This window comes from Cupressus sempervirens, chromosome 10 (genome assembly GCF_028749045.1).
Source record: "Cupressus sempervirens isolate cs-2001-9-10 chromosome 10, ASM2874904v1, whole genome shotgun sequence".
NCBI classification, from domain to species: Eukaryota; Viridiplantae; Streptophyta; class Pinopsida; order Cupressales; family Cupressaceae; genus Cupressus; species Cupressus sempervirens.
In genome coordinates, this window is record NC_143127.1 from 535390595 (window position 1) to 535534773 (window position 144179).

At 35.4% G+C, this 144179-nt stretch overlaps 1 protein-coding gene across 1 annotated transcript; it reads right to left on the minus strand.

The window, feature by feature from the left end:
- Positions 1-2626: 2626 nt before the first annotated feature.
- Positions 2627-67658, minus strand: LOC149535008 (serine/threonine-protein phosphatase PP-X isozyme 2). The gene is made up of 8 exons (XM_089807702.1): positions 67463-67658; positions 43014-43166; positions 14073-14135; positions 13829-13914; positions 13410-13485; positions 12981-13249; positions 12794-12872; positions 2627-3156 (listed from the first exon to the last, which is right to left on the minus strand). Exons 1-8 carry the CDS (start codon positions 67601-67603, stop codon positions 3106-3108), a joined length of 918 nt encoding a protein of 305 aa, XP_089663828.1. The 5' UTR covers positions 67604-67658; the 3' UTR covers positions 2627-3105.
- Between the last annotated feature and the right edge of the window lie 76521 nt (positions 67659-144179).

The window sequence follows — 144179 nt, forward strand, 5'->3', positions numbered from 1 at the left end:
AAGGGGACATAATCTCCTCCCTAATTACCTGTCTAATACACCTACGAATCGAAGGGGAATTAATATAAAACATTAAGGCTAAAACCCTGTCATCAATCTTCAAAGGCAAGACATCTTCATCCCCATTCGGGATTAACCAAACACGGTAATTTTTAGGTAACAAAGCACTATGAAACCGACTGCAAGATTCACATTTGAAGCAATACTCCGTTGGGAAGGCCATTGTTATGGAAGATAAACTAGAAATGAACAAACTGTAGAAGTAAGGAACAGAATGTCGAGTTCCACTAAAATAGATGCAAAAATGAATGCCTCATAATGTCAAGCATGTCTCATAATTACCCAACACATGTAGCTTCGTGTGGAAAAATTGAAGGATAGATACCATGTGAAAATTTGCATTCTCAATCTCCTTGAGAATCTTCACGCCAAACAAAGTACAACACATAGCCCATTAAAGATATACTCGTATGCACATGACGTCCTCAAGCAGAAGACTTGACATTAGCTATAAAAATAATTAATGTGAAATGGATAATTGAATATTTAAATGATACAGAATAAGAAAAAATAAATAATATAAATCTATGTTTAATAAAATAAATCAAAGAAGAATTTGTCAACTTCATTTATTTATTTGATTTTTTTTTTTTAAATATAATTAAAATCTATCAAAAAAGATTTCTAACATATAATCTAGATTTTCCTATATTTATCTTAAAATAATAATATACTTTAATAAATAAATGTCATAAAAAAAATTTACTTGATAAATAATAATTAACTTTCAACATTAAATTAAAAATATTAAACTCTAAACATTATTAAAGCATTAATTGACAAATTAAATCAATCATTAGTTTTAAGTATATGTTTATTATTGTAGTAGTTTCAAAATTATATTAAAAACTATAGTACTAAATGTTAAATGATTTAAACATAAAATAATAGATAATGGTGTATTAGGATAATTGATATATTAGTATAATTGATAAATAAAAATCTTGTTGAAATAAATTTAACCATAAAATATTTTCCTTTACAAAACTTTAATGCTATACATTGCACAAGTCAAATTTTTCATATATTTTACAAGTATTATTAATCTTCTTAATTTTTATTTTCTTAAAATTTATTTTAAGAACCAAAAAAATAAATTCTTACATATTATTCTCCCATATTCTATGTTTCATATTCTTTTTAAAATAACCTATAAAAGATTTTGAATAAATACATAAACTTATATAAATATAAAAATGTTTGAAATAAATGAAATTCAAATATTTCAAACTTATTATTGATCAAAAAAATATTTCAAACTTATTAGGTAGAAAAACTATTCTTTTAAATGCTATTTTATCAGGTCATAATTATTCAAAGCTGCTCGGTCCTCCCTGTCCAATTTTTCAGTCTACGAACAGTGAGGTACGGTGAAGGCATACTTGCATGGGCATCCACCCATATCGAAGCATAGCCGTTGTCATGGATTAAAAGGGCAGAAAATTTATTTCACAAATTCGGAACGGTAGACCTAGATCTTCCAAGTAACCAATCAATTCGATATATTTGGTCAACAATATGATAAGGTAAACCTACTGAATGTGAATTGCTTTGTTTATAGTTGACTATTATCTCTACGCTATTTAACCTCAATTTGATCAAATAAACACCAAAAAAAAACATTTTGCCATTGAGGAAATAAATGAAACTATTGTTCAATATAAATGCTGGAGCTGCCAAGGTGGTTGGCCTTGTCAGATAGAGTAAGCATCTTCTATTGGCACAACCGATGTGTGTCATACTAACCCTACAAAAATGATAACACGACTATTTTGTCTGCAACGTTATTCATTCAGTCATATCTGCAGTAACAATGAGAGGAACGCCTCATCGCCACTTGTGGCCTCTAATTCCATAAAACAGCTCCCTTCTTGGCATGTTTCAGAAAATAGCCCCACCATCATGGCAGCTGGTCAATTGGAGTAAAAAAACAACTTCTTTCGCATTCACAAAGTGTACTTGATGCATATTTTTGTACAACAAATAATAAGCCAGATGTCCTTGTAATTCATCATTTTTTACGTGTAAACAGAGTGCATAAGCCGTGGCTTCCCATTAATTATTAACATGTTGATCAATCAATAAGTGGCAAACCTTATTTGTACAAGGCAAAGTTACGGAAGCTTGAGATTTGTGGACTTCACAAATGTGGCAGTTTCAAAGAGGCGTATATAATTGGCATGCCCACTTAAATAAACAAGCGGCACTGCGGCTGACCACATGATAAAAGCATATCTCTAGAACCTTCACATATATGCATCCAATTAAACATTCAATTCCCCTTGTCATGGCATACCAAGTAGGACATTAACTTACAAGATATCTACAGCAGCAAGCTTATAGGACTGGAAATAAACCATTTAATTGAGATTAGAATCTGACCATCTTCTCATAATATGACATAAGAGTATATGCAGTAACCTTCTAGCTAAATGCCTAAGTAGACATGTAATAACGTCAAAATAAGGAAATCAAGTGATTTTAGGCCAACTAAAGCTTTCATCCTGGATAACTACATTAGACATTTGATTTCAACGAGTGCTTATTATTATCGTACAAGCCAACCTTAATTCAGCATTATATTTTATAAATTTCCTTTGATAAAAACAAACGAATCAGAACAGTACCAAAATGAATTATACATTATTCTTTAAAACGTGCTGAAAATATGTATTCAATGCCTCCCTCCAATGCACATAGACATTCCAGGAGGACAGGTATAAAATCCATCAAGACGAAAGGCTTGAGAACTGAAAGCCTTGGTGCTTCTGCACGCATTACAAACCGGACCCTTCTCTATGAACCATTTATAACTCACTCATAATCTACCCAAAAATTCTGGGGACAGTGATCCTCTGAATCAAATATTTCAATAGTTTACCTTTGTAGATAACAATATCAACCCAAGAAATTCAAGCGGAATTCACTTGTCAAGAATTAAGAACAGTGCTAGCCAGCATGGTATGGTTGCGTTAACCTCTGCACAAAATATGTTACACTTCAATATATCGGTAGGCTAGTTGCCAAGAAATGGTAGGCTTGAATCTAAAGAAAATAATCTGGCGCTGGTTTCTTTGAAGGCACACCCCTCGCTTCCTGCACCATATGAACAGGCCATCCATGAAATCTTGAGACTGAAAAGCATCACTAACATAATATTATATCATAAACAGTTATTATTTACCTCCCCGTTTCTATTCAAAATTATCAATCAAAAACTTGCTAGCAATATTTAAAATTAAAACAATGCAACTGAAAAGAAGTCCTAGCTAGTACAAAATTTCTATTTCTTTCAATAGCATAGCCTTCCTCAAAAACACTAACCAAATATCATGCTACACAAAATCATGGAAAGATGTTAAAAAAATGGCATTAATATACAATTTTGTTAGTTACATGATTCTTTTGTGTTGTTAAAACCATAAAAAGAATTAATAGAACAAATTAACAAAACGCTGATAAGTGATATGCATGCATTTTTCTATTTTTTCAATGAAATCTAAAAGCGTTTGGAAGCAAAACAAAATTGTCAAAGCCTAAATTGGCTCCCATAAGTAGAGGAACAATAACTAGGGCTTAAGGTGCCCGTGTGTACAGAAAACTTGTCAAATGACTGAAATAAAAAAGGGGTAAAATCTATGTTCCCCCAAGTTTCCGGGATGGGACGGGATAGGGACGGCATGGGTTTCCAGGATGGCAAAAAAATTGCCGATTTGTCTTTTTTTTTTGGGTGGGGGGAATTAAAATATATAGAGATATTTAAAATATTTGTATGAAAACATGGATAAAGCATAAGAATCAGCAGAATTCATATGCCAAATTTGTGTTACTTTGAGAGTCAAAGTCTAGACTCTAATTTGTTCTAGAAGTCAAAGTCAACGTCCCCTAAGTATCCCTAAGTCTCCGAGACGTTTATGGGACGGGGACAGCTGAAAATATACTGAGGACGCATCCCTGGGTAAAATACATCCAAGATAAATTACCTATACCCTAAACTAAATAAGAACTGTCTTTGGAGAGGAGATCTGAAAGAGGAGGATGATTAAGAATCAGTTTTCCACAATCCATTATTTATTTATGATAAGTGCTTCTGGTTTTCATTGTGTTAGATTTTTTTTTGAATCAACGTTTCGGATCACACTCTGATCCATCATCAGGATACCACTGTAAGAGAGCAACAGAAAGATCTCAAATAAGTTGGGAGTTCAAGACTCATCTGCTTTAGAACTTCAAAATGGCTGGATTTCAGCTTCTGCTGAAGTGGCTTCAGATGCTTGGCTCATGGGAGAGGACATTTTTTTATTGTCTAAAAAGTGGCTACAAACGCCTTCTTTGGGCAGAGGACTGGAAATGCTTCCAACGGTCTAGGTAAGATTATTCTTCAACTATAGATGAGGAATGGAAAGGCAAGAGACCCAGGTGTTCGAAGAGAGCTAGGGTTTCATGGCTATAGAGATAAACAGGCAGTATGGCTTTTAAAGTGGAGGAACAACAAAGTTTTTTGAATCAAAGCCCAGTGACCCCTGGCTCAAGCATGGAAGGCACCAGCAAACCCCAGAAGAAAAATTTGACTCTGGGAATGATGATCCAGCACAGCAGGGTCTCAACCTGAAAAACAAATGGGGCTATGCATCAATGCAAACAGGTGTTCCAGTTGATTTCAAAAACGATTGAGAAAAAAATTTGGTGACCGAAAAACCAAAGAACAATTTCAGAGCTGACCAAGGTGTGCCAAGTTCCAGCCACTCTAGGGTTATTGCACCGTAAATGGATAATAAGGAATGGGTGGATTTGGTGCATTTTTTCTAGAGGCTTCCAAAGCGGGGGAGAGTTACACCTCTTCATCAAAGCCCAGTGACCCCTGGCTCAAGCATGGAAGGCACCAGCAAACCCCAGAAGAAAAATTTGACTCTGGGAATGATGATCCAGCACAGCAGGGTCTCAACCTGAAAAACAAATGGGGCTATGCATCAATGCAAACAGGTGTTCCAGTTGATTTCAAAAACGATTGAGAAAAAAATTTGGTGACCAAAAAATCAAGGAACAATTTCAGAGGTGACCAAGGTGTGCCAAAGTTCCAGCCACTCTAGGGTTATTGCACCGTAAATGGATAATAACGAATGGGTGGATTTGGTGCATTTTTTCTAGAGACTTCCAAAGTGGGGGAGAGTTGCACCTCTTCATCATGTCTTCCATAGTCACAACCTTCCACAATTACCACCCTTAGAAAGAGTTACAACCCTTTGCCCTTTGAAAGATTCACTTCCTTATTTCCTTCCTATTCATTCCCTTAATCCTTCCTTAATTCTTATGCTCTATTCTTTCTTCCTCCTTCCATCTATATCTGCTCTTAATAGCAATATGATACTCGGTCATTTTGATCTGATTCCTTATAACAGATATTACTTCTATCAATGTCTGCTGCTGCTTATATTCCATCTATATCCTTCAGGTTTGATCCTCTAATTCTTATTAAGTTTCATTTTCTTCAATACCACACGATTAAGGTATTACAAACAAATCTGTCTTCTATATTCCAATTGCCCATGCTGTTTGTTTAATTACCTCTTCTGTATATGTACTTTCCTCAGCTGCTGTTTGATGCCCTTCATTCAATAATGTAACATCCTTTATACTCTTCATTGGGCTGGAAGGTTGCGACCCCTTGGATGACAGCTGTTCTTCAATGAAGTTGCACTTTTGGGACAAGAGATCACACCCTTCAATCATTGTTATTTGTTGATTATTGCAACCACTGTTATCATAAATTGCTTTATTTTCTCTAGCCAACCACTTGTTAGTATTATCATTGCTAAATAAGAGACTCCATTATGGGGGAAAGCAGTTGCTATCATAAGGAAACCACACCAATTAAAATAATCAAATATCTTCCGATTTTTACACTAAGCTGCTGTTGCAAAGTCCTTTGCTCAAGACTCAGCGAGTCAGCCGAGTCTGGCTGACTCGACGAGTCAGCCTAGACTTGGTCTGACTCAGCCGAGACCAAGCCCAGGGCCATTTTCGCCCATTTTCCGTGATTCACAGACTCCTGTAACTGTTCTAAAGTTATAAGGATAGGGATGTCAAAAGAGAATTATAGTAAAGAAAAGACATTAACCCAGTTTTAAGCAGAAGTGCCGGTTAGTGAGGAACCTTTTGGCATCAAAAATCCTGGAAATCATGGTTAGGAGATGGAGATCAAAATACGAAAAAACTTCACATTCAATAAAGGCAAGAAGTCTTGTAATAAGACTTTTTCTATTGAGGACCCTAATGGTAATAGATTTCAAGATCCAAAGGACAATAAAATGAAGCAGTTAGAAATTTTCTAAAGCTTTCTCAGAAAATAATGTTGACTCTTTTCAAGATCATGAAATAATGGAGGTCATCCCTTCTTGCATCCTGGAGGCTCAGAGCTTGATGTTGATGAGAGTCATCTCTTCAGAGGAAGTTAAGTGTGCTCTTTTTAGCCTTGGGGGAGGTAAGGCCCCCCCAACTGCTTTCTTTCAAAAAAATTGGGATATTTTTGCTTTTGATCTATGGGAAGTTGTTAAGGAATCTATGAAAGGCAGTTTTGTTTTAAAAGATTTTAATAACACGTTTATAGCCCTTATTCCAAAACGAAATGAGATGCATACATTTGATTTCTTCAGGCCCGTCTCTTTATGCAACACAATCTATAAAGTTGTCTCTAAGGTCATTGCTAACAGGCTGAAACATGTACTGGATTCTATGATTTCTAATGAGCAACGTGGTTTCTACCCAAATAGATCTTTTTATGAAGGTGTCATTATGGCCCATGAAGCTATTCACTCAATCCAATCAGAAAACATTGAAATAATGATGATAAAGTTTGACATAAGGAAACCCTCAATGAGGTGAAAGGTTTGCTTTTGCTATATATTCTTGAGAAATTTTGTATTTGCAATGAATGGGTTGCATGGATTGGGAGTTGTATTAACAGCCCCCGCTTCTTTTTCTAGTAATGGAGCCCTAATGGCTTTTTATATTCACAAAAAGGAATAAGGCAGGGTGATCCAATATCCCCTTTTCTTTTCATTATAATGGTTGAAGCTTTGGGAAGACTTATATCAAAGAAGCATACAGATGGTGTCTGGAAAGGCATTAAAGTGGGTAGAAGGGATAGAACCGATCTCCCAATTACAATTTGCTGATAATACCTTTTTGATGGGTGAGGCAACCCTTAGGGAAGCAAGGATTGTAAGGAAACAATTGACAAGTATAGCCAGATGTCAGGGCAGTGTATAAACTGGAGGAAATCAGATTTTTTTTCTTTCACAGAGCCTGTCAAAAGCAAAGGGAAACATGTAATGTTCTAGGAATGAAAATGGGTACATTACCAAGCAAGTACTTAGGCATTCCTTTATTCCGGGGTGCTTGTAAGTCTCTAGTTTGGAAAGATTGGTGGACAGTTGTTAGAGGAGATTGATGTTTGGAAATTTCATTGGCTTACTTTGGCTCGACAAATCGTATATGTAATTTCTGCTGTTGCTATTTTCCAATGATGTGCTGGAAGATTCTGAAGAAGATTACTAAAGCTATCGGGCAAAAGATGAGAAAATTTATATCGAATGTGGCAAATGATCAAGATAAAATCCTCTTCTAGCCTAGGAAATATATGTAAGTCTAAGGATAAAGGTAGTGTTGAGATCAGGGACTGGCAAATTATGAATGAAGCTCTGGGTACGAAGCTTGTTTGGAGCATTTAAAATAATCCTTATCAACTATGGGTAAAGATTTTGAAGGCCAAATATTTAGACTACGGCAAAGAGCACAGGGTTTTCACCCTACACAATCCTCCTAAAGAAATGGCTATATGGAACTTTATTGTTTCATGTTGGCCAGTTATTATTGATCATATTTCTTGGAAAACTAGAGACAGGATTAAGGAGAAATTCTACGATGAATAGGAAGGATTTTCTGCTTTGAGAGGAAAAGGAGATCTACATGATCTTAGGCTATTGTTCTTGTAGAAATGGGGTGACGAAATTTGAGACTGCGTTAGATGACTGGGGGGGTGAATCAGGTATCCTCGTGTCCTTGATACCAATTCAGCGACTTCACAATTTAAACTTTCAGTAAACAAGCTTGATAAATGGATCCAATCTTGACAATAATATTCAATTTAATGTTTACCAGTAAATTGTTAGCATGTACCGAGTACCAGAGTAATTGACCGTTAACTATAAACATCATTAACCTCGCATACTTGCTGGACGGAGAACTTGAAGTCATAGAACCCTAGTTAATTGTGTTTAACTCCAAAAGATGATATACCGAGTTTTAGCTATGAAGCAATAAACAAGAAATAACATACATCATAATCAACCACACATTTTGACACTGACTTTAACGTGGAAACCCTGTTAAAGGAAAAAACACCTAAGACCGATAACCCAAAATTTTCCCTCTTCTAAAGTGAGCTCGGTTAGGAGCCAACCTTGTTAAAGGTTACATGCACATTGTTAATGTGACCCTGCTAGGGGATTTACACCAAAGATCATCTAGGCTTTATCACTCCTCATTTGAGTGGCCTGCTCTAAAGGACTTACAAACATTCAAGGAATGTCACCTTAAAAAAATTTACAAAAAAGATTGTTAAGTCCACTCGGTTAAGAAATTTTTCTGCTACAATTGTCAGAGAGTAACAATGAAGTGATTTGATAAAAATTCAACTACCTTCGTTGTTTTAGAACACCATTTCACTCATCCTTTTCTCCTAGTTTATTCCTCCTTGGCTGATCCACTCACACACATTAACTTAGCACTTATTCTGCTAGATTTCACAATGTTGCTTTGCTCGGTTTCACCTTCTATCTTCACCTTCACAAATGACTTTGATCAGCAACCATAAAGATCTCGTTCATCCTTAAATAGACAAATTATTGTCGCTTGACCAGATTCTCAAATGTTTTACCGCTTAATGATAACCATCCGATCATCTTCCATCTTGGATACATTAAATCTAGACACTCAAGTACACCTATTGACCTCAAACTTTGAGCTTCACCATTGATCATTAAATCTCCTCCATCCGATCTTCTTTGAATTTCTCCCACTGTAGATTTCTCAACAAACTTCGTCCTTATCTTAGAAACTTCTTGATCAATCCATATTCTCATTAAATGTCCGCCTTCAATCAATTCTTAAAGAAATTGTTCATCATCCCTTGCACAGTTAATATTAAACTCGTTTGGTCAATATTGAGTTCGATGACTACTATGCTTGCTCGGGTAATAGCGTTCATTCTTCACTTAATCAACATACACTCGATGAGTACTATGATAGCTTGATGACCATTAGTTCTTCATTTACCAGCCTCACTGTCTAGCTCAGTGCAACTAACTTTTTCTTTGCCTTTCCACTTCAACACTTCTTCCTTCTTTGTCAACCAACATATCTTGCTTATACATGATCTCAACACTAAATAAAATCTTGTAAAACAATCAAATCAACATTATATTGTCAAAGTCTAACTCATCTAGTGCCCTTTGAAATCTACATACTTCTCAATACTTTCTTCCATCATCATTGTCTTTACAAATCCTCTTCATCAATCAACACTGCATCTTTCAGATGATTTGGCACTTTACTGAATTAGCACAATGCCTTACCTTTCAGGCTTGACATCAATGACAACATGGTAACTGATCTAACTGTCCCACACATATTATCTCCCTTATCTTCAGCATGATCAGTTGCGGCCAACACTATATGGAAGTTCAGCAAGCAATTTTTGGAGAGGAATGGTGTTGGAGATCATTAGCAAATGAGGGCCTTTCAAGTCATCAAATGACAAAGATGAGGGAGATCTTTTAAAACAAGAAGGTACTTGTAACAAATAAGGAGGATAAGGTGGTCTGTGGTGCCACTAATGAATGTGATCTCCCAACTGTTAGCTTGGGGGTTGAAATTAGGGGAGGGTGATGGAGACAATTGTGAACAAGGAAAACTTGTAAGGGTTGGAGAATGTCCTTGAATGGGTGTTATGAAGCATTGGAATTGATGTGCAAGAAGGAATTTAAAACCCAATGGCAGAAGATTTTAAGGAGCTAATTCCTTTTCTGCAATGGCCGGTTCGATTTGACAAGAAGCAAAGTCTAAAGATAGAGATGAGGCACAGCTGGGCTGGGAAGGTTTGAAAACCATTGTCATGATGAAGGAAGTTGAAGCCCATATGGCTCTGGTTCTAGTAGAGCAGGTGAGCCAGGTACCAAGGAAGAAACGCTCACCCAAAAGGAGGATGGCCTTGACAAAACAAAAGGACAGAGAAGCCTAAATTTACACGCGTGCCTTTCTGTTTATTGTCCAAAGTTTTGGTAGTATCCACGGTTTGAATATATTTTTGTGTAAAGTTCCTGCAACCCCAATGTGTACATGATGGGCTCAATCTTTATTGAGCATTTTTAGGGCAGAGTCTGTTTTAAGGTCCTTTATTTTATTTGCATCTAGCTGTAATGACATGTAAGTAGTTGGAAGTCATACTGTGGGTATAGCATACCTTATAAATGGTGCTTGAGTAGATGTGATGCGAATAGCAGCAACACTCTAGTAGTATTATCCTTTTGGTAGTGTCAACATGTATATATGCAGAGTAAGGTATATTCTCCTTAATGGAGTTTGTCAATTGCTGGGGTATAGTCTGTGATTCCCAAGGCTAATTTTTGTCAAGTTTCCTAGGTCAGATCTTTCGGTTGTTTGTAGGTTTCGGGAATTTATTAGTCTGAATACATATGATGTAACACTTTATTATGATCAATAAAATACAGTTATTACAGACCCAAAATGGTGGGGGTGGGGGGAATAAAATGGCAGTAACTTGTGCTAATTATAAACTATGTTTTTAGAAATAACACTAAAAATTCTTACATTTCTATAAAAATAAATTTATTGTATTTGATATGTTTTAATTTTATGATTTGTCATTCCAATACCAAAGTTTTTTCAGTGGTTCCTCCCATTCTTTCCTCATCTCCTATTTCCAGTCAATTATGATACATTCCAATGTTTGTAAAACAAAAGGAAATACAATGGTGCATCCATGACATAGATCCATGAACCAGGAAGCATAGCAGAACCCCCAGAGTGACTTAAAAGAGGGCTATTCTAGTAAAAAAATTGAGGGCACTCAAAATATAGGTATTTGTAACTGTTTGCTGACATTTGGGAGCCTCGGTGCTGAGAGAAATCATCATGGGAACATGGCAAAGCCTAAATTTACATTGCCTCTAGAAAAGGGAAAAGGGCTTAGATGTGAATTCATCAACCAAGAATTCGCTTCCAACATCCCTATGTGGAAGTGTTTACCTCATTTTCAAAAACAATTCTGGTCCCAAATTGAAGACTTTAGTCATCTCCTTGTAAATGACCAGAGATGAAGGTACTCAATGCAGCCAAACAATGAAGCCTGTTGAAGTGGATTTTTCAAGGTAGCTTCCTTGTAAGAATTGAAGGATTCTTTATTATGTTTGTACCTATATCTGAATGGTCTTGTACATGTGTCTCATCAAATATATTGGGGCTCAGAGAGAACATAATTTTCCATTGTAATATTTTCTAAAGAAAATACAAAATAAGCCAAAATACCAACAAACAAAAATATAGGCACTAAAACCTACAACTGAGTTTTGAAACTTGGTCATATATAGCACCTTGTAAACAAAACTCCTTAAGTACACAATAGAAAATCAGCACTGAGAATAGATGTAAAAACTATGTTACATGGAAACGCATTTCCTATCCCTAGGGGCCTCATTTCTGTCCCCAAAATGTTTCAAGGACAATGGGACAAACAGAAACATACCCCATCTGTCCCCAATTTCAAAAAACAGCAGGAAACTGTAGGAAACCTCCCCTGACATTCGGGGGCGGTGATCTGTCTCAGAAATGTCAGGGGGCATCCAAAACGTCCCTGATCCGTCCGCAAAATATTTGAATAATTTTTGACATTAAAAGTTAAATAAAAACAGTTTTCTTTTAAATTCTTTTTGCCAAATCGACAATGTGGGGGACCCACAATGTTCAAATTTGTGCCCATGATAAAATTCATGATTGAATATTTGACAATGAAATTCGTGATTAAAATATGCTTAAAATTTTATAATGTTAAATCATAAATACTAAAATTATAAATCTAATATTTAATTTAAGATTTTTAATATTCTTCATAATAAACATATGTTAAAAAACTTATATTAGCTAAAACTATATTAAATTATAAATTGGATTCAATAACTTTTAAATATTTAATTATTAGAATAAAAAATAATTCAAGTAATATTGTTTAAAAGGTTATTACATTCTACATCATGCTAAATCCTGTTTAACATAATTAGCCAAAAACTAACCCTCCTATCACCTAAAAGCATGGAGGATCCTACCCTTTCCCAGCCAAGCAAAGCACTCATAACTACAAAAATGTCCATATAAACTTTTCTGTCTTCCAATATTGTTATAGAAATCTGGGAAGGTAAGCTGGTCCACAATAATAGCACAAACCAACCGGAATGTTCCTTCACGTATACCGTCTTTTCTGTTCTGGATAGTTGATATAAGATGCAACCTTCACCAAGGTCAAAAATGATTTTTTTTCTGTGCTGAAGAATCATATTTGTTGCCCAGCAATGATATATATTTGACAAACAACAAGTGCAATGCATGGACAGAACATAAAGCATTACGTTTCCAAAAGAAATTCCATTTAACACATTACCTGAGGGGCTGCTTCAAAGACAGTAAACTTCTTATTCAGATTCTCATCCAACTCCAATATTGCAGCAACATTGCCACATCTGAATAAAGTTCACAAAACTTCATCATTTGGCAGTGTTCTTGCAAAGCATACGGCTAAATAATACACAAAGTGATTGACAAGCAGTTTTAAATTTTACATTAAGCACCTGTAACAATAATTTGGAGCAGACCATACTGTCACTATCTGATTATTAAACATCCATTTATATCCTTCCATTACCAACTGATGAGCACGGCAGATAAAATCAATATTATTTGTATGATTGAATGTTGTGACAACATTTCCACCAAAAAGAAATCCAGCACCTCTTGGGCTCAGACCCCAACCATCAACAACATCTTCTGGATCTGACCAAAGAAGGTCACACATGGCACCATCATGAGGCACTTCCTGCTTCCTATCAATTGTTCTAATCTGCTCATGTTAATATTTTAATTGGTTCAAACAAAACACACAACCCCATCAGTTTAAAAGCTGATCTGCCACATACAAATGGCAATCAAAACTTGCATTTATGAAAAAGAAAATATCAAATAAATGCACCTAGTAAAGATTAACATCAGAAATGCCATACCTGATCTAGAGTGGATATTGCAGGAGAAAGACCCCCATGCACACTAAAGATTCGATTCTCAATGAGTGCTGATAAGCTGCAAACCAAGGCAGAAACTAGTTAAATAAATAGGACTGACCAGAAGACTAGGAAACAAGGCTGTGGCCACAGAAATTGATTAATGTAACTTCATGGGTAAAGCTTAACAGTAAATCTACAAACAAGACATCTCAGAAATAAAGATAATCAACCCATTTCAACAGTAAAAATGTTCCATCACAAAGAACATTATTATACTTTATAAACAATGCTGAAGGCCAAACAGCATAATAAGGTGCAACAGAAGACTGCCCAGATTTCTAGTCACTGATAATGGATGAGAGTTTGAAAGGTCATGTACAAAATATAAGTCTCAAGAAATTTTATTGTAGGTCATAAACCTCAAATAGTCAAATATATCTGTGCAGTAACGCCACACATTAACCGAACCATATTTCCGGAGGCATTCGTCATAAAATCCGTATACCTGTAAAATAATTTTTCAATTGAAAATAAGAATATCAGCAACAAGATTTAACAGCACTTTTATGATACATAATTCATCTAACATTCAAATTTTATAATGCGCTTGTATAAAGGCATAGTACTGAGCTGCAGCTCCATTATTATTTCCTTATTTATTACCTGTGTGATCTGCCGGCTCTCGTGATTCCCCCGGATCAGTGTGATTCGGTCTGGATATCGAACCTGTACGATTGATTTATTGCTCTGATTATTGATATTATCATTAACCTTTAATTTTCAATGAGATAGAAAGCTTTGTAAATAATTGGTGTAACATTTACACATAACACAAGTAACAATTGATGTGAATTCAGAACAGATTGCAAATATGAAAGAAGTGGTCATCCATTAATTTGCAAATTATAGAGAACAAAATCAGCAGATAACATGGGTTGCGAAAACTAAAAGTAAAAAAATCTAAGCTATTGTATGTTCTCTATAAAGCTTGGAATTGGTTATTAAAAAATATAGCTGGAATATAATTATTCCCAAAAAATGAGATGCAGCAAAGTAAGCAACTGGTAATTATTTACGGGGAGGGAGGCCTGGAGCTATAGACTTGAATTGTTCCTCTATAAGATAACCTCCAAGCTTTCCTTATGCTTGCATGTTGACATTTATGATTTTTCTTGTTACTCCCCTTTGTGCAGATTACATTGTTATATCAGTTACTATAGCACTCTAATGTCTCTTTGCCCCTCATGATTTATGTCAATGCCATTTGTTACTTGTCATGCATGCATCTTCACATTTGTCTTGGTTCATACACATTCAAGTGAATGTCACAAACTTTCCCTTAGCTTATGCCTTATGTTATGATTGGCCAAAGCCTTAATATTGCCATGCGCATTCCCTTTACATGATTCCTTCCTCTCAATTGATTGAGCAATTACTAGGTTGTTTGGATATGTGGAAGAGCTTGGTTGGTAATTTAATAGTATCCTGATCCGCCACAATGATACATGACATCAACTTAGGCACATCTAATTTTGAATTTCCTTCAACGGCATATTGACATGTTTGGATTGATTTGGACCCTTGGAACAGCAGAAACACATGGAGTTAATTGTAATACAGTTGGCTTGGTGGCATCATTTCCTTTTCCAGCAGAGCTCATGGCCATGTTGCATAATATGGTCAATTGCAGCTTAGATGTGGAACAAGCTGCCTAGCACTTTAGCAATCTACTGCTGGGGGCAAGTGCATCTAAGAAATTGATTAAAGAAAAGGCTGGAAAGTATCAAGCAAAGTACAACTTATTAAATAATGAATCAAGCAGTTGTAAAGCCCCATGAAAATATCTAATAAACTTCAGTAAAACTTTACAGTGTGATGGATCAAACCACCTATCACTTTGCTAGTCTACCAATTTTTCACAAACATTGATTTCTAAGGTGAGTTGATCTGGTATCTTGAATTTGCTCAAGGTTTAAGCAAAGTTAGAACATATCAAATATGAACCCACATGGTTCAATCTTGACAATATCTATCTTGGCAGATCAACAAGTATGTTCTATGGATCATCTACAGATATGTCAAGAGCATTGATCTTGAGGGTACACAATCTAGACCGTTAATTAGAGTAAAAAATTAATAACTCGAAGACAATATAGGCAAGTACTAACAAATAAAGGATATGAAATGTTTTTAATTGGCTCCTAGGGAGTAAGTTTGTACATATCCAACTACCAATCTGCAACAACTTTTGATTTACAGGTAAAAAGTTATTGACTCCTGATTATGTCAATGCTTAATCAACTAAAGTGACATAATTAGACAATGTTAAGACGCTTGGCATGTTTGTTCAATCCCAGTCCCCTGAAGGGTGCCCATTGTAAAGAAGAAAACAAAGTTTTGCCACGTGGACTTCAGTGGCAATGATACAATGAGACCATATTGTCTACCCAGTCTTGCTTCTTTGTAAGTTTGATGATTGAGCAGAGTTTATTAATCAGGTGGGATGCATTTTGGGTGGTCCACTGACTACTAAATCTGCTGATCTATAAGTGAAAACATTTCAGCTGTTGATTGTGGGTGCTATTTAATACATTAAAAGTCAATGCTCGACAGAATATCTAATAGACACATGGCACGTGTATTTGTTGTGGTGGCTCAGCTGATCAAGTTGTGAACATTTTTAATGGCACACCAGTTGCTCACGACCACTGATCTAAAAGATAATTTAATTTGAGTCATTGATAAAAGGTAAAGTTCAAAATCCTTAATTTGATAGAATATACTCCTAGTTTTTTTAAAGAATCTAATGCAGCATGCAATCTACTGGTGAAACAGTTCAGCTGCAAACTTGATGTACAGGGCTAAGTGCTTATTTGCTTGGAAGGCTAGATGTAAAACATTATGAGGTCACACTGGGAACATCTATGGAAACAGTTATGACTACAGATATGAAAGGAATGGAAAGACTAGGGCATGGTAATGATAGCTAAGAAAGCAGGTGGTCACCTTAGTGTTTTTGGGGACAAGGCAGAGCTGGCTCATTGCAATATTGATTGTCATCCAAGCCATTTTGTTCATGAAATATCAATCAAGTTTAGAACAAGCAGATGTTATAGGAAAAAGTATAACAAAGCCGACACGATTTGTTAGTAACTGAAAGGTTGTGCGACGGTTGAGTTGCCCCTTCGTATAATATATGTATATCATCCTATTGAACTATGGATTGACATTATGGTTGTAGTCGTTACTGTGTGTTCTGCTTGTACAAATACAATTATCTCTTATGTTGTGTCATATTCTAGTCTTTGAATGCAATAAATCTACGTTTACCCCATTACGGTAAACATTGGCGTCGTTGCCTACAAAACTTGGTATCAAAGATGTGTTTGAAGATTGATGCCGAACTTAATAAGGATCGAAATAAAATAAAAGAAAATGATGATATATGCACAGCACATGAAGCATTACTTCGCACACAACAAGCAGAACGAAGGTATAGACTTCAACAACTCACTAACAGGTACCAAGGGGGTGTCACTGAAGGTGACCATGGTGCCACTGGAGCATTCACAGACGAAGTGCATTCGCCTAACCGTCCACAAAAGGACTTGATAAAAGACACAAGGGAGAATTTAAAAAACTGAGGTTGATCAAAGAATCAAGGGAGGAATCCTTGAAGTTGTATACACCAAAGGTGGAGGGTCCAGATGGAAGAGAAGGAACTAGCACAGCTCGAGGTGCCAAAGGAGCACTGAGTATAGCGTGAACTCTTCGTCCCCAATTCACCAGACGAACGGATACAATTCAATAATCGAACAACTCTACTTTTAGAAGAACCCATCACACCGACACAGTCCAAAGCGGTTGTACATAGTATTGTGATTGTGTAGAACAACACAAGTGAGCAACAAGCACAGACACAACAAACTCAATCAAGCGGAACAAGGCAGAAGCTAACGATGGCAGGGCCGAAGGAGAAACTGCCTAAATTTACTGGCAACAAGACAGTCGACCCAATTCGACACTGTGAAATGTGTGAAATGATATGGACTGTGAATGGCATAATAGACGAGGATGACTAGATCCGTCAGTTTCCAGCTACCCTAAGAGGCGTAGCAATCAATTGGTTTTCAGACATTGACCAAAAAAAGATGGCCACATGGGTGGACCGTGGAATTAAAGAAAAAATTTACAGCAGACTTGACTACTAAGGGATGACAATGAGATCGTAGTGGAAATCCATAGTACAAAGCAAGGGAAGAATGGGACACTCCACGGGTATGCAAGGAGACTGAAAGAGCTGATGAGGAAGATGGAAAGCCCACCAGCCAACAGCTTGAAAAAACGTGTGATTTGTTGAAGGGCTACAACCAAGACTTTGGAAGAAGATGAAAATAGTACCTCTGACATCATACATTGAGGCATATAATCAGGCAATGGACTTAGAAAGTGAACACAAAACAGGGAAAAAGAAGAACAGATCTTCTGATTCAGAAGACTCATCCTCAAAAAGCAGTGATGAAGAATCGAATAAAAAGATTCGAGCATTACAAAAAGGTATGTTGCATATGATGAAAGAATTCAAAACTAGGAAGAACCCTGGCCAAAACACAAAAGGGGAACTATGGTGTACGATGATGGAGCTCAAAATTTTATATTTTATTAATCTCCATTTGTGAGATCATATAGGAGGCGAATGATGAGATGGTGTTGTCAATATTAGGAAGCTTCATTGTTGAAGGACTTCAGTTTATACTTTCCTCAGATACAAAGTTTATACAAGGACCTTCAAGAACAGAGAAGCTCTCAATGCTAATCTTTCTTTTTTCATCATAATATGTTCAAAGTAATTTTCTTGTAGTATTCTACAAATGATGATAATGTTCTTTAGTTCAGCTTGTTATAAAGGATTACTTATGAGTTCTAAGATGGTCAGCACGTCACAAATGGAAGATGTTCGAGGGAGAATTTATCCCTATCTAGGTTTAGCATTTCTAATTTGAATGAGGCATTTTGATCTGGCATTAGTGGCTCAGCATTCACATTATATGCTCAGGAGTTTGCATGGGACAGAGAATTTTGAGTACGTATTAAGAGAATTTGAAGCACTCTTCCAGTATACTGAGGTGATGTTGTTTGAAGACATGGCTTCATTGTTTGTGACTCCATATATTCTTATTTTCCTACCACCAAAGTATGTGGATGCTATTTTGCAATTTATACAGGATTTCACTGTAAATGTAGAAGGTGTTGGGAATGATTATAGTTTAAGCATCTTTGATTTTGAACTTCATGGAAACGGCAAATATGGATCACTATGTAATACATCTAAAGACCGCAGGAATGGTCAAGGAAAAATGGAAAAGTCATTCCTGAGTTTCAAGAACAGCTACCCAAGTTGGGAACCAAATACTTAGGAAAACCAATTTCTAGATACTCTTATGGATTTCCGACAACAAGAACAGGACAAGCAAGCATTACAAATGTATTCACGTGATCATTTTTCACAAAAAGTGCCATCAATGAGAGGTTTGAGGAATGGATACAGTTCAGGCTTAAGGGAGGGGGTTCACCTTGACCTCGTTCTGTGGAAGATCAGATCGGTTAGTTTGATCAGCCTTGGACTAGTGATATGGAACAAAAGGATCATGTGTACTAGCTTGATCAGTATTATACTTTTCAGTCGCTTTATGCTTTAGATGCGAGGGACAATCAAGATTGTTTGGATGCATTGCAACACAACTTTCTTGCACCACGTACATCTGGTAGACAATTGGTGGATTAAAGAGAATCTAGTGGATATTTTGGGGATGACAGAGTTGGAAATCGTATGGAGATCTCAACCCCGAGTGCTTTCCAGCTACAGAGATTTACTAAACTCAACATATCTATTTGTATCATGTAATGAGGGTGATAAGCGTAGTAGGAGCACACCTCTACATATAAAATCTGTGTGCGATCTCAGGACGATAAATAACTTCTTATCAGATCATGCGAGCCAACACCATGAAGCAGAGACGTGAAGAGATACCATGAAAAAGGATGCTTCGAATATTTTGCTAACACGTTTTCAGGACTATGATTTAGTGGACGTCGGAATCTGAGTTTGGGTCATCGATTATTGATATGAATTCATCGAATCATCTAACTCGCTCTTTGTTTTATTTGCAAGGACATGCATGACAGGATCTAGCGCAGGAGAAGGGCTATTAATGGGGAAAAAGTTTTCCGCCTGGTGCAGGTCACAGGAAGAATACGCACAGCAAGAGCACGTATGAACGAAAAATTCATGTGCAATCGTGCATAAAGAGAGATAGTTGTTTTGAAGCATTGTACAAAAAGGAGGCATACACACAATGGAAGTTGCAAATATAAGCCGCCGATTTTATTTTAATCAAAACTATGTTAAGTCTTTAACATCGGTGGTTATTTGTCATGAAAGGGCATGGGCTTTGGATTGGTAACTAACACCCCTTAAATATTTATAAATATTTGTCATGAAAAGCCAAAAAGAGACATTCATCATTGCTTTTAAAAAGGGACGGTTACTCTCTGTTCAGGCATACAGTTTAAAATTTACATAGAGGCTTTCCTGTAAAAAATCTTTTGTTGGCATCATTGAAACTTTTGTATCTCTCTAAAGGAAAAATTGGGGATTTGAACAAAGCAAAGGAGACTGAGATTTTTTGAGCTTTAAATCTGGATATTGTGAGGATCGATATGTATTGAATTGAACATCAAAAGGCTGAGTGTCTTCGATATAGTCTGTCCAACAACCAAATCAGTAAGAGATTCTATTTGTTTTAGAGTTGAATTATACATACTCTCGTCCTTTATGGTTTAGTTATCTATTTGTTTATAATTTATTAATTCGATAGGAACATTAAATTGTTTAATGCTATTCAGATTTGATTAATACAAATAGTGCAGGATATCATCTCTTTCCCATTATTTATATCTATTGTGTCCACATGATGGTTAAAACATAATAGACTAATTTGAATACACTGAAATATAACAATTTGTGACATCGAATTAATTGAATTATTAAAAAATATTATACCATCAATACTGTAAAGTTGTAGGTAAGAAATGTATGTTTGACTCCATTACCCAACTAGAATTCGGCACTGGTCATAACCTTGCTCATAAATTTTGAATCCAATGCTGGCATTTCCTTTTCTTTTTTCTTTGAGAATTTGATTTCACTTCGTAATTTGTTTTAATTTTTTCATTTCAGCAAAATATAATTATAATAAGTAATCCAAATTTGAAGTTATTAATCATAAATCTAGAAGTTTTCTTTGACACTTGCCAGTTGAGGAATTTGTTTTTGTGTTGCAATCCACTATAATACATCTTGTATCCGAGTTTTGGATTTGGGTAAACAAGCCTTGGTCCAACGGAACCTAAAGCGCAGAAGATTTAATCCTATTACGTTGGCCAAAATCAATTAGATACCCAGCATCGAGCAGGCAAGGCTCGTAGGTTTCTAACTAGCGATTTTGATAACCAACGGATTGGCAACTCTACTGGGGAAGTCGCAAGTAAGGTTTACTTACTCCAGAGACCAGTCTAGAGTTTCATTTAAGCACAAGCCTTGTGATAAGTTCTCTGATTTTGTTTTCTTTCACTACAAGTGTAAACACATTAGTAAGCTTTCTTTTATTTCCATTTACTGTTTATAATTTTCAGATTCTAATATTCAGATTCCTAATCAGCATTTGGATAAAATTTACAAATCTTTTCTGAAAATTTCAAGTTGTATCTAAAAGATCTTAAAATTTTGGCTTGAATCTTGGTTGTATACATTTCACATAAGTACTAAACAGCAACTAAAGCAGAATTTCTTTTTTTATTTTCAGCAAATTGTTTTCAAGTTATTGGCATTAACCCTACTGGATAAAGAACCTAAATCCTTATTTCTTTCTATTTAAAAGAAAGTGGCAACTCTATAATATATTTTGATCGGCCTTGGTTTAATTTTGAAGTGTATGTGGGGTACAAGATCAGTAAATCCCCGACCTAAAAGACTTGAACAATTAACTTTTGATAAGAAGCCAAGAAATAAGAAAGGAAAAAATCAAGGGGCAAAAATGTTTTACACAGGGCATAAAAATGTCCAGGAAAGAACCAACAAACAACCTGAAATATGTGAATCAAGTCATAACAGTCCTGAAAAGGATGAAGAGAATTGTAATCCATTCTTTCACATTCCTAGGGTTGATGAAGAGCCTAAATGCGAGATAACTCGTATTGAGGACGATAATGAACAGGAACAAATAATGCAATGGGACATGATCATAAAGAAGATGGTTGAAACTACAAATGGTAATAGTGCAATATTGGCAAAAACATTAAAAATGCAGCCAGATGATATCCTAGCAAAAATAGGAATATCAAAAGATCTTATTACTTCCCCACCTAAAGCTTGTAATGAACAAATATCAGATAGATGGAGGGAAGAAAAGTCAAATCAAAATACACCACCTGAGTACAACCCGCCTCACAGAAAGAATTTGGAAGCACAGTATGCTACTAGTCATGATAATCCACTATATGAGAACAAAAGAGATAGAAATCAAAATAATAATTTTAGTAGACATAATAATCGACGAGCATGGAACAATGGGCAACATAATAGAGGAATTCACCAAATGGTGGAAATATTAGGCAACCTTATGAGTTGAATCAAAATAACAATAATCAAAACATCCAAGGACATGTGATGCAAAATCAAGGCAATAGAAATCAAATGATAAGGCAACCTATGGCAATTGAACGCTATAGACAACTTGATTTCAATGGAATTCAAGGATATCTGAATCCTATATCAAATGACTTAAGGAATGCCATCCCAAAATTTTCAGGAAATGGAACTGAATCAGCTGAAAGACATGTTATTAACCTAAAGAATGTGATTGAAAATTTTGAAGAAGATCATGAAGATGTATTCATAAAATTGTTTGTTCAATCATTAACCGAGGATGTTGCGAAATGGTATAGAAGTTTGCCAGATGGATCCATTTTTGGATGGTGTAATTTTGCGGAGCAATTTATTGAGCAATTTGGGGATCACACTGACACATCTTTTGCGTCACATGAATTAACAAGCATTAAAAAGAACTCAAATGAATCAGTGTCAGAATTCAACAAAAGGTTTAATAAAGTTCTCAACAAGATTCCAAGGGAAACTAGGCCGTGGATTCATTCTTGATTGATTTTTACTTGAGTGCTTTCGATAGTAAAACTCACTATGAAATAAGATCTCAAAGACCACCTTCGCTGCCCCAAGCTTTCAAAATTGCCATGACTATTGAAAATGATAGGAAGGCAGCAGGAAGAGTTAACAAGAGGGATGATCCAAAATTATATAATCCAAAAAACCCTAAGAAGGACAAACTTAAAGAAATAATGGATATGTTAAAGGAGATAAAGGTCAAACAAAGTAGAAATGAGAGGCCACCCTTTAACAAAAATGATAGGGTAAGACTACATGATATGCCCTACAACATGAATTGGAAAGATGGGAAATCAGAAAGATCAAGTCATACCAAAGACACTCCTGATCCTTTGAAGAAAGTCAATATCGTTGATCATGGCCCATGGTGTGATGCTTGCAGGCTGCCCCATGATCCTAAACATTGTATTGTTACGCAAGCTGTTTTTGAAGAAGAAAGTCAGGAAAGTGAAGAAAAACCCATAGTCAATACTATATCATCCGAACCATTATGGGGAAGAGATGAAGATGACTCTACGGATGAAGACCAAAATGCTGATTGTTATTATAAAGGTTCTAACCAGCAACGGTGTGCTCAACAAGTGTTTTCAGATGAGGAGGATACACCTACTTATCGCAGATTAACAACAGAAGAAATAAGAGTTTATACTATTGCAACTGTTAAGCATGCTAAGCACACTTACCAAAGAAGGAATAAGGACAATAATGCTGATCAAGAAAGTCCTACCAGCATATTTGCAAGAAATCAGCAACAGAATGAAGCATCCAAAAAGTCTGATAATCAAACCCAAGCCAAGCAAAAAGAAGGTAATCAATCTTATAGAATGACCAAGCAACCAGTCGTGCAAACTAATGGTAAGCAAAAATCTGATTGTCATAGTTTTATGAGTCATGCTTTATCTCAGTTGAAAATTGCTGTACCTCTAATGGAAATGATGAAATTTTCTGATTACAGGGACGAGGATTTGAAGATATTATCTAGTGTGCACGATATTAACAATAAGGACGATGTTAAAAATAATGAAGAGACACCTATTGTATATTTAAGAACAACATTAAATAAAAAGCGAAATCAAGTAGACCCGTTCTATTTAACACTGTTGATAAATAATAAATTGGTAAAGAATTGTATGATTGATTCTAGCATAGCAGTCAATATCATGTCTGCTGATGTAATGAAAGAAATAGGTCTTAAAGTTGATACTCCTTTTGGAAAATGCTATGCCATGGATAACAGATCTGTACCTATAGTTAGAATTATTAAAAATATTGAATTTCGTTTTCCATCATTTCCGCATATATCATATAGAACTGACATTACAGTAGTCAAGATATCAGCAAGTTATGGTATGTTGTTATCCAAGCAATGGTCGAATTTGGTTGGAGGTCATGTGCAGCTGGACTTGTCTTATGCGACCATACCTGTGGGAGGCAAGGAAATCCGAATTGAAAGGGAACCCCAGTCATACTATTTGGTTGAGGATTATATTCCGGATCCTAAAGTTAACTTTTGCCATTCTGACACGGACAACTTCTAGGGAAGCATAACTAAACCTACTTCTAAGATTGTTGATCCAATTTCAATTTATGTAAAAGAAAATTGTAATGATATTTGGCAAATATTTTTTGATGGCGCGTGTAGTAAGGAAGGAAATGGGGTTGGCGTTATTTTTGTTTCGCCATCAAGTAAAACTTTTATATTTTCTTTCTTACTAAATTTTGAATGTACTAATAACATTGCTGAATATGAGGCGTTAATTATTAGTCTTGGTATTGCAAAAGCATATGGGATTAAAATGCTCGCTATCTTAGGGGATTCGGATTTGATTGTTTTACAAATTAGGCATAAATTTTCAACTAGGAACCTAAGGTTAAAACAATATCAAAATTATGTGTGGGATTTGCTGAAATTTTTTGATGCCTTTTCAATTAAATGGGTTGATAGATCAATTAATTACCTAGCTGATATAATGGCTAACCTTGCTATTAGGCAAATAGATATCCCATTTGATGAGGTTATTCAGGTTGAAATGAAAAATAGACCTTCGATACCAGACAACGCGCAAAATTGGCTAGTTTTCGAAGATGACAAAGATATTATTAAATTTTTAACTTGTCAGAAAGATTATGAAAATCAATTTATTGATTGGAATGGGTGTGTAGAAGAGAAAGATGGTAAGGAAAGAGAAAGATGGTAAAGAAACATTATTCGGAAAAGAAATAATGCAACTAAAAACAAATAAAATACCTAAAGGTCTAGTTGCTCTAGAGCAAATTTTTGATGAAAAGGAAAGTGTAAAGAACACCAAAGCCACTAAAATCCAAAATAATATTGAGGAAATAAATCTAGGAAGTGAAAGTTCTCCTAAAAAGGTTCGTATAGGAAAGAAATTGTCATCCAAAATAAGGGCTGACCTAATTGTTTTGTTAAGAAAATATAGGCACGTCTTTGCTTAAAGTTATGATGAGCTTAAAGCATATAGGGAAGATTTTTTTCAGCATGAAATACCTTTAAAACCTGATGCCAAACCATTTAGACAAAGACAACGTTCAATAAATCCAACCCTAGCTCCAAAAATGAAAGATGAACTCATTAAATTAAGAGATGCTGGAATTATAAAACCTATAACACATTCTACATGGGTTTCGAATTTAGTTCCAGTAAGAAAGAAGAACAGAGATATACGATTATGTATAGATTTAAGAAATTTGAATATATCTTCCCTTTTAGACAATTATGCATTACCTAATATGGAAATTTTATTACAAAAGGTAACTGGTAATGAATTACTATCTGTGATGGACGGATTCTCAGGTTATAATCAAGTCAAAGTTAAAGAATCCGAACAATATAATACTGCTTTTACGACACCTTGGGGTACCTATGTCTATGCTAGGATGCTTTTTGGGCTAACAAATGAGGGAGCTACCTTTCAAAGGGCAATGGACGTTCCTTTCGATGGATTAATTGACTTAATCATGGTTGTTTACCAAAATGACCTTACCGCTTATTCTAAGAAAGCAAAAGACCATTGTAAGCATCTAGAGAAGATCTTCATAAGAGCCCTTGAATTTGGAATTTCTTTGAATCCAAAAAAATGTCAATTTGGGGTAACTGAAGGAAAATTGTTAGGCCATATCGTCTCTAAGAAGGGGGTAAGAATTGATCCCGAAAGGGTAGCAGCTATCGACAATATTCAAATACCTAGAACAACTAAGGGAATCCAATCTTTCTTTGGGCAAATCAACTTTGTGAGAAGATTTGTTTCTAATTTTGCTGAAATCGTTAAACCTATTGCTAAGATGCTTAAGAAAGGAGCAAAGATTGCTTGGGATAATGAGGCTATAGGAGCCTTTGCTAAAATAAAGCAAGCTATAAAAGAAGCCCCGGTTCTGAAACCAACTGACTTTAAGAAGTCATTCCAATTATTTTCGTTTGCCTCTTACCATACCATAGTTGCAATTATGCTACAAAAGAACGATGAAGGCCATGAACAACCAATTGCATTCTTTAGCAAGAGTTTACAAGCAACTGAATTAAATTATGACATAAATGAAAAATAGGCTTATGCTCTTGTTAAGGCGGTTAAATCTTTTCGACCTTATTTAGTAGGAGTTGAGGTTATTGCCTATGTGCCAAATGTTGCCATTAAGGACATATTTAGACAATTTGAAACTACTGGGAGACGATGTCATTGGATAAATCAAATCCAAGAATTTAATATAGATATTCAAATTACAAAATTAGTTAGAGGGTAGGGATTGGCTAAGCTTATGGCAGAGTCAAATTTGGAGGCCGTACAGGTTAACCAAATTGATGATGATCATAAGGTTAGTATTGAGATGTGCCCTTGGTACACAGATATAGGGTGTTATTTGCAGCATACTAAATGTAGAGATGATTTGAACGAAAAATCAGAAAAGAACTATTAAGTTACAGGCTGCGAAATATGTTTTAATTCAGGGTGATTTATATTGGAAAAATCAGGATGGCATTCTATTATTTTGTTTAGATATTGCCCAATCAGTAGTTATTCTCAAAGAAATGCATTAAGGGGTTTGCGGTGGTCATTTCTCAGCTAGAACTACAGCGCATAAGATATTACGAGCAAGTTATTACTAGCCTCAACTTTTTAAAGATTGCCATGCCTATGTTCGAAAGTGCGAAGCTTGTCAGATTTTCTCCGATAAGTTGAAGTATGATGGCACACTCCCTTTAAGGACATTACAAGCAGAAGAACCTTTCCCAATGTGGGGAATCGTTTTTATAGGAGAGATTAGTGAAAAGTCAAGTGGTGGACATAGTTGGATTTTAGTAGCCACCGATTACTTTACCAAATGGGTGGAAGCTATACCTACTCGGCAATCAACAAGTAAAGTGGTTATTAAGTTTCTTACCGAGAACATCTTGACTAGATTCGGAGTGCCCCAGAAGAACATAGCAGACAATGGTATGTGTTTTAGATCTAATGAATTTACTGAGTTTTGCAGGAAATATGGCATTACAGTATCATACTCATCTCCGTAGCATCCCCAAGGCAATGGATAGGCGGAGTCTAGCAACAAAAACATCTTGAAGATCATCAGAAGAATGCTGGATTTTGTATGCAGAGGTGCGCTCCTACTACGCTTATCACCCTCATTACATGATACAAAATCATGAATACAAGACTGAAGTAACAAATGAGTCAAGTGAAGTTTCAGATTCAAATAGAGATGAAAATTTTGAACATTCTGAAGGAGAATAAGTGTAGAGGAAATTTCAGCCTGGTTAAATGTAGAATATCAAAAACATGTTGACAAAAATGGTACAAATTTTTTCTCAAATCACCATGGTGAGCTAGTTGATGAATCAGTGCATTCTAAGGAGGTACTGGATGAAAGAAGTGATCATTCTAAAGAATCATATTACGAAGATGAAATAGAATTGTACACAATGTATGAACAAGAAGAAGTTTTAGAGTATATTGTTGATGAAGATATCCCCCTTGCTGGTCAGGCAGATTATGATTCTCAAAGTGATGAAATTAGTACACTATTTGATGAAACACTTGATGATCTGGGTGAAAGCTCTTCTGAAGCCATGCCTGAATTCTCTATGTTCGTAAACCCTTTGTTTAAGGAGCACGCAGAAGGAGATATGCCTGAGTTCACCACGTTCTCAAAACCATTGTTTGAAGAAGATCTCTTGGGCGATCAGGCTCATCAGCATCATAATGAAGATATCAGGTTTGATTTTGCAATTGATGAAACTCATGATATGCATATAGAAGATGAGATACCTTTCAGCTCATCCCATCAGCAGGAAGTACATTATACATCTGAAGGCGAGGTGGAATCATCCGTGCATAATAGAGAGGATGTGTTGAATAATTCTGAAAATTTTCTTATTGTCACGTGTGATGGAAATCTTGATGAGAGAAAGGTGGCATCTCCTGAATACGAACCATCTTTGAAACTTTCTTGTGAGGAGAAGCACTATCTTGAGTATGGGGATAGGGCAGATTGTGTACAAGGAGATATCCAAACAAAAAGAATTGATATAAATGCTGGTATAACTGATCAAATGCAAAAGAATTCTCTAAGAAGCAAAAACCAAAATGCACCTAATACAAGTTTGATATATGGGCAGCAGATCGAAATGATGAAAGGAAAGCATATCATGACTAGAAGAAAGGAGGTGTTCCATGATCAGAATTATGTGTTTGATAGAGGGAAGGATCTATGTTCATTTTTTGGGGGGCCTGGGGTCACTCAAATTTCACCTTGCATCATTAAGCATCAAAGTTCGGTCTGCTCTTCCAGATATAGCTGAGATCTTGCTATGCTTAGCAGGAGCATACGTCCCCAATCAGAGCCACTGATGAAGCCCAAATTTTTAGGCCTCCATTTGAGGAAAGTGCAGCGAACAACCGGCATGATGCGAGTCAAAAAATAATTCAGGACACCATTGCTGATGAAGCTCCAGTCATATCAATATCTGCACAACTGAAGTACAACGTTGATGTTGTATGTGAATACATAACAGAGAAGATTCCCATTCCTGAGCGTAATTTTGTTGCCCTGCATGAGATGATTATACTCAGATCATTTGATGTAAATAAACTTGGTGCTGAAGTTGATGGAATAAAAGTGGTGTTGCTGGTAAAAATATGCTGAGGGGTATTTTGAAAATGAATTAAAAAGTTGAAACCTGTCCTAGCATTACTGTTAAAGATGAGAATGGCAATGTACACCTTGATGGAGTCTAAGCTTTTTGCAAAATCTGAGTCCTCATAACTCATTTCACCAGCAGATACATACAAAGTCATAAATTCAGTCATCATAACTAAATTTTTAAATTTGTAAGAAGATTATGCATCTCGAATAAGAGCATGAATCTATGAGGAGTCTCATTGGGATATTCTAAAAATCCATTCAAGAAAATAAGCTTGATGAGTGACATTTGATTTAGAAGAATTTGCAGAAGGCTGAAATGGTTTGATTGGTGCAGAGTGTAAGGCTCTATGCCTATGGGCTGGAATCTATGCTATGAAGAAAAGAAGGTGCATGTGATGCAGATGTAAAGCCTTTACAATGATACTGTGAACATAACTAGAGGAAGCTTGATAGAGGAAAAGACAAATAGCAGTGCATACATTGAGTAAAGAAATTTTGATGATATTGAAATCCAAAGCTGCAGTCGTGTCCTCACCCTGAAGTGCCAAATTCAGGGATGATATCGTATCAGAATTACAAACCACAAAAGAAGTGCCAAAAACAGACACCCAAATAACACTTAGAACAAAGAAAGACAAAAGTCATGAGACTCCACATCATAGGTGAATCTACGAACCCAGTGATCTCTGATGAACATGGAATCTTACTGAAAAGTCTTCAGGCAATCAAGCCGTAAGTATAACAAATAAGTAGACATCAGCAAATAAAGACAAAGTCATTGCCGGCACCCAGATTTCAGAAAAATCACGATGTCCTTAACAATATAAGAGACGTCGATGAAGTAAGGAGTCTTCAGCGTCTGTGGATAATATGAATTTGGAGAGTCAAAAGGGGCTTCCACATTCTACATAACCAATGATAGAAATATGTATCAATCCGTCTGGAAGACATTCGGCGGAAGGAATACCATATACGTCCTGCAGGGGTTGAAATAGCGTGTCGTCCATATGATAAAATGCCAGAGCTTTTACAGCTAACGCACAGGCATATACAGTTTGCAATGAATTTATATTATCAAACAAAGACAAGTCGACAATGAGGACACAGCAACAACATAATTTGTGGAGTTTATGTTTGATAAAGAATAATTATCAAAGCCGCAGTTTATTCAAAGACATTATAAGCATAAAATATAATTAAAAGATTTTACTTTGAAAAGGTGTGATTTACTTTTAAGAAAGGAAATGACTTTTGCGTTTGAAAAGTCACGTTCCATTTCTTTAGGTATTATAGGATATAAATAATAAGAGAAATAAGATGGAAGGAACATCATTATAACATACGAACATCCATATTCTCTTAGGAGGAGTATTTTATATTTTTATTATTGTATGGAGGAATAAGGAGTCTATTATGATTTTGTAATATAAAGTCCATTATTTTATTTTTAAAATAAAATAAAATGTCCTTTGTTTATCATTAATGGCATGGAGATTTAAACTGCAAGCGAATTGTCCTTTGTAATTATTTTATTTTAGAATTTTGTATATGATTTTGATATCAGAGAAGTCGACATGGTCAATTAGCATATTAAATTTGATCATCATAGGTGTTGTGAAATATTAAATTGTTTCTGTACCTCTGTCTAGTTTGTCTCCTTCTGAGCGGAGTTAAAATTCAATTTGGACTAATTTAATATTGCATTATAATTGGTTTGTTGCATCTAGATCATTAAAATTGTTGGCAATATAAGTGCATTGAACATTACAAAGTTGTACGTGAAAGTTCACCGAAGTTGACTCTATCACCCGGATTAACAAAGCAATGGTCTTTAGTTATTAAAGTCAAAAAATCTATATATATTCCTTCTGCAAGCATCAAATTCATTATTAACAAAATTTATACAAAACATTCAACTATTATCTAGCATCCAGTTTCAGTTTCATCGAGTTCGAGGACTTTGACAACCAAAGAACTCTAGAAGTTTAATTTCGCTATAGAAAACCCTTGAATTGAGTAGTCAGTGTTCAAGGTGAAGGTCTACCCACCTGGGTGTCGCGGAGCCCGAAGTGCAAGGGAATCTAAGCGATTTCCGTTCGTTGGCCAAAATTTGATTGAGAGATCTTATCGAAGAAGTGGCAGGCTCTTGGATTTCCAATTTGCGGTTTTGGGAACCAACATACGGACTACAAAGAGGAAGGCCATACAAAGGGCTCTTGTCCCAAGAACCAGTTTTGTGATATCTGACAAATTGTTGGGCATTCCACCAAAGAATGTCCTTTCAATATGAAAACAAAAGGTCACCAACAAGTGTTGCTGATACAAGAAGTGTCCACCTTAGGAGCTGCGGGAGAAAATACAAACAACGACGTGACAACTTCAGGAGGATATCGAAACAACCGACGCGAAAGAGCAGGCAACAACAATAACAGGGGCTACAACCGGATACAATATGATCCAACCAAACGGCCAATGATACAATGTCGTTTGTGCTACCTATGGGACCACTTTGCTAGAGATTGTATCACGAATGGAACATCGCAACTATTGCGCAGATGGTGTGGTCTTGGAGACCACGATGACTCGAAATGCCCCAAGCCCCAAGCCCGGGGTGAACCTATTGAGTATAGAAAGAAGCAAGGAAGAACTATTAACAGTCACCTGCGCACAAGCACAAAAGGCGACATACCCAGATCTTGAAGAGAAGAGAAGGATGCGCCAAGAAAAAGCAGAAATTGAGAAGAAGATGGTGGCCGAAAGAACGCGAATGAATGACACCGCGGGTACGTCAAGGAGGACCCAGACGAAACAAAACATTATACGGCAGGTAATGCAAGCTAAGGTTCCTATGAAATTAAACGACCTTCTTCTTGCAATGCCACAGCTAAGAACAATCCTAAACATGACACAATCCCCAAAGATGGCGGTAGGGTCAAGGAAGACCACCCACAATGAAAGCGAAGCCCCTACAACAGACCCAATGTTACTCAAACTAAACACAAGAAGACACCCTACTATGGTAGAAATGAGTATCCTCGGAACTCTCTTGACAGACACCATTGTGGATGGAGGGTCTGGTGTAAATGTATTACCTAAGGAAACATGGAAGAAGTTAGGGCAACCAACCCTATGGCCGCCTACTAAGGGATGACAATGAGATCGTAGCGGAAATCTATAGTACAAAGCAAGGGAAGAATGAGACACTCCATGGATACGCAAGGAGACTGAAAGAGCTAGTGGGGAAGATGGAAAGCCCACCAGCCGACGGCTTGAAAAGACGTTGGTTTGTTGAAGGGCTATGGCCAGGACTTTGGAAGAAGATGAAAATAGTACCTCTGGCATCGTACATTGAGGCATATAATCGGGCAATGGACTTAGAAAGCGAACACAAAACAAGGAAAAAGAAGAAGAATAGATCTTCTGATTCGGAAGACTCATCCTTGGAAAGCAGTGATGAAGAATCAAATAAAAAGATTTGAGCATTACAAAAAGATATACTGCGTATGATGAAAGAATTCAAAAACAGGAAGAACCCTAGCCAAAACACAAAAGGGGAACTATGGTGTACGGACTGCAAAGAGGAAGGTGCTGACCAACATGGAATCAAATCCATCGGGATTTTAATGGCGTAGATTGTAACAATCTGGACACAACCCTTCCTACTCAACTTTGTGGACATTCCACAAAAAAAGAAGGGTTACGACGCCATCCTCGAAAGCAGTTGGCTAGTACAGGCAAAAGTGAAACATGATTGGAAAAGGAACACTCTTTCCATGGAAAGAGGGGGTCGCAGGTTCATAATTGACCTACACACCTAGATGGTGGGAGAAGATGTGGCATCCTTGTTAGACTTCAAAGGCGAAAGAGAAGACAATGAAGGAAAGAGAAGGAAGAAGGAATCCTAAAACTAGGAGGAGGCTTTGACGATGACGACTTGGACTCATTGAATGGCCTACTCCATTGGCAAATGGAGGACTATGAACTCTTCCCAAGTTGTCACATGTTAGGGGTAGAAGAAGGAAATAAGGAGGATGAAAAGAATGAGTTCCCGACAGAATACAAAGAATTCAAGGGGAAGCACCGATAGATGAAACACCTACGCACACATTCAACGAAGAGAAACCCATTAAATATGAAGGATCTTTGGTGAAGATTGCGAACTTAGGGAACAAGGCCAACCAAAAAAACATTCTTGTGCGAGATGACTAGAATCCTGTGCCGAAAGCGGCAACATTCAAAAAATTCATGGAGTACAAGGATGTTTTCGCATGGACGTACAAAGACCTGAAGGGAGTGCCACCAAAATTGTGTGTCCACCAAATCCCACTTATACAAGAAGCAGTGCCTGTACGGAAGTGACCATACCAAATGAATAAAAACTATGTTGCATGGCTCAAGGATGAGATTATCTGAATGCTCGATGCATGCATTATCTTTCAAGTACAGACAAGTGAGTGGGTGTCTCAAATTGTAATCTCACTAAATAGGGATACCAATCAAATAAGAATATGCGTGGATTTCCGTTGTTAAAACGCAGTGGCAATTAAGGATCCGTTCCCAATACCATTCACCGATAGCATTTTGGAGCAAGTTGTCGAGTTCGAAATATAGTCGTTCATGGATGGATTCTTAGGCCACAATTAGATATCCATCGTCAAGGAGGACAAGCTGAAAACAACCTTTTTGGTGGAAGACAGAGTTTACGCCTACAACCGAATGTTGTTCTATCTGTGCAACGCCACCGCAACGTCTCAAAGGATCATCCTGCACATCTTTGACATGATGTTAGTTGGCATTTAAGGCTTTCTTGGATGATTGGTCAGTTTTCAGCGTGGAGGACAAACACTTGACCGCACTCAAGGAGTGTATGGAGAGATGTAGACATACACGACTAGCACTAGATCCTAGGAAGTGCAGATTCATGGTGCCCCAAGGAAAACTGTTGGGACACATCGTATGCAAGGCAAGTTTGAAGATAGACCCGGACAAGGTCCGAGTGATACTGGAAATGCCACCTTCAATGGACATGACCGAAGTGAAATCATTCATGGGACACATTAGGTACTACAGGAGGTTCATTAAAATATTCGCCAAAGTGTATTACCCTCTCGACAAACTGACTTGAAAGAGGGAACCCTACAAGTGGTAAGTAGAGCAAGATGAAGCCTTTCAGGAGTTGAAAACAAGACTGGTCACAACACCTATTCTGGCTTACAAACTAGGACAAGGAGTTCCACATACATATTAATGCATCAAATTTTGCAATCGAAGCAAAACTCGCACAAACAGGTGATCATGGATTAAACCACCCGATTTACTTTCCAAGTAGACTCTTGTCAAAAGCAGAAAAGAACCATAGTACAACCAAGAGGGAAGCTCTTGGAATAGTGTACACTGTATATGATTTCAAGCACTACTTACTAACAACCTCATTCGTGTTTTACGTGGACCATTAGGCTTTGCTATATTTGGTGAATAAACTAATCATTCGGGGACGAATAAGTAGATGATTACTTCTGCAGGAATTTACATTTATGATTGTAGTACGCCCTGAAAAAAAGCCACATGAGCACAGATCACCTCTCTAGAATCAAGTCAGGGGAACCACCTAAGGGAGTCAATGATGACTTTTCGAATGCACACTTGTATCAGATCGTCGTACTCCCATCGTGGTATACAAGCATTAGAGAGTATTTTTCAACGGGTCAATTCCCTAGAGAAATGCAACCGAACGAGAGAAGGAACTCGTACTAAGAAGTCAAACATTCTAGTTGATCAACAGGCTACTATATAAGATGAGACCTGACCAAATCCTACTGAAATGCATTTTGGAAGAGGAAATATCGAGAGTATTAAAAGCACATGAAGGGCCCACAGGAAAACATATGGGGCCAGACACAACTACGCAGAAGATACTTCTCGCAAGGCTATGGTGGCCTGTTGTGTACAACGACGCCAAGGAATGGGTCGTTGAAAAGCCACTGAAGAGGGATTTTATGCACCTAAACCCCTCACAAGCACAAGAATTTTTCGAACAGTGGGGACTAGACTTTGTCGGATCTGAAGGTGAGCAAAGCCCACAGATGTTGATACATCGTCATAGCAATGGAGTACCTCACAAAGTGGGTAGAGGTATGAGCCTTACCAGAGAACTGCGCACTCAGCACGACGAAATTCATTTATGAACAAATTATTACAAGGTATGGCATCCCAATCCAACTGACAAGCAACCGCGGAGGGCACTTTGTCAACCATGTCATCAGACTACTTACGACAAAATTTAAAATCTACCATTCCCTTTCGAGCCCGTCCTACCTAAAGAGCGAATGGGCAAGTGGAATCAACAAACAAAATCTTGGTTTCAGTGATTTATAAATCTTGTAGTGTTGAAGGCGAAGATTGGGAAGAGACGTTACCATCGGCGATATGGGCCTACAATACCTCCTACAAAGTCACCACGGGACACACCCCATTCCAATTAATGTATGGTCAGGAGGTCATGGTACCAGCAGAGTTCATGGTACCACGCTTACGAATAGAAATTAAGAACGAGCTAGGAGATGTGGAGAGTCTTAGGGAGAGGTTATACAACCTGAATAAGCTCGACGAAAGAAGACTACAGGCCCAATGGGCTACAAAGATTTCACAACTTAGGCACAAGGTCTAGCACGACAAGCATTTGAAACTAAACAATTTCACACCAGGCCAACTAAGACTAAAATATAATGGGCGTAATGAGATCAAACTCGGTAAATTCAAATTAAAGTGGATCGGACCATATAAGATCCGTGAAGTTGGCGATAATGAAGTGATCAAGTTGTGGACATTGGACGGGAAGGAAGTGGCCGACCCAATAAATGGTTTTAAGTTAAAAATTTATCATCAGAGGAATGAAGCCTTGGGAGATAATGACACCTGGACAAAAGATTCATGTAGAATGCGAATATGAAAATATATATATATATATATTTCACAAGACTATAGGCGCTATGGGAATTACTTAATTCATAGGCATTATGTTGGTCGACAAACAATATATATAATTGAGAAGATGAGACAATTATTTTAAGTATTCGAGGGATTAATTTTTCAATTTTTAAAAGAATTATTGAGTCTCCACATTAGAACCAATTGTATGGAATTATTTACAAATTGAAGTCATTGTTACACAAGCAAATATAAACCAATTGTACGAGATTATTTAATTGAACTCGTCTAAAGGGAGAGTTATAAAACGTTGCACGACCGTATGGCCAAAGCAAGAGGGACAAGCATAAAACGACCAATACCGTACAGTGACCAATGATACAAATCCATACAAACCACTACACGAAGAAAATATAAAACATACATATGGGAAAATATATATTAACAGAGTATGAACCAACAAGGCAGGCAACTTGTCTCGTAGCATATAAGTGGGCGTTCTTTATAAGACATGACTTCAGTATTATATGTATCAAAGTATTAGGCACACTTGATAACCCATAGAGGATTTTATTAGATAGAGTAAAAAGTTGAAGATAACGACCATGGAATGAAGGACTGTTGATGACCATTACCCATAAAAAGCAATTCATCCTAGCGGCAAAACATTAATTGCAGATGTTGAACATCGAACAAGGAAGAATATCCTCTCAAACACGCACGTTGTATGGACTTCGACCCGCAAACAAACATCGTCCATCTTTGGGAAAATGCAGTGCAAGCCGTACGGCATTATAAAGCCACAATGGTCAGCTATTCTAAATGATAGTACAGTATTACAGCACATTGTGGAAAGTTCTAGTGGGTCATACGGACTGTACGAACAGTCATTGGAGGAACACCACTCACCATCTACATGTGTCGTATAGTATTTTAAGGAAACCCAAGTTCGTACAAACCATACACTCACGCAGGTGGCCACGGAGATCATCGCACACAGTTGCTATTTGAACTCAAGCTTAAGTATTCAAGGTGTTCCATTAGTGAAGCGGAAGGAGTTGATTTCCTCTGGACCCAAGCACTATACCGACTTGGCATGGAAAGGAGTCGTACAGACTAAAGGAACATTGCAGTTCAAGGTTGTGATCTAGCACGGTAGTCTTGAACCCTAACGGTTTCGCTTAACCATTCCTTGTAAATGAGAAGAGTGATCACGCAGTCGGTTGGGAAAAGACCCTGGAAAGTTGTTCTAGAATGTGCAAACATTACCATCAGGAGTCTATGTTGTAGGAGGTACGAGCTTGGGCGAAAAGGTCAAACCGCAAGCACAGACGGCTGCAATAGTGCATCTCATGCCTCAAAACATACCCTTTGAAGGTCTGAATGGTTTGGAGTGCAAGATACCTCAGATGATCACTTGGTAAAAACTAAGTATAAGGAAGGCACAGGTGGAATGGGCAATCCGAATGTCGGTCTTCTGCATTTGGGAGTACAAAGGTTTTTTACGAACTATGATAGACACTTATGATAGGTTTTCTAGAACAAGCTCATTTTCCTATTTGGGATGGGACATGGTAATCTTTCAGGGCAGCAAACTTTACGAGGGTATTTGGCATACCCAGACATGCACAGGGAGGCAAGAAGATTTGATGGAAAACCCAAGAAATTAAGTCGGGAGATAAAGGCTTGTTTGATAGAGCTGGTGTGCGGCAAACTATCTTAGACAAAGAAAGAAGCGTTGATGGAAACTTCTAAAGGCAGAGGATTGAAAAAATCCAACATTCGGGAGGGAGAGTGGAGCTTCCTGATAGGCATGGTTAAGAGCAGACTCACAGGATCAAGCCGCGCGTCAAATATTTCTTTCCCACAGGTAGCGATGATGAACAAAATCATGAACGGGAAGGTGAACAATTGGGCAACAATACTTGCAAAACGCATGCACGAATTCACGATGCTGCAGCACAAGACATTTTATATGCCCTAATTTGCCATTGGACTCTTCCTTGATGCTACAACACGAATGATCCCCATTGACAGGCTGGAGGTCAAGCCTGGCCCACTCGCTCCAGGTGAGCCCCCCATTATGCAATGGAAGCATTTAGACACACCAAGCGAGCAGAAGGTCAAGTTGGCAAAAAACGAATTAGATAGGAGTTAGACGCAGGATCAGAGCACGGGAAAACAGATAGCGGCAAGCAGGACACGTCATCTGAAGATACCAGTGAGAAGAATGAGGAGGAAGAGGATAGCAAGCAAATGGAGGATGACGAGGAGGTCGAAGTAATTACCGCGACATCGCTACTATTTCCACAACTTGCCCTCTCCACGACATCTCATTTGGCCCCTGTTGGTGCGCACATTCCTGGCTTCGAACGGTTTAGGCAACCCATAGTTATGACTCCCTTTACAGTAGCACCCCAACCAGTACTCGCAGGGATCCTGAAGCCTATAGTCGTTCCGAAGGCAGTAGTTACATCACGAACAAAGTCTCATACATCGCCACCTATAGCCTTACCAAAAGAGGTGAAGGAGACACATAAGGGGGTGATGGAGATACCTGCTCAGGAGGAGGCACTTGAGAGTCTGAGGGCACCACAGATTCGATTGGATGTAGTTGGTTCTGACGTTGTGGTCACCGTAGATGTTGCATTATTGGCCAAGCCAATTAGTTAGGATACTAGTAGGGCAAGTACAACACAAGACTTGAGTGCTTATTTGAGTCAGAGATTTAACATCAGGCCAGTAGCGCAGGTATCCAGTATTCTCTCCTATGAGGAAAGTGCCCTAGGAGGTGGACCCTATAGTTCCGCAGGAGGAGGCGAGTCACCCCATCGTTACAGATGAGCTACCACCTCCACCTCCGATAGATAGCACTATCAAGATGATGTTAGAGGCAGTTGAAACAATGATGCGCACACAGGAGCAGCTTGCTCACATCAAGATTATCGATGTAGAGGCATACTTGGCTGATATGGTGACTCGAGGTCGCCAAGTGGTGATTTCTACGCAAGCATGTGCACTAGAGACAGTTGTGCAGGAGATAGAGCATGTTCTATCCTTTATGCGATTCGGTTTGCCCGGTTGCCTTTACAGTATGCTTTGAGGCACAGGTGTGGCCTAATACAGAGACTTCGGAGATGCGACAGAAGTGGATTGTTAGAGAGCCAGTAGTAGAGAGTTGAGTAGAGAACCTTACCTGAGAGATAGGGCAAGTGTATCGAGACACCTACTATGCTCTACGGAGAAGTCAGGCAAATCAGGTAGCAACAAAGAGAGCTCAGGAGGAGACAGCTACCCGATTACTGGTAGTAGAAGCAAGTTTGGCTACATAGCATTCAACTTGGGAGTCAAAACGGGCAGCAGTCATTGCCCAGTTGGAGGCAGTTCAACAGGAAAAGGAATCAGAGAGGACAACAATCTTATCTCAGCTTGAAAAGCGAAGCAAGAAAAGAGACGGCTACAGAAGGAGTCAAAAGCAAAAGAGTTGGAGCTCGAGAATATAGCAAAGATGATGGAGACAGCTTTAGAGATTTAGATGCAAGCTGAGGCAAATTCAAAGACACGGACCCAACAGGTGCATGAGTTACAAGCACAATTGTAGGCTACTACATCCGTGCAACCAAGGACGCACCTGTTTTGATGTACTTAGTGGTCTCTATTTTGTCGTTCATAGATGACTCTTCTTTTTGGGGGGATGATGTTATCAACAAAAGTATAACAAAGCCGACAGGATTAGTTAGTACTCGAAAGGTTGTACAACGGTTGAGTCGCCCCTTGGAAATATATATGTATATCATCCTATTGAACTGTGGATCGGCATTATGGTTGTAATCGTTATTGTGTGTTCTTATATGAATACAATACTATCTTATGTTGTGTCATATTCTAGTCTCTAATGCAATAAATCTACATTTACCCCATTATGGTAAACAGAAAACACAAATTTGTATGCCTACAAACAATTTTTGCAACAAAGCTTGATAACTAAAGCCTTATTCTGTATAAGACTTAATTTGATGTGCTAAATAGTCTAAAGTGGATTTGTTTCTTGTGGATGTCTATTTTTTAGATGTAAAATTGTACTTTGCAATAGTTGAGCAATGGGGAATTCAGATGCTTAAAATATCTTTAGTTAGTATTTTGTACTGTATAGAATGGTCCATTGGTTCCAACAAAAATGCATATTATTAGCTAATGTAGGCATTGGGTTTATATGGGAAAATTGAGAGTTATACCTTCTTTTGTTCCTCATTTTTAAGCCCAAATTGCCAACAAATTGTTTGCCTGTCATCATGAGTCCAAGAGATTAGCACAAGGTAACAAATTGTGTTCCCTTTTCTTGTCATTGGGCAAGTGCAACAATGCAGATTGCAATAGGGGTCATTTGTGTGGAAGATTTGCACATGAAGTATATTGATATAAATATAAATTTTCTCTATGGAGAACTTGTATATTGTATCCTCCATCTAGAATACTCTTTGATGTCAAACGTTGTAATCAACATGAAGTTTTGTGTAATTTGTTTTTGCAAGTGGTTATCCTCTCCATAGTGTGAATGTCACCATATTTGGCAGGGGAACTTGGAGGATGATGGATTCATCTCTTGGGGGGAGGGGGGGCGGGGGGGCACATTTGACAATGATTACTTCTAGCTAATGACATGAAAGAAAAGAGTGAAGATATATGTTTATTTCTAACTCAAGAACGTCTAATTATAAATGATAATATTTCTAACTTGCTTGCAGGATTTCAATCAAAGCAAAAAGGTAACATAAAACCCTAATTGCTTCTATATAGAAACTATAATCTAGGGCAAAATTTAGGATCTCCTAATATGGGGACATTACATACTTCTACTGACCAATTCTATCATATATCATGTAGTTATCTTGTTGTGAAACCATAATGCTTCAACTGACTAAGAATCCTTTGTCTACTAGCTTTTCTACAAATAGTTTGCGAAGATAAGGTCCATGTCATCAAAGAAAACAAATGCAAAATATGAGTATTTTATGCAAGAGCTATTTTACAAATCAAAGAATGAAAGCAAATATATTATTATCCACAACCTATCAATGTAGGTGAACTGAAACAAGTCCACAATTTAGCTAGACCCAATATACATCGAGAAGTATCAACTATTATTGTAAATTGATGTTATATAAACAGAGGAAATGAAAGCTCCTTATACAAACTTACAAAGAAAATGTTTCTAACAGACACGATCATGAGTAAAAGATGAAAAAATAGAAACTACCCAATAAACTAAAAACTAAGATGACCATTAAAGAAACATAACAATATTCTACTACCCTCTCTTATTGACCACCGTCTAACTAACTTGCAAAACACTGTACAAGTCTTGTGGTCATAAATTCTTCAAAACATTATGTTGTTGCTTAGACCTCCCTAGATATGCAAAATGTCAATGACCAAGAGTAGACTACATCTATACAGAATAAACAAAGAAGGTTGCGCCCTTTTTAAGAATGCTCACAGGAGATAAGAGCTTGCCACTGACTCTGCCACTGAGATGAGTTTGCCACTAACCCTCCCAAAATCTGCAAAAATTTTGACCAGAAATCACCACAACACATCCAACCTGATGTTGGATAATAGAGTTTTCCTCCCTGTAGCTAGAGACATGCCAAGAACAGCTGCCATGATTTTGAGGAAAAATTGGCAAACTCTCCAATTTTTTGCAGGGAGCACAATGCCCTGGAACAGACTGCAAAATGTCACTATTTTTGAGAAAAAATTGCCAAACCCAAGATTATGGTAAACAGCCCACAAAGGAGCCCCATGCAAATTTGTGAATTATGAAATTCAGAAATGATTTTTTATGGATAAATCAAAATACCAAACAAATAGTTGGTGCAAAATCCAAGACACGGATCAACATACAAAACATCGTTTTAAAGGAAAAAATGGTAAAACCTTTTTAGAAACTAGAGAGCCCTCCCTAACAGAAGCAAACCCTTTATTTTTGAGAAAAAAATTAATCCCACAATAAATATTCAAGGGATATATTTAAAAAAACCACCAAATAATTTTGAAGGGAAACAATTATGAAAACCTAATAAAAAACTAAAAAGGAAAACATTATAAAAACCCATAACAAACTTTTTATGGCAAAAATTACAAAAACCCATCAGAATTGTTTTTGAAGGAAAAAAATCAGGAAAACCCATCAGAGAAACCTCCATGTGGCAAAACACAAGACTTCATGTAATAAACAGCATATGCAAGCAACATGCAACTCACAAAAAGCACAAGCAAGCAACATGCAACTCTCGTAAATCAGAGACTTCTGCTCAAACCAAAATATTGCACAATCAAAAACATTGACCAGGCTTACAATTTTCAGCAAAAGTCTTTGAAGATGAACCACAGAAATTTCATAAAATAGCTCCAATGTTTTGTTTTTTCTAAAATTGAAAAACACTTTTTTGGAAAAAACAATCTAGATCAGAAGAGGCTCAAATTCTTCTTAAAATTTCACCAAATTTTATAAAATCTTATCGACTTGCTCTAATACCATGTTATGGTAAATCTCTGTTGTATTAAACAAAGGAGATGAAAGTTCCTTATCTAGAAAAAAAAACTACCTAATAAAATAAAGACTAAATAAAATGACCATAAAAGAAACATTACAATATTCTAATATCAACAAGATTTAAGTTGCCAACCCTATTTTAATAAAGAGCTGATATATGCAGATAGGTTTTCAAAAGATTTCAAGGTGCCAACCAGATAATATTTCTTGAAGTTTACCATAATCATTCAAACCTCTAAAATTTTATATACTACTTGAAACATGTAACATGTGAGATCAATGTTAAAGTGGATTTATGCTAATTTTATAAATATTGTAAATCTTCATTTATTGCATAAGGCTGCTCAGAACCCTAGTGTACATAAAAAAATATTGGTGTGTAATGGACATGAGACGCATTTGAGAGTGGATATTTTATAAATCTTAAGACTGCAGTTCAAGTTTACGAAAGAACACCTTAAGGAAAACTTCACCCAGGCTTTGTCATGAACAAAAATATGCTTACATAAATCATTATGTTGAGCCAAATGTCTCCTGACATTTCATGTGGAATTTGGTCGGTTTCTCCAACCAACCATATCATTAAAAGTTACTGTACTTTAAACATATTAATACTGACACTTATAAATGAAGGTAAGTATTTGATAACTAATTTCAGTACAAAATGAAAAACAACCATGATGACAAGGCTGTTACATTAAAAAGAAAACATTTAAAATACCTTCAGCGCAAGCAGCAGCAAAAAAGTTTCCACAGAGTAAAAGCCTCTATCAACAAAATCACCAAGGAATAAGTAATTGGTCTGAGGACAATCCCCCCCGACTTTGAATAGCTCTTTCATATCATAAAATTGGCCGTGAATATCTCCACAAATCTGCAAAATATAGTATCATTCTCAGAAAAAAACATGATTGCATTTATAACTAGCAATATTGCTTATTAGGCTTGATATATTGGGCAATGCCCAATAAAATAAATGATAACATTCTTCCAAATACCATGCTGGCCGAATGATAATCAGATATATTTTGCACGATAAAAATAAATGCAAAAACATTATAACTTGGAATGTGAGAAAACAGTAAGTTACTTGACTAAAAACTGGAGTTGCCCAGTAATACCTGGTACTTATCTCGCATATTAAAAATAGAAACCCATCTAATAGGCACATTTAGAGGTGTTCCTAAACAACATTTCTTAGCATCTCTATACATCTTAGAGAAATGTCCCTTGATAATCAGGTACTTCCTCTATAAGCTTCTCAAATATCTTATATCAATTTGCTGTTTTTCAAGTGCTAACAACTAGTTAGTATAAGTGAATGAATCTAATAAAATAAATTATGCACATGCATTTTTCTCATTTTTGCATGATAGTTTACCAGTTATCATGTGTTGTAAATTTTCTTATTAGAGCTAAAAGGTGAACAGAAGCTTTAACAATTGATTCAAATCGGAAAGAAAGATAATCCATTATAGTATCTTGTAGTAGCACTAGATTTTTTAAATTGATATAGAATTGAGATTTGTATTTAGATATGTTTCTTATTTATATACACCAACACCAAGTTTTTAGTTTTAAATGTAGTCTTCCACACAGCCCGTTACATTATATTACTAGCTTAAGTGAACCATTGCTTTCCATATAAAGATAAGAAGATAAATAAAATGATACATACATTGCACTAAACAATGTAAACATGAATCAGAAAGGATAATCTAACCTATGGGTGTAAACCGAGCTGCAGACTAGGTCACTTTTGTCAATAAACCCGAGTTCTTATGTAGTTAATTTCAAAAAGATGCCCTTCACCCTTCACCCAATACAAAAACTCAACCTAAGTTGTTAAAATCTATTACAGGTTTGTTAAATCACAACAGATTAAAAGCTCATGTACAAGTGGTGTTTCCACTGCATCAAACTATCTGATGATTTTATATTCAGGTACGTAATCTCAAGCCAATCTACATTAACTCATACTTTATGAGTAGTGGCTCACAAGAACACATCTATCATCAATATGAATGGTCCACTTGGCATTCAACTGCATCTAGGTGATGCTTAAAGGCATGAAACACCAAGAATTTCTTACTCGACCTTCCTAATACTAGTCCAAAACACACTTAAGTTTGGAATTTCCCTAACAATTAACTCACTTATTTTACAATACTTTTTGCAAAAAATTAAGCAAAAGTTGTGTCTTGTGAGCAACTAAATATTCTTTCATTAATAGAAAAAGTGTAGTCCCATAGTGCATCACGCTAGGAAGGAGCCTATTAATGAGGAGTGCACTATAGTCCCCTCTTTGAGTGTGACTGCAGCAAACTTTCATCATTACCTTTTCAAAATTCATACTATTTCTTGGGCCTCTTGTTAAAGGGATAAGTTTGCCTAACAACTGTACTCTGATTGAGCAACAAATATTTGATAATACTCCTTTGTTTCTTGGGGTGAAGATGAATAGTTTTATGGACTTGAATTGATGGTTTCGTAATTAACGTTTTCCCTCTAGCTCTAAGCTTTCAATCAACAAGTTTACTGTTTTACCTTGTTGGACAGAATGATGTGTGTCATGATATGATTCCTGATTTGGGTCAGTCCTGACCTAAGCCTGATAAGATTGCAAGGTCCATAGAGATTTCCTTCAATTTAGCTCCCTCTTTCAAAGACATGGTCATAGATACTTGATAAGTTATTGAGTAAAGTGGGTCAGTGGCAGGTGCATTTAATCTCTATTGATCAAAGAAAAGAAGTTTTCCAAAAGGCCATTTCTTCCAAATCTAATTACAATACTTCATGTTAGCTGTTTAGTAGCCCTAGGGGTGAAGAAGTTGCATTAATTGATTAAAGGTTTTTGTGATCAAGAGACATATCATTGCCTGAAATATATATTGTAAACCAAGCTATATAAGATGCCTTTATCTTAAGCAACGTAAAAGCATTGGGGTATCTTTGGCTATAAATTTGTTCCAAATATCCTTTTAAGGTGATGAGCCTTGTAGAGTACTTATTAGATACAGTATCACGATTGGTGTTTCTAAAGATGAATGATTACAAAAGTGTGCATCCAGATGATGGTTTTTCTGACACATTATCAATTAAGCCAATAAGCTCAAGCATCTTTGGTTCTAATTAGAGGTCCTAGGGATCTGTCAAATGGTTCTACAATCGGTTGATGATGATGTGTTCTCTTGAGATGGTGTCCATTATCAACGGATTTTACATTACTTTAATCAAATGTTGCCTGCAAGAAATATCTTTGACTGCCATTAGCAGTTCCTCAACAAGGGGATGGTTTGTTAAATTAATGAATACAACCTCAGATATTCTCTGTTACGGTTATTTGCCTACTTGGCGTCATCTAAGTAAGAACATATCAACTTTTCAAAGATTAAAATATTCATCTCCTAAGGCTGTTTGTCAGCATTTCCCTTCACGCATCAGATGGATCCTGATGCTAAGATATGGGTCAATATTAGATGGATTAAGGGTTTCATTTATTTTAAATTTCTAATAAATAATGGCAAGTTCTCGCTCTTGTCTTGTTTTTTGGGGTCTTAATTTTAATCGATATATCGTCTGTTCCTTCAGAAAATGGATTAAAAGATCAGTGTTATTTGGTCTTAAGAGCCTAAATTCTTATTTTAGGTAGCCTCTACAAAATTGTAGGCTTTACTCTTGCTTGTGGTGGTTACAATGTGGGCACTTCTCTTTCTGTACTTTTTGAGTCTATTGCCTATGTGTTCATGCTTCCTTCTACAAGTCGGATAGGTTAAACAAGAAGAGATTTCTTGGCTAAATAATTTGTGCAGTGTGATTAGTGGTGATTAACATGTTCTGAAGCTTTTTAAAACTTTATGCCTAATCATGTCTAATGAGATTTTGTGGTTTATTTGGAAGCAGGAAATCTAGATTTGCTCCGAAGGATAAGATTGCTTAGCAGCTTCACAAAGTTATCATTTCTTTTGTGTGCCTACGGGTATAATTGCAGCTCAATAAGCATCTTTTAAAGCTTTAAAAAAATAAGCTAGCCATGTTGCACATTTCGAAAGAAGGAAATCTAGATTTGTTTCAGAGGAGGAGACTGCTTAGTATATTTGCTATGTAAGTCATCACTACTTTTGTGCACCTACATATTATTCTTTAGGTTAGACTTATTCCATAAAGGAAGTCATGGGTTTATAGGATGAGAAGGATTGAAAGGAAGCTAGAGGTTTTGAGAGTCCTCTTGAGGATACACTTATTCCATAAGAGAGTCATGGGTTTATATTGTGTGAAAGAATATATAGAAATTGAGTTCAAGAGCCAGTTGCTCGTTTGGTAAACATAACAGGTGTAGACCCACTAAATGTGTATTAAGTGTTGTGAGGGTTTTGAATGTAAAGTGTATGCCCCATAATAGGACATAAGGCTCTTAAAAGGCAGTGACTTTATAGGAAAAATTTCTTGGGTTTGAAAATTATATCTGAATGATAAAACTTGTAGCCAGATCCTGAACAACTTACTTGGTGTGGAAGTGACTGTTTGAAAAGGAATGAGACTGCAGTTTGGGTAACTGGGTGAGCATACAGCTGAACCGGTGATTAAATATCAAATTACAGACCTTCTCAGCTTTCAGGACTACCCAAACATCTAGGAAGCCTGTAAGAGTATAACAAGATTATAATTAATGAAAAGTCCATTCTTAACTGCACATATCCCCTGCTGATCAGAACATAATACAAGCTCTATGTGCAGACTAAAATGGGTTCCTACAACAGTATGAAGACCATAGAAAAAGTTGTCTCTGAGCACTTGATTCCAAAAAGTTATCCAAATTGTAACAGGACAGAGCATCAATGAGATATTTCTATTTTTATTTGGAGATAGATTTTTTTTTAACTGCAGAAGATTATCATTCTTCCTGAAATTTAGTTCACAATTCTTATGACTCTTCTTGCAAGATAAGGGTTCAGTATAAACGTCTTAATAACAGCTAAACTTGCAGAGGAACAGTACGCTAGGCATTCGTTTATTTGAATTTTTCCATTGAGAGGTTAAAAATTGGGACAAATTTTGGGGTGGTTTATTGCAACCTGTGGAAGTGTGCATCAGACAAAATGAAGACAATGGCAGATCAGAAAACTGAGTCAATGATACGTTTAATGGTGATCAGCTAAGGGATTTACTGAAAGAAAAAGTACAAAATTGGCTTTATGTGATTGGATTACAATTTAAGTCCCTGAAGTTTCTTGATGGTTATTCTATCTAAGATGGAGGAATTGACTCATATTTTTCCAGAGTAGACCACTCAGATTGGAGGCTTCTGAATTGGGCTCTGCAACCTTTAGTGCTTGCTCTGGTTCAGCATAGGTTATTGGAACATCCTTGTGAAGAGGAGAGACGTATAGTTGCTTCTTGTCACCGTGAAATCATAAGAATAACAAATACTACAGCCCACTATAATGATGGCATGCTGAAGAAAGTCCTCCAACTGATTGTGGAGAGTCTACATGGGTTACATAATGTCAAAGCCCCTACTCTTAGCAAGAGAGCTGAGATTTTAGATATTACAGCAAGAACCAGACCACTTATCCTTATGTTGGATGTCAACTATGATAAATTGATTCTACAAATGTTCCAGTGTTTTTTAACTAAAATCAGGAGACATTAACCAGACAATGGGAGGACTTGTATGTAAACCATTATGTCCTTAACCTTAAATGACAATGATGATATTTACAAGCGGTTGCAATCAAATTTATTGGCTACTTGGAGGAAGGAACAGGATGTATCACGTATTGCTTATAATTCTCCAAAAGATTGGTTGAGCATAAAATTGAAAGATTCAAGGAACAGATGACTGAAGATGATATAATCTCAATGGGCTCACAAGCAAGATGTTCCAAAAAGGGTAAGAACAACGAGGAAAGACCAGATTTGTTTCACGTATCAGAGGGACTGAACACCTGAACACATTTGTGGAATTATTAAGTAAGAAGATACATTGCAGCCAAGTGGTGGGGAAAAGTTGCAGATGAAAGCAGCGCCATGGCTCATGAGGAGGAAGTTAAAACTACAGCTTTGAATAAATCTCTTACTAGACATGATGAAAGCAAAGGCTAATGGGTTTCAATCAGCTAAGATTGATAACATAAAGGAAGGATCGATTGCTAAAGTGCTACATGAAGAGTGCATGACATCATCTAGAAAGTTAACCAAGAGTGATGAAGATAGTGTTCTTACAGTTCAGAAAATCAAAATATAAAAAATGTGTCATAGCTCATGTGTCCTAGATGAAATTGAAAAAAGGCCCTTGGCATTCCATGATTTGGAGGACGGATTATTGGTCACAAAGGAGAAGGTTGTACAAGTATTATTAACAAAGGTAGATGAATCTCACAAATATATTGAAGATCTTATTTGGAAAACTCAAATTGATGAAAGGGAAAAAAGAATTGCATGTGGTGTTACTAGTACTCAATTGAAAACAATCAAAGAAGCATTTGAAATGATGAAACTAAACTACTTGCAGCTATTAATGGATAGGGATCTTGCTAACGAGTTTGCTTAAGACAAGGAAAGTGAGATTGATAATCTTTGTTACCAGTTAAGCATGGCTCATTTTTCCCTATTAAAATTAGAGAATCAGCTGTCCATTATAACGACAACCAGGGAACAAAGCTGATACAAGGAAGATGGAAATCAAACGAATAGTAGAAGGAATTGATAGACTCTTAAGGAGGAAATGTGGCATAATGATTCCAGTACTTTACATACTAAGGAGACTCAAAATGTAGATGAAAGGAGTGAAGAGCTCCACCGGGAAATACCTTGCAGCATTGTGACATCCTTCGAAGAAGATTCATCTAAAACATCACCACCTTGAACCACTTGGGAAGGACATGCAAAAAGTTAAGATTTGGTGATAGACAAGGAGCCAAAAATTCTGATTTGGGGCAGCAGAAGTTCACTTACTCGTTCACATGAGCTTGCAGCCTTTACACAAGCAAAATCTAATGAAGATGGGTCTACAAGTGTTGGTACCCAAAGTGCAAGTATGGGCCATAAATTTTCAGGGAAGAGGTGCTTGAAAGGGTTGAAGACATGATACAAAAGTATTAGCAATTCTGTTTTTTGTAACAGCAGACATTTTTCTATTTATCATCATGAGGTAACAACTTTTTCACATCAGGATGATGAGGGTTTTACTGATTATAAAATTTCACTTGATGGTGATCAATTCATTGGAGAAGTAGATTTTGTCAATGACACTTCTAGCGAACTAGACACTGGACAGTTGTTTTCCACAGGTGATGAAAGATTCTACAATTCACTTTCAGGTTTGTCCCCAATTTTATATGAGATGGCAGTCATTAATTTAATGGTTGGGGGCATCATTGAAAAACTCTGTGAAATATCGCAGATCTCGCGATATATCACAGACCAAATCGCTGGGCAATTTTGTCGCCAAACAAATCGGCAGCGATATAATGATTTTCACGGAGCGGTTATTTCCTCAAAAAATCACCAAATTGCGTGAGAATAAAAAATTGCAACATTTTGTCTGTGGCATCCTCGTTCAGCAAGAGACCATTTCCGCGGTGGGCACATGTAAGCGAATCCGAGTTTTTCAATTTTTTGGGGTCCGCCAAGTTATTGCAAAATCTGAGTTTTTCAACTATGGTTGGGGGGATTTCAATTTCATAGAAACTTCAGTTGGTAGTGGTTGTCCTACTTGGGCATCCATTGCACTTTCAGATTTAGGATGGTCTACAACAGCTAGTGAGCTACATGAGAGTTTGCAAAGACATGACTACGCATTAGATATTGCACATGAGATGGAAATCTTCCCTGTGCATGGGTACGGTGACACCTTTGACATCATTCTTATTGCTAGCTTAAGTCATAGAAGCAGCATTTGGTGGCTTTATGAGTTGATCTACGACCATATTGGAGTAGCTTTTGGCATCATTTGCGTGTATTACTTATTCAGATAGATGATACATGAAGATTGTATAATCATAGTGGAAGGCATCTATTTCTACTCTCATGGTCAGATGGATATATTGGTTTGGCATCCAGGTGTTGTCAAGATTGGTGTTCTATTTCCTATGGATTGTGATGAGTTTCTTCACACCTCGAGGCATAGTGCTGTTATTTTCAAAGTGGCACAGCAGATTGGTGGTGCAGTGTTTTTGAGGTTAACATGGGATCTTGGTATTGCCATCCAAACTCTAATTGGTTGAGGATAAGCAATCTTTGGGAAGGGAGGGGACTGTAATGTCCCCTTTATTTGGATATTAGAAATTAATTAAATATTTGAATTAAGTTGTTAAAATATAATAAATTTAGTAATGACTTAATATAACTATTTAACAAAGTATTACAATGGCTTTAATGGTGAAGTTAGAAAATTAACAAAGAGCCACTGCAGTGGGCCTTAAAAGAAGGGAGGCTCATTTTGTGCATGCTCGATATATGCTTGGTTTATGTTTGGCTATTGTTCTCTTGGAAAATTTGGAAGCTGTAGGCTTTCAGTTCAGAATTACTGGGATGGAAATCCTTGGCAATTTAGTCAATTGGATGGAAACCAAATTCGACTTGGACGTTGATTTGTGACAGAGTTCACAGCTGCCAAAATTGCGAATAGAGATATTTCATGTCTATTTGGAAGACATAATTGCAATGACTTAACTATTTTGATGGCAATATTCATCTCTATTTCAGATATTATATGTTTTTCAAGATAAAATGTTTGATGAATAGAAATCAGTTTGCATGCAAATAATTTGTTTAAATTTTGTTGGTGTGTTTGGTAAAATTTGGAGCAAATATTCAAGGGGGGTATTTCACACAACCCTTTTGAAAAATCAGATGGAGCCCTTAATTTTGCAAATTAGGGACTCCATTTGAGAAGTAATGTTGGAGATTTAATGAAGTAATGTCATTTGAGTTTAGTAAGAATGTATGAACAAGAACATTGCTGCATTGTTATTAAAGACAAATAAGAAGTGGGAGTTGTAAGGAATCCATGCATGGTTCGGTTTGATCTTATGCAAGATTACCAACAAGCAACAAAATCAGGATGGTAATAAACAGAATGACTTGAGGATTAAAATAGGACGCAGACAGGACAAAAATTTGAAGGAGTGGACAATATATATACACAATCAACAACCTAGTCAGCATGGACTTATGTGCCCAGCATCTCTTACATTACAGTTAATTAATATGGTAGTTCAGTTTATCATTTGATTTTAATCCAATCATTTCAACAAATTCAAGTGGACTTTTCCATAGGCAGACAGAAAATGAATATTGTATAAGCATAATCAGAAAGTAGCAATAGCTGTGAAGAATCACCCACTCAGAAAAGACTGATGAATCCTATATATGTAGAGCAATTCAATCTCAGATCTGAATCCAGTTAAGGAAAGATATATTGATATGGGGGAGTAAGAAGCCTATGAACAGCATGAAAGATTATTGTGTTTTGGGTCCTAAAGTCATAAATGCTATGTTGACAAATGAAGATTACAGCAGTGATTCTTGTGTCTGAGATTGCAGGAGCTATGATATAAAGATTAAATGAAACTGCATCATTTAGGATTGCAGAAATGTTCCATGTCCTTAATAATCATTTTTAAAACTCTGTAAACAATTGAAATGTCAGATAAGTGGATAGGGTCATTTATGGCATTTTAAACTCGATCATCATAGATATAGTGAAATATTGAATTGTTTTCGTATCTATGTCGAGTTTGTCTCCCTACCATAGGAGTTAAAGTTCAATCTGGACTAATTTAAAATTGTGTATATATACTTGATCCGTCGCATCTTGATTATTAAATTCTAAGTGCATAGAGCTTTATAAAGTTGTACATGAAAATCTTCATTGTGGTTGACTCTATTGCCCGAATAAGCAAAGGCACTGGTCTTTTAAAGTCATTGAATTGTAGTTATTCGATCTATATTCAAAGTCAGAAATCTAAATCTTCCTTCTTACAAGCATCAAACCAATTGTTAAGAACCATATCCAAAACATTTAATCAATTCAAACATTCAGCATTCAACCATTTTAAGCACTCAGCATTTAATTTCATTTTCATCGAGTTCGAGAACCTTGCCAACCGGAGAACTCGTAAAGTTTAAATTCGCTCTATAAAAGCCTTGAACAGGGCGGTCAGGTTCGAGGTGAAAGTCTACCCGCCTAAGTGTAGCGGAGCCTACAATGCAGGGGAATCAAGAAGTATTCCTGTTTGTTGGCCAGAACTGATTGTGGAATCTTATTAGAGAATTGGCAAGCTCTTGGATTTCCAATCTGTTGTTTTGGGAACCAACAAAGTCACAACCCTTCACCTACTTACTTATTTTCTCCCCTTTCCTTTCGCTTAATACTTATTTAATTCCTACGCTTCAAGCTTTCTTCCTCCTTCCCTTTCCCCCTCAAATGAAGATCTCTCCTCTCTCTTATATACATCTCATTTGAGGGAGACACAACTTTACCATTCATGCCTTTTGACCATTTGTTTAACTTAAATAAATTTTAATTCTTTTAATTTTATTCTTTCAATAATCTTAATGTAATTATTATCGTTTATTATCTAATCATCTTTTAAGAAGGGGATGTGATAGTCCACTCTACCCAAGATTGTTTGTCCTCAAGCAATCATAAACTAGGATGCTTTCTTAGAGAAACACATAAATTATGAACCAAATATGGAGTGTATACATAAAAAGTTAAAAACATTGTAGAGGGAAAATTCATAATAAATTAATTAAGTAGTTATTAGAAAAAGTCTTGTACCAAATGTTGCGTTGGTTGGTATTAGTAACCAATTCGAGCGCTATATGTAGTACTCAGTGGGAATAGAAAGGGCAAGGTAATTTTGGATGCTCATTGGTACTAGTATGTATACTCAATTGGTACAATCAATAAAAGACATATTTTGCCATTCTGGGTATTATTCCTAATTAGTAGAATGCATGTGATGATAGTATTGTGAATTATATCTTAGTACGTAAGAATTGTACTTGGCAATCTTTTGTGCCATATTTGCATAAACATTTCTGGCTTTGTTTCCTATGAACGTACCCAAGGTCAAGAAGGCAAGAGGAAGATGGAAACATAATGGGCTGACCCTTCAACCAACAGACAGTGATAATTAATAATAACATTGAGGAAGAGGAAGTGATGAGGGAGGATCAATTGACAAAGGACCTCGTGCACGCGTGGGACATATCAATAGTCAAGTACATGTAGCGGGAGGCAGAGCAGAGGGCTCTTCCCACCGGCACGGTACGTACCAAACTCACAGTAAACGAGCCCATGTACAATCTCCTCAAGAGTCTTCCAAGGCTGCTCGCATGAAGGCTAGTAGAAGTGGAGGCGCAAAGAGAAGCCAGCCTAACAGAACAAAGAAGGCAATAGACACTGCAATGTTTCCATCAAAGGACTCACAGAGAGGAGTCTAGGGACACAAGCAACCGCAAAACAAACCCCCAATAGAGAAATTGGGAGAAAGAATCACAGAAGGAACGACTAATTAATGGTCCTCCTCCCCAATAAAGATAGGAGATGCAAGAAGAAAACCCACCTGGAAGACATGGAGGAAGTGAGGCGAGTATTCTTTGCACAACAAGTGGAAAGGAGGCGAAGACTACATGATCATGTGCAACAAGTACAAAAAGGATCAGAACATAATGAGCACGCCCTCAGCAGAGACGAGAACGAAGTCTTCAAGGAGAAGTAGCGGACTTGTTGGAAAGTACAGTAAGGGGAATAGAAAGGTTCACCATCTCAGAGAAGCCAACCATAGGGCAAACCGAATGAGAAACCCCGAAAAGGTGGGAATTCCATTTCCATCAAGGCAGAGGAGGAAAGGATTTCCATCAAGATGGCAAAGGAGAGGATTTCCAACAAGGCGGAGGACAGGACTTCCATCAAGGAGGAGGCGAGGAGCATGAGAGAAGCCTTACATATTCCTAGTGGAGGAAGAGATGAGCGAGGGAGTGGGGAAGTCTTGCACATTCCTGGTAAAGGAGAGGGTTTACAGCAAATCAATAAAAGAAAAATGTTGAACACACCAAATAAACAAAAACTTCCTAAATTTAAAGGCGAGGGATCAAAAGACCCTATAAGGCACTGCAAGACGTGTGACCATCTGGGAGGTGCGAGGACAAGATGACAAAGACCATTGGTTAAAAGCATTTCGTGCCACTCTCTGAGGAGTCACAATCGACTCGTACACAAACCTTGCAGATGAAGAGAAGGTAGCATGGCATGCCTTATAGAAAGCCTTTGAAGCAGAATTCAAGTAATTAAGAGACAACAACAAGGTGGTAACAGAAATATATAACACCTGATAAAGGAAGAATGGAAGTGTTTGGGTATACCACTGGAGATTAAAAGAACTCATAGGGAAACTTGAAAATAAACCGACAGACAAACTCCAAAAAAGATGGTTCATAGAAGGAATAAACCCCTCCATCCATAGGAAAATGAATGTAGTACCTCCATCGACCTATAAAAGGGCCTGCGATAGAGCTATGGACATAGAAAGCGAAGATAAAGCAAATAGGAGTAACAAGAGAGCTAGCGATGCTAGCAGCGAGGAAGAAAGTGAAGAGGAATCAAAAACAATTCAAGCACTCTGCAAAGACATGTGCGGATGATGAAAGAAATGAGAGGAGAAAAAGAAACCAAGGGAGGCAATGAAGTATGGTGTACAGAGTGTTGAAGCGAAGGACACACAAAGATCAACTGTCCAAAAAAATTGTTATGCGACACCTGTCAGGTGGCGAGACATTCCCTTAAAGAATGCTCGTACAATTTGAAAGAAAGAAGAGCCCATGTTCTCTTGATTGGAGAACAATCTACACCTCCTACAACCCACCAAGGAACACAAATTCTAATGCCTCTCCTGGGAGATATCGGAGCAACAAATGAGGAGGCAACAATAACAATAACACACTGTACAACCTCATCCAGCATGATGCAAAAGGTTGTTGGGTAATATAATGTCGAAGATGCAACGAATGGGGACACTTTGTGCGAGAATACCAAAATGGCAGAAATAAGTTGGGTATTTAGTGTAGGCATGGGAATCATGAAGATGTGGGCTGTCCCAAAGGGAAGGCGGTAAACATGTTAGAAGTAACAAATTCGGAAGAACAAACAATGGCGGTTACTCGACTCCAAGCAAAAAAAACCTCGTACCCAAACCCCCAAATGGAGAAGGAACCAATATAATAAGACAGATAATCCAGGCTACCGTACCAATAAGAGTAGTCGACTTACTGGATACATTGTCACAATTAAGGGTAGCAATCTCTAGGATAGGAGAAAATAACACTAAACAAGGAAGTACTAGACCAGAGGAGGAAGATGGCAAGGAAGAACCACGAAAAGATCAACCAATGCCAGAACCAACACTTTTCACTGTGGGAATAGAAAGGACCCCTACTCTAGTAGAGATTGAAATAATGGGACACAAACTAACAAATACCATAGTGGATGGAAGATCAAGAGTGATCGTACTCCCGAAAGAGACATGGAGGGCCCTTGGAAAACCCACACTCTGGCCACCCACATTCCATCTGGTGGGTGTAGACCAACATGGCATAAAACCACTAGTTACACTCATGGACCAAAAGGTGACAGTAGAAACACAACAATTCTTCCTGGATTTTGTAGTCATCACCCTAGAAAAGAAAGGGTACGACGCCTTGGTTAGCAGAGAATGTTTAATAACTGCTAAAGCAAATAATAGCTAGAAGAAAAACACTCTCCGTTGAGAACGCAAGAAAAAGGTATACTATTGATCTACGGAGCCAGATAGTAAGCTAGGACTTGACATCTAATTCAAAATCCAAAGGAGAAGAGTACGGTAACAACGAAGAGATGGAACCAGATGACGAAGGAATCCTAAGACTTGGTAGTTGTTTGGAGAACGAGACAAACTCTCTTTAAGGATTGTTCCCCTAGTAGATGGAAGAATACAAAATGTTCCAACCAAGTTGCAATGTACTTGAAAAAGCTGAAATGGAGAAGAATGGCAACACATACTCAAGAGAGTACAAGGAGTATAAAGAAGGGATGGCCAGGATTGATGACACATGGGTCCACAAATTCAAAAAAGACAAAGAGGTAAAACACAGGAACATAATAGCCCACACGCAGAAGAGGAAATGACAAATTCTAAGGAGAAATCGTAAAGTGAGAAGGTGCTAACGAGAAACCAATCCGTACACGTACATACTCATACAAAAAAGGAAGTCCTAACCATATGTACGGAAAACATCACATGCTCGTCAAGAGAGAGCCAATCCTTACGTGTGCATCCTCGTAAGGCAAAAGGCATAAGATTGGTCATACGTGCACAAACACTACCCGTTTGTACAATCACAAGAGAAGGTCATACAAATGGTAGGGTGGATCATTCAGATGGCAGGAAAGGTCATACTGACAACACAACTAACAGGGTAAGAGGGAAATCCATAGCCGGCAGGAAAGGAACTAGCAAAGGAGTACAACATACGACCCCAAAATTGACATACGCGACAAAAAGAAACGAAGGGTCGTACAAAGTGGAGGACAGTGATATGCACCACGCCAAGGAAGTCATACGCAAGGACCTCATACATGGGAAGCCCGCACAAAGCCTCATAAGAAAGCCCGTGCCGAGGGACACCCAGGAGAGGGTCGTATAGATCAAGGTTGTGCGGCAAAACGTACGAATGGGCAGATGGAAGGTTGTTTGCAGCAACAAGCACCAACCAGGAAGGTGATACAAAGGAAACAAGTTACAACTCATCCTGATTGGGCAACTGCAAGCGAAACCACAATCCATCTAGTGGAAGTCGTAGTTAAGACACAAGAACAAGCACACGACCAAGAAAATAAATTGGCACGTCTTACAACTTCGGCACTTCAGCCACTCCAATTTCAATTGATGTTTCAATTTTAGCGCCAAGGACATCCTCTCATCCCTCTTCCTAAGCCTGTTAGTTGTGTGGAAACGACTTTTTTTTTGGGGGGGGGGGGGGGGGGAGATAATATAGAGAGTAAACTAGTAATAAATTAATTGAGTAGTTATTAGAAGTCTTGTACCAAACTTCACGTCAGTTGGAATTAGTAACCAATCCAAGTGCTATACGTAGTACTCAGTGGGAATAGAAGGGGCATGGTAATTTTGGATGGTCATTGGTACTGGCATGTAAGCTCAATTGGTACAATCAATAAAAGACATGTTTTGCCATTGTGTAGTGTTCTTAATTAGTAGAATGGATGTGATGATAATATTGTGAATTATATCTTAGTACGTAAGAATTATACTTGGCAATCTTATGCGCCATATTGGCATAAACACACATGATGCATATAGAGCTATGTAATGTTCTATGGAATAGCTTCAATTCAACATGTCACAATTTCTACTGTGGAGATCAATTTGTTAATTTGTTTCTATTTCTTGAGGATGCTAGGGTGTCATAACCCCTCTTCTTTTTCATTTCTACAGTCCTACTTGCTTGTTGACTAAGCTGCATAAACTATTTTCCAGGAACATGCTTGGATACCACTTGTACTATTCCCAAATTTTGCCCTAAATCACAACTTATGTCAAATAGTTAAGGTTTAGGAGATACTTTTCATTCTTATTGAAGCCCTACAACATAGTTAGGGTTCATTATTTATAATTATATTTCATAACTAAACTTCTTCAACAACAAAGAAAATATTAACATTAAGGTGACCCAGCCATCAAAGTGCTAAGTTAGGGCAATTTGATGAGGTGCCCTAATAACCTCCTACCCTAGGCCCAACAATGGATATACCATCCCCCTTAGCCTCATGTGGCCCATGCTAGACATATGGGGCAGGCTACCTAGTGTAGAGTCCCATCATAGTTTTCCTTCATCTTACCATTCGTAACTTAGCTTCAAATGATTGAACACCCTATTTACCATGGTAGGGATGTTTGGATCACTCAACATATGGTGCCCTAAGAATCCATCCTTCCTAAGCCCAAAGGCAGTCCACTTGTCCCCCTTTGGCTCCATAGGGACTCCACAGAGACTTCATTATCCTTACCATGGTTGTTTTCAAAAATCAAGAACTTAACGTCTTTTTATCTATATACATTTCTTTTATATTAAGTTCTTATACCATAAGTGTATCTATCACTACTCAGATAATTACAAAATGACTATTAGATATTGATGTACAAGTGCAAATATGTTTGTAAGGAAGTCTATGTATAAAATCAATTAGCAGAATTCATATTTCTATAATATGCACAAAGACCAAGCAAGACTAATCATAAAGACAATGATTAATTGATGTATATATATATATAAAGTGATACTCATAACCAAACCAATAGTCTTAAGATATCAGGTCTTCTTCCATGTAATATTTCTTTCTTACTGCTGCTATGACTGAATTATTTCATCTTCATTTACTTATCTTTGTCGATGATTGAATGAATGAATGTGGGCATGATAAGGTGACACTTAAATGATTGATGTTTGAATGATGAGTTGATTGATTTGATAAACATTTGATGACTTATTTCTGGTTCCAAGATGTGAACTGATTGATGATGATTTGATCACTTGATTATTCACTTTAATGAATTGATATTTGCTAATTTATAGGTTATTTGAATTCAACCTTTGCTGATTCATAGATTGCTTGATTTTGTGATACATTGATTAGCAATGATGTATCGATGTTTGCTTGGAACGATCTCCCCTTTATAATTTACAAATGCAAGGGTCACTAACTTTCATAAGATTTGAGTCATCATCTTTCATTTTTGTCTTTGAGAATAAAATATATTATTTTCCAACTTGATTTCCCTGTTTCATTCAGCGCTTCAATAAAGTTCATCTCTTGTATATCTCCTTAGAGTGTAGGGAGTCGAATCCTTTTTTCATTGATGCCCATGTGACTATTAGAATATTAGAATATTTCTTTAATGGTCATCTTAGTTAGTCTTTAATTTATTAGGTAGTTTCTATTATCGTCTTTAATTCACAATTGTTTCCTCTAGAAACATTGTCTTTGTAAATCTATAGAAGGGGCTTTTTCATCTCCTCTGTTTAATAACAATAAAACTATCGATTTACCATAGCATTGTATAAGAGCAGGTCCATGGGATTTCCTTAAATTTGGTGAGTTTTTAAGAAAAATACGAGTCTCTTTTGATCTCGAAATTCGTCTTTGATTTTTTGAAATAAAAGAAGTTAGATGTATTTAATGAAATTTGTGGTTTGATTTCGAAGATTTTTGCTGAAAATCGCAAGCCTAGTTGAGGGTTTTGATCATGCAATTTCTTAATTTGAGCAAAAGTCTATGATTATAGAAGGTTGTTGTACTTGCATATTGCTTGCATGTGTTGTTCTACCATACAAAGTATCGTGTTTTGTCGAATGAAAGTTTCCCTGTTGGGTTTTGATAATTTTTTTCCTTAAAAGTTATCTATTGGGTTTATAATTTTTTCCTCAAAAATTACCTATTGGGTTTATAATTTTCTCCTCAATAATTATCTATTGGGTTTTCATATTTTTTTCCCTTAAAAATTATGTAATGGGTTTTCATAAATTTTTCCTTGAAAATTTTTTAATGAGTTCATAATTTTTCCCTCAAAAATTATCTATTGGGTTTATAATTTTTTCCTCAAAAATTATCTGGCTGATTTACAATTGTTTCCTCAAAAATTGTCTAGTGGTTGCATAATTTTTTCCTCGTAAATTATCTGTTGGGTTTTACCATTTTTCCTCAATAACAAAACTTTGTATTCTCTAATCCATGCCTCACATTCTATTGTCTAGTTTTGATGAATTTTCACCTCAAAAATTGTGTTGGGTTTTTCCAAATTTTCTAATAGAAATGTTGTGGCTTTTTGCAATCTATTTGGGGCATCATGCTCATCTGCGAAGTTTGAAGAGTTTGCCAATTTTTCCTCAAAATCATGATAGTAGTTCTCAATAGGTCTCTAGCTATAGGGAAGGACAGCTTTGTTATCCAACATCAGGTTGGATTTTTGTAATGATTTATGGTCAGATGTTTTGCTCACTACAAGAAGGTTAATGGAAGACTAAGCTTAGTAGCAATGGCAGGTTCTAGTCTCTTGTTGCAAAACATTCTAAACAAGGGGTACCCTTCTTTGTTTCTTTTTTTTTTGGATGGCTTCTTGGTCATTAACATTTTGCAAATCCAAGAAGCGTCTGAACAGCAGCAGAAAGTTTTGAAGAATTGGTGACCACAACATAGTAATTAGACAATGACCATTAAAGGAGGCTATTAGAATATTGTCATGTTTCTTTAATGGTAATCTTAGTTAGTCTTTGTAGTTTCTATTATTATCTTTACTTCACAATTGTTTCTTTTAGAAACATCATCTTTGTAAATCTATATAAAAGGTTTTCATCTCCTCTATTTAATAACAAGATCGATTTACCATAACAATGAAACGGTCATACCCTTTGGCTATGAAAAGTTACATCTGTTTGACAACTGTTGCCCTTTCACTTCCTATTTGAATCTGCTCTAGATCTCCTCTCCACCTTTCTCACCTGTTTCATTTAACCCTTCTTCTCCTATATATCTTCCCATGTGAGGGCAAGGTCACAACTCTTCATCATGTCCTTTGGCACAAGTCATAACCCTTCATAATTGTTCCTCTTTCAAAGAGTCACAACCCTTTTGAAAAGTCTAAACATGGCATAATTACAACCCTTTCAAACAGTCACAACCCTAACAAAGAGTCGGAACCCTTTCAAAAAGGTCACAACCCTTCACCTTTTGAATGTCACCTCATTTTCTTCCCTTTCCTATCCCTTAGTACTTCATTAAATTGTATGCTCCACTCTTCCTTCTACTTCCCTTTCCCCCTAAAATGAAGTTCTCCTCTCCCTTTTATAAATCTCATTTATGGGAGACACAACATTTTCATTCATGCCTTTTGACCATTTGTTTAACTTTATAGAAATTATTTTATTTTTTATTTTGTTCTTTTCAAATCTTGATTTAATTATTATCCTTTATTACGTAATCCTATTTCAAGACAGGGACATGACATCAATCTAGAAAATTCTCAAACAAAAGAGCATAGGAGAACCTTTCATAGAGAAGAATCTCACATTCACTCTTAATGAAGCATGCGAGCCAGAAACTAATAAAGATCCTAGAAGGAAGAAACTATGTTCCATCTAGAAACAAAGAGCTCAAAAGGAGGAAACTATGTTTGCAATGCAGGAAACTTTGGAATTTGGGTCATAAATGCCTTGTAAAGGGAAAGGTACATTATGTTGAGTTGGTTTCTACATATAAAGAACCTATAGATCTAATAGATTTGAAAAAGGGTCAAGATGAACACTTGGACCACAAAGATAATGATACCAAAGGAGGTACAGTTAATTCTCTTTCTAGCACACCAAGGTGTTCCAAAATGTTTTATGTGAACACAGAATCATTGTCTTCTTGATGGTAGAGCTACTCACAATTGCATTAATGAGGGCTTATTGGTCAAAAGAGACCTACAAATTGAAGAGTTTAGATGCCTTCATGTTGTATTAGTTGAGGAGTCTATCTTCTCTTCCAAGAAAAAGATCAATGAATTCAGCATCCTCTTCGGAAGCATAATATTTGTGACGATTTTTATGTTATTGGCTTAGGTTTCGAATAATGTAGTTCTTGGAGTCCAATGGTTATATTGTCTTAATGAAACTTCTCAAATTTATCCAAACAATGGAACAATGGATTGAAAGACATGAGGAAAATAGAATGGGTGAAACAAATGGAGACAGGAGCTAGAGACGTTTCAATGTTAACTTGACCACACCTCACTTGCTCAATTTACAACATTTTCAAAGAATGAGTTTCTCTAACTTGTTGAAAAATGATATGCCAATTACTTCACTTTTTAGAGAGGATGCTTGCAGTGAATGAGCCTCTGCAATTGATGATGGTGAATTCAAAGTGGAGCAGATGGCCTAATTCAAGCTATACGTATGGAAAAGCCATCAAACAAAAGATCCTCGATAATGATTGGTGGTCCAGTATGAGAAAGTACATTGCAGATTTTATTATTAATTGTTGACATCAAATTGCTGATTTTTTAATTAAATTTCTGATTTTAATGATTTTATTATTCAATGCTTTAATTGTTGGGTGTTTCCAATATGTCAAACAACTTGTCAAATAATTCTTTTGAAATTTTTGTTTGTATTTTGCAGATATGTCTGCCCTTTCATCTCACCTACCGTACACATCATTCGATATGCTAATACAGATTTTCCTAGTCTTGAAGAGATATATGAGACATTTGATAACATGATTGGAAAGATAAAGCAAACAATTTTGGCTAGGGATCCTACTTCGGGATGATAAGAGCAACATATTAAGTCCATTGTGATCTAAGGTGGATCACTATGAACACCTTGCTTCATATAGCAGCCTTTGCTCAAGATACCAAATGGTATGCACCATGGGTTGGAATGTTGCCTCCATGAGATGATGAAGAGATGAAAGAAGGGCTATAGAAGACCTTTCAAGGAGTCTTCAATACTTCACATACACTCACTTGCCTCCACAAATCTTTCCAAAGGCAAGAATGGATAGAGCTACATTATCTCAAAATGACCCTGTTAAATGGTGGACATGTCACAAGAATGATGTAACTCATTTGAAAATGCTTGTTACTCACCTCCTTTGACAAATTGTCAATTTCTCTATTGTAGAGAGGAATTGGTCCCCATATAGCTTTATCCACTTCATCAAAAGGATTAAACTTACTCTAGACAAACCAAGAAGCTAGTGGTTATGCCTAGTACTCTTTGACTTAAAAATTATCCAACCTCCAAAGTACTCAATGGAGGGTTGTTGATTCCAAAGACATTGCCCACATTGATGAGAAGACACTAGAGGGACTGGTTGGGATTCAATTGGTTGAGGCAGACGCTCACAATGCCAATGACTCAAAGGAGGACTCTAATTTTCATGCAATGTTCAGAGATGAAAATTAGGAGCAGTGGTGTACTTTCTTTTCATTTTTTTTCATATTGCAACTGAAAGTGAAACTTGTAGCCTTTGAGCATTTTATTGTAACTTGTATCCTATTTTTTAATATCACATGCATATTGACAATAAATTTTAAGAGAAATTCAAACTAAGGTTTTAATTTTGTTAATTTGTATGGCTTTGATTCTCATGTGAACTCTCAACTTAACACAGATTTTATATATTAAGGTTCTATAATTTATATATGCATGCCCATACACCTATTGTCCCCATCTAAGAAACTCAAGGTAACACAGATTTGTTTCAATGCTTTGGAGGTTGGATTTTCCTTGAAAGGGTTTTCAAGTGGTATATTGGTGTCTCTTTTGTGTAATTGTTCTATTATTTCCCTCATTCTTGACATGTTTTGTTATGCCAAAAAGATACTAGAATTTATAGAGATCAGATGATTTGTAACATCTTTTTTAGGATCAATGGTGTAAATTATTTCATTTTTCCTTTCATTTGGAAACAATGTTTATTTTTAAATCTTCGTACTAGTAGTATCCAAGAAATTTGTTTCTCAAGTAGCATTTGCAAGAGTACTCCCAGCATATTGTGGTTATTCTATTCAGCAAATTAGATTTGAATAATTAAAACTCTATATTACTAATTTTTGTAAACAAAACATATAAAAAGAATGCACCCTAAGGGGGTTATTTTTCTGTACACCATCAAAGATGGAGCATGCACATTTATGTTCAGCAGTAACAGACCAGCTCATGGCGACTACTGTGAAAAGTATTCAACAAGGTGTGGATTAGTTGTTTCAATGGTTGAAAGAGAAGAATATGCTCACCAAGCTAAGTAGTTCAATCTTCAATAATTTGGAAAATAGTTTGCATTGCTTCTAAATAAAGGATGAATGATTTGTGCAAAGCCACAAGCTTTCACCAACATAAATATACATATACAACCATGAGATTTAAGAGGATGTGTTTGTGGGTAACATGAAGTAAAATATAACTCTTCAGCTATTTGCTTGTGATCGGCCACAACAATCCCTACCTTAATTCAATTGCTTCCCTCTTTTTTTGACCCTTTCAACATTTTTATCTCTTATTTTCTCGAAGTTGAATAATTTCCATAGCCCATTGAGATAGTGTGTAGTACATATCTGGCTTACACTGTGTAATTTTTTCTTCATCAGTTAAAACTCAAAACCTGCTATACACTATCTTATTTTCTTCTTAATCTTCAAGATAGAGTTTCCTTTGGTACTATTTGTGGTTGGTCTTCAACATTATCAGAGATACATATTACCAGAGAAAGTTCCTCATCTCACCTTGATGGAGAGGATCATTCCAAACAATCCATAGTGCCTCTCCAACTAGAGGAATCATTCTCGTCCTATACAAACTGTGTTGTCTCTTCATCTTCAAAATAGTGAAATGAGGAGCTTCGAGAGGATTTCAACTACCTTTCATCTTTTCTTTTTTTCTCTTTCAATTTTTCATATCTTATTTTCTTCTTGATCTTCGTTAGAAAGGTTTTCTTCCCATCCTACTTGTATATTAGATTTTTTATAACATTCTAGGTTCTTGCTATAATTAAGGTCATTTAGGCTTTATTTTTAGTATAATCTGGTCTATTTTTAGACGGCATCTTTATTTGGACAACATTGCTGTTTACTTACACTTTTTATAGCATCTGTATACTCTATTTAAGAGAGTGTATTATTAATACAATTAATTCCATTTTTTTAAAGTGTCATTGTATCAGAGCGGGAGACGATCTGGTTATGATTCCCATATGGGAAAGTTTTGATAATTTTTTCCTCTAAAATTATCTGTAGGGTTCTTAATAACTTAACCTGAAATTACCTGGTAGGTTATAGTAAAAATTTCCTCAAAAATTATTTGTTTCATATTCTTTGATCTGTGTCTTGGATTATACATTGGGTTTTGATCAATTTTCCACCTCAAAAATTGTTTGGTTTTGGTCGATTTTTCCCTCAAAAATTGTTTCTAGTTTGTATAATACACAATGTTCACTGGGGATATTATTCTAGGGATTTTTGTTTTAGGGTTTTTACCATTTCTTTCCAAAACATGATGCTTTGTAATCTTCAAATCACGGTATCTTACAATTGGTCTTGGAGTATTCTGCTCATCTACAATAGTTTGGAGGGTTTACCAATTTTTCCTTAAAATCAAGACAGTTGTTCTCAGTGTTTGTCTTTGTCTATAGGGAAGGGCAGCTCAATTATCTAACATCAGGTTGGATGTTTCTGTCATAATTTCAGGACAGGAGTTTTGTCGATTATGGGAGGGTCAATGGAGTCAGGCTCTTCTCTCTTGTTGCAAACCATTTTAAAGAAGGGGACCACCTTCTTTGTTTTTCTCTTTGCTACTCTTAATCATTGGCATTCTACCTATCTAGGTAGGGTCTCGACAGAAGCAAAATGTTCGAAAGAATTTGTGACTACAAGACATGTAATGTCTTTAATCGGGAAGTTGATAGAATGACCATTGAGGTTAGATTATTTTTAGTATCCTAGGTTCTTGCTGAATTTAGCTCGTCTTTCTAGAGCCTTAGTTAATAGTCGTTTAGACTTTATTTTTAGTTATCTTAATCTAGTCTATTTTTAAAGGTTGCCTTTATTTATACCAATTTGTTTTTTACTTATCACTCTTTATAGCATCTGTAAAATCTATTTAAGAGTGTGTATTGTTAATACAATTAATTCCCTTTTTAAAAGTTTTATTGTAGTGGTTCTTTGTCATGATGAGATACATATAATACCTACAAAATTTCCTCGTCTTGTGTTGATGGAGAAGCCCACCTATACAACATACAATGCATCTCCAACTTAGAGGCAACATCTTCATCTTGTACAATCTACGTTGTTTATTCATCTTCAAGTTGGGAAGGTGGGGAGCTTTGTTATAAGATTAAAAAATAATGTCTAAAAATTGCCAAATTTCTTCTTTAAGATTTGAGATGACTTCACCTACCTTATTACTCACAATCTAAGATTAGTTCCTTCAGATGATTGACAAGTTGCAAACAATTACATGCCAAGGGAAATGTTGGAAAAGGCATGAACGCAAAACAAAAAACTACAAAAACTAGTAGTCTAACGGAAAAGCATCCATTTAAGAGCATGCAATGAGAGAAGCGTGCATGAAAAACAGAATGATAGGAAGTATACACAGAAATCGAGACAATCTTACTCAAAGTTGAATTTGATACTTGAAACTCGTCTGCCAATGAATATGTGAACTAAAACAAATGGCATATTACAAGTCTACATGTAGCATACTTGCAGCACTGTCTCACACAACTGCAAAAAAATAACTCAGACGGGCCATCCCTGCAACCAAAAGATGCAAAGTAGCTGCAAATCCAAAACAGAGAATGAAGACTAACACTCCACAGTACCTCAAAAAGGAGTTTATATAGATAGTCATGGTGTTCATGCCTTGATGAAATCTCAATACACATAACTGTCAAAAAACATGTCCCAAGCACAAGCCCCTATGGAAGTTTGCAATCTACTCTTGCGGACTATACACTAAATCAAAATATTATAAAGCAATGTTTTGGGTTTAGCGACTGAATTTACTAGATTTGTCATCAGGGAGTAACTTGAAACCAACACCTGATCAAGTGTAAAGGATTCGGAAGAGCTTATACCAATGCAACGGTTATTTACAAACAGCGAAAAGAACGAGACTCCAATAAGTAAATAAGAGACCGCGCAACATGTAAGAAATCGTTTAGCACCAATATCACGGAAAGGGAAAAAGAAAAGAAGGTGGATAATAGAGGGGGAAAGGATCGATTAAACTTAAGACTGTAATGTTTACTGAAAGCATTTCCCGAGAAGCAAGAAGGTATCATTCTACACATTGCATAACGCGTGGCATCTTGTAAACATTCAAAAAAAAAAATCTAAAAATCATACCCAATACAAAACTTTGGCTTTCAAAACACTAAATCTTCACCATACTGTAATTGAAATCATCAGTAAATATCGGGAATTATACGCAAAACGAGACCTTTTATTAAATCCACTCAGGATGCAAACTTGAAATCGTGAGAAACTAATTGAAAGAAAATTGTCTGTTCAGAAAATACAGTAACCAGGAATAGCCAAATGGTTGGTATTTGCATACAGTAACGGGGGCATCGACCCGCTGAACATTGCTCTCCTCGACGAGAATTTCCATGGCCTTGAGGCAAAGTGCCTTCACCTCGCACTCCTCCAGCGGCTCGCATCTCTTTAACTGCTCAATTTGCCTGTCCAGCTCCGACATTTTCCCTCTCCTCCCTTCGAAAATTCACCAACCTTTTCTTTGCCCTAGAAAACCTCGTTAAGTAGTATTATGTTACGTTTTTATAACTAAATTGGCAAACAGTTTGACGTAAAAATTCCCCACACCATCCGTTCTCTGCTCGCAATGGTGAAATTTGATGCAGTCCAGCATCTATTTTCGTCAGTCATAGTTTGAGAATTTTTTCAGCATTAAAGTATCGTTTGTAGTTTATACATTTGTTTGTATTTGTTGTTACTCTAAATACTCCAAAGGTAGGATTAGACTTTCAAAAAAGTAATATTTTTATCTTCCACCTTACATCACTTTGGACAAAAATAAATCTTTCATCAATATTAATTATCACAATTTATTTTTCTTACCAAGTTCAAATATATAGTTAAATGTTTTATATTTCTTATTTTAAATATATTTGTTAGTTTTACATTGATATTTATTTTTGCCAATTGTGAAATATTATTTCTTTAAATTTACACTATGTTTTACTAGCTACTATTTTACAATCTTGCTTTAGTTTATTTTCATACCATTTTACAAATTGTAAAACTAATACTATCACTCAAACTTACTAGATATTTTGGTAGTCTGAATTAAGTAATCAATAATTTATTTTTTTAAATTAAATATTTCAACTTATAATTGAATTGATAGAAATGAGTAGTTCATTCATAACATATCATGCTCTCTTTTAGCTCTCTCTTTCTATCCTTCCTTTCTATCAATAAATCTCCATTTTCCTTATTTTCTAATTATTGACAGGAACTTTGACGCATTGCGTCTCTTGTTTATTTATCTTATTATTATCAAATTTGTGTACTAGATTGTGCAGTTGATTTTTTTTCGCTCTGCTAGGGTTTCATGTGTCTCTTGTGTTTCCTTGCGTACGGCTCTCTGTCTGAGCTTTCCTTCTGTGTTCTCCATATGTCAAACCGCATTTAGTGCGGGAGTTGTTAGGGCTTATTTATAATGGCCTCGGCCAACTGCAACCTAGTAGTTGATACTGGTGTTTGTGTTGTTGCTTCAGAAAGCCATGGTGCCTCCATTGAACAAACATCCTCGCAAGTTCGTCCCGAAGGTCTTCCACGAGGTAATCCTGATATTATCTTTCCTCTACAAGAATTTGATTATGCATGTGAATGGTTAGAATAGCATACTTTGATAGGGTATTTTGAGGGTAGGACTCCTCCTGAAGCCATGCTCCAAGAATGGGTTAACAAGAGTTGGTCTGCCTTGATGTTGTGCAAAACCTTACCAAAGGTTTTTTTTAATTCCGCTTTGCTAACCCATCCCAAGTGATGCAGTTTTTGGTAATGGCCCTTGGTTGGTTCATTCCTCCTTGCTTGTGGTCCAAAGATGGTCGCAAGACTTTACAGTCTTTAATGACAAAAAGCTTAGGGTGTCTATTTGGGTTGAGTTCCCTGGTCTACCCTTGCCTTGTTGGTCATTTATTGAGTCATTGCCAACACTCTTGGCAAAGTTGTTGCTAAAGAATACGAGAAGTTTTTCAATGCTCACCCTTAGAAATGTATTTGCGTTGAGGTTGATCTCTCCAAGGATCTCAACAATTATGTAGAGATTCAGGTTGGTTCCCACACCTTCTCTCAAAAGGTGCTCTATTTGAACCTACCCAACACCTATTATAGGTGTCAGTCGGTTCAACACAAGATCAAGGATTGCCCTTTGACAGTACCTAGGGTTAAAACCCCGCCCAAGGATGCTCTTGTTAAACTAGCAAAAGGAAAACAAAAAGAGGAATGGACCATTGTTGGGCACAAAGGCAAGGCTTCCTTGGCTCCCAATAAGATGTATGATGTTGAAGCTTCCATTCCTCCTATACAGACAGGAGCACCAACCTCAGCCATTGCAAGGTCGACGATGGTTTCACCAAAGTCAAATCTTGTTGTTTCACAGGTTTCACACCCTCTTGTTTCACAGGGGATCAAGGCAGCTATTAGGGCTACCACTCTTGTAGTGGTTTACACTCTACTTGTCGTGTCTTCCATTGCAACATAGAATGTGCAACGTTCTCACAGTCCTCTCGAATGTGTTGAGAAACCAAAAGAGAAGTGGCGGGCTATCATTCCCAAAGAGTTTCCTTTTGGTTTTACTCTAGTTTCTACTTTTTTACAAAATAGCTACTCCTCTCTAGAGGACGAAGAAGATATGGAGGAGTTTTCATGAATTTTTTATCATGGAATGTGCGAGGCCTTATAGACCTCTCCAGAAAGTGCTATGTTAAAGATACCCGTCATAGACTTGGCAATTTAGATTTCCTTTGCATGCAAGGGGTTAAAATCTCTAGTTTCATGCTTTCCTATGCATGTCGCGTCATTTGGTCGGATGACATTATGTTTTCTTCTCAGCACGTAACTAGTAGAGGTGGTGTAGTTACTCTCCTGTCACCTTGTCTTCATTATGTTATTATTTCGCATGGTTCTAACCCCATGCGCATAATTATTTGGATTTTGCTTTCTATCGATAATCATCCCTTTGGTATAGTTAATGTTTATGCATCTAATGATGTTGTGGAAAGATCTCAACTTTGGTATTGGATGGTTGACAACTTGCCTTGAGCTACTTGGCTGATGTGCAACAATTTTAATATGGTTGAGTTGGCTTCTAACAAAGAAGGCATTTTGCCTTTTCACTGGACATCTAGGGAAAAGGAAGCATGGTACTACATGCATAATAAATTGGGCCTTTATGATCCCAATACTAACTGTCGCTAGCAAAGTGGGGTTTAGCACACTTGTTCTAATTTTCAAGATGGCTCTGACCACATATTAAAACATCTCGATTGTGCTATGATTACTGCACAATCTTTTTTTTCCTTTTCTAAGGATCAAGAGTTACCTATCATTCATCTGTAGGATTTGATGTTGTCAAACCACTATCCCATTTATTTTTCCATTTTTTGGCAAACAGTTGTCCAACGAGCTGTCAAAACGCAATTTTTCCTCAACACGTCGATGTTGACGCATTCTTCCACTATTGCTCACATCCTACGTGTCTGGGATTTAGAGCCACACCCCTACTCTTAAATAGGTTGGATTCAATGGTGGAATGATGTTGTTACTAGAACCACTAGATTTCTTCACATCTATGGGAGGCAATTGGTGATTTTCATAAAAAGGTCTTATGAAGCCAATACCAAGGCCCTCAAGAAGGCTTCTAAAGCTCTTGCCCTTAACCCATTTGATGTTGATTTATAAATCTAGCTTGCCAAGCTTTGCCATGATAAATAGATTGTGGATAACTATGTTGCTCGAGGGGCCCAAATCAAAGCTCACCTCCATTTGTTGGAGGTTGGCAATAAAGCTTGTAAAGAGTTCTTCCAAACTCTCAGAGCCCGTCGTACCAACTTTGGGATTAAAAGGATTAAATAGCGCAATACTATTCTCTCCAATCTCCCTAACATCCTGGAAGAATTTGTGCATCATTATGAAAATTTGGTTGCTCAAGAGGAAGCTCTCAGAAAGTGTATTTTTGTTACTCCAAACTGCCTAGTGGTCAAGCAATGGGCTATCTATGAGTAGCTTCTCACCATCAGGGACTTCAAAGAGGCTGCATTTTCTATGGCAGATGACAAGTCCCCTGGGTGTGATGGGTTCCTTACGAATTTTACAAACACCTCTAGGAGTCTATTGGTCAAGACCTGCATAGAGTCTATCTGAAAGCTTATCATACTAAGAGCCTAGGAGCCATTATTAACAAAGGAAACATTAAACTCATACCTAAAGCTAGTGACCATAAGGATATCTATAACTGGCAGCCCATCACGTTGCTTAATGTATCATACAAGATCATTACTAAGGTGTTATCTCTTAAGATTAGACATATCCTTCCCTTAATTGTGCGGCCAGAGCAAACTGGTTTTATTAAGTCCAGGTATATACTTGACAACATCATTATTGTTTGGGAAGGCATAGAATGGGCTCTCAAATCTAATCAACAAACTTTTTTTTGAAAATTGATTTTGCCAATGCTTATGATCAAATTGAATGGCCCTTTATTTTGGCTATGCTTCAGGGTTTTGGGTTTCGGCCCTAACTTTCTTTAGTCTGTGGAGATGCTAATGCTTGTATTACCATTAATAGTTCTCAATTTGAAGCCTTTGGGCTCTTTCGATCTATCCGACAGGGTTGCCCTTTGGCTCTAACTTTGTATTTTCTTGTTGCTGAAGGATTTGATTACTTATTGGCCCGCTCTGCTTCCTTTGGTTTGGTTCATGGCATTTCCTTGCCTGAGTCTTCTTCCCAGATTGTCAATGGGCACTTTGCTAATGATTTTTTTCTCATTCTTCTGGAGGATGAGGAGAACATCATTAATGTCTTGCAATGCTTTGACACCTTTTGTCAAGCTTCTGGTTCAGCTATTCAATGGCACAAGACACTCTATTATAGGCAATCTTTTCTTCCAGCTCTACCTTGGCTTGCTCAATTTGAGTGGAAATTGGTCACTCACGGAGAGCTTTTCTGCTTTGTGGGCATCCCCTTTGCTTTTCAAGCTTCACCAATGGACTTGTGGAATGTTGTCCTCATGAAAATTGAAAAAAAAACTTGAATATTGGCTTACTAAACCTCTTTCTCTTGCTGGGAAATTCTAGATTTGCTCAAACATGTTGGCAACTAATCATGTATATTACTCCTTATGTTGGGCTCCCTCCAAAGCCTATTACCTTAAGTTGGAACTCTTACTCTATGACTTTCTTTAGGCATCTGGTTCTGATTACCATGGCTTTCACCAAGTTGCCTAGAATTTTTTTTGTCTCCCCAAAGATTCTGGAGATCTTAGCCTTCTTTCCACTCAGAAACAAGGGCTCGCTCTCTGTGCTAAGTGGATTATTCATGCTACCACTAGGGATGAAGCTTGGAAAGTGTTCGCCATTGCATCACTTCTGGATTTCCTATTAACATGTTTACATGGAAGGGAATTGGCTTTTAGACTCTTCTCGTCATGCGTAACTTGTTCATATCCAGGGCTCTTTTGATATCAAGAGCATATGAAAAGCTTGGGAAGCTGTCAAGCCTTGCCTTCACAAGGCTAATGATGGGTTCTGTGATGAGCTTTCTTTGAATCAGCAGAACCTTTGGTGGTCCCTATTGTTTGCCATTCAGGGCATTCCTCTAGCCAAGACTCAAGGTGCTAGTGCTCTGCATTTTTTCAAACCCGGCATCAAGACTCTTAAAGACCTCTTTTCCAAGGTCTCTATGAGTCTCAAATCTTGGGAGGATATGCAAGTCCAGTTCCATCTTACTCGTCCAAATCGACAAACTTTTGATCTTCTACTCTCTGCAATTCTAGATCATATAGTTCACAAGGTGAGAATTTTAGTCTGATCAACCTTGGTGGAGAGACTGGAAGTGATATCCTGCAATGCCCTTCACTAGTTACAAGCCAGGCTTAGGATATCGATGGCTTTCTCCCCATCTCCCCATGGTGGATACTCTCAACCAACGATGACATCTACAATCTTCTCCTTATCACTAGAGGATGTGTTTTGATATTATTTGGAGTGTTATCATTGAGCCTAAGATTGCCTATTTTGCCTGGTGCATGTTGTTTCAAGGGCTTCCCCTTGGGCCATGACTCAAGCATGTTGGGGTTCTTGATCCTCGATGACCTTTTTGTGGGCATCCTGAATCGTTTCTGCATATTTTTTGGTTCTGAAGGGGTGCTCAAAATTACTAGCATTGGATACATTATTTTTTTAAGCCTTTCAGGCTAGAACCCTTTTCTTGGCATATGGTTGCGTTGGGTGATTCCCCCAAGATCCCTAGGCAATTTACCCTAATTTGGCATACCTTTGGGATGGAGATTTTGTTTACTTTACGAAAGGATAGGAATGTTGTTCTTTTCACTCACAACTTTCTTGATATCAATGTTGCTATGTACACTTAAACATTCATTTGTAATAATGTCATGATGTAAATTCAGGTCTAGGCTAACAAAGTGGCTCTAGAGGTGACCCAACTTCAAGAGTTACTCAATCATTGGGGTGACACACCCTATACAGTCACTAGAGTGCCTCCTAATGCATTGGTTGACCATACTTCATCCAAAGGTCGTTGTTGGGGGTGCAACTCCTCTAATCACCACTCATACACACTACACTCGCAAGCTCCCCACCACCTCTCTTCTAGTGGTGGTAATGGTGGTTGGTAGCGTCGTCACTTGGCATCTCTACCTCATCGTGCTCTAGCTAGTCCCCAGATTTGATGGCTCCCCCTCCTGTTGCTTCTGATAAGTGGCCTTTCCACCTAAATTTGGCTATCTCTCGGTCATAGACAAAGGAAAAAGATAAAGACAATTTTACTAATGACATTGTTGATGGCTGGACTATTCCTAGTCCACCTACTAATCCCAAGGATGACTCGGGTTTTCACTGATTGAGATGAACCACCTCCCTTGGCCGATATTGCTTTGGCAGCCTAAGGGGTTGCTTAATGTTTTTTTTATGAATAGTTGTTGCTTCTGGCTATGACTGTCTGAATTCTCGCAAGGTGATCTTGTATCCCCTGGCCCCTTTTTTGTGAATTTGTAACAAGTATATCAATTTATTAATAGAAAAGGACTATTCATCAAAATAAAATGTGTACTTTAAAAGGTATTAAATATCTAGAAACTAAAAAGGTTGTGTGTCCTTTCATTAGTTCTAGTCGTAGGCTTTATAAGCATCAAACAATTTTTAATAGGTGATATAATTTTTATCCAATCAAAAATTTTATTTTCATATTTGGTAAAGTAAGTTGCAAATTATTTAACAAAATAATTATAAAAAACTAATTTTCTCAAATCTAATTGGCTAAAAACTTTTTAGTGACATGAACCTTTTTGTGGAAGCTAACTTGTAATAGAGTAAATATTGGAAATAGAAAGGCTTAATAAAAAGTCAATGTGTATAGTCTTTTTAATTTTTAATAGCTATAAACAATAATTATTTTTATCATATGTTACATGCATTAATATTATAATTTATCCCAATCAAATCTATTACAAAGTTTATAATTTTAGATTTTTTTATTATTAAATATTATGATATCATAAATTGTTTTTAAAAATTACATTAAAAAACATGTTATTAAATTTGATTAAAAATTTATAAAACTAAATATAATTTCATGAATCTTAAAAAATTTATATTTTATAAATTAACAAATAATTTTTTTACAATTTGTAAATTTTAAGTTATTTTTGACCTATCATAAGAATTGCATAATTATTGATAACAATTCATTAAACCTTCTTTTGTTGAAGAATTTTATAAGGTTATTTTTCACCAAGAAACTTTGTACAAAAAGCTTATGATCTTTTAATATTTATCAACATCTAATATTTTTTAACATATTTGTACATTTAATATCTTTTGTTTGTAATTGTGATTGGCTTTTATCTTGAAAGTAGAAATATATTGTAGGGTAAAGGCGTGTGACTCCCAAAATTGCATTTTGTGAGATGCAAGAGCATTGAGTTAATGTAAGTGTGCATTGTTTGAAAGATTTGAATAGATGGACAAAGTATTTTTTTGTGAAGAAGTGTTATTAAATATGTGATATCAAGTAGAAGCATTAGGTTGAGATAGCTTATTTCAATAAAGTTTTGATTGGGTGTAGTTGCAATGTAGCTTTAGAGACTTGGCAAATAGTGCTAAGGTAGAGCATGGTTTGATTTGTTAAATTACTATGTTGTGTAAATGCATTCGAAGAGTTTATATCATGTTCTTGGAATTGCAATTTTTCAGTATCTCATTTTATTTGTGAAATTGCATATATGGTAGTTTGTCCATTTGCTTAATATTTTTATTATTGAAATTTAGGTCATGAAATTGCTTTGTTAAACTATTATCTTGTCCAGAGGCATTCAAGTAATTTACATAATGGTCTTAGCATTGCAATTTCTAGATTCTCCATTTAATGTGTTGATACTTTACCAATATGTGACCTTTTATCATTCTCAATAAATGGCATAGAATTAGTGGGTTGTATTGTCCTATTTCTTGTGGACTTGCACTATAGGAGAGTTTCTTCATTTTCTATGTATTTCCTTCTGAGTATACCTAGGGTTTCTAGCATTCAAATTATTTACACTACATTTTGCATTTTTTGGTGCTTCATTTTAGTTGTTAATTGTTTAGATGTTTATGACTTTTTGTTAGCTAGAAAGAATTAGGTAGAACTAATGGGTTGTATTGTTTTGTTTCATTTTGACTTGTGTTGTATGACGGGTTGTGCATTTGCTAACTTATTTTTGTATATTGTACCTAGAGTTTGACCATTTGTTGTCAATTAAGGCTTCACAAATGACATGATGCAAGATTTGTAATGGTAAAGGAGTTGGTTGCTTGTAATTACCTTTAAATGATTGGAGTGGGGAGCAATTATGTTGAATGCATTTTTATGCAATTTTAACTATCTTGTGTGTATACTTTATGCATTTTGAATCCCATTGCTTGATTAGTTTTATGGTCAACTTTCATTATGCACTATTTATCAAGGACTTGTGGTCCCAGTCTAAGCTTTAATTGGGTGGAACATAGTGCCTAGGACATTTTGGTCCTAAGAACATAATGCTTACAGTGTTTTATTCCTTGAAGGTTAGGCTCAAATTGGATTCAGAGTCTTATCCGGGTGGTTTAGTTGGATATTTAGACTTATACTCAGCCTACTTGAATTTCAACCCCTAAAATACTATGAGAGATATACAAACACCCTATCTATCCTCATTTTGGAATCCATCCAAAATTGTAGTTGAGCATTTTTTTGCATTTGCAAGAAAGCATTCAAGCACTCAATATTTACACTTCTTCTCAAGCATTCAAGGTGTTCTTCTTTGTGGATCAAACTTATTTCCCTCACTAAAGGCCAAGTAAATGATTAATCTATCAAGGAAAGAGATAAACCCTCTCTAGATCTTATTTCTTCTTCTCAATTAAGCATTATGGAAAATTATAACATGTGTCACATGAGGGTTTGTCTTTCATGATTTTCTTTTGGATTTTTGTGTTAAGTCAAAGTTATTGCATCAACATATTTGATCACATTCAAAGGGGCATTTGCATTATCAAGATATGCTACATTCTATTTTTCAAATCTATCATCTATTATATGATAACATGCTTTCATTTCTTTCATTTTATTTCAAGATTAATTATGAGTAGGGGTTTGATTGAGGCAAACCTCTCTATCCAACTTTCTTCCTTACTTTTTTTTATATGCAATTACAAAAAATGTAGCTAGTAGGACTTGATCTAGAAAGTACAATTTATTTTTTAGAGGTCTACAACTAGATTTTGGGAAAAGGCATTTTGTTCCTAGCAAATCACTTTCAAATTATGTTTGCAAGTCTATTTAGTTCTTGGATTTTTGTTTCATGTCATTATAGTTTCCCCTCTATTTTTTAAAGTCCTTTTTGGAAATTGCTTATATATTTTTTATTTAGCCTTTTATTTTGCATCATCATATCACTCATTAATTCAAATGAGAGAAGTATCATCAACCCACTTAGCCTATTAGGACTTCTTCCTTCTGATTGCACAATAGAAAAAAGGGGATCCATCCACCATCATGTTCCCTTTTCTTATTATACAATTTTATATTTTTTTTGTTGAATGTTGTGGGTGTTATTGCTCAAAATCCCTATGCATCTAATGGTATGTACTAATACAGTGTTTGAACAATATTACCACCACAAGCAAGTAAACGTTTCATAGATGTAGGCAGAACAACTATACTTCAGTCTATAATAATTACTTGATTGGATAATTTTATATTCAACTTTTTTTGTCTTATTTCTTTAGATGATAGTTTGTGTTGAATGTTAATGTTTCCTATAAAACTGTACTTGAAAAAAATAGTGTGTTATAATGGTTAAAATTTAGTAATATACAATAACAAGCGTAGAAACTTGAGACATTGGTGTTTCCTATGAAAAATATTTCTACAAAATGATTTGTAATAAATAAAGTGTATTAAAATAAACATTATTTGTTGTGGTATCTTTGAAGCTTTTTTACATGCACCAGGGTATCTTGGTTTGCACGCTAGATGGTTTTAAGCTTCAAATTTGTTGATTGATTGCCTTTGATGGTATTAGTGCCTATATGATCAAATGAATCCCTCATTTTTTTAATGTGTCTTGAATATAGAAATGATAATACAAATCTCAAACAATCATTCTATAATGTTTGAAAAAAAACATAAAGTTTTAAAACATTTTGCTTTATTTCATGGTAAACTCTTTACAAGAAAAGACTTTATCAAGGGGATTGAGGAGGCAAGAAATAATATTAGTCATCTTCTAGAAATAATAAGGTCTTGTTTGGAGATGTTAAAAATATTGACAGGAGAATCTCCTAAATAGGAATTAAGAGTGTTATACAAGGCGTGTAAAATGAGAAGGCCCTTGGGTTGGATAACATACCAGTTAATATCTACAAAGATGATCTCATTAAAGTTTACTCAAATGTGATTAAAAGAGGCTCTTTAGGTCTGACATCAATTATGAGCTCATCAAACTTATACCAAAATAAGGGATAATACCTTGCTAAAAAATGAGGCTTGTCACCTTACTGAATCTGTCTTACAAAATCCTAGATAAGATCATTGCCAATAAGGTTGGAGAACAATCTACCTAGCACCATCACCCACACACAAACTAGATTTGTTAAGGGAAAATACATTACGGAGAGACTTATTACCTCTTGGGAGGCTTTGGATTGGGCCAAGGACTATGAAAATTCATATGCAATAATTGAGTGAAAGTTTAATAATATGATGATTAATTGTCTTGGATTCCCAAATCATTTTTATCATATGATCCAAATGCTAATTTCTAGAGCCTATGCTTGGATTGAGGTGAATGGGGCTATATCCCAACCTTTTGATCTCTTTAGATCCATAAGAAAAAAAAATGTTCCCTAGATCCCACCCTCTTTGTCATTACAACTAATGCACTCTTCTACCTTCTCATAGATTTCACCCTCTCTCTCGGAGCCAAGAGGTTGAGGCTACCCAATAGTAATGAAATTGAAAATGTCTAGTTTGCTAATGATATAACAATTCTAATTAAACTTGTGGAGATCAATGTGACTAATCTTATGTCCAAGATTTACATTTTCTATGTTGTCTCAAGTAGTAAAGTGTCCATTACTAATTTCATAATGCGTGGATAGAATGATTTCCCCCACCTTGGTATAATAAATTATCTCTCATGGGGTGCTCCCAACCACTTAGTCAAATATATTGGCATCCATTTCGTTATGAACCAAATTTGAGAGAGTTGTGTGATTGGATAAAAGAGAAGATTGATAGGAAAATGGACAAATGCAAATTACCAATTCTTGTCTTTATCTGGTAGGATGCAAGAATATTAACAAATAATTTCTCCTTATTTAATTTAGAATGCCTCGTCATGGCTCTTCAGTCAAGCCCGGAGTTCAACTGTATTTAGATGAAATTTAGAGAATTTGTGTGGTCATATGGGAAAGGTTAAAGAAAGAAACATGTACTTAGGTGGAGTTGGTGCAAAATGTCTAAAGGACAAGTAGGCTTGGGAGTAAAGGATCTTAGAATACAAGGTATCACCCTAGCTATGAAATGGATTGTCAAGGCCACTATAGGAAATGAGCCTTGAAAAGTGCTCATTAGAAACAATATTAGCATAGAAACACATTCCAAGGCTTCATCTAGGAAGAGTCTAACTATTGTTAACTTGATTTTTGGAAGATTTGCTATTAAGGTTGCAAGATTTAATATCTCCAAACTATTTGGAAGTTTTGGATTGATACAATACATTTGATCACTATTATCAACATTATTCATGAACATTTTTTGATCTGTTTTGCAAAGTCCATTTGGTGGAACCCCCTCAATAATGGTAAACCTTTTTCTATTATGCAAGGATGTTCAGCTAAGAGTTGGGCCAGCAAGGGAATTAAATGTTGTGATAACAATTTAATAATGGAAACCTCATGTGTAGTACCCCTCCTTTGCTATAATTGTAGACTTAGTAGTTAAAGTTCTATATGAATCTTATATAGATGTGTTAGCCCTTAATTGATTTTTGAAATGTAATACTGTGATATGTTGAGTAATTGATTATGTCAAGTTGTTTAACAATTTTCTACTTGCAATGATGATGTTTTAATTGCTCCTAGTTAGGTAATTAAGTTACTTTTATGATGATGTTGTATGGTGTGTCTTAGAAAGATGTTTATTATGTCCTCACAATGATGGTATATTCATGTTAGAATTTGATGTTATTTATATTTAAGATTTACTATTATACTTACCCCATACTTGTATGTGTATGAACGTGCCTAATACAATTAAGGGAGGGAGCCGTAGTCACCTGCTAGTCAGGATCTACACAATGTACCATTCTTTGCCATTGTTTATTTAGCATAGATATATATGCACATGTACATCCTCATCTTTTATACATATTTGCAGGTACCAAGCATCGACTTCCTTGTATTAGTAGGATGAGTGTGCCTTATTGTGATAACTCAATGGTAAGAATGTGGAGATAATGTTCAGGTCTAATCCCAACCATAACTTAATTACTTGTCCTAAGAAGGAGGACATGTATCTGACTTTGCACCCTTTTTAAACTCATGAGTTTATCTTTGCATGTGTTGTTTGATTTTGAGTTTTGGTAATGTTGCTTTTATGTTGATTTGGCTATGTGATTTATTTGGTAAATGATTTAATTATAATATTTGGGTTAATCTTATAATATTGAGAATTATTAAATATTATTTGATTATATATATATATATATATATATATATATATATATATATATATATATATATATATATATATGAGAATATTTAATTAATTAAATATGTGCTTTAAATTTAAAAGACTTAATTTGGAAGTCTAATTTGAATATTTGGTTAAAGATAAATTAAAATATGATGATATTTAATTAATTAAATATATATTTCAGTTTAAAAGATTTAATTTAAAAGTCTAATTTAAGAAGTTGGATAAAAAAAGAATTATAATATTAAAAAGATTAAAGATTTAATATTGGTTTATTATAATTATTTAATTAATAATAATTAAATTAGAGTTGCATTTAAATAATGAATTTTAATTATTATTAATTTAAATAATAAAGTACACTTTAAATAATGCTTGCACTAATTAATAAAGTAGAGGAAAAGAAAATAAAAGAATATTTTAATTAAAAAGTTCTTTAAGTGTGCATGGAAGGATTAAACAATTAAAATATTAATATTTTTAAATTAAGTTAATGGTTTTTAGTAATGGGAGAATAGAAACCCTAGTTAGTGTTATGGTTCTTTATTAGAGGGTTTGTAGTTCATTTGAGGGACACAAAGGTTTTGTGGAGCAAAATTTGGAATTGGAGCAAAAGAATTGTTGAAAGTTTCAAAGGGTTTGGATTTGCATGCATTCACAAATTGTCTCATATTTTAGCTATTGTTTTAGGTAAGGTTGAAAATCCATTGCATAATTTTATTGAAAGATCTGTCTACTTCTTGTCTTTTTGGGCGCTTGCATAATGCTTATTAATTTATTGTATTGATTTTTTGATAAATAATTATGTTGTAGATTTTGAAAAGGAAAACTTATTGAGAAAGAAAACACGACTGAGGAAAGCTATAGAAAAATCTAGAACATTATTATGAATGTATTCTTTTAAAAGCCTTTCTAATATAAGGATAATTCAATTACAAAAAATTGGAAGAAAACAACAAATTGAACAGTTGGGGTTTCAACTTTAAATTTGTCATTACAACCGTGTGATTATCATGAATTTTTTAAATAAAGATAAATATTATTCTTACATCTAAAATAATTTGGTTGCAAAATTTATTGGAAAAAAAGGATTAATTGAGAGGAAAACATGTTGTTACTAAACTTATACATGCATGTAAAAATAAATATACTAAAGATATAAAACTAAGTATGTTTATTTTAATTTTATAAAAATATAATTTAATTTTTTGGATTTAAAAAAAATAAAAAAATAATGATTAGTTATTAGTTATTAAGTATATATATATAATTTATTTTGAAAATTAAATAAATAAATACTATTTATTTTCTTATAAGTGGGTTTTTAATATCAATTAATTTTAAAACTATTTTTTTATATTAATTATAAAGTAGAGTCATTATTAAGTTTTACCACATAGACTAAGTCTAAATGAGGAGTATAGTAACTCGATCTATGGTCTGTAGAAATTTGCAATTATACATTGGACCACACAACAAAAAACTAGACTTGGCATATCAAAAAAATAGGTTTTAGTCAACATCTTCAATTTTCCATCTAGGTCGTCCAAGGCAAGGGACTGGCTCACCACCACATCCTCAATTCCTCATCCTTGATCATTATATTATAATCCTTCATTAGTTTTTTCCATGGAAGTGCAATGGGGAATAGCACTGATCATTATGCATGGTGTTCTGCCTTCATTCAATTCCTCCTTGTTCTCATTAATCACTATAACACTTTTAACCTTGCAAGTCTCCCCCAGTATATTGACCGTTTTGCCCAATTTGGTGTTGCTGGTCCTAGGCTTATACATAGTGGCACTTGTACTAGCTTGATCACTTTCATTAGCATGTCTATCATCTCTTCTATCTCTTTCCTCAACTTGATATGATCCAGCATATCTTTCAAATTGCCTTCAAATTATCTCGTACATCAACCTTCACTTCAAATTGAATACCTTCATCTTTTAGCACTTTTGACCATTCACTTGTTACCCTCAATGCTTGTTGTGCTTTAACTTTATAGCTGATAGTAACCTGCATATAAATTTTTATGCACAGTGAGTCTCCTCAGAGACTTAGTAAGGATTCTACTCCTATCTTTAAACACATCATCATTCCCAATTAACCAAATTAACCAGAGAAAATAAGAAGAAAATATGGCCTAGAATTGATTAAGTTGTTTGGAGAGGCTAGGGATGCACCCAGTAATAATAAAGAATGTCAGCAGTTCATAACGAATCTGGACACCAAATCAGTTCCAGACTCCTTTGGCAAAGTCACATTTGGAAAATAAGTGGGTCATGGTTTCAAGCATAGAATAGAAGAAATAGCTGAAGGGAAAGCCATCAACATTATTTAGTAGGAGTCTATGAAGAAAGGCTTGCCAGATAAAGAAATGGATCTTAGGCTCCACATTTTGATGCCAAGTAGTTGATAGATGCTTAGTCCAATCTATGGGATCTAACTTACAATCTCATTTGATGTTAAGGTACTCAAAAATTTCATTGTTGTGCAAAGAGCAATTTGTGCAGGTAGTTGGCTTTGGTGGAATAGAGTTGGGAGCCATCTAGCCAACTAAGCAAGGGAAGTCTATCAATGTCATTACCACATACTTGGGGAAGCTTGGCATTTATCCAAGCATCTTTCACAACAACATAGGTTCTCTTTTGGGATTGGGGTAGGCTAAACTTAGAGGCTAGGTTCTTCCAAGTGGAAAGGTCATCATTTACAATGAGGTTGTTGAAGGAGTGAATACCAATTATGTCTCAAGTCTTGGCTAAACAACCTTGCATAAGAGAAAGATGTTTCCCTTTTATTTCTAGGTTCCACCAGGGATATTTCTTCCCATACAGCTTGGCTTGTCTATTTATGATTCCAGCCCCTGCCACCAAATGTCTCACTTTTTCCCAAGCTTTCCAAATGGTCTTAAAGACTATCGATCCTTCAACCTTGATCTTCCATCTACTTGATAACATGTCATGAATGTGCATCCCTTTCCATGTTTTTGCAATGCATGAAACTCCTCTTGCAATGTTATGTTTAATTAACACCTTCCAAGGTTCACATCCTTTTGTGGATCTGGCAATCCATTTGAATTTCAAAACTCTTAGTGAGATATAACTTATTATATATTTATTAATGCAAGTGAAGTTACAAATTAATAAATATATAATTGTTATTTAGTAATATTTTAGGAGAAGTTATAGTGGAGTTCACTATATAATCATCTAGTTATGAATATTTAATATTATGAGAGAAATTGTAAATAACTTAATTAAAATTATAATTTCAAATTTGATGCCTCTAGTTGCATTACAAATTAAAAGAAAAGTAAATATTAATATTGTACTTAAATACAAGTCAAATTAATATTTTATAAATTAAATTGATATTAATATTTAATCTAATAATAAGAGTTCATCATTTTATAAAATAGTTCTATATAGTGAAAATGACAAATAGCGCTAAAAAAGAAGCCACTACGAAAAAATAAAAACTTAAAAAAAGAGCATATCATTGCCATGTAGCGAGCAATCACAATCATTCATAGAACCCTAATATGACATTAAACCCTAGAATTCAGAGCTCAACTATATCCAACCTACTAAAAAATAGGAATAATTTTGAAGCATTATCTACAAAATAGGAAGGAAATCGATCCAACAAATCTATACTAAGACAATGGATTCAAACCCCTAGTCTGACTCCATGAAGCATGAAATGCAACAATCTCCATTAGCTAGAAGAACAATAAAGATCAAGATGGAAGTGATTGGCAACATGTAGTAAACCAAAAAATTAAGATGTCAAGCACAACCCAAACAATAGCAAAATAAAAAATTAGCGGAAGAAAAGAATTAGAGTGAATAAAGATTCAGAAACACTTCTTCAACAAGACTAAATATTCAAAAAATAGAGATAGCTAGGGAAAGTTAGCGCCACAGGGAAATATCCATAGACAATCCATGATTCTTTGCAACATTCCATGACCTACAAACATATTGGCAATGAATAGTATTCCTTTAGGCCCACCTAAACCTAACCCTCCCCTGATAGTAAATCAAGTCAAAGGGTAGAGTAATCTAGTCTCTAGCTCCACCGAATCCCTTGTCTATATTCCACCTCATAGAAAAAGGTGGTTAAATCTACTTAAGCACAGAGAAATCAAGAATGTTAATTTCAAAGGAATAAGTCCTAATGATAATAGAGACATTACCATTATTAGTAATGAATCCAGTGAGAAAAAATGACAAGATTGCTCTGCATTAGGAGTATACACTCTTTGGAATGGGCCAAAAAACTACAAAGTAAAACTGGTAAGAAATCTAGCAAAGATTTATAGCTCCCAAGTAAGTATCACTACTTATGCTAAACATTCATTGTACCTATAATGTCTAAATATTAGAATAAGGAATGCTTTAGTTAGATTATCTAATTGTTTTTATAAAGGATACTTAATTAAATTCATGGCATGGGAACCTAATTTCTATGAAAACAACAACAAGAAACAACAAATCGCAAAATGGATAGAATGCAAAAACTTCCCACCAGAATTAAATGACTTGGGGTTGCAAGCTTTGGGTTTAACCATGGAGGAAACTCTGTAGTTAAGCACGCTTAGGCTAGAGTAGTATTGGGATGGGTGACCTCCCGAGAAGTCCCGATGCTTCACCCCTATGAGCATCACCTAGATCCAATGAGTGCTAAGTGTTCCATTTATTCTCATGAGAGATGGATTCATGTTGAATCACTACTCATGAATATATGGGTCAATGAGTTTGACTCAAAAATCACATAGGACTGATAGCAACATCACAATCATAATTCTAAACAAGATAGGGAAATCTTTAGGAAATCTAATAGGAATTGAAGCAAACTCTAAAGCTTCAAGAAAGACCAAATTCTTAATCAACACAAAGCCAGGTCAAACATAAATTAAATCTTAAAAAATAATAACTAACATATCAATCTACAAATTAGCATTCAATAATCATGAAGGATAAATACATGGAATAGTAGGAGCAAGTATCCATTTGAATAATACTAATAATAATCTGAAAGAAACCTTAAGGAATATCAACAACCAGGAGAAAAAGGCACATGATAGAAAGAAGGAAGGAAACCTAAAAAGTAGGAAAAACCTAGAAATACTCATATAAGGGAAAGAAAAGAGGCAGGAAAGATATACAAAAGTAGCAGTACAAAAGGATCAAATGGAATACACAAAGAGAATAGAAGAACTCAAAGCAAAATTGAAGAAAATCTAGGAAAATTAGTATAAACTATCCAAATTCAAAAAATCTAAAGAATGTAGAAGAGAGAAGGAAAGTCTAGAAGAGATGGAACTCAATATGAAAAACTTGAAAAAATTAACTCATGAGATCTTGCTTCTTCAAAATGACTTAGAGGATCAGATAATAATAGACGAGAAAAAACACATGGAACATAAAGGGAAAAAAACTAAGGATCAAGAAGTAGAAAAGATGTTAGAAAAAGCAAGAGTAGAAGCAGACAAGATGGAAAAAGAAGCAATCACAAAGGATTAGGGTATGTTAGAAAGCAACTAGGATCTGGAAGTAAACAACAACAATAGTCTAGAATCAGAAACACATAAGTCAAAGGGAAAGAGTCAAACAGATCAGGAAAAAGAAAAAACAGAAAGACAATCACAACTCACAAACATTCCAACAACAACTTTAGAACATTGGATTAATGTCACTATCAAAAAAAAGACAAAGAAAAAGAGTTATAAATTTGGGCAGACACCAATCAATGGAAAGGATCTATTTGAAATTAGCAAGGAAGAGGAAAACCTAATGGAAAAAGACATTACAAAGGAGCCGCTAATACCAATGGAGATAGAAACAATAATTAAAGAATCAAACTTTAAGAATAGACAAGGTAACCAAAGGGAAGGGAAGGAAAAATAGCTAGGGAACAACCATATATGGGAATAATTTGGAGTGATAGAGGAGACAAACCAAATGAAGGAAGAAGAATCAAACTACCTCAAAGAAGGTGAGGATTTAGAGAAATAAGAAACAACACTAGAAGATTGGATGATTAGAGAACTACTAGAAGAAGAAGAACATAAGGCAAAGGAGGCAAATGTACCAGTTTTAATCAAAGAACAAATATCCTTGGATAATCTAGGAATAGCCATCAACCAAGAAGGACTTAAAACTATGAACTGTGGAAAAAAAAAACCAAAAAGAGGAAGGAGATCACTAAAAGAACTAAGGAAGGAAACAAGCCAAGAAAAGGAGCAAACAAAGATAAGTGAGGTCTTACATGCAGGGAAGAGGAAGATCCTTCCCAAGAAACAATGAGAATCACAACCTAGAATGTTAGGGGACTAAATGCCCCTAGCAAGAAATGCTTGCTAAAGTGTAATCCCACATTATTTAAATTAGAAGTCATACTAATACAAGAAACCAAATTAATATAGAAGGGAACAGGTTAGGATTGAAACTAGGTCAATGGAAAATAACACTGAAGGAATCAAATGGGTCACCAGGAGGATTGGGATTTATTTGGAACCCTTGAAAGACAAACATAAGTATAATGTCTATAAACAATAATTGGATGGGGTGCAAAGTTTCTAGTCTAAGGAATAACCTCCAGATTATACTGCTAAACATCTATGGCCCCACCCAAATAACATACAAAGTAATAGTATGGAATGAGATTAGTTCCTTCCTAGGAAATCATCATAATGAAAACATTTTAATTGGAGGAGATTCTAATACAATACTTAAAAGAGAAGAAAATTATGAGGGATCATAGACTATTTAATGAGCCACAAGGGATTTTAGAACTTGGGCAGAAAAAAATACATTAATAGATATTCCAACTAATAATGGAATATTCACATGGAGAAATGGTTGGCAAAAGAAGATTGAAATGTAAAATACTTTCACAGTAGTACTTTACATCATAAATCAATAAACAAAATTATGAAAATTAAAAATAAAGAAGGCAATATGGAAGAAAGATCGACCAAAATATTAGAGGTATTTGTATATTATTTTGAGAATGTCTTGGATAACTTTGAAACCTCAAACCAAGTCACCCAAGATAAGATATTGAAAGAAATCCCAAAAATTATCTCAGAAGAAGATAACAAGTTTCTCAATAAACCTTTCTCACTAACAAAAATTAAAACAACACCTGATAAATCACCAGGGCTGGATGGATTTCAGGCCTTCTTCTTTCAAAAATGTTGGGAAACTATAAGGGAAGATTTTTGGAAAGCAATTGAAGCATCAAGAAAAAAAGGATCACTATTAACAAAAATTAATCATACATTCTTAACCCTAATACTAAAAAAAAGTAATGCTGAGGAGCCAAGAGACTTTAGACTGATAGCTCTTTGTAATACTATTTATAAGATTTTATCTAAAGCTTTAGCAAACTGACTTAAATTTTTCCTTCCCAAACAAATCTCGGAAGAACAAATAGGGTTTGTGCTAGGTAGATCCATTCTAGATGCTATATCAATTATCCAAGAAATCATTCATTCAACCTCAAGGAATTAGGAGGCAAGTATGTTGATGAAATTAGATATTCAGAAAGCCTACAATAAGGTGGATTGGGATTCTTATGCAAATCTCTAGAAGCATTTTGATTTTCACATCAATGGATCAATATCATTTTTCAATGTATTTCAACTCCTAAAATCTCACTCCTTATCAATGGAACCCCAGAAGGTTTCTTTAATATATCTAGAGGAATTCAACAAGGCGACCCCATCTCATCCTTCCTATTCATAATTATGGTGGAAACATTTGGGAGAACCATCAAACAAGCTCAAATTGACAAAAACATAAAAGGAATAACGGTCACAGAGAACATCTCAAACATCACCCATCAACAGTTTGCAGATGACACAATCTTATCAGGAATTAAATCTAAAGAAGAAGCATAAAACTTTTAAAAGATTATAAATAATTACACAAAAGCCTCAAGACAAAAAATTAATGCTGAAAAAGCATAAGTCTTCTTCCTCAACACTCAAACAGAAACATAAAACTACACCTGCAATGAATTAGGTTATAAGAAAGGAACTTTTCCATGTAAGTATTTAGGAATCTACCTAGAAAAAGGAGCAAAGAAGAACCAAGGTTGGGATAAAATATCAGAAAGAATAAAAAGCCACACAGAAGTATGGAAAGGAAAATGGTTAACCAAAGCTAGAAGAAAAACTAAAATCAAAGAAGTTCTTTTAGCAATACCCACATATCAAATGTCATGTCTCCAAATATCGAAAAATATCCATAAAAAAATAGAATCAAAGCTTAGGGATTTATTCTCAAAAGGAACAAAAGATAAGAAGAAATCTTCTCTAATTCGATGGGACAAGATTTGCAGGCCAAAATAAGCTGGGGGTTAGGAATCAAAAACCTCAATTGGCAAAATGAACCACTAGATGCTAAACAAATTTGGTGGATGTATCAAGAAAGAGATAGCAAATGGGCTAAAATACTATGTAGTAAATACCTAAATGCAACTGATAGCTCATCACTCCTAAGAACAAAGAACCCCCCAAAAGGATCAGAGGCTTGGAATTTCATTAAAAAAATGTTTCCCATTGATCTCTAATTAGGTAACTTGGGATCTAGCAAGAGGGGATGAAGCCTTATTCTTGGAAGACTCTTGGAATGGTTACCAATCCTTAGATAATCTAAACTTATCACCCACATGAAAAACTTACTAACTTCTTAATGGGGGATTAAGGTAGCAGACTCCATCCAAAACACTTCATTCAATGGAGAAGTAATCTCAAAATGGAAATCTTTAAACAATATAGGACTTTTACCAGAAGAACAAGAGAAACTAGAGGCTATTCTAAGAGATCGCATGATCATTCACTATGATAGGGTAGACAAACTAATTTGGGCAGATTCAAAAGATGGAATATACAATGTAAAGAAAGGATACAATAAATTCCCAAAGATGGGAAATCATAAACATGCCCCTAAATCTCTACTAGGACCTAGCAAGATTACCAAAGGCAAGTATCTTCTTATGGGTGGCTATACAAAATTGAATCCTAACAACAAATAGATTTAGGAAAATGGGACTCAAAGGCCCCTCAAGATGTAACTTATGTAAAGAAGATTCTAAAATAGTAGAGCACTTATTTTATCAATGCAAGTAGGCTAAGAATGTTGAGATTGGCTTAGGAAAAAAATGAAGTGGATCACTCCCCTCCTATGGGAATTGAAAGACCATTTATCAGGTTGGCCCAAAAACTCCAACAATAAAATATATGGCAAAATTTGGAACATCACTCTTGCTACACTCATATGGGAAATCTGGAAAGAAAAGAATAAACAAATATTTAATGACATAGAACTTAGTGCTTCCTCTCTCCTCAATAAAATTGAAGCAAGCATAATAGAAGTAATGAATAATGAGTTTAGTAAGACAATAAAAGGAGAAGAGATATTTACAGAATGTGATGCATAAATAAAGAATAATTGGCAACACTTAATCAACTCGCCACCAACATATAAAAAAAAAAACAGTAAATCCAGAAATGGGTGTAGGTGGGAAGCTCCACCTAAAGGATGGAAGAAACTTAATTTCAATGGAGCCTCAAGAGGAAACCCAAGGAAAGCAGGGATTGGGTGTATAATCAAGTTAGACTCTAGAGACTAGATCTTAAAAAGAGGTAAACCTATGGAAATAGTAACAAACAATATAACAGAACTAGAAGCTCTCCATGAAGGGCTAATACAGAGTCTCGGACTAAAGATCAAAAGAATCATAATAGAAGGAGATTCTCAAATTATTTTAAATGCTCTTAGAAAATGGAAAACTCCTCACTAGGTCATAAATTATAGATTTGAGAAAGTATTAAACCTTATGGACAAGCTCAAAGAAGTAAGATTGAATCACATTTTCAGAGAAAGAAATACAAAAGCAGACCAACTAGCTAATAAAGGAATAGATTGAGAGGATATATTCCAACTAATTGTTGAACCACCTAATTTTGAAACTTCTTAATTTAAACTTGCATATAAAATTCTTCCTCCCCATTTCATCAATTATCATTGGGTATGGCTATAACATGGTTAAATAAAAAGTTAATAACACTTCAAATATACTACACCAATACACTTAATAGCAATGATAAAAGAATAAAGAGGGCAATATCTTGTAATCATGTAACATATGCCTATTTTTGCTCACATTAAGTAATGATCAGCTAATGACGTTATTCATCCCACCTTTCTAGATCTTTCCAAAGCCTCGAAATGAATATTAAATACTTGGCTCTAGGTCTTTTTTAATCGCTTTTATTTTTGGATGCTTAGGTTTTGGTTTTCTTATGATTTAGGATGGAATTGAACATCATTTTGTATCATGCTTTAGAGGGCCATTCAATGGCCTTTAGAGGGAATGTCAAGCCAGAGAGATGGAACATGATTCTTGACCTCGTAGATGATATGACCAGGGTAGCCATTAGTTGGGTGCTAGGAGAAGGGGTTTTTAATTATGAACAAATAGAAATATTCTAGGAACACTTATTGGGTGTCTAGCAAGGACAAAAAAATTAAGAAATGGGAAATCATCCAACTCTGTTACAACATTTTTGACCTAGTTTGGCTGGAGGGCTTAGAACATGTGGTCTTCAGTATAGATGATAAGCTTAGGGTTCCCTTGCCTGAACTTTACATGTCCCATCCACCCGAGATTTTGGAGTTAGTTTTCATTCCTAGGTGCCCCTCCCTGATCATTTAGGAAAACATCCAATTCTACTAGGTATGGACCAAGATGGAAGCCAACTTTCACTCCCTTCTTCACTCCAACGCTCCGCTAGGGAACCCACAAGAAATTAACCTTAAGTTTCACAAAGTTTTTCATATATATATATATATATATATAACAACAAGAGATAACATAGCATAAGCAATAACAATAAGAGATAAAATAGCAGAAGCAATAAATCACATACATACAACCATCATAAATAGATTACATCTCTTAAGGGTCCCATGACGTTGAATCACATTTAAGTTTAGTTAATACTAAATACAATACACAACATAAACTACATCAAAGAATAATCACAAGTACAAATCCATTTAAACAATATACAATTATATAAGATGCCACCTGACAATAATTAGAAATGCTTAATCATCTACTGTAAAAGTCATAGGGTATGACAAGCTTAAAGAATATACAACATATATAAAATACATCATCTCATATGATCTATGAAAAATAAAGTATAATATAACAGGATATAACCATCCAACAAAAATATAAGATTAGAAAGAAAGGGTCAACTACACATATACATCCAGCAATGACATCCAATGGTCGAATTTGAATTGTATAAGAAAATTTCACTACCATTTGACCTCGTGGAACCTAAATGGCACACTCCCACCATGCTGAGGAGATAAACTCAAGTCCCATATGGATATCAAAACACCAGTCATAACCAACATCTAGGTCAAGGAAACACCTAAAAGAAAACTATCTCAAAGGGTACCAAGACACAAGTATCATCTAATCCTAGAGGCAACAAGACACATAGGAAATCTATTATGTAAGTGGGCAAGTGTCATCGTATGAGCCAACTCTAAGGTTACCCTAGTAGCCTCTATAGACTTTGGCCCCTTAGTGTCTCTATGTGGTATCAGTATCCTTTCGTACAGACAAGGCATACTAACAAGTCAACTCTAGAGTTACCTTGGTAGTCTCGTAGGACTCCAGCCCCCTAGTGACTTTATGTGGCATCGATATCTTATTAATTCATTTTAAACCCATTTAATAAAATGTTATCACTTATTAAAACAACCTACAATGGGTTACCTAGGCAACCTCTTTAGGGCTCTAACCTCCATTGCAAGCCACTTTCAAACATGACATACAAATAACCTACCCTAAGCTTAGCAAAAGTAGAAGGTCTCATACGACCATAAACCATGCATCAATTCTTAAACAAGCAACTAGAGAGTACTGAAATATCATTGATCAAAATCACATATTTCACCAATACAATCATCCTAAATAGGACTAATCCAAGATCAAGTACACATATACCAAACCATGACATAACATGACATCACCAAAAACAAATCACATAATTACCTCCATCCTATACAAGCAATTGGGAAGCAATCCAAAGATAACTAATCAAAGACTCAAAGGTTATAGTAGAAAAGTCACACCATTCACTTCAATTCTACACAAGAGAAATTGGAAAGCAATAACAACCAACAAATCAAACTCATCAAAGAAGACATGTGACTACATCATAATGGTCAGGTATAAAAGATCAGATACATAACATCATCATAGAACAAGCTCCCCAAGTCTCTGGTAAACATCCTGACTAGTCAAAGCACTAAGTCAAACCCAAAACCCACAACAGTAAAGCACACGTCACATAAAGTACATACAAAAGTAATTTTCATAATTCATTAGGTTTTGAGAACACAAAAGTTCAATTTTCACTAAAGGTTTTCAAGCTTTCATTTTCATTTCCAGATACTATAGTTAATAGGGTTTTCAATAAAAAAGCAAGGTTCACATTTTTCATTCTTCCAAAAGTAATCAATAATTGATAATGTTTTCAAATGTTACATTAATCAATTATGAGTCTCACGTTCATTCCCACAAATTTACTATACTTCTCAAAAAGATACATCTTAAATTTAGTCAAATGATAACCTTTATGGGACAAATATATTCATTTAAAAAAATCCCTAAAAGTCAATTTACTAAGATTGTACAAGTTTTCTCGTTATAGATAAATGATCTTTATTAAATCAATAATATATTTAAAATAAATAAATAACATAATTATTCCATGTTGGTTCAAATTAACACTTAATTTCCAGATTTCATAATATTTAAACTTACACACACACACACACACACACACACACACACACACACACACACACACACACACAAATATTTAAATAATATTAAAAATAAATAATGTTTTAAATCAATATTATAATAATTGTTAACACTTAAATTAACAATTATTAACATTAAACATAATAATCAATTTTTAATAATTAATATATAATAAAACTTAATTTAAACAAACTAAAATTTAAATATAATTATAAATTTTAAAATTTAATAAATTAAATTAAAAAAATTTAAACAAGGTGTTCTAGGCCTGTTGGCCACCTAAAGCACTGCAACAGCAGTTTGCTATAGCCGCAATAGTATACTATTGCATCAGCAGTACCTACTGCTACCACAGTAGTGCTACTGCACTAACAACAGTATTCGCCATCGTAAAATGGAAGGAGGGTGGGAGGCAAGGTGGGTAGGGAGTTGGTGGCCCCACCTACTTTTAATATTTTATTATTAAAAAAAAAATTTCAAGAAAAAACATAAAACGTTGCCCCACTTACAAAATGCACTTTCTAAATTTTATATTATATTTTACTGTTATCATAGTAATTATAAATAACTACAGTATCTATCTATCTATCTATCTATCTATCTATCTATCTATCTATCTATCTATCTATCTATCTATCTATCTATCTATCTATCTATCTATCTATCTATATATATATATATATATATATATATCCTCCCATTAATATATGATATAGAAACTTGGGATAGGCAATCAAGATAAATTAACAGTTCTGGGTTTTCTTTTCTAAACCCATAACCCAATTTTAACAATCCAAAACAAACCCTCAAATCTGTCGAATAAGGGTTTAAAAAATAAATTCATTTACAAATGTTTTCAAGAAACAAAGGGCAATAATTTCAACACGAGGGTTTCAAATTTCCAATTTAGATACAGAGGTTTTAGAAAAGAAAATAATAGATTTACAACATGGATTTCAGATTAAATCATAGATAACACAATAACAAACATCAATTTCTTCTCAGTAAGCATTTCAATCTTCATTTGTTTATAGATGATTTAGAAATAAAAAACAATAGAACCACTGCAAGGGTTTTAGATTCTCAATTCATATATAGAGGTTTCTCAAATGAAGAATGATAAAATCACATACAAGAGTTTCAACCCAAAGGAATTATGAAAACAAAACACAACAGACGCAGTGAAGACATATATTTTCAATGCAAGAATTACTGTGCAAAACTCATGAGATCCTACTTGGATCTTATGCTAAATAAAAAACACACAAAACACACAAAATTTTTCTTCTCTTTCGAAAAACCTCTTTTTAGAAATCAACTCTTCCAAACCTATCTGTGGAGAAAATAGCTCCGATTTCCTAATAAATCTGAGCTTTTCCCAAAATCAGAGCTTTGCTTGTGCAATCATGCTAAAACCCTTTTTCCTTTATTATTTTATTATATTTTAATTTCATGCGCTAACTTTTGCAATTCTATTTAAAATAAACTTTATTAAATTAATTCATTTTTCTCTTTAATTAAATCATGAGACATTTTAAATCAAATATTTATTAATTTAACTAATAATATTATTTAGAGTTTATAATTAAAATAAAACTCCTAAATAATTATTATTAAATAAATATAAATACGCCAAAATTAGAACTTTAATAAAATCTTTAAATTTAATTCTTTTATTTGATTAATTTCTCAATTAATTAAATATAATTAAATATTGAATTTTATTTAGAAATAATCCATTAAATTAAATCATTAAATACTCTTTTAAATTGATTTAATTATAACAAAAAATTACCCTAGATCTATAGGACAAACTACGAAAACTCATTATAAAGTACAAAAAAGTAGATCAAACACATGGGTTATAATCACGAATTTATGTCACTTGATGAATTTAGAAGGTAAACAACTTAGATGCTTCTCCTACTTTCTAGGATAATTGGCTTAGGTTAGAGTTTGGACTCAAGAATTATTTCTCCACTTATCCATTGAGATACTGCGATAGGGTACGCTCATCCTAGCAATTTAGGAAAGTTGATACCCAATACTTGTAATCTGCATAAAATCTGAGCATGTACATACACATATATATACTAAACTAAACAACCAATGGCACAAAGTGGTACATCGTGTAGATCTTGACTAGTAGGTGACTGTGACTCCCTCCCTCAACCACATCAGAAATATCATACATAAAATAAAACATACAAGTACACCATATACATTCAAGTATGGGGTAAGTAACCATAGAACTACATATAAATCATTCAACTAACTAATCATCATGAGATAATTGAAATCACAAAATGAACATACATATCTCATCATCAAAGTAATCCTAAACACGTGAAATGACATTTAATCAAATCCGGTAACCAAGTGTCAATAATCATAAACATAAACGTAAAATAGGCCTAAAAGAATCTGACAATACAATACGAAAAGTCAACTAGGGGTAGGCATTACATCCACTCCCCCTATACTTAGGCTTACTCCTAGAAGCCTCCAAGAAAGATGAAATTAAATGAGGAGTAGGCACTACAAGAATCATGGAGGACCCAAACAAGGGCTAGCTCTTACATTATGACACCTACATCCAACTTGGGGTTACATTCGAAGACCTTGATGCTCTGGAATTTTGCTTGCCAAACTTGTATAGATCCAATAAGGAAAGGATAGCCTTCATCTTTCCTCTAGGATCCAAGGCAAAAGATCTTGTTGAAGCTGTCAAAATCATCATGGTATCTTGGAAGATGGAAGGGGAAACCTAATTTAGGAGCTCTCTCAATGTAGGTTTTTTGTTATCATGTCCTAGTCTCTGGTCTTGCTTTCCTAGGCTACCTACTTGGTGGTTATGGCCGACATCTTCATGGTTTTTCCACAGGATGAATTGGAAATCTTGCCCCGGCCTTCTAATTTTTTGCTGTCAAATATCTCCCTTATTATATGTAAATGTGTTAATTATAGACCAGATATCAGTGATTTCAGTATGTGTCTCATGGGTATATGCTCCATAATTGACTCCACAATCTGTGCTGATATTTTTTTCTTCTTCTTCAATTCTACTTATATAGGGTGTTTTGGTTTATGGGAGATAAACTTTGTAAGACATCTTTCGCTTGCAAAGGTTAGAAGCTACATTAGTTAAAATGTAGCACAGAGTAATGTATAGAAGTTTGGCTGATATAATAAGAAAAGGTGTACTTTTGCTAACGATTAAGGTAAATTTTCTTCAAGCTCTGGTGTTATTATGTATATGATTGTTAATTCTTTCTTATTAGTTTAATACGAACCAATTTTGAAGTAGGCTCCCTAGGTTATTCAGGTGCATATCACCATAAGTAGGGTACTGGTAAAGACCAGATTATAAATAACAGGAAAAGATTATTGAATTTAATGTTGATTATCAATGGACTAATCTATACGGTCATTAAGCAAACTAAGCATTTCATATGGGAAAAACCTAAGGGGTAACTCCATTTATAACAATAACTAGGGGCAATAATATCACGTAATAAATCTTACTCAATCTACTTAATAGAAAATTTGTTGATCTTCTAACCTTCAAATTGATTCAGTGTCTGCATATTAGTTTGAATCAGGAATTCTGGTTATACCAGTGTGTAAGTTAAACATAGATTCAAACAAACAAATTTAAGAAGATGAAATTAGTATTCAAGAAATTTAAAAATGACATAAATCACATGAAAAATAATTAAAAGTGTAATCTTGAATACAACAAATTAAGATCTAATAAATTTAAAACATGAAATATTATTGCTCAGTAGTAGGAACTCAAATAAAACTGTCTAAAAATAATCAAAACTAAATAAAATAATGTATGGAAAATGAAGTTAATACATGATCTGAGTACTAACATTTAACATTGAGTGTGAAGTGTGGTAAGATGTAGAGAAGTGGAACATGAAGACTGCCAAATGGGATATTGTCAAGAAAAGAAGCTTCATTCAAATCTTATCCTAGGAACTAGGGGTGCTACATCACTTTACATAAAATTATTTATCTTCCCTACTAAATTAGAAACAGAAAACTTCTTATCAATTTCCCTATTGAATTAAGAAATATGCATTAAATTGTATATGAATGACAATACTAAAACTTGCTCAAGGATTTAAAACTGGGGTATGCCCCTTTTACAATTGTATTCTAAAAAGGACTTAGGTCCCAGACAAGATTGAAGGTTTTCTTCTCTGTTCTTTCCTACCAATCTCCATTTGAACTAAGATTCTTGTAAAGTTTATTTCATTAATATATATCATAAGGCTTCAATCATTTATCGATTAAAAAAAAAGTTTAATATGATAATATACATTAATGTTCTAAATTAAATTATTTATGATTTAAGATTATTTAAAATTTATAACATGATAATATGGCATGATATTTTATATGTACAAAGAGATTTGACATTTAAATACTTATTGATTTAAATAAGTATGTTAAAATAACAAGTAATATTATTATTTTTTGATTGGTAAACAACCGAAGCCTTGTATATTACTATATTAGTAAGAATAAATGAGAAGTTACATAGTTCTCCATTCAAACAGGCACTGATAGAAAAGAAAGGAGTAAGAAAACCTTCAGCCTTGCTCAGGACCAAGGTCCAATATAAAATACAAATGTAAAAGGGGCATACCCTAGTATAGATATTTATAAAACATTTTCTTCCAAAATTATACATTATTTGATTTGTTCTCTTCTACAAAATATCTTATGCTTGAATTTTTTGTTTATTGTGTGGTCAAGGAGGACCTTAGAATCCCAAACTCCTTGCACCGAATGAGCAACAATGAGAGAAAGAGCCTGCTAAAATCTGCATTACAATACATAGCTAGCTTCCATTTGGGTGTTAGTAGTTAGTGCCAATAAAATATAATTAATTAATATGAATAAAGAATAAAACATAACGAAGGGACTAGCCAAAAAATCAAAGTGATACCCAGCGCCATATTGATGAAAAGTTATACAAAATGATGAAAAGATAGAGAGCAAAACCTATCACCAAAACATAAAAGGAACCCTACAACCAGAGGGAGGAAAACAACGATATACCAAAAGGAAATACATAGCCAAGTCTAAGAAGACAAGAGGAACAAAAGAAACTAATGAGGCTATAGAGTAGAATTAAAAACCAGAGAAAATGAAAGACACCAACATGAATACCAAGGTTTTTTATTGTTGTTGTCCTGAGAAAAAAAAACATGAAATGAAGAAAGAAAAAAAAACAAAAACAAAAACAAAAACAAAAAGGGAACCTATAAGGCATGCATACCTAATTTGGGGCACCTAAAATCCATAGGGAAGCATCAGAGACAAGTACCCAAAATGGTGACACATGTCACCATCTCGGGACATCTAAAGGACCCAGAGCCAATGAAAAGAAAGCACCCAGAACAATGACACATGTCACCATTCCAAAGCTCCAAGACCACCAATGGAATGAAAGAGAAAAAATTCGAAAAGGTGACAAACCAAACTGGGAACCAAGGAGTGGGAAGGCAAAAACAAGGGGAAGCTCCCAGAAGGGAGACATGTGTCACTAATCTAGAATCTCCTCAAAGAAAAGGAGAAAAAATGGGGAAAGACTCCAGAAAAGGGGACACATGTCTCCAAATAGGGGACCCTGGGAAAGTAGGCTGCAATCAAGGAAAGCCTCCTGGATCAAGGCAAAAGGAAGGAGAAAAAGCAGAGAGGAAGACAAAAAGGCTACTTGCATAGAAGAACCCAGGCAGATGGGGTGCAAAAGAAAGACGAAGGATGACGTAGGATGAAATCAAAGATGGACAAGTGGCAGAATTTCAGAGCAAACCTACAAGTTTAGGATGCAAAAAACAAAAGAGCCCAAAATGAAGAAGATCGTGCCACATGGATGACCTAGATGCAACTACAAAAAGCAATGAGGCCACTTGCACAGTGGAACTTGTATGCCAAACGAGCAAGAAAGAAGGCAGGTGACAAAAAAGCTAACAACACTAGGAGGGCAAGTGTCCTATTTCTGGGTCCTCCTTCCACTTTTTGGATACTAAGTTTCATAAAGCTCCGAAATGCATCAAATAAAGACATGTAGCCCAAAATCCTCTTGCATTATTATGACCGAGGAAACCAAGTACCAAAGGTTTGAAATGAATCAAGACCATCGATGAAAGAAAAGTCAAAGGTTAAGATTTAGTTGCGGACCAAATATTAAAACTGACGGCTAAAATATGCCCAAATTTAGGACATGTGTCCTCTAACTAACATTTGACCATAGATGCAAAGGAGTGATAGATGGTGAAGACTCAATTTCTAGCCAATATGAGGAATGAGAAATCTAACGACTAGAAGCCTCCAGAACTATGACACATATACTTTTTTTTTTTTTTTTTTGATAAAGTTAGATAGCAATTTTTGCTATTTAATGTGTGCTATCTAATGACTATACTACAATCTATGAAAGCCCAAAATGTAAAAAGGGGATTGGTGGAAGCAACTAAGGGTAAATAGGTAATAAATGAAAGATCCTTGGGAAGACATAAAGATAGCCTTAGGGAGAGTAACCATGAACAATAGGAAGTGCAGATCTCTAATGCATGAAACATGCAAATATTGGTGTCCATCCTAACTCTAAAGCTATACAAAAGAACTAAAACCTCTGAGTGGAAGTGGTCATAAAAGATACAGAGCTGATTATTTAAAAACTTGGGAGTGAAGGATTAGAAGAGTTCAAAAAAATGATTAAAATGCATAGTTGAATACGACTATTTGCCACCAAGATTGGCACACACTTTTATGATTTCAGAAATGATTATTAATTAAACTCCTAGGGATATTTAATTACAATGCTCTAGGAATGATTGATAGAAATATACTAATGATACAAGATAACGTTAGTTCAAGAGTTTATAGGGTTTGATATATTAATATATCCTCACCATCTACTCCTTTGTTTGCCAAATAATATGCTTTTGATTACCTTCTCTAAATATATGTTGAATTCTAGTTTCTTCTATAATGTCATATAGTTTAAGAACTTCTAATTTTGAATTCAACACCCAATTTGGAGTCTTCCTTTTTCTTAAGACATTTAGAACAATTTAGGAATCACCTTCTATTATTAGTTTCTTAATTCCTAGACTTATACTTAGTTGTAGTCCCTCTTGAAGGGCGTCCAGTTCTACTAAATTATTTGTAATAATCCCTATCAGTTTGGCTCTTTTAGTGATCCATTTTCTAGAATCCAAATTAATGATACATCCTATTCCTGATTTTTTGGGTTCCCCCTTGATGCTCCATAAAAGTTCAATTTTGACCATCCTTTTAGTGGTGAATCTCATTTGCAATTTTTCCTTGCTTCCTGATTGCTCTTGTTATATACTAATGGTGGATTGATAAGATTTCTCTAGTTTCTTTTCATTTTACCATTCCATTTTCTGAAGGATCCTTCCTCTTTTACTATTTTCCTTAGGTGAGTATTCATGACTTCTATAATACCTACTTTTGTATTGTTGATTAATGTTGCTATATTCATATACTTCAGTTTTAAAACATTACCTTGAATTTTTTACTTTGTGCATCGTTTTAATTGTCATCTAAATTTCATGCTTTGTTTTGTTTTATTTTTTTTTCTTTCCAAGTATAGGGAGGATATGAGTGGAGCGGAGGGAGGAAGCAAAATTTTGAATGTGGCATTGAGTGGGAAACTTGCAGAGAAGGGACAGGATGATTAGATTGTGGGCCTAGACCAGGGCAAGGACAAAGGAAAGGGGGATGCAATAAAAGATGGGTACCCACCAGCCTTGCAACTAGATCTAGGCAAAGAGGAGGGTGATGCTCCAAAACCAATTGCATCTGGAGGAGCCCTAGGTCCTTTGGGAAGATGGACTAATTTTTTTTGGAGTCAAACCATTGGGTAAATCCTCTTTCACCAATATTATAGATATTTCAAACAAAGAAAAGGGAAATTTTGCCTTAAAAGTGCTTTCTAAGCTTATTGATCACAATATTCTGAGTATGGCTGCAACTCTTGTTGGCAATTTCATAGGTCCTAGGCCAAACATATATTGGTTCAAATCTTTGCTAAGATCAAGTGGGATCTAAAAGGATAGGTTGAAGTTACAACTATGGGCAAAGGGTTTATGTCTTTTGAGTTTTCCTGCCTTGAGTTGCTCAAAGATTCTCTATGTGGGAAACTAGTCAATGGGGAAATCCACTCTCATTCTTCAGAAATGGACCTCCAACCTTGACCTCAATAATGATTTCTTGACCCAGGCCTCAATCTAGGTAAGGCTTCTAGAACTCCCTGTAGAATACTTGCACAAAGATGTTTTTGATGGCATTGCTAGCTCTTTTGGGGAGTTGCTATTTATTGATCTAGTTACAATAGCCAAGAAAAGATTCACCTATGCTAGAATATGCGTAGGGGTGGTTGAAGGTCAGGATATTTCGGAAGTGATTGAAATCCAATCAAGAATGGGGAGGAGTGTGTAGTAGATAGATTATTAAAATGTTCTTTTTCCCTGCTTCCATTGCAAAAAGGCAAGACACAAGGCCAAAATGTGCCCTATTTTCATAGAGAAGGAAAAAGTTTGCAAGGCTCAAAGCAAATAAGGAAAAAGAAAAGAGACCCAAAATTAACAAAAAGGATCGAATCAAGCTAAGGGTTCCAGAAAGGTGTAGAAGGAGAAAGCTCCCAATGGAAATAACCTTGAGGGAGAATCTCTAGGGGAGAGACTCAATGACAAAATAGTGAACCTTCCTGATCAGTAGAGCTTGAAAGGAAAGAAATAAATGAGGATAAGGAGCAACAAAAGGCCCAAACGGAAAAAGGCAACATTATAAAGGGAGATGTTGAGGCCAAACCTAATATCACAACTCCTATGGTTGGAGAGTGAGACAAAGGAGGTAGGGACAATACTAAGGAAATTGAGATCATAGTGGAGGAAATCAATGAGGACTCCTTCATTCTAGACACCCAAGAGAATGGGGGAACTTTGGAGGTGCAGGTCCCTTCTCAATCTCAGGAATTGAATTTAAGTAGAAGCACTCGAGTGTCTCCAAGGAAAATTAATAGAATTCTAGAGATGGTATTTGCCTCTACTCCTAGAGAAATTTCAAAAATGGAACTTCTCTTTGATAGCTGCAAAGATGATAATGTAGGACCTTGGATAATTGTTAAGGAAATGAAAAAGAAAAAGAATAGGGACCCATCACCAGTCTCTCCTACTACAACGAGGATTAGAGTTAAAGCTAACACAATAAGTAAATCCAACACTCTAGGCAGGAAGAACAAGAATCAAATTAGAAAGGAAGAAACAAGGAGAAATATAGCGGATGGAACCTAGAAAATCATCTAGGAAACATGTTACCAAAACAAATTATGAAGGTCATATCTTAGAATATTTGTGGACTCAATAGAGTCCAAAAATAAGAAATTGTTAGGAATATGATAAGGGATCATAGGCTAGAAATATTTTTGATTCAAGAAACAAAAATGAAGAAGGAGAAAGTTGAAAGCATTATTTTCAATAAAGGGATGAAGACTGCAACTATCAATTCCAAGGGTGCCTTAGGAGGTTTGTTAGTTATATGGAAGGACAACTTAAAAGCAGATACCATTTTTGATGAAGGTAACATTTTACTTATTCAATTCAAAAATATCAAGGATCAGGAAAGCTGGTTCATTATGAATATCTATGCCCCAAACACTAAGAATGGTAGAAGATTCTATTGGAATAAAATTTATAATCTGATGGCCAAGTTGGGAGATCCTAAGGGAATTATTATGGGAGATTTCAAAACCCCTCTTATGGCCACCGAGAAATCAGGCAGGCTCCCACCAGATCTAGAAAGAAGACAACAACTGGAAGATTGAATCAATGATCTGGCCCTTCTAGACGTCGAGTTAGGACATTTATTTCAAATAGGTGGAAAATATACATGGTCTAATAGGAGAGTTGGGATGGATTGTATTTAGGTTAGGCTGGATAGATCCCTAATCACCTTGGAATGGATGAAACTGTTATCAATGCAAACTTTCTTCTATGGCAAGACTAGGTTTGGATCACTCCCCTATATCTCTCACCTTAGAAACTATCAATAGGAAAAAGGCTTTCCCATTCAGATTTGAGAAGATGTGGTTTGCATACCTTGGTCTTTTTAAAAAAATTAGGGTATGGTGGGGTATTGATGTGGACAGCACAACTATGTATAAGGTGGTTTAAAAACTCAAAAACATTAACATGGAGATCAGAAAGTGGAACAAAATGGACTATGGGAACATCTTTTAATCAAAAGAAAGGATTTTGGCAGAACTTGTAGAGGTGCAGGAAGATATACAAAATATGGGTTATGATGAAAGTAGGCTAAATGCTAAAAAGACTATTCTGGCTAACCTTCACAATATTATGGGAAAAGAGGAAATGTTTTGGAGGCAGAGGTCAAGATCAATGTGGTTAAAGGAAGGGGATAAAAACACGAGATTATTTCACCTTTCTACTATGAAACGCAGGGCTGTCAATAGAATTAGTGGTATTAAAAAGGGGGCTGATACTATAGGGGAAGACAAAGAGATTGCTAAGGAAGCAATTAAGTATTTCTCTTCTATTCTATCCAAAGAGCTAAACTTGGGAGATGAGGACAAGGTGGAAATTCTCAAGACCATCCCTAGTGTGATAACTATTTGAAGAAATCAAGAAGGTTGTTTTCACTCTACTAGCTGAAAAAGCTCTTGGCCGAGATGGTTTCCCTACTTTTTTCTTCCAAATGTATTGGGAAGTTATAAAAGACAACCTTGTTAAAGCAGTTCATGATTTTTTTGGAGCTAGGAGCTTTCTTAAAGAGATCAATGCTACTTTTCTGGTTTTGATTCCTAAACTCATAGGTACAAATTCTTTTGAAAATTTTAGGCCTATAAGTCTTTACAACTCTTTTTACAAGATTTTTTCAAAGTTTTAACTAATAGAATTATCAAAATACTGCCAGAGATTATTGCACCTTAGTAATCAAGATTTTCCCTGGTAGACAAATCCTTGATTCTATCATTGTTGTGCATGAGGTGATCCATTCCTTAGATGAAGGTAAAAAGTAAGGTTTTTTGCTCAAACTTGATCTATCTAAGGCTTATGGTAGGGTGGACTGGATGTTCCTAGATAAAGTTTTGGAAGCTTTTGGTTTTAATGATAAAACAAGAAAGATTATATCTCAACTGATCTCCACCCCCACTCTCTAGTGATGGTTAATGGTACTCCCTTTGATTTCTTTAAATCTCCTAGGGGTCTTAGAAAATATGACCCTCTTCAAAAAATCCTCTTCATCATTCTGGAAAAATGCCTGGGAAGACTTATTCATGACAAAAGGAGCAAAGGAGAAATTGTTGGGTTAAAACCTTCTTCCGGCCCCCTAATTTTCTCTCATCAACAATTCATGGATGACACTATTTTAGGGGGAGAGGCTTCGATGAAAGAAGCTAGAAATGTGAAGAGAATTCTCAATACCTATTCCAATGCCATTGGTCAACTCATTAACTAGAGTAAGAGCTTGGTCTGCTTTATTAACACCCCTACGAGTAAACAGAAGAGAAATGCTAGCATTTTGGGTTGTGATATTGGATCTCTCCCTTCTACGTATTTAGGGCTTCCTCTGGGGACTAAACCTCCTGACCCCTTTTGGAACAATCTCATTGATAGATTCAATAGAAAGCTGGTGGGCTAGCAAGGCATTACCCTAAGTCAAGCTAGTAAAGTGCTTCTAATCAAATCTACTTTGTAGAATTTGCCAACTTATGCTTTAAGCCCTTTCTCTATACCTACCAAAGTGGGTGATACTTTGGAGTCCATTTAGAGGAATTTTCTATGGGTTGGTGCTGAAGAAAATAAGAAGTACCCATTGGTGGCTTGGGAGACTATTTATAGATCTAAAAAGTAGGGGGGCTAGGGATTAGGAATCTAAAGCAATTCAATAGGGCTTTGCAAGCTAAACAGATACGAAGGATTTTCAACTCCATAGGGGAATGGAGGGATATTTTGAAGGATAAATATGCAGCTAATATTAATTTCAAATAGTTCATTAGTAGGGACTATGACCCAAGGGAATCCAACATCTAGAATGACATTCTGAGGACTAAGGGCATAGCCATTGAGAAAGCAAAATGGAAACTTGGGCATTGGTGAAGATATAAATTTTTGGCATGATGACTAGCTAAGACAAGTGCCCTTATGGAACATCGAGTCATATAATAGATGGGAAAACTTATTTATGGAAAGATTCAACTATAGAGTGAGTGATTACAGGGTCAATAATTCAAGAGCTAAAGCCACTGATGGACATGATTATGCATATCTCTCTGTCCCTCAACAAGGATGCTATTATTTTGGGGGAGGTGAAGGATGACAAATAAATTGTTTCCTTGAGCTACAAAACCATGCAAAACATTGAAACAATCTGTATTTGGGCCAAAGCTTGGTATCCTGGCCTTATTCCCAAAATCAACATTTTTTCTAGATAATGCTCCAAAACTGTATCTTAATGGTGGACAACCTCACCAAGAAGGGTAATCTGGTGCCTAATAGATGCATTCTATGCAGAAACCATAGTGAGAGTGTGGACCATATCATTATTCACTGCCACTCCACCAAACATATGGTCTTATTTCCTATCTTTCTTCAAGGTGACTTGGTATTTTCCCATTAACACTATAGATCTCTTTGAACAATGGTACCATGGAGCTATTGGGGATGTGAATAAGGGCTTGCGAGAATGGACTTTGCCTCATGTATGTTGGGGAGTGTGGAAGGAGCAGAATAACATAATTTTTAGGGAGAGAGAAACTAATACCAAAGTTGTCTTCCATAAAAGCCTTAACACTTTGTTAGAGAACTATACTATGAATAAAGGTTATAACCCTTTTCTCGACACAAAGGAAATTGATAGAAATAGGAGGGAGGACTGCAAATGGACTCTCTCGCCTAAGGGTTAGTGTAAATCAAACTCTGATGGGGCTGTTAAAGGCAACCCTAGTAAGGCTAGGGTGGGTGGAATCATTAGAAATGCTCATGGCAAAGGAATTTCTGCTATTTCTGCACCTCTAGGTATGCAAACTAATCACTATGCAGAGGCGATTGTGGCACATCAAACCATCAAACTTGCTCAGGACATGGGAGTCAAAAATCTATGGCTAGAAGGAGATTCTAAGAATACAATAGACTGTCTTAACGAGAAGAATGAGCCTACATGGATGATTGTGAATATCATTGAAGAGTGCATTCAGCTACTTAAGTCCTTTGATAATATATATGTGGCTCATGAGTATAGGGAAGCTAATCAAGTTGCTGATAGGCTGGCCAACTGGGAAGTCAAGAATGATGAAATGAAAAGATGGATGGACGAACATAATATTTTGTAGGAAATCTTATATTTGATAGAAAGGGAGAGGATCATAGGCAAATTTGGAAACATTAAATATCAATTATGAAAGATTATGTGCTATGGGAAATGTGCCAAAAATTGATGTGTAAGTATGAAAGCCAAAGTACGAACCACCTTATTAATATTCATCAACACACTTTGAGGCCTAATTTTGGGTATAATTACATGAGGCTAAAAGAAGTTTCATGAAAATAATACATATCAATTGGAATTAGACTTCAAAAGATATCACTAATAGAAGAAAATCTTGTAGAGAGGATGAAAATATGGTGGGGGAAAGACACAGGAGAGAACCTGAGGATGAAGTAAATAAGTGACATTGATGCTCTAAGGTGTGGAGCATTTTGAAAAAAGGTGAAGTTACTAGATTCATTGAACAACTTCATGGGTGGAAACCCTCTATTACACATATCATGGTTAAGAGTTGGAATGAGGGGATTGTCAAAAATTAATGGGGTGGATTTCACAGTGACAGAGGAGGTTATCTATATGATGGCAGGCATATCCATTATTGGGAAGAAATTCTATAGAGATAGATGTATTTCTAGGCAGGATGTGATCAAATTTACTAAGGATGTGGAGGAAAATAAGGCTTTAGTAAAGAAAAGTACCTACTAATTTTCGAGCTCTATCAAGCCGTTGTGGAGGTTTTGTGTTGAGGGTTATTATCAAGTACATCTCCCTAGACACGAGATTCAACCGTCTATGTACTCACCACTTCGTGCTACTTAACCATTTCACATATGTGGTAAAGATTTCAATCCCCTTTTCCCTATATTCGTCAATTAATGAGAATATCAATGACTATAGGGAGAAGCCCATTAGTAATTCAAATTTCCATGAGGGGCTTTTTCTGTTAATTTATGATTTTTTTAAGGCTAGGACAATGGGAAAAGAAATTAAGAATAAGAAGGTGGGCAAAGAGATCACGCTTGATAGAGACTACAATTGGGTGGAGGGCATGGATACAGAGGGTCACAATGCTAATAAGGAGGAAGATACCAATTTTAGAGAAGAGGAAAATAGGGAGAGGATGGGAGGAAAGAAAAATATTACTATGAAGATGCCTGTCAACAAAGAGGAGGATTCTACTGGCAAGCCTTTCAAGAGGCTAAAAAGAGGGAAATATATAAAAAAAGAATCCAAGGAAGAAATATAGGAGGAGGGGAAGGATATTGATGAGGAAGATGAGAATCAGGGGAGTGGGGAAGAGAATGAGCAGGGTTTTGAGGAATATGGGTCTCGCAATTACACTTGCAAGATTTTGGGAAAAGATAAGAATGTGGTTTGTAGGAATTTTGATAATGTTTCTGTGAGGATGGGGATCAAGAGAGAGATGATGAAAACTTTGGTTAAGGAGAATAAGGAGGGAAAAATTCAAATGGAGGAGCTTATTGATTTTGCCCTTGTTATTTTGAGCGACATCACAAAGGAGAACCCTCAAATGAGTGTGCTTAATAATGCAAAGAACAATGCAATTGACAGCTATAGAACCACAAAATGGACTTACCATGAAATCTAGGAGTTTAAATACAAAGTGGGCAGATTGGAGAGGGACAATTGCAACAATCAGAACAAGAAAACTAAGGAGGAAAAGGATATGGAAAATAGAGTGGAGGAAGTGAAGAGGAGAGTTCAGAGCATGGAGGGCACCTTTTCAGAAAATCACTGAGCAAAGCTATAACATTCTTAAAGCTTCTAATGACAACATAAAGGTGTTAATAATTTTTTTTGAGGAACATAGGGTTAGTAAGGAGGAAGACCAATCTCCCAACAATGGTAAAGTTAAGTCTCCTGAGGATGGATTGAGGAAGAGGACCAAATCCAACAGAAAGAAAAAAGACACCCAGGAACTTGATAAAGATCTTTCTGATCTTAAGGAGGCAGTTGGAAGAGTGTTTGAGCTAGAGATTTGTGCTGTGGAAATTTGCAGAGAAATTACCTAAGCCATTCTCCTGGCTTTGGGCCTTTCCTGGTTTTTTTTTTTGCTTCTTTATTTTCTTTTTCTAGTTTTATCTTGCTATCTTGTGGAAGGTTGTTGTTTAGCCTGTCGTTATTATGTTATTAATACTTTAAGCACTTTATCTATGTTAATCTTTTAGTTATGTAGGGTTTTAGGGCCCCATAAAAACCTATTTTCCATAATAAAAAAATGTTGCTAGATTCATTTTCGACTCACTGGAAAATCCTCCTATTCCTTTCTTTCTAGATTTCCTAGATTAGAATGGATGGGAAAATGTTCCAAAGTTTTTCATGTATATTAAATGAGCTACCATTAGGCCAACCTATCAAATGGCTCTCCAGGTTTCCCAACTATTGTGATGTACAACAAAGCTTTTGTTGGAGCCATTCCCAACATTCCTTTGTGCACGAACATTGTAATAATAGATGTTCTATTGATCACTTTCTTTTTTACATAAATAACATCTTGAGGGTCCTTGAAAACCTATTTTCCTAAGTCTTTCTGCTATTAATATCCTATTTTGAAGTGTTGCCCAGAGGTAAATTCTTGCTTTTGGTAGGTAAGCTGAATCCCATAGAGTTTAAGGGGCATATTAATCACTTCCCATCTTTGTGACTATATTATTAGATTATGTCCTTTTCTAACATTATATCTTCCATCTTTGGATGCTCCCCATATGAGTTTGTTTCTTCTATCTTTATGATTAACCTTTCTCTTTCAAAGAATATCCTCTAAAGTCTTCCTTTCTTCAGGGTCTAGTTCTATGTTTTCTATTGATTTCCAAACCCACTTGTCTTCTTCATTTTCTTTTAGAAGGGTGTTTTTAGTTCTTACTTTTGTCTCCCATGTGTTAACCAATATACTTTTGTCTCCCATGTGTTGTTGATACTTTAAGCACTTTATCTATGTTAATCTTTTAGTTATATAGGGTTTTAGGGCCCCATCAAAACCTATTTTCCATAGTAATAAAATGTTGCTATATTCATTTTCAACTCATTGGAAAATCCTCCTATTCCTTTCTTTCTAGATTTCCCAGATTAGAATGGATGGGCAAATGTTCCAAAGCCTTTCATGTATATTAAATGAGCTACCATTAGGCCAACCTATCAAATGGCTCTCTAGGTTTCCTAATTGTGGTGATGTACAACAAAGCTTTTGTCAGAGCCATTCCCAACATTCCTTTGTGCACGAACATTGGAATAATAGATGTTCTGTTGACTCACTTTCTTCTTTACATAAATAACATCTCGAGGGTCCCTGAAAACCTATTTTCCTAATCTTTCTGCTATTAATACCCTATTTTGAAGTGCTGCCCAGAGGTAAATTCTTGCTTTTGGTAGGTAAGTTGAATCCCAATAGAGTTTAAGGGGCATATTAATCACTTCCCATCTTTGTGACTATATTATTAGATTATATCCTTTTCTAACATTATATCTTCCATCTTTGGATGCTCCCCATATGAGTTTGTTTCTTCTATCTTTATGATTAACCTTTCTCTTTCAAAGAATATCCTCTAAAGTCTTCCTTTCTTCAAGGTCTAGTTCTATGTTTTCTATTGATTTCCAAACCCACTTGTCTTCTCTATTTTCTTTCAGAAGGCATTTGTAGTTTCTTACTTTTGTCTCCCATGTGTCAACCAATATATTTTAAACATTAATTGGTATGCCTAAGCTATCTAGGGAGGGAAGACCATCCCATGAATCCTTCCAAAAAGGTGCATCATCTCCCTGACCTATGTCCCACGTGATATATTTACTAATTAGATGTCAACATTTGGCTACAAAATTCCAACTTTCAGATCCTTTCAGTAAGTTGTGCATTCTAAAGAGGGAAGTAGGATCTGCTTCATCTAAATACTTATTGTATAGATTTTTTTCCCATTTTTGTTCTTGTTCTTGATAAATTTGCCATACCAATTTTGCTCCTAAAGCTTCATTTTTCCAATTGAGATTTTTAATGCCTAAGCTCCCAAGCTCCTTAGGTTTTCAAGTGTTTTCTCATATTATTAGTGCTAATTTCTTTTGTTCTTCCATATTATTCTAGAAAAAATTTCTAAGCTTTCCTTCTAGCTTTTTATTCACCTTTTTAGGGAGCGGGAGGCAAGATAATTGATATGTGGGAAGGGCTGAAAGTAATGCTTTAATTTTTGTTACTTTGCCTACTTTTGTTAACCATTTTCCTTTCCAACTTCAAATTTTCTTGTCCATTATTTCTAGAATATTGTTCTGTCCTTTATTGTGTCCCGTACCTTTTTCTAATTCTATACCTAGATATTTACATGGAAATGATCCTTTTTTATATCTCATAATGTTACACATCTAGTTTTCTAGTTCAAGTTTAGTGTTAATAAAGAAAATCTCTGATTTATCTACATTTACTTTTTGACCAGATGCTACCATGTATCTAGGAATAATAGTTTTGAGGTTTTGGGCTTCTTCAGTAGAGCTATCTCCTGGTAGAATTGTATCAGCAACAAATTGTTGATGAGTGATGTTTGGAATGTTCTTAGTGATTGTAATGCCTTTGCTTATGCCTTCTACCTGTGCTCTTTCAATTGACCTCCTGAAAGCTTCTGTCATAACAATGAACAAGAATGGTGACAAAGGATCTCCTTGTCTAATGCCTCTTGAGATATCGAAGTATCCTTTCGGGGTTCCATTGATGACGGTTGATATTTTAGGAGTTGATATACAATTAAAAATAAAGTTAATCCATTGGTGAGAGAAACTAAAGGCTTATGATATTTTACATAGGAATCTCCAATCCACCATATCATATGCTTTTTGTATGTCCAATTTCATAAACATACTTGCCTCTTTATTCTTTGTTGTAGAATGTATCACTTCTTGAATAATGATTATGCCATCTAAAATGGATCTTTCAAGTACAAAATTTGTTTGTTCTTCTGATATGAGTTTAGGCAGTATAATTTTAAGCCATCTAGTTAATGCCTTTGAGAGGATTTTATATATCGTGTTATAGAGAGCTATAGGTCTATAATCACCCAAAACTTCTGATTCTACTTTTTTGGGTATAAGAGTTAAGAAGGTATGGTTGATCTCTGTTAGTATTGAAGCACCATTTCTAGAGGCTTCTATAGCTTTCCATAAGTCTAACCCAATAATATCCCAACTTTTTTTATAGAAGAAAAAATGAAAGCCATCTAGCCCTAGTGATTTGTTAGGATTTAGGTTGAAAAGAGCAGCCTTGACCTCTTCTAAGGTTAAAGGTTCGTTGAGAAATGTGTTATCTTCTATAGTAACCAATTTTGGTATAAATTCTAATGTCTTATTTTCAATAGACCTATTAGAGTGCTCATAATTGTTTAAGATGTTTTTGAAATAATCTATGAATACTTCTATTATGTTTGTGGGATTTTTGATAATTTTACCTTCTATATTTTTAATCTTTGTGATTTTATTATAGCTCTATTAATAACAATGTTGTTATGGAAAATTTTTGTATTACGATCCCCTTTTGCTAACCGCATTTCTCTTGATTTTTGTCTCCAAAAGATCTCTTCTTTTGCCAATATTTCCTCCTATTTTCAAAGTAATTCTTTTTCTTTTAGGTATTTCTCAATATCCATTCCCTTTTTTATCACTTCATTATTTAGTGTTTTTAGGTTTTCTTCATTATCTATTTTTCCTTTAAATATATTATTAAAGTGTGTTTTGTTCCATTTGAGTATATGTTCTTTGATCATTTCATTTTTGACACAAAGCAATACATTTTTGACCCTTTGAAGTTTCCTTGGGACCACCATAGTTTAATGTGTTCCATGAAATTGTTGTCAAAAAATCACATTTTTTCACATTTAAAAGGATTTCTTAAGGGTTTTTTTGGTTAAGTTAATTCCAACCTTATTGGATAATGATCTGATCCTACTATTGGTAAGATTGTTGACTGTATTTCCATAGCTATGTCTTTTAATTCCCCTCTGAAGAAAAATCTATCTAGTTTTTCTACTATGTAGGTAACATTTTTCCTTCAAGTATTCTATGTGTAAATTTCATTATTAGTTGGATATCTAATACATTGTTATGTTCTATCCACCTCTTGAAGTCTATATAAGCTTGCAAGATGTGTTGCATCCCACCATATTTTTCTTCCAGATTTAAAATAACATTAAAGTCCCCACCTACTAGCATGTATTCATTATGATGATTTCTAATGAACATGCCTATTTCTTCCCATAAGTGCTTCTTTTCTATAGTTTGTGTTGGTCCATATATATTTATTAGGGTAATTTGGAGATTATTCCTAAAACTATTGATTTTACAGCCCATCCAATTATGATTTGAAGTTATCATATCTAAGGTTATCTTCCTAGAATTCCACATCATGCCTAACCCTCTTGAGGCTCCTCTTGATTTTTGCAGTATTATATTCTAGCTACCAATTTTCCTTTCCAATTTAATTCCTTCTTCTTTATTTAGTTTATTTCTTGTATTAATATGGTATCTAATTCAAATAGAGATATATTTTGCTTTCGTAAGCATTTTTTCCTAGGTGCACTAAGGTCCCTAGCATTCCAACTTGTTATCCTCATATTGTCCTGAGAAGGCTCTTCCCCTTCCCTACTTTTAGACTTTGAACTATCTTTTGCTACTCTTTAGCCTGACCATCTGCCTCTCTTAATTCTTTAAGTTTTTTCCTCCCTCATTTTGACTTTTTCTTTCCACATTTTGGCATCTTTATTCCGTCCTGATTTATTGATATGCCCAGGTGTTCTAGATTCTCCTAAGCATTTTTGATGATTGCTGTTTGGTTTTCTCCTTCCTCATTTTCTTTTTCTCCTTTTAATTCTTTGATAATCTATTCTGCTAGATCAATTTGTGTTCCATATTGTTCGGTATTTTCCTCTATCTGTGCGCTCTCTTTATTTGTTTTTTCACATACATTCTTCTATTCTATATCCATCAAACTTCTATAGTCTTCCCAATTCTGCCATATACCTTTCTCATTGTCTTCTAGTAAATTCTAACAAATTCTATATTCTAGAGTTCTTAACATTAAATCTTTTCTTGTTGAGATAGTATCTAATGCACTATTTGTGTGTTCTTTTGACCATTGCTTCTATGTTGGTTTGAAATTCAAAAGAGTCTGATACATTTGCTGGAGTTTCCCAGAATTTATAACTCCATTATTTGACTTTTTTCCTTATGGTGATATTGCTCCATTGAGTTGAAGATGCTAGAGGAAATAATCCTTTTGTATTTTGTTCTTCACTAACTGCTATATTTGATTCCCCATTGCTTTTTTTATTTTATTTTGAAGTTGTTGTTGTTCTAGATATCCCTTTATGCAGTATCTGGGTGCTCAAATCCATCTTTTTCAGGTTATTTGTGTTGAAAAACCAATAATTTTCTCTGTCCTCAATATCTTGTATCTTTGTCTACTCCTGTTCAAGATCCTCTATATTGTTATTTTGAACTGTCTTGATTTCTTCTTCCTAATTCTAATCCTTTTTCAGTTGCCACTTTTCCTTTTCTATGCTTTTTGTGAATGTTTATTTCTTATCCTTTGTAGTCCCTAAGATAGATTTTTCTTTGCTTGTATATTTCTGATCCTTTTTTAGTTTTAGGATCTCTATCTGATCTATGGCATCATTGATTTTGAGTGTGATTCCTTTATTAAGTTGCTTAATACTTCTAATATTCTCCTCTATTTTTGTCATTTCTAGTTCTGGTTATTCTGAGTCTTCTTTTAACCTTGCTACTTTTCCACTTAATGAATTGAGGAGTTTGATTCCTTCCCTATATCTCCTTTGTGTAATCTAATTGATGTCTTCTTCTTCTATTTTTTTTGATTTCTTCTCAATGCTTCTAAGTATGCTCTAAATGATCTCTGGCTCTATTATCTCACTTTCTTCAAACTCCTTGTTATTAGTTAGTATTAAGCTATCTATTTTTTTTCTGCATATTGATCTCTCCTCTGTTGCTATCCTTTTCTTTCATGATCAACTCTGGTTGTTGTTTTTTTGTGTTATTATCCAATCTTATTTCTTCAAAATCTGAACTATTTGAAGCCCCCCTTCTCCCTTCCTTGATATACTTTATAAATCTAAATTTTCCTTAGTATTTGGTGAAGTTAATTTTATATAATGTCTTGTTTTTGAATATTTTAATTTGATCTTGGTCATGGAGTTTTCATTTTAAGTTTACTAAGAGTTTTACTGTTGTGGATTTGGACTGATGCAACTCATAACCTTTAATTCCACCTAGTTTCTCTCCAATTTGGATGAAGATACTGATATCACATAATTCAGCTAGAATTTTATTTAAAGATACCCATATTGGTAGATTAAGTAAATTCACTACAATTTCATTAAATTTGGGTTTCCATTTCAAAAAATTTAGACTATATCCATTTATGAGTTTGAGATAATTTTTAAGCAAAAGAGACCTAAAACTTAAATCTATGCAATGTAGATACACTAAAGAATTTGAAAGGAAAGAAATATTTACTTGTTTAGAGTCCATGGATTTGAACCATTTCACCATTTTGGATCGTTCTATTTTTGGCCCCATCCATACAACGTATAGACTATTTTTTTCATACTCAAACCATTTTTCTTCGCCGATCTTATTGCTAATGATAATTATGGTATCCACTTTTTCTTTTTCTTTTTGGTTTGTGTGCAGCTCTATTATGTCTGGTTTGGCATAATTAAATTGTCCAAATTGAAATTAGGGATAAAATAGTGTCGATTTATCTGTAGGGATAAATTTTGGCGCAAATTTTGAATGAATACCAAGGAGAGGATTAATGGGATGCTATTAGCTTCTGAGACTTTGAATGGTTTAGGGTGTGTTTGAGTAATAGAACCATTTAGGGTTTTCCTATCCTTATATCTATTTTTGGATTTGATGTTTATTTCTTGCTTCGTGGATGATTTGATATCTGTGGTGCACTTCGATTGTGTGATCCTTGCATACCTAGTTTTCTCAAAGAAAATAACTTAATTTTTCTGTCTATCTTTCTCTCCTTCACCATGATTCTGTAAAATTCTACCTTGGAGGCCTCTATTGACTTTTTTCTTAAGATATATCTATTTTAGGGCCTCCTTCCTTGGGTAAACTTGCTTCCACCCTTCTTCTTCAATGTTCCTTTCATTACTTGTGATTTTGTGCATTTGTGGATTAGGGTTCTATGTAGTCTTCGTGTGTGGTTTTTTGACTATGTTTGGCTAATTCTTTAATTTGTTCTTCATGTCGAGTCAACTAAAATCTCAAAATGGTTTCTTAGGGAGAGCTATTCGGCCTTTTTTTTTTTGTGCTATGATATTCTTTGATTTTGTAGTATGTCTTCATTTTCTTGGGGAGCATTGCCATCAAGATTTAGGGTTTCTTTTACAATTTTCTTGAAACTTCATGTTATTCACAATATTCACATTTTTCACTTTGTCTTCTATATGCTAATTTATAATTCTGACCTTAACATAACAAGTAATATTGACATGTATACTCTTTCTTTATTTCTAAACAATTGAAAATGATGGAATTAAATCATATGGCTGAAAACTATGTGTTTTCTTATATTCTATTTATAGTCTTGTGATGTTTATTTTTCGTGATGGTTTTCTTTGTGGGTTGTTTAGTTGGCCAAGTTAGGATGTTCACCAAAGGCATTTTTGGGATTTCTTTTACAATTATTTGACTATATTTCATGATGTATTTTATGATTCAAATTGAGATTTATTTTATGAGATATCTTTTGATAAGCATTCATGAGAACTTGGGTTTTGAGAACCAAGGTTGTTTTTGGGTTGCCTATTAAGGAACCAAATTTGATCAATATTACTTTTGTGGCATATGGGACAAAATTGTGGTTTGTGAGTTTTGGGAAGGTAGTCTAGGTGCATATCTATGGGAGTGGCTTGCAATGGGGGCTGAAGCCCAAAGAGGCTACCAAGGTAACTCATTGTAAGTTGTGTAACAAGTGAAACATAGTAATTTAAAATATTTAGACACACATTAAAAATATAAGTTAGAGATATTGCCTTGCCCATGCCTTGAGCACTTATACAGGCTAAGGATGGGAATGAGATGATACCTAAGTGAGAGGTATGACTGGTTTCCCTCATCTTCATGAGAGGGTATTCTGGTTCCGCAGGTGTCACATTGGGGTTCTAGGGTCCATAATGACCAGTCCAAAATAACTCAACATTTGAGGGTTTGGAGTCTAGTGAGAGATTGGTACAGGGTAACTCAAATAGTTTGACCATGTGATGACACTCCCTAGTATGTAGCTTGAGTCTCCTTCATGTTTTCTTTATATTTACCTCTGGTGTTGTATTCATTGGTGGTGTTTTATGGTTAGATGTATTTATGGTTGATGATTTACTTTCATTGATGGCAGTTGGTGATCTATTGGTTGTTGTACTTTTGACATGTGGATTTTGACTTAAGGTGGATACATTTCATTGACTTTATCTTGATTTTGATACTTTTTTGTATTTGGTATTTGGATGTTGTCTTGGTATGTGATGCTGGTATTGGAATGAGCGCCTTTTTTGACTTTGGTTGTCTTTTCTTTATTGGTAGTTTGAGTTGCCCTTGAGGTTGATTTGGCTATTAGGATTTCTTTCATAAGATTTTTTTATGATTGATTATCTATATGTGGATCGTTCATTATCTTCCTTGCATGGTGGGAGTGGAAGCCTGACTAGGTGACCACATGGTCGGGAGGTAGTGTTTTCTTAGCATTTGTGTCCCCCTCAGTTTGATAGATGTTGGATGTTCATGGATGTAGTTGTACCATTATTATTCTTATTCATATCTCAAAGACTTCTATTCAATTGATGTATGTATGTTATCATGTATCTTGTATTTTGATGTGCTTGTATCTATTCTCACATACCCTATAACATGTGCAGTGGATGTTATTCATTAGATGTATATCATTGTATCAATTGCTTTTGCATATTTTCTTATGAGATGATGTATATGTTATTTCTTTATGATCATGAGGCATTGTACTTGAGACTTAAACTAATTAATATAAACTTCTTAATGTGACTCAATGTGAAGGAACCGTCAAGGAATGGGAACTTTATTTGTAGTTGCTTATGTGTACTTGATGTGTATGTGTATATTGATTCGCATTGTTATTTAATATTGTTTAAACTTAATAAAAAAATAGTTTAGTAAACATTGAAACATGTTAAGTTATTTATCTTGGGTTCCCAAGCGGGTGTTACATCATTAGTTGGAAAGAGTTAGTGTTGAAGTATGATATTCCTTGTTCTCAACAGAGTGCCTTGTTGCACTGGTATTTATCATACCCAAATTTCAAAAATTTCAATCAAAATGTGTAGGAGGACATAAAAATTCAATCTTTAAAGTGTTCAAAGACTTATCCAATTCTTGGTAGTCTCATGATTTCAAATCCTCCGGCTAATCACCAGCTCTGTCTAGCACTTTGAATTTTTGAAATCCAGTTCCCAAGTCAAAAGTTGTTGTAGGTTAATGAAGAGCACCAAAATATGTTTTTCACTCAATCATTAACCATTAACCTTTTAAAAGGTTAAGGTTCGAAGTCTAAAACATGTGTTTCACTTTGAAATCTTAATCTCTCCATCAAAAAGAGGTTAAGATAAATTTCCAAAACACGTATTTCGAACCATTAACCTTAACCTCTCATCCAAAAAGGTTAAGGTTCAGGGTCCAAAACACATGTTTTGGGTTCGGTTATCAACCTCTTTGACTGAGTTGATAAAGGATAATAATAGGAAGTTGGATCATCTTAAAGTAGGTGTAACATGGAAAAATGCGTATCACTAATAACAAAATAAGTTTGAAGGTACTTGAAGGAGTGAAGTTTCCAATGGGTGTCGATCCACTTTATATCCAACTTGCAAGAATGTAGCATGTCAATGTTGTGTGATGCATTCTCAAGGCACAACATTGAAAAATGTTAACCAATGGCACATCAAATATTTGATTGATGAATGAAACCATGCACCATCCAAAAAAAGTGCATAGTATGATATATGTATGGTGGTATGGTTAGTATTTGTTGCCATATGTTTGAAAAAATGCCATGAACTTTGTAGAGAAGATGCCACAAGATGCAAAGCATATATGACAGTCTACTAGCTTAGTAAAATGATGAGACTATAAAGGATATGCATGATGTAGTATTCCAAGCTAGAGCCTCTAAAACTATCCACCACCTTGGCTGGAGATTATTCTATATCTCATAGGCCAAGTGGAGATTTTGTTCTGCAAAGACAATGTGCAAAGGGTGACACAAGAATTTTTTGATAGAATAATTTGAAGATGTAGATGCAAATATAGATGTACATAGTGCACATGAAGTTTTTCCTCTATTGATTGTGCAACATAGGTGAGATATATCAATAGTGAGAAGCATCGAAGTAGTCGAGTAGACACATCAAAGAATAGTCCAGTGCTATCACAGTCCGCTTGAGATGATTTGACCAAATTTTTGTAAGGAATGGATGTGAAATATGGAAACTCTTGATGGAAGATACAAACCCTTAGAAGATGTGCTCATATGATGGTTAAAAGGATATCAACGTAGGTATAGCTAGCATACTAAGGAGACAAGCTCATGGATGAAGACATCATGTGGTTCCAATAATGCAATGTGTAGTGTTTGCCAGATGGAAGTGTCTGCAAATCCAAATCATCTATGATTTGTGCTTGGGCATATATGGTCGACAAGCATGGACAAAACACCAACCATTTGACCAAATGCTTGACCCCCTCAACTCGTGACTGTCTCATACAATGCCTCAATAATCATTGTCTCATACTCATAGTGCAAGTGCTAGAAGCATATTGAGGAACAAAATCAAATGTTGATACTTTATATAGCTGTAGGCTAAGTTGGAGAGTTCGGTTGCAAAGTTGAAATTGAGGGAGTAATATGTGATATGTCACAACAGCCATTTGACGAATGTAACATGGGTGACAAATGACTTTTTTTATGCTTGTTATAGCTTGAAGAAATAATGTCTCATTTCATGATGTGATTCTAAATCCAAAGATAATGAGCCTATTGTGAAGGCTTTTAGATATTTCAAAATATAGTAACTATGCACCTCATCCATTAAGAAATTGCTTGTGTAGATTGGGAGAATAATAAATCACGTTGGTAGAGACATGTTGCATGTATATTGGTCACTTCATCATGCTCACAGGCTTCCAGTTCCTTCTTATGATGGGTATGGAATGAGCCCAAACCATACAAGAACATCATGTGATTGATGCTTGATTAATATGAATACAATTATAGATAAAGGCATAGAAAGACACAACATCGATCTAATGGAATCACCAATAGAGAAGGTTATTAATTGCCAACCAAGTCACCTATTTCTTGTCACTCTTCATGATCCCTTTGGTTCTATAGATTGTGAAAGATGACAGAATAAACATGGTCAACATGAGGCTTTCATAGGCCACACCACTATGTACTAGTATTAGGAAAGGAGAATTTTTCTACTATATCTGACCTTGGACACAATGCCCCCATTGTTGTAGTTTAGTTCAACTATACCATGGTTTGCAAATATCAAGTCAATGGTTTAGAGTCAATAGAGCATCAACAGGTGGATATGCTAATGGCTCATCAAAATTAGTCTCAAAAGGATTGAAAATTCTATAATCTAATATCAATGGGAAGCCAAGATTGTAGTATTACTATCTAGACTACAATTAGTGCATGAGCAATTTATGTTGTGAATTATTGTTTCTATGGAAATACTCAATATGTCAAACTTGGAGATGATCATGAGAAGAGTCTACATCAAATTATTCAACGAGTCGATGATTCAACCTTCTGAAGACATGTTCCAAGCCATACATTTCAATTAGTGATCTTTGTCATTTAAGGTTAATTTCTATAAGGTTAATTAACCTCTCCAAAATTACATATTTTGGAGGTAGTTATTAACCACGAAGAGGTAGTTCTTAACCTATGTGTCTATATAAGGAGTCATTTTTGGCTTTGAAAGGGACTTTTTGGACTTTAGAATAAGGGAACACTATGCTAAAATTTTGATCAGAAGACAAATTTTGGAAAGTATGTGTAGATTTTGTCTTTGAAATTGAAAATCTCTATTATGTTCTTGGTACAAGAAAATAAAATGAGACATGCATTTGATTTCTTGTTCTAAAATCTAGATTTTTGCAGCATAAAACTGTTGATTCTTTCTGTAGTGAATGTTTTCACGGTATTGTGTGAATGTTTATGAATCATGAATCACAATGGTAATAATGATCATTTTCAAGCGTATTTCTTGATTGTCTTTATTATCATTTTATGTTAACTCAAGAAAGCTATGAACTCATGTGGTGCATTCGTCATCAATGGCTTTTTATTGATCTTTAAAAGTTTAAATTCTTTATTTGAAAATCATTAAAATTACATCATATGAGGGAGCTGCTCCTCTAAACACAGAGGAAGGCCACATATCAAGGGCTTATCCAATTCTTGTGAATAGTTTGCCACATACACTCTGTTGGGCCATTTTCAAGTGACAAATATATTTACCAACACACCTACACCATGATCACATATGTGTGACACAACTTAATTCTTCTGAGAAAGATGGAAATCAAAGTAGATAGATTTTCTCTCTTTTGATTCACTATGGAACCACTCTTCCTGACACCAAGTCCAAGCTTATATATTGGTTCCTTATTGATGCCCAATAAATTTTCAACAACCTTAACCTATCTTGGAAATTTAGCTTAAAACCCAATGTCTGGGCTAGAATCCTTTTAAACCTATGGAATAGACTTATAGAGCCTTAAAAAACATGTTATTAGTGGTACCTCTTTCTTCATAGTTACATGTCAAGATACCTTGAAGGAAGTTTAATATGTGTTCCTATTCCAACAACCAAGACACAATACATCACTTATTCTTTGATTGTCTTGTTAATAAAGAAATTTGGGCTCTTTTTGGCTTTTAGCCACATCACAAATTTTCCTCACTACACATTATAGCTAGAAACTCCTTGAGTTAAAAAAATACAATAGTATATCTTGATTTTTTTTTAATCTATTGATATGTTATGAGCTATTTGGAAGATAAGAAATGATGAGTTTTTAATAGTAATCCAAGACACCATATTGGGTCTCTCAAGAGGCTCATAATACACAATATGTCCATGCAAGTTACAATCATCTTGAAGCTTAAAGAAAAAATTCCCTGGTGTTACAAAGAAAAGTCCTCCAAGAAATATGAGAGATGGGGGGGGGGGGGGGGGGGGGGGTGGGGAGAGGGGATGTTTGAATTTGTTATGCAATTAAAACAACTCTTAATATCCTTATTAATTATTTATTAATTATGAAACATGTAAATAGTAGATGCAACAACTATAGATAGATAATCATACATAATAAAACTATATACGCTAACTAGAGAGACCCTTGATTGGAGGGAAAACCCCAGTGGGGATGGTACCCACAAGATGATGTACTAATATAAATGTTCCTTGTGAAATTATGGACCATGTTATGATTCAATGAAATACATTTAGTACATATGAGTCCCTATTAGGAGACTTTGATAAATACAAGTGTACATCAATAACTATTTAAAATTAACTTGTCTTACCAAACACAGCTCCTTGCAAGCTCACTGTACCTCAAATACACCTATCACTTCTCTTATCCAAAAGATATTCGTCTGTAAGCTCACATACTTTCTCTTAAGTTTGCATAACATAAAAATGATCTCACTAATGATTAAAAACAAGGAAAAAATCTTTCTTTTATACCAAGTCCCAAAACAAATTATTGAGTCAGCCTTGAGGCTTTTCTAATTTACAATAATATTATAGGACCAAATTAAGATATTAAATTACACATTACATTATAACATTACATCTTTTCACAATTACAAACAATCTATCAGCTCATAGTCTTCATAACTTTCTACACGCTACTCATCTCAATGTGCATGATTAACCAAAAAATCTTCAACATGTCTTCAACCTCAGTCTAAGCTCACTTAACCAGATTCCATCTCTATTAGGAGATACAATCCAAACCACAACCTCCACTTTCAAGAAACATTGTTTGAATGCTGCCTTCACCAAATCCATCATAACTCTATCCAGTCTTCATATTTTTGTATGCGCTTCCTAACTATAGCATCTAAACATACTCTAGAACATAATCCCATGCATGCATAAGCTAATCTTCATTTCTTGAAATGTACAAAGCCAAATTTTGTCTACTTCTCTACCAGTCTTCACATGATAACCAGTATGTTGACATCAATGATAAACTTTGTCTATAATTGATAAAAGTTAAAATTGAGGTAAAAAAAAAAAACTTTTGCAAATCAGATTTGGCAACCCGATTTGCAAGTTGGTATGAACATTTCAAATTAATTTTTGTCTTTATTTTTGGATCCGTGAAATTTTAGAAATAATTTGTAAATCTAAGCATATTTTGTTGGGAAAAATAAATAGTCCATATAGATAGTTTGCGTGCAAACTTATAGAACATATTGACAAGTCAAACATAGAACAAAGTCTAAATTATCGATGAGGACCTTCCACTTCTTTACATTGACTATGGTATACTATTGTTTTTGATCGGTGATTGTGGTAGAATATTTTATTTTAAAGGGAAAATAATTATATTTTTATAGTCATGGACCAAAGCTTTGTGCCCCAGTAGCCCAGTCACACTGCCCATCTCTCTTGCAGATATTGATCAGACTTACATTGACCTCCATAGATCTTCATTGTAGATTTGTGTTCATTTTGTAGCCCAACGCTCATTATATGCATATCCTGCCCTTGATTTGGCATTTTCTATGAGTTACTTTGACCAAAGATGCATCAAACATTGGAACAAATTGAAGCTTCCTACCCAATTTGCAATCTTGGTCACAACTCGCCTCACATACAACAATATTGTCGACATTGAAACATAACATCTCACATGCTTTTGTACCATGGAGATCCCCAATGTTTGATACCTCAACTTGACATGCCAACACATCCAAAGACATTATACATGTAGACCTCGATAGTTTTTATAATTTTATTTTTGCATTATTCAACATTTCCCCTATATTAAATTTTAAGGGCATAGAAGTGTCATTGGGCATTTTTTTAAGATTTGGAACTAAACCATCAATTTTACATTAGCATCTGCATCAAAATTATCATATGTTATATTTGACAACCACGTAACTATTAAACATGGGTATATTTAGTTTGTCGTAATGACCATTTGACCATCAAATTTAGATTGATTATATTGACATCATTAGTTGTTTGGAATACTAACCCCTCACCATATTCAATTTTGACTTGGTAGTACAACTTTGCAGGGCCATAACTTGGTCATATGGGCTCCAAATTGAGCACATTTTTATTTTATTTTTTGGCCTAATTTTCCTGATTTGTTTAGTGATAAAACCACTGGAAATAACTCTTCAAATTGTATGCTATCATTGATGTTACACAAATTTCAATATTAAATGAGCAATTGGGCAATGAAGGACATTCAATATTTAGTATCAAATAAACAATAAAGCAATGAAGGGTATTTAGTATTAACCGAGCAGTCAAGCAATGGAGGACATCCAGTATTTAGTATTAACCAAGTGGTCGCAGTGTTAACTGAGTGATTAATCCCAGTATTGACTGAGTATTAGCATATTACACTAGTTAATTAATTAACTAATTGAGGTTGACTAGTTGGTTGTTTAATGATTATTTGAACAAGTATTCAAACCAACTTGGGAAAGCTTATGATTATAAGAAATTTCAAGAAGTGTAATGAGAAGTGAATGTGTGTATATATGATATAAGATGGATATGTGATTGAAAAAAAGAGATAGAGCAATCAAGTGTGGAAAATAAGCTACAAAGAATATTCCGATCAATAAAGATCCAGAGGTGAAGCCAAAAAAGAGATATGAATTTGAAAAAGAAGTTGCTTCATAAATCAGGTCAAATTATTGTTACCTTCTAATCATTGTAGCAGTAAAGAAATCTCCTAACAAAGTTGACTTAATAGTCAGATTGTAAATCCTTTAACAAAGTGATATTTCAAGATTGAAGTGTTTGAAGACCTCTAACCAAGCCACTCCTAACAGGGTGATCTAAATCCTCTAACAAGGTCATACTTAACAGTATGTATTGTAACCATTAACAAGATTGACTCCTAAGAGGGCTCACTTTAGAAGAGTGAAAATACTGTAACTAGTTGCATGGTGGTTTTCCCAAATTGGGTTTCCACGTTAAATCTTGGACTCATCTATTTTCATGTTATTTGTATTATGCTTTATGTTTCTGCAACTAAGTTAATAAAGGTTAAAACATATTAATAATCATAAGATTGCTTTGTTAATTGAGTTACAACAAGAACTTAGTTTTAATTGAGATGGATAAAGTATTTAATTATTAGCGAAAAGTTTGTTTTGACATTCAGGGACAAGGAATTATTTTTGTGGTAATTAATTCACCCCTCCCCTCTCAATTACTCTCTTCATTTCCAACAACAACTAGTTTTTGGTTTTGGTGGATAGGTTCTTCATGATTTATAGATTTTGGTGACTATACCTATCTAATCCTAGTTTTTGCAACTTCAAAAACATTGTTCAAGCTCTTATGGACACACTTTCAGGTGTAATTTTTTTGAAAGTGTGTATTTTTTCATCTACTTTCCACATATGATATTATTTTGGAGAAATTATAACTGAACATATCACTTTCAACATTTTGGCCTATTTTAGTACTTGCAATTTATAAGATCCTTGAGTGATCTTATGTCTTATATTGTTGAGTCTACTATAGCTTCATTATTTATATTTTAATCATCAAAATTAGAAGTCCACTTTGGTCCATTTTGACAAGTGGCAATTGTACATGCATTAAGTATAAAGTGTCAAATAAATCTATTTTAGGGGGTTTATTTGATTCATTACATTGTGGGGCCATAGGGGGTGGGGGGTGTACTGATTAGTACATCATGGATTCAACACAATAACATAAGTAATGGAGTGAATTAATTATCACTTATCTTAGTGCACATAATGCATTGCCATATTTCATATGTGGTAGATCTTCCTTACAATGAAGTCGCTATGAGTATCATTTTTCATGCAATTTTTTGACATATGGATATGCAGGTTTTGGATTCACTTGAGGACATGAAGCCAAATCAAACTCATGATATTTGGATTTATATTTGGGAGATGTATGGGGATCCACATGTTCTTCTATTCCCAAAAGATCTAGTACCTCTAGTTGTAACTTTTACTTCTCCAATTGAGATCACTTCTCCTACTATTGCTCTTGATGCTTAATTTACTATTCTAGCCATACTTTCTTGTGATTCTGTGCAACATGATATTCCATGTCTTCTAGTTACTGTTGAGTGACTGCTTTACATAGCAAAAATGACATAAATCCTTACAAATTTCTCTCTTGAAAAGTTGATCAAATTAACTAAATCCAAGGTTCTAGATGATTATTTTTAAACCTACTAGGTAGCTTAATTGAAATATATGCGAATGTTCACAAGGAGGCCTTTGTTGGTATCTCTAAATCCTATAGAACTCTCGAAGTGGCCACAAATTGATGTATTTTTGTATTTTCAAATTTTACTGATGCATGCAAATATAACCATGTGTTCAAAAGAAAATAACACACTTGGGGCAACAAGAAACTAAAGGAAAAACTAAAATTCCTAATGGACACAAGTCATAGCAACAATGCGTCTGCAAATTAAATTTCAAAGATAGATATAGATATCTGATTTCAAAGAATGAAATGCAGAAATAGATGGCAAGTCCTGAATGCACAGCCTAATAGTAGTAGTACTGAACACTAGGAAGATATGATGTCAGAATTCAAGAAGAATACTAACACTTAGAAAAGCAGATAGAGTGAGAGCAAGTGAGAAGATCAAACAAATGCTCCTAAGCAGTGATAGAGTATTTATGCCCCCTCGGGATCGAAATTGAAATGAGGTAAGGGGATGCAAAAACTGGCTAGAAATGAGAAAATTAGAATATAGCAATGTCCAAGATGACAGATAGATGATTAGAACCCAAGAATGACTATATAAAAAAATTGATAAAATGCCCCAATTTGACTAGAGTTGACCTTGAAGGATATAGCATAAAAATAAGGTCGAAATGAGTAGAAAGGTGATTTTAGACATGAAATAGTGAATTTAAGTAGATATGAAGTATGGAAATGATGAAGACATGAAGAAATGAAGATGCCCCAGTGATGATTCAGAGATTAGACCTCAAAAGGTCAGCTAACTGCTCAGAAGAAAGTAGAATTTCAAAAGACAATTTTGACCATCAAGGTGAACTCGAATTTGGATTTCGATCCCGAAAATGAATCTAGGACGTTGAAATTATTTAAGAGGTCAAAAATTTTATATAATGTGATGATAAGATAGAAAAGAGATGAAGCGAAAGATTAAGAAGGTGAAAAGACATGAACAAGAAGAAAGTAAAGAAATATATGAAAGGAGTTAGCTGATATGTCCACAAAAAGATGAAGAGAGAGCTCTCCCCATATGCAAGAATGCAAGACTAAGCTATAAAATGAACCTAAAATGCAAGCTAATATGCAAAGTGGTTTACCAGCAAGAAGTGCATAACATTTAGACTCTTAATTTCATCATTGAGCATTTATTAGGGACATCATGAGATCATACAACCATCACTAGTATAACTATGAGGATATGAATATGATCAATATGAGATAGGTATGTGGAAATCCAATCTAAGCATCAGAGACATGTAAGTCAAGATAACTACACGATTAGATTCCCTAAGTTTAATTTAGCAAGATTACACCTGTATCAAGGCATAAGCGCCGGGATAAACCCTGAGTGCGGTCTTGCAAAAACAATCAAGGATGATACATTTATAAGTCAAAGTGTTGAATAGGACAAGCATGAATGCTTACAACACTATAGACAAACAAAAGTATACCCACAAGCAGAAATCAAGAAAATATGTCCCATGCCCCCAGTCTTCTAGTCAATGACATCCTTGAAAGACTATTAGGGAGGGAACACCTGGCAAAGAAATCATCATAGACAGCACACAAAGTAGATAAAGATCAGCATAGCTTAGTCGTTTAAGTGTTAAAGTGCGTGTGTGTAAGTCACTTGGCCATTTCTTCCAGACTTGATTTTGATAGTGAGATATCGCGACATCGGAGACCGTAGGTAAACTATCTGTAAAGTGTTAAAAAAACACTTGATGTCAAAGTGGGGGAAGTGTTGAGAAACACTATTTTGTGAGTTGTCAAAGAAACCCTAATCCACAAGAATATCTCAATAGGCTAAGTAGCTATGCCCCCAAGATGAGGGCAAGAAACAATTCCAAGCCAGGAAATGTGTAGCGAAGTGGATGATTGAGACTAATAGACATAGGTGCAAGGGTTTCAAGTAGTGCCTGTTTCCAGGTTTTCACCACTTTGACAGATTTTTTTTTTTTTTTTTTTTTTTTTTTTTGGGTGATACATCAAAGTGAGGTTTTCACTAAGATCATTTTTTCAGGACATTTTCTAATTTTTAGGATTTTTTTCAGCATCATATATGATTTTTTGGATTTTTTAGAATAATTTAGAAATTACTAGTTCTCAAGCAAGATCACATTATTTTCTCCCAATGTCTAGCAAGTTGTAGGACATGATGGAGCAGAAAGTTGGTGGATAGACAAAGATAGATAAGAAAGGAGTATGAAGCAAGTGAAAGTGATCCTCGAGGGTTGACTCCTCAAGAGTACCCAAGCTAGGGAAAGAGGTGAAATAGTCATATGAAGCATGTTTTGGATAAGCAATGGAAGAAATGAGCAAGATAGCATGTAGGATAAGCAGTGGAAGCCAATGAGGAAGATAGCATGAAAGCGTGTAGTCCAAAAGAGTAGCCATGTCAAGAGACCTATAAGAACCATGTTTCATTTATTATGATCAAGACCAAAGGGTCAACTAGATAGTATAGGAATGAGATAGAGCAATAAGAATAAAGCTCAAGATAGAGGCTATAAGTGAATGGGAGAGCACAATAGAAAATCTGGTGGATAAGATAGCCAATATGCAAAGATAGCTCAACATTTTCAAGATCAAAGAGAGAAGAGGGGATCGATGGATGATGGAAGAATTACGCATGATGCCTGTTTGCCAGGTTTTCATCATGGTACTTATCCAAGGTACCACAAGATGTAGTTTTCACCATAGGATGCATTTATTTCTCTTTACTTTTGCTACCAAGGTGCCACAAGAAGTGGTTTTCACCAAGGCACATTTTCAATTTTTTTCATTTTTTTCATTTTTTTTTTCATTTTTTTTTTTTTTTGAATTTTTAGAAAGAGTTGAAGCTGTTTGAATGTAGATAATGCTCCGATAGAAAAGATAAGTCATGATAAGCCAAGACCATAGAGAGGTATGCTCAAAGATGTTGATAGGGTGATGAAAGAGAAATGGTAGTAGGAAGAATATATGGAGGATAAGAGTTCATGTATAGAAAGTTAGTGTAAGCTTTAGAGGATTTCATGAGGGTATTTGAAATATTGGACAAGATCAACATTGACACACACCTTGAAGGGTATTGGAACAATGGAGGAATCATGGATGAAATAGCTTGAGATTTAGATGTATGAGAAGGTAGAAGAGATTTGGAAAAAAGTGGAGTGGAAGGATTTGGAATATTTATAGAAATATTTTTAGAAGAAGATGGAATGGAAGCCTTTGGAAGCTTGAATGTCAACTTTGAAGTATTTTCAATATTCAAGTCTTTTAAAAGAGACTTGGAAATCCACATAGCTTTAGATTTTCCTCGTTCTTTGGGTGCTTGAGAGTGCATTTCTTCAATGATGGATTTAGGAACCCACATTTTCTTTGATTTAGCTCTCTTAATAGTGGACCTTTGTAGTCTCTTTTGTGCATTCTCCTTCTTAGCATTCACATGTCGATTAGATGAGACATAGTGATCTTTCTTTTTCAATGGATTCTTATGTTTATTCTCACTTCCAAAGGACTTGGGATTTGTGGATGAATAAGGTTGATATGACTGGTTTAGATGGATAGATGGGTGAAAAGTCATCAAGGATGAGTGTCTTTGTTGATCTTGAGGTATGACGAGAGAGCTAGGAGTGGAAAATGTAGGAGATGACGGAACATAAGGTCCCAATATAGATGGAAGGTTTGAAGGCTTTAGCTTTGATGGATAAGGACCAAGGATAGACTTAGGAGATGCAAATGGATAGTGGGAAGGGATATCAACATCTTTAGAGTGAGCAACGTGGTCAAAGCCATGAATAGACTCATGAGTACCTTTGATAGGAACACCATTTTTAATAGGAGGACTTGAAGCTTGAGCACAATTTTGAAGTGGATATGGAGAAGTAGAACATGAGGGGATGCTTTGATCTTGACAAGTAGCTTTCAATAGCATAGGAAGAGAACTTTTCTCATAATTTTCAGTAAGCTCAAGGGAGAAAATGGAAGTGGTATCTTCATCATACTTAGGAGGTGGACAAGATATAGGATATGGAGGGGAAATTTTTTGAAAGAGATGAAAGGGTGTTTGATCTTGATCTTTCTTGACATTTATAGCTTTTTCTTTTTGAGAGTCCTCTTGACATGGAGCCACTTCTAAGGACAAGGGAGAATGAAGAGTGAATGGAGTAGTGCATGAAGGTTGAGGATGTTTAGGATTGGTAGCATGGAAAAGGTTTGCAGCCAAATGAAGGTTAGCTTGAGTTTCTTTTAGAGATAGCCCTTGAGGATACACATAGTCAATGTGGAAAGCATTAGGTTCTTTATTTGATAGAGGCATGTTGGAAAGCTTTGAAGTGTTGGGAGATGCACGAGTGTTGGAAGAAGTGGAAGATGTAATGGAGCCACTACTAGACATAGGTTCATCAACATAATCTTGCTCAAGAGAAGTATCCTCAACACATGAGTCACTAGAGGTTCCAATAATTCCATTATCAATAAGATCTTGGATTTTATGTTTTAGCTCAATGCAATCTGAAGTACTATGCTCATTATGTTGATGATAAGCACAATAGATATCCAAGAATGGGTTTCCATATGAGCTAGACTTAGGTAACAGGATGATCTTATTGCCAAGAAGTTTTTGCAATGTGTCATCATAAGAATCTTCTAAGGGAGAAAAAGTTCTATTAGAAGTATGTCTACAGTCCTTTGGTTGTTTCTCAAGTGAATAGAATGCATCCATGTCTTCATTATTATCTTGGTCAAAGATAGGTCCATCATGAAATTTTGGCATAGGCTCAAAGGAGGTATCACTTGCTTGTTCTCTAAAGAGGTCTTTAGATCTAGAAGATGAAGACATTTGATGTCTTGAAGTAGAGTATGTAGACCTAGAATAAGATGACGACCTCAAAGAAGGTGACTCACATGCATGTAAGGACCTTAAGGAAGATTCATGTAATGATGCAATCTTCTCCTCCAACCTTTTCTCAAGTTTAGACTTCATTTCTATCATGCGCTTAGAGAGATGAAGGTAAGAAAGATCATTTGTCTCTTCTAGTTCTTTGTATTGTGCATATAGATCTTGAAACTCTTTAGTGACATGGAGGATATCATGATCATCTAGATTTGGTTGAATTTTGGTAGCATAAGGTTTAGATCCCATAGTTTTAGACGCAAAGCCAAGCATAAAATAGTCTAGAAGATAACTTGATGTTGAAACTATAGGAGGTAGAGTGTTCACTTGTCAAGATAGTAGAGAGAGATTAAAGTGACTTGTCAAACAATATGTCCAAGAAACTTACGACATGAATGACTCAAGTCAATAGCTAGGCAAGATGCCCAAATAGCCAAATAGATAGAGCAAGCGGGGTGACAAGTGAACAACTCTCCAACCCAAGAGTGTAGTCAAGAAATCAAGGCAACCATTTCAGCAAAAAAGATAACTAGCAAGTGGACATAGACCATGAAGATAGAAAGACCAAGAGAACTAAGACCAAAGAGCCACTTTAAGGATGTTCAAAAATAAGAGACATAGCAAATCAAAGTCAAATGATGAGACTCCCCTTAGCAAGCAACACAAGAAAATGTTTGCATTTGATGTTTTGACTTGGTTGACAAAATTTGACAATAGTTGATAGCATAACAAGTTTGATGTTCAAAAGCAATTTCTTTCCAAGCAAGATAGTGACACATGGAGTAGTCTTCAAACAATCAAGCAAGGGACAAAGCAACCTTGCATGATACAAGCATATGTGACATCTCAAAAGAATTCCCTAGAATTATCGTCATGTGTATGTTCAAAAGATTTTCACAAGTATACCACACTCGAGAACACATCAAGCAATATCTACCTAGAAGTCATGGTTCATTACTCAACAACTTGGCCCACGCTTGATGCTCCTTTGCCTCACACCAAGTGGTTTCCCACAAGAGATATTGGATTTGTCATGGAAATGCCATAAGCATAACCAAGGGAACACATATGGTGAGTGTAAATCTTGGGGTGATCCGGGTAGTCCACTAGGATCAATCCTTGCACCAAGAAGTTGAGCGGCTAAAAAAGGTAGTTACTAACTTAGGGTGTTTAGATAGGGCTTCCGTTCATAGTGTTCCTCTTGCTCCCAATTACGGGACACCTCACCTTGCGATGAGTAACCGATCTTGCGATCACAAAAGTACCTTAAGCATTCTTGCCTAGTGATCTCCCTATGGTCGAAATCCCATAAGCAATCACACTAGGCGAAGACAAACACTACGTCTACCAAAGTTTTGTGTCCTTGGTAGCCTTGAGTTTATAGTGGGTTGGAAGAGCCGGGTAATCTGCTTGTCCCCACTTGGGTCGTTCCTCTCAGGTTGTCCGAGAGCAGGCCCTCTAAAGGATTCTAACTACACAAAGTGGATCAAATTTTAGAAGTCAAGATTTTTGGTTCACCACAAGGGTGAAGAGCATACTCTCCTATTCCAATCATTTTCTCTCAAACACGCCAAGAAGATTCAGTTACCCCTTGCTTTTGAAACCAAATGGCAAGTCAAGATTTCTGATTCACCACAAGGGTGAAGAGCATACTCTCCTATTACCAAAAGACTTCAATCACAAGTTTTATGTGCCTATGAAAAATGAACAATTATTCAATGCCACACATGAAAACAAAAAAGCAAAAAATTTTGGATTTGTATGCTTTGGGCAGCCCTGCAAACAATCGTTAGTAGCCCTTGTGCATTTGAAGCTTTGACATGCGTTCTTTTTGTGCAATGTTTCAATTTTTTTTCACAAGGATGGCAACCTGAAATCACAACTTTTTAGCAACAAAATTTAGTGTGAAATAATATAAAAATCTGCAATAAAAAGTGGTGAGTTGCTTCAAAAATCTAATTTATCCTCCAACCAAGTACATGCAAAGAAAGTGCAAGTTAATCACAAATGCTTTCATTTTTACTCTTTGGTTTTGACCTAGTCAACAAGATTGAACTTTTTTGCTATGATTTCGTATCCAAAAATGAAAATGAAAAAAAGAGACCCTTGTTAAAAATCAGAGAGCTTTCCAAAAATGCAAGAAATTTTTAAAAATCTCTTCATTTGCTCCCTAGAGATTGATTTTGTCAAAACAGGCCAAATTTATCAAATCGAATTTTTTATCCTTAATACGATCTCAAAATTAAAAACACAAAGAAAGAACCCCTATTAGAATTCAAAAAGCTTTCTGAAAATGTAAGTTTTTCCAAAAAATGCGCTGATTTGCGATCAAAAATGGCTTTTTATGAAAAATAAAGAAAATATCATAACTTCCGAAAATCACGTCAAAATGCTCTGAAAATTGGACTGAGACATTTTGAGAATATACCCAACCTACAAACAAAATTTCAGAACCAAATTCTAAGCGGTTTAAAAGATATGATCAAATCTTTAAACCAACTAAGTTTTTGGCCTTCAAACCAATTTACTTATGGCTTGGCCTTAAAACCAAAGTGAAAATTCTACAAAAGCATTTGATTAGACCCAGTATGCTGCTGTAAAAAACCAGAGATAAGAAATGAAAGCAAATGGAGCTGAAAATTTGATTCAAGCCCCACGGTGGGCGCCAAAAATGTACACTCGAAAGTGTCCCACTCTAAACCCTTCTATCCAAACGATTCCATGAGTTGGAATGCTTGGATGCCGGCTTAGAGCTCCCTATCCATGGAGTGCAAGAGAGTATATTTCAAGAATAAGAAAGCTCTCAGATGAGCCTTAGAGATACTCTTCTTGCTAGTAAACCATGAAATGGGAGGTTCCAAAGACAAGATGCAAGAATGCAAATGTCCGAAGGAGTTCCTCAAGGATGCAAATGCAAATATGAAGACTACACTAGAATGAATATGAAAAATGCAGCTATTCTAAGCATGGATGAGAGTGTTACAATCCAAATATTAAGCTATGTGAGATTAAGCTACATGTAAAAATGAAATCTAAGCTAAGATGCTATGGTATGAGAGAATGTAGACAAGAAATAGAAGTTCTCCACAAAGCGCCAAAGAAACCTGTTAGAAAACCTGCAGCATAACAATATTCAAAATGAGGATTGATTGAGGGGGAAAGCTCTCTCCCTTTTAAAGATGTATGGACGGTGGAGATCAAGATGAAGATGGTGGATGATCAACGGTTGAATTCGAAAATAGGAGTGATCCATGTGCACACACAAATCAACCAATAGAATATAAGTTGACTTGTCATATAAGACAAAAGTCACAAAGCCTTTTCTTTTAGTTGCAAAATAGAAAAAGGACTTTATGTGTGCACTTTAAGTGGGTTAGAAGAATGGGGTCTTTTATTTAATTAAAAGGGGACATTTTCTTTTAATCAAATAATGAACTTAGGATAGCATAGTCAAACTATAGGTTATAATCAAATAAATTGATTATTAGCAATTTGGCCTAGGTAAATGATTAAATTAATTTAGCCAAAATGCTGAGAAGGGGGCTAATAGTCTAGATGACCATTTTTAGGTGATTACAATAGCAACAATGCGTCTGCAAATTAAATTTTCAAAAGGGATCAAGAGGGAACTAATAAAATTAGGAGAAATGTGTCCTAAACTCCACCGATGCAATTGTCAAAGGGAATAATTAAAATTGAAATTTGTTTTGCAATTCATCAAATTGTATCACCACAAAAAGTGCGCACACACAAGAGAAATCACTATGCAAGAACTTGAAAGTGATTCTTTCTCCAATTCATCACAATAGAGGAATTTGTTAGAAAATATGACAAACACCAGAACTAACTAATCACATGAGCATTAACATACAATAAAACTATTGGATCCATCGTTATTCATAAACATAAATTCATAAAGGAAATGCACATTCTAGAAAGAAAAACTACACACAAAATGAGAACACCAATAACATACTTTATTTCATCAAAATATGAGCCTTGAATACATATTACATCCTTGTATTTATAGGAAACCCCATCCTTAATGCAATTTTTGGATCTAGTAGTTTTTTCTTGTAAAAAGCATGCTAAAATCACTAATTTTGAGCAATTTATGTACAAACAGACACCTAAATAGGTGTTAAGTAGGCTTGCACTCTTTATTTATTAATTACATAGTACATCAACCTTACAAGACTAAAGAACCCATAAAGAAGAAGAAGATAAGAAGAGAGAAAAATTGTGATGATTTGGGAGCCTCTAGCACTTATTTAGATGCAAACTTGGGCTTCGCTTTGTGTCTCTATTAGTTAAATTTATGCCAAAACGTATTTTTGCTGCATGAAATGCTAAAAAATGGAACTTAAAATTAACTATTGGTGACACTACAATTGATCCAAAACTATTAACACACATGCGCAACTTGCAAAATTATGCACCTATGCACCTTCAGATGTCACATGGTCAAAACTGACAGGATTTTCCTAACTCCCAACATTTCAGTTTCCAACATCTGGGTCTTCATGCCCTTGTACCAAAATGATGTTTGGATGCATTGCTTTGAATTTCTTGATAGTGGAGGTAATCTTTTGAGGTTTTGGTAGGTTGAGATCTTGATACTTTCTTCTCACTTCCCTGTGAAAATCCTAGACCTCTTGCCTTACTCTGACAAAATCCTCCATTTTGAAGTCCAATTCCTTCAGTACTACTTCAACTTTGAATATTCTCTGCATATCATCTTCAAAGGATGTTTCCTCGATGGATGCCCATAATTGTTGCACTAATACTTCTGTTGAGCAGAGTTGAGTCCTGGAGTAATCTTGAAAAATCTCCAAACAAGGCACACTATAAAATTTATTAGCCTCCAAAATTTGAGATTGGGCTCTAGCCTATGCTTCTTCGATATCCTTAGATAGGTCCAACATGACCTTATTTTCTGATTGAATGTTCTCTATCCAATCATCTATCTTATCAAGCCCTTCCCCTAAATATACACTAAAAAAAGTTTGATATTTTTGACCTTTTATGGTCCTTAATGCCTCTAAGTCATTTGTCTAGGTAAAAACTTTGTTTACTAATCCAAAATGGTTGTTCACTATTGGTAGATTATTCGCGTTCTTCTGTATACTATAAAATATATGCATGTTAGCCTCTATGATCTCAACCCTTGCTCTTCAAAACTATAACACCATCTCTTGTGCGGATCCAAAAATGAGTTAGTGGACTCTGGGGCCGGAGATCATTTCTCAAGGGTAACTACTAATGTAATCTTGGGGTTATCAGGGTCAACAAGGTTGCCTCTCACAAAACCTTTCAAAACTTTATTTTGCCTCCTTAAAACTTGGATCTCCTCTTTTCTTTGATCCAATTATTGAAACACTTATTTCAACCCCAAAGTCATCAAAGCTTTGGCAATGTCTATGGTAGGCTTTACCAAAATGACCTCCTATATCTCAAAATATTGAGGTGTGATGTCCTTATGATTGACATGGAGCAGAGGAATATATATCTATCAAATCATGGAATCCTTCATGTTCCTTGAGATGAAGGCTATTCGATGTGGCTCTTCTATAGGGGACATTGTTGTTCTCACTAGTTGCATCAAAATTGTCATTCCCTCTATCTTTGTTTATATGTACCTTATTTGATTGGTCTTGATTTCTCATGTCAACCATATCAGAGTCATACCTAAGGAGGATATGTCTTGGCTCAATGATGAGACAATGGTAACTACTAGGCCCAATCCCTTATCCATGCTCCCTGAGGTCTCTCTCACTCCCATCTATTCCATATTGGATGTAATTACTATTGTTGTTGGAACAAAGGAGGATGATTGTACCAAATGAGGGGATTGTTCTTTTGTTATGCCCACCAAACCCTCTTGTAGAGCCTCCTCTATAAAATCCACTTGTGTTTCCTCTGCATTGCCTTGACTTGGCTCTTCCAACACTAGAGGGGTCACTTGGATAGTCTCTTATTTTGGTGGTGGTGGTGGAGGTGTTTTTTGTTTCTTGGGAGGTGGAGGAGATATGCCTACTGGTCCCTATGGGAGAGGAGGTATATTATTCTAGTTATCACCCAAAGGCTCTTGGTTTGGTGTGTCCCTTATCCCTCCTTCCTTTAAATGTGTTCCCACGAGCATCTAACCAATTTTAGACAAATCAAATATGTCAAACCCACTCCCCATTATTTACTCAGTTCATCCTTCCCTTTCTTGATCTATAACATCATCAATCTAGATGGGTTGGTCCTTAGTAGCTAGGCGTGTTTGTGTAGCACTTCTCCTCCTTTCCTCTTCTGCCAGCTGTAATCACCTCAAAATGGTCATCTAGACTATTAGCCCCCTTCTTAGCAATTTGGCTAAATTAATTAATCATTTTCCTAGACCAAATTTCTAAACATCAATTAATTTGATTATAACCCATAGTTTGACTATACTATCCTAAGTTCATTATTTGATTAAAAGAACATGTCCCCTTTTAATTAAATAAGATACCCCATTCTTTTAACCCACTCAATGTGCACACATAAAGTCATTTTTGTATTTTACAAATTAAAAGAAAAGGTTTTCTTTGTCTCACATGCAAAGTCAACTCTTTTATAATTGGTTGACTTCCTCGTGCATATGGATCATGCCAAAGTCAACTTGCACCCTTGATCGTTCATCCCTTGATCTTGATCTCCACCATCCGTATGTCCTTTAAAGAAAGATCTCTTCCCTTCTCAAAGGATCCACACTCTTAGTATTGTTATGTTGTAGGTTTATCAATCGAATTCTTGAGAGCTTATGGAGAACTTCTATCCTCTTGTCCAAATTCTCTCATACCATGGCATTTTGGCTTAGATTCATATAACTTAGCTTGTATTTTGCAATAATCTAGGTCACATAGCTTAAATATTTTGGATGTATATCACACTCTCATCTTGTTTAATATAATTGCATTTTGCATTGCATGCTAGCTTAGTTCATACTTGCATTGCATTTTGAGAGTTGTCTTGGATATTGGCATTCTTGCTCTTGTCTCAAAGAACCTCCCATTGCATGGTTTACTAGCAAGGGATGTGTCTCAAAGACTTAGCTAAGAGCTACCATTGTTGGTCACGATTCATCTCACTATGTTACTATTTTCTCTTACCTGCATGATTAGATTATTATTAAAAATCTCACGCACAACCAAAAATGCCAACTCTTTTGCAATGCCTCACACTACACTTTGGTCTCTGGTGACTTGTATAGGAAGGGTCTAGACAGAATGCTACTTAAGTGTCTAAAGCTAGAAGAGGTTGAAAAGGCATTAGTTGAAGTTCATGATGATACTTGTGGGGCACACTCAAATGAACTTGCACTTTTTCAAAAATTGCTTAGGGTGGGTTATTATTGGCCAACCATGCAAGCTGACGCTATTTGCTATGCTAAATCTTGTAAGAAATGTCAGCTTCATGGTAACTTGATTCATGCTCCTAGACGTGAGCTTTTACCTTCTGTTACATACTAGCCATTTCAACAATGGGCCTTTGACTTGGTAGAAAAGATTCATCCAAGTTCATCTAGTGGCCATAAGTTCATTATCACATTGACTAAATACTTCACCAAATGGGTTGATGCTGTCCCATTTTATGTTGCTACAGGCAAACATGTTGCCCTATTTATACTTAGCCACATCATTTTTTGCTACGACATCCCATCCTCCATCATTACTAATAATGGAGGACACTTCAAAAATATAGACCTAAAATAGTTTTGTAAGAAATTCAAAATCAAACAACATTGGTCCTTAATCTACTATCCCCAAGGGAACAGACAAGCTAAAGCTTCTAACAAAACATTGCTTAAAATCTTGCATAGAATGGTTCACAAATTAGGAAAAGACTAACACTTATAGATCAATCTGACACTATGGGTGTACAGAACCACCATACATACTCCTACAGGGGCCACACCCTTTTATTTAGTGTACGGTTCTAAGGCCGTCCTACCCTTAGAAGTTGAGATTCTCTCATTATGTGTCTCTCTACATGGTTTGATAACTGATTAAGACCATAGGGCTATGAGAGTAGAAGAGCTAAAAACCCTTGATGAGCATTGCAAGACTGCTTTCGACCATATGAGGGCTTATCAAAAGAAAATGTCTACTACATATAACAAGAAGATTCATCCCCATGAACTCCAAGTGGGTGAGCTTTGTAAGAATTTGGTATAGCTCTAATACCATGTAAGAATTTGCATTAGGGCAAAATCACGCAAGATCAAGGAAATCAAGCACAAGCACAAGAATAGACCAACAAGTTATGATTAGAAAAACAATATCCAAAATTGATGTATTGTGATTCAATGTTTTGTTATGTCATGTCATGTACATACACACTAGGAGTGCCTGTATATAAAGGCCTCTAGAATGCTTCTAGAATGTCTAAGAGTTAGCACACTAATAAGTCTTACAACTAGGCACATGTCCACCAAGTGTGGATTATCCTCCATTAAGCACATGAGTAAGTGTGATTATGAGAGGATAAGCCTACAAAGGTGTAGCATGCAAAATTATGTTGTAGACACCATGTCCTTAATTAAGAGTGTGTATAACTGTGTTGCCTACATGACAACTCAGTTAATGATGCAAGCTCCAATGTTGTAAACACCATGTGCTAAATTAAAGTTTCTCACTCCAATGTTGTCAACATGACAACTCATAAGAGTATGCAAACTCCTAGGTATCAAACTAATAAATAATAAAATAATGCATTGACCTAAGTAAACTTAAGTAAAGTGTAATAAGTAATTACTTATTTACACCGACAAGCTTGTGCTTAGAGAAAATCCCAAAAATCAACAGAACATAGAGCATGAAGGGAAATTTGAGCCTAACTGGTTGGGCCCTTACATTATCACAACAAAATTTGGGTTTGGTGCCTATTAGCTTTCTACTTTGGAAGAGGAACAATTGGTGGAGCGTATCAACGTGCTACATCTGAAAAAGTTCTACACTTAAAAGCTTACAACTTAGCTATTTGTACATATCTATTGACCCTAAAAAAATCCTAAAAAGCATAAAATGTCCTGAAAAAATGATCATCTTAGTGAAAACCTAGCAATAGGCACTTTGACGTATCACCAGAAAAATCAAAAAATTCAAAAATACAAAAAAATTTGAAAAAAGTTTAGAAAAAATATGCCAAGTGGTGAAAACCTAGAAATAGGCACTTCTTGAGACCCTCACACCTATGTCTATCAGTCTCACTCATTCCCTCTGCAACACATTTCCTAGCTTGGAATTGCCTCTTGTCCTCATCTCGGGGGAACAACTGCTTAGCCTATCAAGGTCTCCTTGTGCATTAGGGTTTCTTTGGAAAATCACAAAACAATGTTTCTCAACATTACACCCAACTTGACATCAATTATTTCTCAACACTTTTTAGATAGTCTACCTATAGTCTCAGATGTCATGATATTTCTCACTATTAGATTCAAGCCTTAAAGAAATGGCCATGACACACACACACACACACACACACACACACACACACACACACACACACACACACACACACACACACACACACAAACATTAAACTTGCTAAGCTATGATGAACTTTATCTTTCTTTGAGTGCTGTCTATGACAATTTATTTGCTATGTGCTCCCTCCCTAATAGTCTTTCAAGGATGTCATGGACTAGAAGACTAGGGGCACGGGGCATGTTTTACTTGCTTTCTGCTTGTGGGTATACTTTGTTAGTCTACAGTATTTAGAGCATTCATGCTTGTTCTACTTGACGCTTTGAATCTACAACATATCCTCCGTGTCTATTTTCGTAAGACCACACTTAGGGGTTATCCTAACACTTATGCCTTGATACAGGTGTAATTTTTCTATATTAAACTTAGGGAATCTAATCTCATAGCCATCTTGACTTACATATCTTTGATGCTTAGATTGGATTTCCACATTCCTATATGATATCAATCATATTCATATCCTCATAGTTATACTAGTTATGGTTGTATGATCTTATAATGTCCTTAATAAATGCTCAATGATCAAATTAGAGTCTAAATGTTTTGTATCCCTTTCAAGTAAACCAATTTGCATTTTAGTTTGCATCATAGGCTCATTTTCTAGCATAGTCTTGCATTTTTGCATATGGGGAGAGCTCTCTCTTCATCTTTTCTCAGACATGTCAGCTAATTGCTTTCATACTTTCTTTGCTTCTTCTTGATCATGTCTTTTCACCTTCTTGATCTTTCGCTTTGCCTCTTTGCTATCCTACCATCACAAGGGGTTAATCTAAAAATCACATCTGACCTATCCAAGTATTACATTTTCAAAACATAAGTCTATATCATACACATGAGAGCTAAAACCTATACATGAGAGAGATCTATGAACATATCAACATGATCATAAAACAATGCATACATGAGAAAAAAACTGGAAACATCACATATAAACATAAAAATGTTGAAAATCCATAAAATGAGGCAAGTACAGAAGACTATCACTCAAATTTAGTATCTCATATATATCAAGATGTGTCACAATACATGCATAATGTGAGATCCAAAATCTAGATACATGTCTCAAAATACATATGATCCAATAAAACTATCATGAAACATCATCCTAGACCTAAGACTGGCTTCCTCCCTCATGAGTCAGTTGTGCCAGGGGAGGAGCCACTCATGCTCACACTAGTGGCTGATCTGATCCACCAACCCTCTCCAAGTACATAGGTACTTGTCAGTCCATTGGAACTATGACAATGTACCATGCAATAGTAGGCTACCCTGGCTGTCTATTGCTCCACCTCCCACCGGGCCTCTGCTAGATCATCTCTCAACACTCTTTCTCACCTATCCTCCTTGGCCCATGCATCTACTAGCTACTGATCCCTGATTGCTATGGTTATCCTCAACCCCTATACCTCTACCTCCAAGGCTTGAAACCTAGCATTTCGATCATCATCTCCTTCAGTAGGCTACTCTTGCCATACCTCCACCTAGTTTGCTCTCCTGTGTCTTAGTAGATGCTCCTCCTCCTCCTCCTCTCTCATAGCCTAGGCCCACATCCACCTCCTCCCACTAGATCAAGAACTTCTCATGACCTCCATCCATTTGCCACCTCTACCTCTACCTTCGCCTCCTCTATCATCTCCTCCATCTCTTTTAATTTCCTCCTATCACTGGTGGAGCATCTGGCCATGTGAATATAGGAAACAAATTCCAATTGCATCTTATATAAGTATGCTGGGTCTACCCCCACATCTGCCACCTTTGGATAATAGTCCTAGGGCTCACACACCAAAGCTGCTATCTGTTGTAGGCCTACATGATAGGCAAGCATGAACAACCAACCCTATGCCTCCTCTCCATGAAACCGTGCATAAGTTGCAGTCTACACTAAGACCCCTTGCCACTAAGAAAATTGACACCATACCTGACTAATCACAAAATGCTCCACTATATCTGCATGCCTCCCAACTAGTGGTCAACTATAATGCATGTACTCTAGCTCCCAGGAGTCAGACCATCTGTGACATTGGTGGTACAACTGCCACACAAAAGAAGTAAGCTTATCCAAGACTCATCGATAATAGGTCACATCCCCACTTTGGCTCTAAGGTATGAATCCTGTGTACCATAAAATTAATGGCTCACTATGCTCTTGTAGCTGAACGAGTGGTCAAATCACTGCAATGTGCTCCCAAGCCCATAGCTGAGCCAACATTGGTCTGCATGCCCAGGTCCACCCACGATGATATACTACCTTATGTAGCTTGTGGTATGTAACTACTAAGATCATCGATCCCCATGCCATCCTTTGAGGTTGCCCAATCAAATTTGCCACTAATCTACCCCATCCTAGTGGGAAGCCCTTCTAGTCCCTGTCGGTAACCAGAGCCTGAGCGACTAGTGAACACATGAGATACGATAATGGGTACTCATCCCGATACTCATCCATGAGCCTCTCCTAGCTCAAATGATGGTCTAAGATGGTAACATCCTAAACAATCTCTTGACTGCCCTCCCCTTTGTTGGGGTATGATCATAATAAACCTATGACATGTAAAATAGAAAACCTCATAGTAGTATAAACCTCATAGTAGTATGCCTTGCATGGATATCTGAAAATTAAAACACAAAAGAGTAATCAAAACATAAAACTCATTGGATCACTATAGCATGGTACTTGAAGGATGCAATATACATCCTCTAGTGTGATGGTGGCCTCTCTAGTTGGCAAATGAAGGGTGTTGTGCTCGCTATGCCATCGCTCAGCTAACACAATCAATAACATGTGGTTCATCTGTATATGGGGCATCTGTGTCACCCACTTCAACCCCATACTTGATATGGCAGCTCCCTCATCATTAGTCAAACACTATAGGACATGCAACCCCACCACTTTGGGGGCCCTAACAAGAAGTGTAGGAAACACAATTAGTAAAATGAAGTAAAATGAACATTAGTAACATCGAAACAATGCTCTAAAAAGCTCAAAAAATAGACTGTACGATACTTGTTTCTATAGATAGTAAATACATTTTATAGACATAGTATCATATGATACTTCTCATAGTATTTGGTGATACTTTTTGCCTAGGTGATATTTCGCACTAGGCGAGATGATATTTGGGTATGGCTGAAATAATATACCTTTTTAAAGTAAAGTGATACTTTTTTCTAACAGAAATATCGTGTGATGCTTCTCAAAGTACTCGTGTGATACTTTTAAAGTATCGTATGATATTTCTCATACAAACCCGTAAAATGTGCAAAAATGACATAAATGCATACAAAAATGATAAAATTTTGATAATTTACCCAGGCCTCATAGTTAAGTGGCCGGTTTTGAAATCGGCTACGCTCAAAATGGTGTTTGTAGATTAGAATGCTCACTAAAACCATTTTCTCTCTCCAGACCACTCAAAAGATCTCAAAACCACAAAAGACAAATGAATTGAAAATGACACTTGGACCCCTTATATAACTTTTTGACCTCATTTTGACTCATTTTTCAAACTCCTCAAAATTTTGCAAAACTTGCACCCCTAGCCAATTTCGATGTTCTAGATCCATTTTCGAGATTGAGATCAAAATCAGAGTTCATTAGTCAAAATCACATTTCAAAATTCTACCTTC

Coding starts and splice junctions, on each gene's coding strand:
- LOC149535008 (XM_089807702.1), bottom strand. CDS start 67,603: ATGTCGGAGCTGGACAGGCAAATTGAGCAGTTAAAGAGATGCGAGCCG. Junction 43,167..67,462: donor GGGTCGATGCCCCCGTTACT/GTATGCAAATAC, acceptor TATATTTTGCAG/ATTTGTGGAGATATTCACGG. Junction 13,915..14,072: donor AGAGCCGGCAGATCACACAG/GTAATAAATAAG, acceptor ATTATTTTACAG/GTATACGGATTTTATGACGA.